At 45.4% G+C, this 144,179-nt stretch overlaps 2 long non-coding RNA genes across 2 annotated transcripts; one reads left to right on the forward strand and one right to left on the reverse strand.

Moving 5' to 3' along the window:
- Window positions 1-2,606: 2,606 nt before the first annotated feature.
- Window positions 2,607-33,923, reverse strand: LOC146775956 (uncharacterized). Its single transcript, XR_014972019.1, has 2 exons — window positions 33,786-33,923; window positions 2,607-4,549 (listed from the first exon to the last, which is right to left on the reverse strand). It is a non-coding gene; the product is annotated as an uncharacterized LOC146775956 (long non-coding RNA).
- On the forward strand, window positions 29,927-78,737 carry LOC146775957 (uncharacterized). The gene is made up of 4 exons (XR_014972020.1): window positions 29,927-33,185; window positions 33,420-34,251; window positions 38,591-38,669; window positions 78,620-78,737. It is a non-coding gene; the product is annotated as an uncharacterized LOC146775957 (long non-coding RNA).
- The last annotated feature ends 65,442 nt before the right edge of the window (window positions 78,738-144,179 follow it).

The raw sequence follows: 144,179 nt of genomic DNA on the forward strand, positions 1-144,179 counted from the left end.
GCATAGAACCTCATTAAAAGTCCCTATGTCATCAACTGGAGACACTCTGGCTGGAGGTGTAGCAGACAGGGTTGGTGAATAGTCTCTCATAGATGACCTGGAGGACCTGGAACATGACGGAGACCTTTGCCTACTTCTTTTTGGAGTGGAGGAAGGGCGAGATCTAGACCGTCAACGTGGTGTCCTTGATCGTGAATGCTGTGACGAAGGAGACCTGCGTGAAGATGGTCTTGTAGATTCAGTAGGTAGAGGAGCAGCAGAGACTCTGGATGGAGAGTATGTTCAAGAGAAGCCAAGCCAGGACTTCTGTGTGGAACCTTCCAATGCCGGATACTCTCTAGCCACCTTGGAAAAAGGTTGACAGGGGGGGGGCTGTTTTTCAGCAACCGGAGATCTCTCTGGGGTGATTTGCACAATATTGATGCCAGGAGAAGAAGACACTTTCCTCGACGTTGACAGTATGGACTTCAACGTCGATCTCGGCCTTTCTAGCACTTCCTCCATTGCCGCCGTAGGATTTTCTTCTCTTGACGAGACGTCACCAACGACACAGATTGTGCCACTCTTGACGTTGGGCGCTTCTGCGGAGAAGGTATCTACGGACTCACGCCTGTGTGGCGATGTCCTCAACGTCAAACTCCTCGACGCCGGCTGTCTGTGGGAGTGAGGCAGAGTCTTTGACATCGACCGCCTGTATGCCTGTGGCAGAGTCTTCGACGCCGACCCTCACGATGCCGACCGTGCCAGTTGCAACGGCGGCAGAGATCTAGACGTCGGCCAGTGTCTCGACGTCAGAGGGTGTTTCCTCGACGTCGACCCAAACTTTGATGTCGACTTAGGTTTCTCGGGCCCAACATACTTCGACCCTGAAGTAGTATGCCTCGACATCGACTTACGTTTCGGCGACAGAGGCTCTAGCCGCTTTGACGGCGATCTGTCCCTCGACGTTGTAGCACGCCTTGCCTGTTTTTCCGACGTTGGTCTCTACGCTGAAGGTGAACAATCGGGGATCTGCTTACTTTTTGATGTTAGAAAACGCCGTTGTTCTGCTTTTCCGTGTTTTTCTTTAGAGGAGGGCTGCATCCAAGGCCACTTTTTGAAGGTTCTTTTCCTCTCTCCAGTAAGGCATGCGGCTTTATTTTCTCTATGTTCCAAAAAGTTCTTCTGGAGAATTGTTGGCAATAATAACATTCCTCTGGATTGTGTGAGGATGGTAAGCACATAATAGAGACAGAATGTGGGTCTGATTTTGCCATTTTCTTCCAACAGGAGGGACATTTGTTGAACAAAGCTGGCATGTCTGACAGAAAATAATTATCAAAATTGTCAGAAAACAACTGAAAAAGTTGGCAGTACTCTAAAACGTCGTGTAGAGATAGCTAGGATTGAAATAAACTAATTTCTTACTGGATTAATCAAAAATTGACGAGCTCAATGCTCCAGGATCCTCACAGAAGGAGCCGGTAAAAAGAACTGGCCTAACTGTCACCTGTGGTGCATGATGGGAGCTGGGGGGCTCCTGGAGGTCTTAAAGGCACGGTATCCAGGTTATTGGAATTCTTCAATGCAGGGTGCCAGTTTTTTAGTACTGTGATGTTTTGTCATATATGCAGTTTATGGGCTAATTGCCTGCTATTACCTTCCTCTTTTTCTGAAAATAAAGGACTTTGTTGGAACACTTATGGAGTGCATGTTCTCTATTACAGAAATTATATGAGATTATTTTCATTTTAATGAAAAACCCATGTAATATTGGCATTATAGCCTATTTGAGCTATGGTAGGCTGCATGTCTATATACGTATGTTTTGAAGGTACTTCAAACATACACATATATATGTATTTTTGTATGTGCTCCGGGGTCCCACACGTGGGCAGGGGTTATTCAGTGCTTATGACTATTGATGAGTATCCAATGGAAGAGAACCATTGGCCCTACCACCATCAAATTCTTAAGTACTAATGGTGTTTAAATGTGAGGGAGCTCAAGATCCTTCTTTTGTCTTTTAGAATTGGTTTTAATTTATCACAATTAAGGCACTGGCACTTTAGAGGATCCGGTCTTTTTTAGAGTCACTTGTTAGAGTTTTCACTTGTCGTTTTTATAATGTTGCATTATTCTACCCAGTCTCTTGACATTTTACTGGTCAGATTTTTACTCGTCATACAGTGTGTCATTATTCTACTCTGTCATATTGCACTTTATGGAAATCGCTTGTTAGACTTTTCATGTGTTGTTTTTACAATGTCGCCGTGTTCTACCTTGCTTGTTATATTGTGAAGGTTTTTAATACCTTGAAACAATAAATGTACCATCTTGCACTAAGCCCAAGGGTAAATGTCTGTCCTGCTGCAGGCAGACCAGAAATGCAAAATGTTATTTGTGAAAGATACACTGTGAAATGCATAACAGTGCTGTGATACATGGACTAACGCTTACACTGCAGGGATCTCTGTTGGACACTATGCTCACTTGAGGGTGCACTCAGACTTTCATCATTCTGAGGTTGATAAAACGTGAACTATTAAGTTCAGAAACATTAAAGATGTGTTGCTTGCAATAACAAATATGTACCAAAAAAATCCTATATTAATAAAACTTATAACAACCACTAAAATTATCTTTATTTTCTATATTTACAGAACGGTTCACAACAATTTACTAATAAAAACTGTGAAGATCATACTATTGTCTATAATATTTGTTTTTTTAAATTTGTTTCTTTTTAGCTTTTAGCTGTTTGAGGCTTGCAGCTCTTCATAAGCTGCTAACGGGCTGGTCGTTCAGCTTTACAGTACATCGCATCTCACAGGGGTACTACTATGACACCACTTTACAGTGGGGTAATTCAATCTTTACTATTAATAAAGTATTTTTTTTTAAAACATGAAAAGGTGGTTGCTGTACAGGTGAAGGCACAGATGGCCATCTTTTAATGTTTTTAACATATGTTATTAGTAATAAAAAATGTGTAACGCTATGTTAAGACGGGAAGCACCAGTAACAAGCACCTGCAATGTCAATAGCTCTGCTGGTGACCATTAAAGGCCAAACCTATTTGCTTTCACATTGCTCGTTTTTTTTTTCTGATGCTACTAAGCATTGGCAAAAAGTATTAGCACAGTAAATAGTTCAAAATGTGAGTGAGACTTATTGGCTTTGTCAATTCTTCTTGCTCTTCACCTTATTTTGCAATTACATGACCTGTGGTAATTAAGTTCAGCAGCCATCTGCCTTTAGTTGCCTCAGTACCTCACTAAATATGTGTTCTGCAAACTGCGAGGAACTGTCTGGATACTGCAAAACGCCATGGTTAAGAATCATGAATGCTGTTGGGTGAGTTAGGGAATAGGCACCTCGGGCCCTATTATGTATAGGGCGCACTTTCCCTATTTGCGCCATGGCGCACATTAAAACAGGTGGACCGGGTGCAAACAGAGAAACTGCGCCTTATTACATGGAATGCGCTGCCCCCAAGGCAACCACGAACTCGTGCTGCCCTTGGGTAGCACATTCAAGTGAAATACGAGCGGCTTTCAAGCAGCTGCTCCATGTTTCACTGTGCAGGTGGCAGCCTGCCTGCACTTTTAAAGGGGATTAGAGATCCCCTTGCAGTCGGGTGCAGTGAGTGACTGCATCCACCTGCAAAGGGGATGTGATGTGCGCCTCCCGAGAGCTTCTTTGCCTCTACGCCCGCGTCTGTAATACAGTGCGGAAGCAGAGGCAAAGGGATTCCCTCATGTGCATGGGGCTCTCCCCCATGCAAATGAGGGAACGCGCTCTTGAGGAAGCGCTGGCGCTGTATGTGTGCCAGCACTTTAAGTATAACAGAAGGGGCTGCACAAGCGTCTGCGGCCCTTCTGTAATACCAAAGTGCCCAGTGGGTGCGCAAAGCGGGTGCAAATGCCTGTGGCGCCCCGGGGGCACTTTGTGTAATATGGCCCTAGATTTTAACTGCACTCTACCCTGGAGGTTGTAGCACCCACTCAGCACGACATTCTGGGACGAGGGGCTGAACGTGGGAAGTAGGAAGAATTCTAAGGAAGAGGCGTGGGGGGATCTGCAAGACTTGTTCCCCCTCTTCGAGCGCACTACTGTTGTAAATGCACTGCTGGGTAGACATAGAAGCGTAACTATATTGGCATCAAAGTTTGAGATTAAAGTCTTTGTTACGAAGAGAAAACACAACCTTAATAATTAAAAAAAAAATTACATGCATAGGGAAAACTCCCAAAACACAACAAATGAAAACTTTTGTAAAGAAACAAACTCCTGTAACGTCCGAATCGACATTCAGGCAAAACAACATTCAGCATAGGGTTCAAATGGTAGCTCGTGGTATAGAACAATATGGCAGAACTGCATGCACCACGTGTCTATTTAGTATTCTAAAAGTCAAGTTACTCTTCAATGTGGTGTTGAACGCTGCACCGAGTTTGGCACTGCTGAGGCCTTAGATTTCAGTAATCCATTATAATGTACGTCGTCACGGTCTAGTTTGTTTACTGCTTGAATAATTGCGGAAATAATACTCCTTGCCGCGATTTTTCTGTAAAAAAGAAAATGAATATCATTAATCAAATCAGTTGTAAACTTTACCAATCATTTTCTGTCTTCTCCCCGGAATATGCCAGGGAGTATCATATAAGCACCCTCTAAATCAACCAGAAATCTGAGGATTCGTAGTTCGCCAACATTAAGATGTTTTGGCAGATTGGGGGATAGATTTGGTCGAGTTACAATATTCCTTAAAGTTTAATTTAATAGGCTGAAAAGTCACCATAGTTTGTGCATGTTGTTATTCATTAAAAGAATAGTGTAACTTTCAAAACCACAACGTTTAAGATTGTATACTGGCCCAAATTTCAAATTCGTCTCTACAGAAACCCTCACGCCCTTCTACAACAGAATCAATAACTTGTATGCACAAAGAAGATTCCCAGATAGGAAAAGTTTTCCTACTAATGAAACAGGCATTATCAATTCAATTGGTCTCCCTTACCTTTGTATACAAGCAGGACCGATAGGCATTGCCGGTGCTGCTCTATTGTCAAGATCAACGTTCTACCTTCCACGTTTCTCCTACAGTTTTTTAGTTCTTGCCTACGCAGCGCGCATGCGCTGCATAGGAGGACCTTCAGCCGTCGTTCTGCTGTTTTTCGAAGCATACTCGTGCTTGTGGCGGCATGCACCTTGCGGGAGCACGCCACAAGCATGAGTATTTGCTTCGAAAAACAGCAAACTGTTCTCCCAGGTGCGCGTGCGCACCACTCGCGGGCTCAGCTCCTGCTCCCCCTCTCACAATTAACTTTTGCGGCCGTGGGGCCGCGCTTGTATTTCAGTGCTTGTCTATATTTGTAACACTCGGGAAATTGTATGCTTGGCAATAATATGGAAGTGAGACGTGAGTTCGAGTATATCACTGGCAGCAGCGATGCAAGCTTCATTCTCGTGCGTGCACACACAGTAGAGGCAATAGCATTGTAAGCATTGCTCGTGCACACAAAACAAGTCGATCAAAGACAGCTACAGTGCAAACACCTCTTCGCCCCCATTTCCACCTCAGACACCCGAGAACACTTACAGCATAGATAGCAGCAGTACAGCAAGCTTCACAGCGACTGATACACACTGTACAACTAAGGCAACAGCAGAGGTGTTGCAAAGCTTCACTCTCTAACACAGAGTAAGGACAGCACGAGTAACTGCAGTGCAATCACTCAACTGCACTTCAATCACCCCTCCCCCAACATACAAGAGAACGTGCAGTATAGATAGCAGCACAAGCGTCACTCACACAGAGGTCACACACACAAAACAAGTTCATCGTAAGAAGCTGCGGTGATTAACTTTCGCGACCGCAGGGCCGCGCTTGTATTTCTGTGCTTGTCTATATTTGTAACACTCGTGAAATTGTATGCTTGGCAATAACATGGAATTGAGACATGAGTTTGAGTATATCACTGGCAGCAGCGATGCAAGCTTCATTCTTGTGCGCGTGCACACATTAAAGGCAATAGCATTGTAATCATTGCTCGCGCACACAAAACAAGTCGATCAAAGACAGCTGCAGTGCAAACACCTCTTCACCCCCATTTCCCCCTCTCACACACCCGAGAACACTTACAGCATAGATAGCAGCAGTACAGCAAGCTTCACAGCCACTGATACACACGGTACAACTAAGGCAGCAGCAGAGGTGTTGCAAAGCTTCACTCTCTAACATAGAGTAAGGACAGCACGAGCAACTGCAGTGCAATCACTCAACTGCACTTCAATCACCCCTCCCCCAACATATAAGAGAACGTGCAGCATAGATAGCAGCGCAAGCGTCACTCACACAAAGGTCACACACACAAACAAGTTAATCGTAAAAAGCTGCGGTGCAAGCACTCCCTTGTCACCCCTCCTCCTTCACAAGCATAAACACAGGCAAATAAGTGCAGTGTAGATGAAAGAAGATGTGGAAGTTTTCATCACACTGAGATACACAAACAGAATAAGTATATCACAAGCAGGTGCAGTGCAAGCATCCTCTTGGTCTCTGTCCCAAACATAAACACAAAACACATGTGAAGTACAGCTAGCATCAGCTGTGGATGCTTCCTTCACACTGTGATGCAACACTAAACGGCAGTGACATTGCAAGCTTCACTCTCACATTTTGCTGCTTTAATCTCACACACAGAACAAATATATCACAAGCAGGTGCAGTGCAAGCATCCTTTCATCCTCCCCTCGCACATAAACACAGGCGAACAAGTACAGTGTAGATGGAAGCAGCTGTGTATCCTTCCCTCACACTGAGATACACCAATGAGTGGCAATTACACTGCAAGCTTCGCTCTCACACGTTGCAGCTTCACTCTTACACACAGAACAAGTATATCACAAGCGGGTGCCATGCAAGCATCCTCTCATCCTCCCCTCAAACATATACACGAGGACAAGTGCAGTACAGGTAGAAGCAGCTGTGGATGCTTCCCTCACACTGAGATACACCAATGAGAGGCAATAACATTGCAAGCTTCACTCTCACACATTGCAGCTTCACGCACACACACACAACAAGGATATCACAAGCAGGTGAAATACAAGCATACTCTTGGTCCCTGTACCAAACACAAAGACAAGAGAACAAGTGTAGTACAGGTAGCAGCAGTTGTGGAAGCTTCGCTCACAGTGAGATACAGCAGTGAGCAAGCTTCACTCTCACGCGTTGAAGCTTCACTCTCACACACAGAGCAAGTATATCACAAGCAGGTGCAGTGCAAGTATGCTGTCATCCTCCCTCCTCAAACATGAACACAAGAGGACAAGTGTAGTACAGGTAGCAGCAGACTGTGGAAGTTTCGCTCACAGTGAGATACAGCAACACTTCGATTGTTTAGTCTTGTGGGCTCATGCTTAAATGAATAACTTCTCCATACTACAAATAACCTTGCCCAACATATAAGGTAAAAACAACGACTGACTTGTACAACATAAGCTTCTTCTCCCCTTCCCCATTCGGAAATTGTCCCAGCTGCAGAAGGATCATGCACTAGTGGGCTTCTTAGCCTAGGGCACATGTTTGACTCTCAAGCATTGGCGTAGCCAATAGTTCTCGCCTTTGGGACCTTATAAGTGTTAGTTATCCAGCACAAAATCCTTGGTGCAACAACATCAAGTGTTGTATGGCTAAACACTTATAAGGTCCCAAAGGCGAGACCTATTGGCTATGCCAATGCTTGTCTTATTATTATTGTGCAAAAGTGATGCAAAGGGTATCATTATAAGTCAGAATGGAACATTTATGAAATACCGAAAAATTTATTTTATGGCACAAAAAAAGTCAACAAAGAAGATTTGACCAAATAATTCAATATATGCAATAAGATTTCACTTGACCGTGTGTATTTGTATGTGGCATACACATTAAAACCAGTGCAATAAGTGCTCAGTGCACTGTGAACATATTGTGCTCAATAATTGTGCAGGCGGCCCAAGAAAGGGGGAATCACAGTAAACAAACAAGACGGCGGGAAGAACCCATTTGCAAGTGCAGATTAAAAAATATTGAAGAAAGTTAAGTCCAAAAGAAGCCTTGTTTAGGTTTTAATCCATTTATAGTCTAGTCCTATTTTCATGTTTGCGAACACCCCCAGGGAGGTGCAGTCCTCTTTATAGTTCAAAATGGAACATTTGAACAAGCATTTGCAATTCAATAGGTCTCGCATTTGCGAGTATTTGAGGTATCAGCGTTGTAAATGTAATTGTTTCTTACTTATGTGTTTTGGAGTGAATGTATGTGGTGTGTAGTGGAATTGTGTGGTATGTTGTGCAGTGGAATTATGTGGATAGAAATGATTTATGTGGAGTGGGATTGTGTGTTATGAGAGTAATTATGTGGTATGGTATTTTGTGTTGTGGAGTGTTATGAAGTGGAGTTTAATTATGTTGTGCGCTGTTTAATTTTGTGGTGTGTTGGGGAAGTATTTTGTGTGGATTGTATGTATGTGGTGTGTTATGTAATTGTGTTGTTGTTTTGTATTATGTGTTTTGATTTTTTTGTTGAATTATGTGGTGTGTAATGGTAATGTGTTGAGTTGATTAAACACTGCCCCAGACACTTCACTCAATAAAAGCAGGAGAAAAGTGGTGATGAAATAAAGGCCTCTAAATGGGGAATACCATCAGAGATTCGGTTAAACTGTGACCTACTCTATTATACAAAGAGTACTTAAAAAAGACAACACCTCATGACCATACCATCACACCCTTGGTTAAGGTACTACATTAAGTGGTGAATTTCTCTTTTTAAATGTATCTTAGCCATCGGCTAATAATTAATAAAAAAACATTGTTTGAAAATATTTTCTTGTGATTCAAGAGCATAATAAAATTGCCATAGGTCCTATAACAAATGACAGGTAGTAGAAATGAATACAGTTGACCATAAACTGCTGTCTGGACGGGGAAATAGACTGAGGAATGTTTGTGCAGATTAACATAGAGTCGGAGAGACCAAAAGTAAATACTGCAAAAAAACATTTGACAAAATGTAAATGGAGTTTGCGAAAATTGATGCAGCAGGGGTCCTGTGCTCCATTAATGACTTATACTGGAAGCAAAAGATAAAGGCTCGCTCCGACGATTAAAATGTGTCAAGAGGGCATTTGGAGGTGAACTAATGGCTTTGGAAAAAACTATACCTTGACAAATGATAAATATTCATTTCAGAAAATACTGCAATATAATTTACCAACGCAGCTGATTATACCAAATGTAAAGTAGGAGAAGAAAACTATTGAATTTTTAAGACAATACTTATTATTTATGAATGTATTAAAAATGTTTAGTCACCCCAGGTTGTTTGCAGCCCTGGAAAATGTGCTCATATCGGCTTCACTGAGTACTGCCCCGTCAGTGTAGAGCAGAGGTCTTCAAACTGTTGGAAGTTGAGCCCCCCCCAGCTGAATTTTTTCAGATGTTGGGCCCCCCCACCACCTGACAAATTTCTGGAATCTGTTACACTACATAATCAACCGCCACGCGCATATCCCGGGCCATATACGGCAAATAATGTTCCACAATAAGAGTGTTTAGTAAACTGCAGGTTTGTGAGTGGGTATGGTGAAATGACAGAAGCTTATTACACAACTTAAAACATAATTATCCAAGATAAAATGTGCGCAAATTATTTTTACTAGGATGCTTTGCTTTACACATGGCATAGATTGATAATAGCACCACCAACATAAATGTGACGGGTGTGCCTCTTTTTCGCAACAGAGATGGTCAATCTGTGGATGGATTTTTGCTACTGCCATCCTCAGGTTGTGCTCCACATCCAGTCTTGAACGGTACTTAGTCTTTATTATCGCAAGTGCTGAGAACCCAATCTCACATAAATAGGATGAGCTGAAAGGCAAGAGAGTTTTGATCGCAGTTTCTCTTAAAGCTGAATATTCTGCAGACATTTTCAGCCAACTAAGTAACTGTAAGGGAGACAGTGTTGACAGATTTTTCGAGCACTCCCTAGCTCAGAGCTCATACACGAGAAACAATTCTTCTCTAGAAATCATTAACAAACATTTTAGGCAGCATCATAATGGGATAATTGCCCACCAACCAGTTATGGATCCGAAGACAAAGGTGAAAGTCCACAGAGAGGGCGCTGAATGAACACCTAATTGAGAATTCCTTAGTGGTATGATAAGTTGCTTGGCTGAAGCAGTGTGGGTTTAGTACACGTCGGGCTTATGTTTTTAAAAAAAATAGAAGTAATAATAAATTAATGATGTTACCTATTTTACTTCAGATCAATGTTGTCTGACAGACTTTGTGGTGGCAGGTACATGTTAAGAATTTTGCGTGTCCTTGACCTCTCTTGAGTCCCGGTGAGTGTTGCGGCTGTGAGAGCGTGAGCCAAGATTCATGCCTGCATAACAGAGTATTTGTAATTCCTAACACCTCCAAGTGCGTGTCAGCTAAGACACAAAACTCTGCATATCTAGTCCAGACCTTTTGTGTTCTATAGTCACGATGTTACTATGGGCCTCTGTATGTTGCGTGGCACAACCTAAAGTGCCTCTGGGTGGTTAATAAATATTATTAAATAACTACTCTGCATAACTCAGCATACTAACAATGCAAATGTTAATTATTGAATTAGTACCTTCAGGGCATGAAATTAGAGAGTGCATTGTTGTTATTTTGCTTTTACATAGCGGTTGCTACAGCACGTTTTGTCATTTCACGCTGCATAGGAAAACAGAGCCATCTCTCTCTCTGAAGCTCTCCTTCATTTGATCTCTATCACACTCTGCCTCGTACTCCGTTCCTCTCTTTTCTGTTCTATCTCACTTAGTTGCTCTTTCCCTTTCTCTCTCATGCTCGCCAAAGTATTACAGTCTGTATTTCAAGCCAGTGTTTGCCGGTAGGACCCACCAACACACATTTTAGGCACTAGCACTTATGTTTTCTTAACATATAATTTGATCCCAAGTAAGAGAGAAAATTCAAAAAGGGAAAAGGAGGAAGAGAAAAACGGATAGATAGAGACAAAGGGAGAAAAAGGAGGAAAATGAATGTGAAAGTGTGAGGTAAAGGGGAAGGCAGTTCTGGCGGTAAATGCTAGAGGCATGAGGTGAAATCAAGACAACGCAGCCTCAGTATTCACCACCTCGACCTTTGAAAGCACTGACCACGTTCTTCTGAGAAATGTTTAGCAGGGCACTTATTATTTTACAAATTAAGCACTGTCATAATTCGTAGAGCTGAAATGCTTCAGCTGCAGTTGGAGGCAAGGAGCCTCTGCTGTGAAATCGAACGCAAAAGAACAGGACTGTCCATTCCTCTGCTTTCGGTTTTAGCAGAGAAGAGCGACTTCCTGCCTCCCACTGCAGCTGAAGCATTTCAGCTATATGAATTAACCCCCTCCAGGGACAGTTAATGTGTCTGCTCTTAACATAACAAAAGCAGGGGCACGTAGTGCCACCTCAATTTACCCTCCCTCCCCCCTCCAACCCTCCCCTCTGTTACCGGAGTTCTACAAGAAAAAGAAACCCCATTTGAAATGGGTGAAGACTTGCAAGGCGTGACAGTGAGACGAACAAAGGTAAGATTTTAGAGGAGTGCGCGCCCCCCCCTGACATTGTGTCGCGCCCCCCTGGAGGGGCGCGCCCCACAGATTGAAGAACTCTGGTGTAGAGAGTGAGTCAACCTTATCCAGGAGGATTTAAGGGGTAAATTAAATATGTATCCGCATGAAATTATGAGCTCCTCAAATGTGTTTGCCAGGCTGGATGGCTGATGAGCCTTCCGTCCATCCACCCCAAAGAACAGCCCCTTGTCCTCAGCCTACGAGAGTTTCCTTTTCGCCCATATGACCAGAACAGTACTGAACATTAGCTTAAGAGATTTTGTACAGATTGAGAACCACTGATATTGCAAAAGCACATTGCTAGGTCGATACAAGATTGCAAATCTTAGGTACAGAACAATTGAAATGAGTGATATTATGCAAATGAGGGCATGTTGTTAGGCTCTGACTGAGCAGATTAAGTTGATTCCTGTTTGTTAAAAAAAAAAACTTTTGATTAACTGTCAGACGTATTTTGCCCTCGCTCAAACTCTAGCAAGGAAAAAACTGATCTCTTTTTATTTCTATCATCCACATAGCTCTTTTCGAACATCAGAGGTCGCTTCACAACACATTGGCAAGTGATGCTTAATATTAATGAAGTCTTGAAAATAAAAAATGCAGTGACATGTTTTTCTGCTCTGACATGTTTTTCTGCTCTGAAATCCGTGAGGCGGGTTCCTGTGAAGAGTTTAGTCAATCATTGTTCTAAAATAAAAACACTCTTGCTCGATGTATGGAAACAATATGACTTGCACTTTGTAGGAGGAACTGCAAGAGTTTTCAAATGACAAGAAAATGGCTCCTCTAAAGTGACACAGAATTGCAAGAACACGTCATTATTGAGGTCCAAACTTGTCAGGTCTGCGTGATGGCAGATAGGCCGGCAGAGCTGGATACGGAATTAATTAGCATGATCTTTCTCAGCATTGAGTCAGGTAGAAGACGGGAAGCGGTTAATTAAGGAATAAATACAAACAAATCAAAGATCCCCGAAAAGTGCACAGCTTACCAGAGTGCAGGAAGCTTGGTTTCTGCTGTCAGCTTTTGTCGGAGTATTTTAGATCTGCGCTTCCATGAAGAAAAACAAGCAGTGTTGTGAAGGTGTAGTACCACTGTCTTGTCCCTAGGTGTCCCTTGGGATCTCTTTTGGCCACATATGGTACTGCATCCTACAACATGGCTAGGGAAAGGATATGCCGCAGCGGTGAGAGCTGCCGACTGGGGAGCTGGGGATCCGTGTTTGAGTATGGTGTCGGCTCAACATCCTGTGATAATGGGCTGATTGTGCGCTATATAAATAAAAGCGACTAATGTAAAATAACATAAGAATTAAATGCAGCGATCTCAGGTGGCAGGCAAGCAGTGTCGTGCAGGGGGTCAGGGAGATTAAACGAGGGGTTGTGGGGTACTGCAAGCAGTGTTATGGCAGGGGTAGGCACTGGGAGATTAAGTGACGGCAAGCAAATGAAGTGACCGTCGTTTCATTGCACAAGTAAACAGAGCAGTTAACGAGCAAAGAGGAAAGCCAACTAAAAAAAGAATTCTCTCAAAGTATAAATAACCTGAACAGTAAGAACACATGTAAGAGGGGTAGTCCTCATGGGAGGATACAAAATTCCCAAAGGAGGGACTACCAAGTGTATTCACCAATGAAAAGCCAGCATTTCTAAAGGACAGCTAGAGGAGCCAATGAAAATGATGGCTGTTTTTTCAAGGCCATATCCCAGATATAGCATGTCTCCAAGAGACAGCACAAGCGCTGCCTTGGCGAGACCTAAAAACACCAATACGGCAGCATAGGAAGGACACAGGGCAAACCGACACAAAAGTAAGTTGCCATTGTTTTGATAAATTCATATCTTTTTTTCTTTATATTTGTTAATGCAAGATGCAACACATTACTTAGACAAGTGTTAAACCTAGCGAAAAACAGACCAGCAATTAGGTAACACTGGATCCCTGTTTGGTAACACATGAGTAATATAATAAGCCACAGCTACCATACTTGAAAGTTTAGACTACAATTGGCCAAAACAGTGATTTAATTCTCAACTTGTCACCACGTTTATGCTTAACCAATATTAATCAATAAAACAGTCTGGGAAATTCTTTTGATTTATTATTCATGGTTCACAAATAACCTGTGTGATTAAGGGATGCATGTCGACGACTGGCTGCTAAAAGTTGGCTCATCACAGCCCACGTCAGGATGGCGGTCATTGTTCTTTCATCCCTTGAGTTCTCCATCAGTGAACTGAAGTCTCATCTGACAACTACACAAAGGTTGCCCTTCATAGGGGTCATCCTGGACACCGTAGTGTTCAGAGCCTTTCCAATCCTGCAACCAAGTCTGGGGGATTCTGGCTATGATCCCAATGTTTTGGGCTCTAACCTGGGTCTTGGTGAGGGTGGTTTTTAGACTTCCTGGGCTCCTAGTCGCTTCATCATCTTGGTTCCTTGTACTTGCTGGAACATGCAGGCCTTGTAGTGGAACAGCCTTTTCCAGAGGGTGCAACACCGGAGCTGCCTATACGACATCATCTACATCTTGGAGAATCCAGCAGGGGACCAGCAGTGGAGGCAGAAGGACACCAATTTGTGATTGAGCAGGCCGTTCTCCCTTTCTCCACCAGAGTCTCACAGTACTGACAGATGCATTATCTCTGGCTTAGGGCGATCATCTGGAAGAGGTGGAGATAAGAGGTACCAAAGGGCCTGAAGTTCCACATAAATTGTCTGGAACTTTGTGTCATCTGGCTGGCACTGAAATCCTTTGTCCCGTCAATCAGGGGGGGACCAGTGCAGATCCTGACAGACATTGAGCCAGGAGGCACTGCACCTTTAAAGATGGCTGGGCGATCAGGGGATATCCCTGGTAGCCAACCATCTGGCAGGGTCTCTCAATGCCAGGGCGACAAGTTCAGCAGACATCTACTAGCAGACTCTAAATGGTGTCTTCCTCCCGGGAGTAGCTCAGGGCATCTGCCCAGTGAGGCGTGCCCTGGTTTGACTTTTTATCATCGAAAAGATGCCTTGTCTGGATCACGGAGTGCTGGACTTCCCGCTAAGGTGGTCCCAAGTGGACGTATGCCCACTGCTGCCTCGATTTCTTAGGAAGTGCAAAGCAGACATGCCCAGTTCATATTGATAGCCCTGTATTGGGACTGGAGAGAACGGTATTAGGACTGCTCAGCCGAAGCTTTTTCCGGTCCGATCCTTTTGCCTGTTTGGGAGAACCTCCTATCTCAACAACAGGGCAGATTTCTGCACCGGAATCTCAACAATCTGCCCCATCTATACCTGGAGATTGAGTGGCAATAACGGAGCAGCTTAAACTTACCTACTGAACTGTTAGAGGCCATTCATGTGGCAAGGCATCTTCTGATGAAATCCATCTATATGGCGCGTTGGGTCAAGTTTGTTGCCTGGTGTTGAGACTGTCTGCTTGATCCACGAGAAGCCAATTTATCTCACATTTTTGTTGTGTCGTTGGTCCAGCAAGGCTTTGCAGTAGGCACAGTTAGGGTTTATATGTCAGCTCCCTCTGCCTTTGATGTTTTCCCTGATCAACCTTCCTTATTCAAGTCACTCGTAGTGATGAGTTTCCTAAAGGGCTTGTCAAGCGTTTCCACTGTAGCCCTGCATTATGCTTCAGTGGGACCTTAACTTGGTCATATCAGTGCAAGCACCATACACCACTTTTTTTCCAAACAAATTGGTTCTGAGAACGAGGGCTTCTGTTCTTCAATTGGTTGTCTCGCTCTGCCATGTGGACAAGTCTATTGCCCTTTCTGTGTTTTTCTCACAAGAGGAAGTGAGGTTTCACTTGCTTGATCCAAGGCGAGCTCTCCGTTTTTTTCAGTGAGCTCACAAAAGAATACTTAACTGACAACCAGCTTTTCGTGAGCTATGCCAGTGCTAAGAGGGGGAAGGTGGTGCAAAAACGGACCCTGACTACGAGGATCATTCTGTGCATTAAGACCTGCTGTGCCCTGACCATGAAGGAGCCTCTTGAGTGCCTACGGACTCATTCCACCGTAGCTAAAGCTGCCTCAACGGCGTAGACATGGGTTGTTCCTGTCATAGACAGCTAAGTTTGTGAAAACATTCACCAAACATTGCTGCCCTGACAGTCAAGTATGCAGATAGGGTCATTTTGCCCCTCTGTTCTGCACAACGTTTCGGTGTGAGTAGACTCCTTAGTCCCTCCTCCTATTGGGCGGTAGTGCTTAGGTATCGATTCTTAAGATGCAGAATCTGCGTTTAGAAGTATCTATCAGAAGAACAAGTTACTTACAGCGGAATTGTTCTTTCTGATGAATTCTATATCTAACCACAGACTAGTCACTGCCCTCCCATATCACGAAGGCAAGCTGAGTGTCCCATTTTAAGGAGGCCTATAACATACCATTCCATACTGACTACAGTGAGGAAAATCTGGTGGAGGGGAATGACGATTCTCCAATTTCTATACAGAGAGAATCTTGATTTCATTTAAGACATCGGAGGCTAACATTATGCATATACTTTTATTTGCTGCCCAAAACTGTTTATTGATAGATTATGATTATGAACCTTACTGTTTTTTCTTAAAACTGTATTCTATCCTCTGGTATAGATTTCTAACTCAAGGTTTGTTTCTGAGCTCTTATTGCCATAATACCTTTTAGGTTACTCGTTTTTGGTATTTGTTTCCTTTTTTACACCTTTCCGAATTCTAAACTGTTTTTCTCCCTTGATGAAGTTAAAATGGGGATTATGGGCTTATCCAAGAACAAGGCTCCTGGGCCTGACAGAATTCCCCCTAATTTGTACATCAGAGACATGGTGGTATGGGCTCCCACCTTGACCTCAGTTATTACTGTACTGTCAGAACTCCCCAATGAGTACTATATATTGGCAGCTAACAGGAAAGAAAGGAGGTCGCAGCTATAATTAAAAAAGCCCTCCAGTTTACTAAGCTGTCTCCGCTGGATTTACCAGCGGTGGAAACGTCAGTGATCCACTTGAAATCCGCGACGGAGGCCCTTGTGTGCATGGTTGTATATAGGCCTCCTTACTATATGCAGGAGTTTGCTCAGACCTTTGCTGAGGCCATAGCCCCTTTAGTGGTAGACCATGCTAATGTTCTCCTGATTAGGGACCTAAACTACTGGGCAAATGCTGAAAATGGGGGACTTCAAGCCTCTGACCTTACAGATGCCTTAAGCAGTATGAACCTAGAACAATTAGTGAATCTCCCGACCCACATTAAAGGCCACATACTGGATCAAATTTGGACTTTGAAATTCCCGTTGCGGAACTTGAGCATAGTCCCTTGCAGGTGGTCAGACCATCATCCGATCTCATTTTCGGTAGTCAGGCCCGGTTACGACATCTAGGAACTGGGCCCGGTCAATCTCACTGACTTTTGTGGGTACCTGGGGAAATCCTTGTTGGTTCCTCTGAAGGATATTGATGGCTACGAGCAAAATGCATCCAACTGGCTGAAGGGGCCTAGTGACATCCACCCTCACAGTCATAGCTCCAGAAAGACTAGAAGCCATGAGGCCAACAAATGGTTCTTGGAAGATATGAAAATGGCGAAAATTATCCTTTGACTCGCAGAAAGGAAATGGCGGTCAGAATATTCGCCAGATCTGAGAACCCTACTTCTCCAACAGCACAAAGTATACAAGTCACTTGTAAGGCAAACCAAAGTCGGCCACTTTACGAGTAAAATCTTGAAGGCCTCTAATAAATCCAAGGAGATTTTTAGGATCCTTATTGAACTATCCAATTTAGACAGGGTGACTCTTCCGTTCATACCCTCGCAGATTTTATGTGACACCCTCAACGCCTTTTTTGTTAATAAGATTGATGCCATAAAAAAGAGCATCCCATGAGCTCGCTACCAACCCATCAGCAGGAAACATGAACAGTCACACTCTCCCGCATTTTCCTCATGTTTGTCAAGACAATCTTACAGAGTTGATGGCGAAAGTCAAGTCAGGATCACCCAATGACCCTTGCCCCCCTGAGGTAGCCTCCTCGTGGAGACAGTTTGTTACAATTCCTTAACCACTCAATTGATTCGGGCCTGGTACCCAAATCTTTTAAAAAAGCAGTTATGGTACCCCTCCTTAAGAAAGTGGGAGCAGACCCCTCTGATATGGTGTCCCTTCTTCCGTACTAAGCAAAAATTCTGGAGACCCTTGTTGCCCATCATCTCTGTGAATTTATAGAGAATTCTGAGTTTTTTTACCCTAGTCAGGCAAGGTTCCGACCCGCTCACTCCACAGAAGCAGTGGTCACGTCGGTGATGAACGAAATGCGTAGGGAAGTGGACAAGGAGAACACACACGCATAGGTACTTCTAGACTTGTTGGCGGCCTTTGACACAGTTGACCAATTGTTGTTGGCTGACCGGGTCAAGGCCGCTGGGCTACGGGGTCCAGCATTGAACTGGATGATTTCTTTTTCGAAGGATAGATCTCAATCGGTTAGGCTCTTCCCTTACACCGTTACTGAGGTCAAGGTGAGCTGTGGTGTGCCCCAGGGGTCCTCGCTCCCCTCCCCCATTTATTCAATATCTATATTCAACCTTTGGTCGGCTCCCTTAAGAAGATGGTAGTGAACATCAATTACGCCGACGATATACAACTATTGTTTGCGATCAATGACAGCGTCCTAGCCAAGCAGCATTTTCAAAACTCCATGCGGTTCATCAGGGGTTGGATGAACGAAAACCATCTGAAACTAAACTCGGATAAAACTGAAATAGTCCTCACCAAGAATAGAACTGCCTGTTGGAACCCAATGTGGTGGCCAAGCGAGATGGCCCCCCCCCCCTCCAAAAAAAGCAGTAAAAAGCTTGGGGTTGATCATCGATGAGGATCTCTCATGTAAACAACAGATCAGTGCGGGGAATTCGGCCTGTTTTCTGCAACTGCGTCAGATAAAAAAGATCAGAAAGTTCCTCACGAGGGAGGCTCTGGTCTAAGTTATCATGGCCTTGGTTATGTCCAGAATTGATTATGCAAATAATCTCTATCTGAAACTCCCGAAACCCCTCTCGCGTAAGCTTCAGCTAACTCAGAACCAGGCCACCAGGCTGATAGTTCACCTGCCAAGAGGCGGCTCCATCTCGCGGGAGACCAAGGACCTTCACTGGCTGCCCATTGCGCAAAGATCCAGGTTCAAGGTATACTGCATGGCGTTCAAGGCATTACATATGAGCTGCCTGGGCTTTGTGAAAGATCGGATTGTACCGTCCGACAAGAGAACTGAGATCCAGCTTCCTCCACTACCTGGTCACTGGTCAAAGGATTGGAGGTCATAGGTTCTCTGTCACAGCCCCTCGAGCATGGAACACACTCCCTTTGGAAATTAGGCAGTCATCCCACTGCACTAAATTTAGGCAGCTCCTGAACACCTGGCTATTTAAACAGGCTTATCAGTAACAAGGACTTTATGACATGTCAGTACCTAGCGCCAAGAGACCTCCCCGGTGAACATGCGCTTTATAAATAGCCAATAACATAACAATGCTGCAGTCATTGAGGGTCCCCCGCAGTCATGGCCTCTTCCATCATTATTCCTGTATTCAGGAAGCGGGGGCAGGGACAATCCTCAATGTTATAGGTCCATTTCACTCGTCAATTCTGTAGTGAAAGTGGTGGAATATGTCATCCTCAGCAGACTGGAGATATGGGCAGAGGAACATAAAGTTTTATCTGATGTGCAGTATGGCTTTCGATCTGGCCATTCATATCTATCTATCTATCTATCTATCTATCTATCTATCTGATAGATAGACATATAGATATATACTGCCATTATGATGGCATATAGATATATACTGCCATTATGATGGCATCAACCGTGTACAAGAGCACTGGTAAACGGCGAAACCCCACCTGTTGGCAGTCTGCATTAGTGGCTATCAAGTCCTGCTGGAATTGATTTACATACAAGTTAAATAAAAAAGGGGCCATGATACAGCCTTGTCGTACACCCCTACAAATACTAAAACAGCGCGTACATTTCAAATCTGTAGAATAATTCACCGAATTAGAGCAGGCCTTGATTGCCACTAACGCAGATTGCCCACAGATGGGGTCTAGCCGTTTACCAGTGCTCTTGTATGCGGACGATGCCATCATTATGGCTATGACGGCAGTGGAAAATGGTAATGAAAAAAGTGTGTGGCAAGAACCACTACGATTGGATCAACCGGACCTGGAGTACCGACGGAGAGAGCGGTGCCCCCTTCCTGAGCTGTTACCAGGTTGAGGTGAGGTCTATTACTCAACAGTTGCGGGTAACAGCTCCTCTTGGTACAGACGGGCTTGAAATTTCGTCTGTGTTCTGTATCCTTTTTTGTTTAAATCACTTTCACACAAGCAGCAGCATCTTTCTAGGTCCTGACGAAAGCCCTGTCCACGTTTGGACTTTTGAGGCTGAAACATGTTGACCATTATTTTCCACCACACTAATGTGGTTTAAATCTGTACCGCTGGTGCACTGTTTTTAATCCTGGCAGTGGGCCTATCCGAATAAATGACATTTTTTATGCTCATTAGCTAGTCTTATCTTTCACTTCCCTCACATTTTCTCTTTGTTTGCGCTGCGCCCTCACTCACACTATTTCTTTAGAATACCTTATAAACACCCAAAACATCCCTGAGCTCCTCCCTCTCAGAGAGGGGGTTGTAGCCCTCAAAGGAACTAGCGGTTTCCTTTGGGAGGAGAATCCCATATGATGAAGCATGTCACCCTTGGTGAGTGAGGGATTTCGTCCTGTAAAGGGATCTGCCCACAGTTAGTTCTGTGGGCATTAGCCAATGGTTTTGTGTTGATCCAATCAGTCACTTCACAGTAGTGGTTCTTGCCACACACTTTTTTCATTACCATTTTTCAGTTCAGACCCAAGGATTCCATACTGTTTTGTATCTAATTATTGGGGATATAATCCTATGCAGGTCTCTAAATTATCCCCAGGACCCTCCTTTATGAACTCTTTTGTTTATTAGTTAAGGCGACAGTGTGCCTGCAGTCCCTGTTCAATTCTTTTGCTGCTTTTATGGATGAACTGGAGCTATCAGCTATCAGTTAATGTTAAAAAATCATCGTTTTATTTAGGTGATAGTGTTTTACCTAAGGCCAAAGTTTTCTCATATTTGGGTATATTGTAAGAGTATTCCCTGATTTCGCGTCCCTTGTTAAGTTGGAAAAAAGAAGAATTTGTACGGGCTAATGCAGCAGTTTCTAATTTCACCACACAATTAGATAAACGTACTATTAAGGCTATGTTACAGGTGTACAGAGCCAAATGTGTCTCCAAGGTGGTTTACGGGAGTGAGGTGTAGGGATATATCAAGCAGACAGAGCTGCAGATGGTGGAAAACACCTTTTTGCGATGCCTTCTGTGTGTCCCTCCGTCTGCCCCTACCTTCTCAGTTCACGAACAACTAGGAGTTGGAGATATAGAAGATATTATGGCATTTCATCCCCTTTCACTCTGCTTAGACATCTGGTCCATGTCAGACACAAAACTGAATAAAGAGATCCTAAAGGATTGTCCGTCCCTTGATCATGCTCATTAAATCCCTTGACTTAAATATATCAAGGAAACTTTGCATAACCTAGGTAGGGCTGAGCTCCTTAATTCACCAGAGCGCATAGTCAAAGCTGATCGGCCACAGCTTAAAGACCAGTTCATGCGGCGAAGGCCTCTGGATAAGGAACAGATGTCTTTAACAAAAATACATGTACGTAATCATTTCCTATGGAAAACAGTCCCCGCTATGGAGCCTTAATTATCAGTGGCACCTAGCAAGTATGACCAATTTTTACTCACCAGGTTTAGGATGTATTTGTTGCATTATTTATTAGCATTTCCCTGGGGCAGATGCTGGGGCCACACACATGGGTTCTGCAGCTGCGACACTGTGTCTCCGCAGGACACTTTACATTTTATCATGTTTTGTAATTTGTATGTGGTCCCCAGAAAGGCTTTTATTATTCCTATACTGAAGCGGGTGAACTTTACCCAAATTCAACCAGCCCTTATGTATCTTCAAATACTCCAGGAAGAAATCATTCTGAATGAGTCAGCTAATTGTAAGCCGCGGTGAGACTGATAAATAGTTATGAATATTAATTTGTCACATCTAGAAATGCTTTCATCTAGACTTGTATTTGCACATCTGTATCAGCACTCATCTTCTTATATCTCCAGGAGCTTTTACCTTTTTAATGTTTCTATATGACTTTTAACCATATTTTTAAAATGTTATTCTAAAGGATTTTATGTGTACGGCTTTACACATTGCCTTCACGTGTTGATATTTGTACATGAATCATTTTTAAGATGTTGCTTTTATGGTTTGTCCAAAAAACGAATAAAGCTTATTTTGACTGACTGATGGCAAGAGGGTGTTAAACTGAAGGAGACCCGAGCAGCGGTAGCAGCGGTGGGGCCCAGATTGGAAAAAAAGCTATACAGTGCCGGACCACATGCAAGCATGCTTGTTTAGCCTCCCCAAAGCAGATTATGTTGTTATGCAGGTTGCACATAGAACAGCTTGAAATCCCGGAACACTGCCACCTGACAGGGACAAAGAATGGATGTTTTCGGCAAGAGTTTAATCTATGGCAGCAGTGTCAATTAGAGCAGCAAGGGTGATGGCAATCCTTGGTTGATTTGATTGCCAGATGTGGTCAAACATTTAACCATATCCCTGCCACCTGCCAGACCAAAAAAAGAAGCAAATGCTGTACTCCATGAAGGGGAGCAAGCATCTGCAGCACTGGATGGTTAAGAGCAACATCCATAATGCCTGAGGTTCAAAATAGAATTTCAGACATGCCATTGGATGGAGAATCGGAATTTGCCTAGTACCAGGACGGTAAGTTCCAATTCTATTAAGGACACGGAGGTGAGGATTATGCTTTATTCTCTCTTCGCTTTATTCTTATAAAAAAACACAGCAGCCAGAGAGATTTCACAGTAATCATTGAACATTAACCATAGAAAAAACTACAACTCCCTACAACCAGGGAGGTATACTGTAATATAGTACATCATCTGTTTCCATAAATCATTATTCAAAGTCCTCTGTCTGCTTCCTCCCTTCCTTTTTCTTCGTGCAAGTCACGCCATCTCATCATTGGTCCTGTTTAGATCCGTCATTCCCTGAAAGAACCAAGCAACGAGGTCAGTAATTGGTAACATTTGGAAGCATGCGATGCAACAGCAACATATCAAAGAACAGTCAGACCGACATGCAAAAAGCCTTTAGCAAACCATTAATAAAGAAAAGTGGTTACTTACAACCATACGGGCGGGTTCCCACCAAAGGTGCCCCGGGCGGGATAATCCTCACCTCCGTGTCCTTAATAGAATTGGAACTTACCGTCATGGTACAAGGAAAATTCTGATTCTATGTCAGGACCGGAGGCTTCGGATTATGCTAGTTCAAAGCTTACTTACCACTAACTGTGCCACATTAAGTACCGGTTTAAAATAAAACCTCTTGAAGGTAGAGTCCGAAGACCAGTCCGCCGCACGCATTAAATCCTCCAAACGCGAACCCAGCGCAAAAGCTTTCGAGGCCATAGCACCTCTGGTAGAGTGGGCACCAAACTGCTTCGTGTCAATACCAGCCTCTTGCATAACCCATCGCACCCACCTAGCTATGGTGGCTGAAGAGACCGCTTTGTGTGGCTTCTTGAGAGCTATTAAGAGTTGTCGCTCGCCCGGAGGGCAGATTTCCTGTGTTAAGTCCTCGTATGCCTTCAGGCAGTCCACCACACATAACTTCGGTGAGTCACGGAAAGCCGGGTACGAAATCGTTCGTGGATGAGACTTAGTCCTGCGACCTATCGGAAACACAACCCCGTCTGGGGAAAAAAATCGCGCCGAGATGTCCAGGGCACGAACATCTGAAACTCTCCTGCAGGAGACCAAGCATAAAAGCATAGCGAGCTTGGAAGATAGCTCTTTCAAAGATAGATATCTATTAGGTTGCCATGAAAGAAAGAAATTCAAGACCCTGTTGACGTCCCAAAGGACGGAATAACGAGGCTCCGGGGGTAAAGATAATCTTACACCCCGTAGAAGTCTGCAAATCATCGGATGTTTCCCAATTGGTGCTCCGTCCAAAGGAACGTGACCGGCCGAAACCGCGGACCTGATTGCGTTAATGGAGCGATATGCTAGACCTTCCGACGCCAGATCGGCGAAGAAATTTAAGAGGGGAACGATTCCTGCGACCATGGGATCCAGATCCCGTCGAAAACACCAACGAACCCATTGTGACCACGCGGATCGGTAACGTTTCGTGGTGCTGTCCGCCCAAGCCTTTGACAGGAGGGCCTCAGCCTGTCCCGAAAGTCCCGGCAGCGACCACCGTCGGCTGAAAGCCGCCACGCCATGAGTCAGAGCGTCCCCTGTGCTACTAGATGATGAGGATCCCCGTCCGGGTTCTGAAGAAGTTGAGGATACAGGGGGAGTAGAATTGGAGAATCCCAGGAAAGTTTCAGAAGAACCGGAAACCACCCTTGAGATCTCCAAAGGGGAGCTATCGGGGTCACCTCCGCACACTTCTGGCGGATCTGGGATGTCGTTCTCGTTATCATTGAAAACGGGGGGAACGCATATCTGCGCTCCGCCCTCCAGTCCTGAAGGAAGGCATCCGTGGCAAGAGCCATCGGGTCCGGTCTCCAACTGAAGAATCTTGGAACCTGATTGTCCAATCAGAAGGCAAAGAGATCCGCTGAAAACGGTCCCCAGAGAGTGTTCAACCATCGGAAGACCGGAGGGTCCAGCTTCCATAGGCTGGAATCGTAGAGATGTCTGGAATGCCAGTCCGCGACCCGATTGTGTTGGCCCGAGAGATACTCTGCCGTCACCGATATGTGGTGATCCAGGCAGAACCCCCAAAAGTCCTTCGCCAGGTTGGCCAACGCCCGATAACGGGGCCCTCCCAACCGATTGACATATCGGACAGCGGAGATGTCCATCTTCAAAAGGACGCAAGACTGCACCCTGTCTTTGGTCCAACAGCGTACCGCGAAAGAACCCGCTAGCAGTTCTAAGCAATTGATATGAAAATCCTGCTCTTCTGCTGACCAAACACCTCCGGTGGAAAAATCCCCGCAACGAGCACCCCAACCCAGTCTTCTGGCGTCGGACTCGATGACCAAATCCAGAACGGAGCCGAAAATCGCACGGCCGTTCCATGCCTACATACGGGTGAGCCACCAAGTAATTTCCTCCTTGGCCTCTGCCGACAACGGCACTACATGATCGTACGACCGACCCCTCCTGAGGTGATAGGCCTTGAGACGTTGCAGGGCCCGATAGTGTAAGGGACCTGGAAAAATCGCCTGGATCGAGGACGACAGAAGGCCCACAAGTCCGGCCAAGTGACGTAGGGAGATAGTCGGCTTGGACGCAGTCCGGCGGAGCTCGTGATGAATTTTCGCCATCTTCCGAGACGGAAGACTCAGAGTCGCTTGAACGGAGTCCACCACAAAACCAAGAAAGGTGACTGACCGCGAAGGCTGAAGAATTGACTTCGCTGTGTTGATAACAAACCCTAGATCCTGTAAAAGAGACACGGTCTGTTGGAGTTGAAACAACAGGACTTGAGGAGACTGGGCTATCAGAAGAAGATCGTCTAAGTAGATGATCATGCGAATACCCCGCGCTCGGAGAAACTCCACCGCAGGGTGAAGCACCTTGGTGAAACACCACGGTACAGAGGAAAGTCCGAATGGAAGGGCCGTGAACTCGTACACCAGACCCCCCCCAACAAAACGGCAGGAACCGTCGGTGGGGCAGATGAATGGGGATTACCAAGTAGGCGTCTTTTAAATCCAGACGCGCCATCCAATCGGATGGTCGCAGCAGATCGCGCAGCAGATGGATTCCCTCCATCTTGAAATGGCGATACACTAACCAAGCGTTGAATTCCTTGAGATTGATTACGGGTCGATGACCCGCGTTGGCTTTCTTTACCAGGAATATATTGCTGAGAAAACCGTGAGGGTGCAGAGTTGAGAGACAAATGGCTCCCTTGCGGAGCAACTCGGAGACCTCTTCGTCGATCAACTGTGCGTCTCGAGGGCTGAATTGTAGTGGGTGAGGCCGCGTCTCCTGACGAGGGTTGTCTGGAAATTCCACATGAAAGCCCCAACAGTCTGAAGGACCCATGCATCGGAAGTTAACGCCGCCCAAGCATCTTGAAACATGCCAGTCGCCCCCCTATACGAATCTGATCTGCGGGAAGGACACTTACCGTTTGAATTTCCGCCTCCGGAGTTGGATTTGAAACCTCCACGGCCTCTGAAACGCTGTCCTCGCGTTGGATAAAAGTTGGTGTAGTTCGCGGTCGAATTATATTGGCCACGGCCAGAGCCTTGTCCCCTTGATTGAAGGGTTTTGCTGGAACCCACGGCCGGACGAGCGGCCCCTGCCTCGACCGGCCCCTGCCTCGACCGGCCCCACGGAAAACCCGCTGGGTAAACACTCTCTTAATACTGGATTGGGCTTTGTCCAACGAGGTAAAAGTAGACACAAATTTCCCCAATTCTTTAACGAATGGTTCACCAAAAAGGCCCCCTTGGGCCACTGCCCCAGCTTCCGAAGAAGCTAGATCCCCAAGTTTGGGATCTAATTTGATCAACAACGAGCGGCGTCACTCGGTTGAAAGAGCGCAATTAAATGATGGCCCGTTTAGATAGGACTTCCGGAGAAATTGTAAAACCTGTCACTTTAGCCTCCTCCGCCATGTCCAAGATTTTGGCCATTGGACCGATGGCAACAAGGAGTTTGTCCTGACAGGACCGCCAAGACCTATCAATGCCCTTCCGGGGGTCTTTCACATATTTCGCCAAAAAAGTGGCCATTTTAGAGTCTAACTCTGGCGTAAACGCAATCTTATCCGGCAAAGAGGGTCTCGGACACTCCGCTCTCAAACAACTCCGCGCCTCCTTCTCCAGAGGTTTGCGGAGACGGTTCGCGAGGAAAGGAACAACCTTATCCCCCGGGACCCAGTCCGAGGACCGGGGATGCATGATATCGTCGGGATTCAGCATGTCTGCATCCTCCTCCGGCGCCGCCGCGGAGGCAGTCGGAGTCAGACGCCAAGGACGAGATGACCCCGCTTCCTCATCGGTATCCCCCTGGGTGTCATTGTCCGTTGCCGGGGATGGGGGTCGGGGATATCCTGGGGCGGTCCCTCCGATGGAGTGAGGGGAACAGACGAGGCCGCCTTCGCTAAAAACGCCATCTTAAGGCGCGCAAAGGCATCTACATCCACACCGTCCGGACGCTGCTTTTTGGGGGGTGGGAGGGCACCCTCATGACCTTCGCCGGGGACCGGCGCAGTGCCCCCACGCGCCGCCGCCAACTTGTTACATTCCTGCACTATTCTGTCCAAGAGGCGTTGCTCCATAGGTCCCACTACCTCATTAACCACCCGGTAAATTGAATCATCAACTGCGTCAAAGAAATCATCACTATAAGGTAGGTACTCCTCAACTTCTTCCTCATAATATTCAGACTGACCAGCCATTGCGACAAAGGTAAGTACTCAAAGGGAACAACAAACTCAAAGTGTCTGCGAACAACCACAAGAATACACGCAAACTCGCAGGTAAAAACGTTTTTAGGGCAGGCCGGAGGCAGCAAGAATTAGGGTAGCCCAAATGGTTACAAATAGGGCTGGACCACAACCCACAACGCCCGCCAACCCTCAGGAACAACCTGACCGGGTGTCTGCCCACCAGCGCGTTGAAATGATAGAATTTGTGCCCAGAATCGTGTATGACGCCCGCGCAATGCGTGGGATTTGACAAGGTGCTTACTGTGCTTTTTTGACAAGCGCGTTGAACGCGGTTACAATACCGTACTACGGACCCCCGCCGGGGCGTTCAAATATATGCAGATATACAGTCAGCGATGCGGACGTCCCGGTGAGGCAGAGCAGGGGCAAGGCTCGATGACCGTTACTCTTGCGGTGCGCTACTCATCGGAAAAGCTGCGACGCGAGAGCAACGAGACGGACGAGTCCCCCTAGCTGCTTCAAAGGACGCCGCACCACCAGGGAAGCCGGCCGCGTAAGGAGCGAGAAGCGTTCCTGCGGCCGGCCAGGGGCTCTGAAAGAGAAACGTCAAGGAATACAATCCATTGTGTTAACAAAGGAAAAACAATGCGCAATAACAATATTACACCTCAGAAAAGATTACCAAACGTATAAAGGTGACAAGAGAAGACAAAGAGCAATTAACTGGCTGCCAAGCAGCGAAGAAAGAGGAAGGGAGGAGGCAGACAGAGGACTTTGAATAATGATCAATGGAAACAGATGATGGACTATATTAGAGCATGCCTCCCTGGTTGTAGGGAGTTGTAGTTTTTTCTATGGTTAATGTTCAATGATTACTGTGAAATCTCTCTGGCTGCTGTGTTTTTTGATAAGAATAAAGCGAAGAGAGATAAAGCATAATCCGAAGCCTCCGGTCCGGACATAGAATCATTTTTTGCACAGCATGTGGATAATACGCTCCGGAGCATCAAAGCAGGTATTGAAACACCCACATTGCTCAGAGCATTGCCAGAGAGGCGACCTTAGCCCTTCTGCGGAGTTAGGGGAAGAATACAGTGATTATCAGTCACAACTGTACCGTCAGTATTATGGCTCCCAACAGCAACAATCATACAGACCATCAAGAGAGGGAGGTATAAGATCTCAGATCCTATCCTCAGAAGCACAGGACCTATGGCATTGGGCTAATTAACAATGGTAGCAGTAGGAATAGAACATCTTCCAGGAGTAGAAAAGGATCAGGCGATTGTCTCAGCAGAACACTGCGGGACTGCCATGGAAGGGAGCTGAACAATAGCGCCTTCAAGAATATATTCAAATTGTGGGGAAAACATAAGATAGACCTATTTGCCACGAAAAATAACAAAAATATACCAATGCTATGCAAGCAGGCATCCGCAACCAAGATCATGGAGGAATGCCTTTTTGATAGGATGGTGCAAGCTATTTGCATAAGCTTTTACATCGCTTCATTACTGCCGAGGGTAATTGCAAAAATAAAGAGAGAACCATGGCGGGTAATACTAATTGCACCAATCTGGCCAAGACACCACTGGTTAACAAACTTTCTAATAGTGGAATGGACACATATTCTACTGGAAATGAGCACAGATCTTCCCTCTCTGTGTCTAGAGCATATCTCACATAACAACTCAGGATCCCTTCTGTTATTGGACTGGCTCCTGAATTAAATGAAGTTCACAATGTTAAAATTCCAGAGGATTGTAGAAAATTCTAGAGCAAGCCTCAGCAATGTCTAACAACGAAAGCTACGTTTTCAAATGGAAGAGATTTTGTGTCTGGTGGTCTTTGAAAGGATTACATCCATTTCACCTTCAATCCCTGTTTGGTTGAACTTGCTCTATCAGGACTGAAACACAGATTGGTTAAAGTATACCTTTCGACCATTTCAAAATACAGACAATTTCCAAAGGAACCATCCTTATGGTTTCAAATAATTATTAAAGAATTCCCGAAGGGTCTTTTCAGAGCTTTTCCACCATTGAGAACTCTGCTGGAAAAGATGTGCTGGAGATTGATAATATCAAGCTCTAATATGTTTCCACTCATGATGCTGAAATACACCAAAGAAACATTGCCAAAGAGTTGGGCCTTTTATCTATGAACAATCATGGCCCAACTATGTTAGCTGATTTCCTACCTGCCTACTTTGCATGAAGGCCCTGGGGCTAAAGGGAAATTTAATACAGATTGCTGGGATAAGACACTCTCCACTGCTTTGATGGCTGTTATCAGTACGGTGGGATCTGTTGCAAGGCCATGAACTCAAAGTCAAGTACGCATGAAGGCATGATACTGTTTGTAACACAAAATGTGGGTAAAGCAATCAGAATCTTTGCTATGGCCTAGATTCAGCTTGAGTTGTATTGTCAGCCTGTAATAAAAAATATCATTAAAAAATACATGCATATGTAAATGCATGGAGAGACTCTGGCCTTCTTCATTGATTGGTCAGTTCAAAAGTCAATAATGTTTTGTGTCTGCCAACCACAGCATTCATCATAGGGCAGTGGGTCAACCCTCTTCAACTACTGTTTCTCTTGCACTGTGAGTGATAGCATTTTTCTCGATTATATGAACACACCCACTTAAAAAGAAATATACTTCCGTGCCAGGGCAAATGGGCATTAGTTTACTTTCCTAATGCTTTTTACATTACATTCTTTCTCCTGTTTTTTTTCATCCTTGTGTATTTAAACTATGTCTTCATATTACAGTAATTCAAAGCCAACAGTACATTTTCTTTAATAAGAATCCTTTTTTCATGTGATAAGCATTAAAACTAAAAACGGGTTGTATACCTGTTTTAAATGCACCTGCCTGCTATGAAGCATCCATACTGTCCTACTAAAATTGTATTTGATGATTGTTTTGATGACCACGTTTACATGGCAGTATGTTTTTTTCTTCCCCTTCTTTTTATATATCTTGTCATAATCTTGCAACAAAAAATTAAAAATAAATGTATCCATCACACAAGCTTGCCGAAGCAATTTTTTTTACAACCTTCAAAATAATGGGAAGGTGGAGCTACTCCTCAATATTTGTGCCAGACTGAAGACACAACAAAGCCCTCAAACATCTGAAGGGCTAATTACTTCTGGAGTGGTTTGGGTTTCTTTTTTCTTTGAAAAAAAGAAGAAATAGACTTGTTGCAGGACACGTTGAAAAGAAATGGCTAATTATCTTGGAAAAAAGAGTGGACATTCATTATATCACTTTAAGTTTGATTTGAAACGTGTATTAGTTATTTAGAGCAGAAAAAAACAACAGAAAATTCAGTCAAAACATTTGACACCTATACGTCTCCTAATCTTCATTGAGCTCTTCATCATTGCAACCGCATTAGTCTCATTTGTATTAATTGCGATTTGTCTCCTGCTGTCTGGACTAAAAGAAAAAGTGACAACTTTGGTAATGATATTTCTGGTGAATACTTTATCTTCTCGCAGATTCCTGACCATATGACTATCCTTTAGGGGCTGGATTAAATTTCAAAAATGTTTTCCTCTTCAATAGCACTCCACTGCCGCCAGGAAGTGGCTGTGACTTAAGTCAACTCTGTGCGCCCAGGATGTGACAACATAAACTATATATGCTGCATGGCACAATCTCCTTGCATTTTTTTTAGCCCAATGAAAACTTTAAGAAATGGAGCTTAATAATAATGGCACAGATAGCATTATACATCTTGGGATCATACCATAAAATGTTCTAATTCGTAAGCGGAGAAGGGAGGGTGCTGAGGAATCTGCGAGAAGAACGTAAATACTATTACCGAGAAAAAGTACATTTTTCTTAAATTGATACTTTTTTACAGATATTCCTGCAATTCGGTGAGCCTTAGGGCACAAGTAAATGTAACCAAGAATAGAGTTTTCAGAGTAAGCGAGTGAACAAAGCAGCAAGACCTCGGTTCGAACCGTGAAGCCATAGGAAAGGTTAACACCAAGTTTAAATTCAACTGTAGATTAATAAAGGTTGTGACAGGGAACCAATAAAATGGACTTTCAACAAATAAACACACTAAGGTCAACCTGAACAAAGAGCGTTACAGTGAAAGACATATGAAGGCAGAGAGAGCAGCCAGATACTTTTTCATGGTGGTGACTGATGACCTTTATTCATCAAGGGAAAGCGCAGAACATCAGAAAGACAAAGCTCAAAGGGGTTTAAGGCATCAGACATGAAATTAATTTGGACTTGCACCTTGTCTAGACCAACTTGGTGGCAGGTTTTCTGATGGATACTTCTAGCTATAGATTGGTTGCCTTATGTATATCCCCAGGCGCCAGACTGGTCCCAAGTAAGTTGGACGAGTATTTCTGCATCGATTGGTAGAACCACAGCTCCAATTCCATGCCTTTAGATACCTAGATGTGATGTAATGGAGCTGTAATGGCACCACCCTGGGGCTTTGATGTCCATTTCCATATTCTGTGCTCTATGACACGGATCCAGAGTTGCTCTTCATTTTAAACCCTTTTCAAACATGAGACAGTCTAACAGGGACTAGGGACAGTGCCACAGATAAAGATGTCAGGTTGCTAAAGGTGGCGCGCCAGTCATTCTTAATGTCCTTTTTCAAATTTGCATATCAGTTGTACCCGAGCTCTGCACTCTCTTTGTGCTTCCAGGCCTGTTGCTGACCACATCTAATTGCCTTCACTGTCTGGCGAGGGAAAGGTAGACTGTCTATAACTCCAGCACACTAATGCCCTGCCATTGTTCTGATGTGGACCAACAGCCGTGGGCCATCATGTCCCCATGTGAGCAATCTAGCCTAAACAGATCCACAAATGACGGCCCTAGGCAACAGAATAGAAGTTCCAATGGATACTTCCAATCGCATATTTCGCAGCTTTAGAATATTGTCCAGGTGTCAGACTTGATGCAGAATTTTTCACAGCAGTGCTCCTGTGCACGGGTAGGTGGTGCAGTGCAGCTCTGTTTTAGCACTGTTCCGCCCTGGACGTGACGGACTGAAACCGCAAATAAGCACCTGTGCAATGACGTCAGTTACTTTATTGCCACACTTTTAACTGCGGATCTCAAGCTCCACTCCTTTTTTCATCATTTGATGAATTCATTAAAATTTTGGTTTTCCAGTGTGCAAGGCAATAATGTCCCCACCGATGTCGGTTCAAATCGTGCCAGGACTGTTGGAAACCGATGTTGGTGATGGACACTGTTGGGACGGGAACATCCCTCGCATGGTGATGGACATGCACTCCTGCCCTGGTTGCCCCAACTGTGTTGGTGTCTGAATCCGTAATGCTGATTTTTATTGTCATGGGCAAACATAGATCATGTGTGTGCGCCATGACATAGGCCTGCCTGATGGATTGTGGGCCTGTTGGACCGAGAGGGGCGCCCTAAAGTGATACCCTCACAGTGGTGAAAAGCTACTGCCTTTGCCAGGAGTTAAGCAGCACAAGCACGGTGGTGGCAGCATAGCATGTAGTAACCGGTAGGATTACAAGGTCCTTATTACCAGTGTCACTGGAGTTCTGCTGCTGTGTGCTTAAGTCACCTTTGGCCTACATCGGGTTGGAGTGTAGTGCTGTGCAGTGTGTGTGTTATACATGCGCAGGGATGTTAGTGTGCAAGTGAAGGGTACAATTCATGGAAGACTCTGGGTTCCATTTTGGGAGACCCAGGGATGACTGGTGGAACATGAGGTGGTACAGGAATCACACCAGATAGATTTGTGGATTGCTGCATTCTTGTGAACTGGGTGGGACACACTGGAGGAAGGGAGAGTCAGGCTCTTCATTACACTTCAAGGAGTGAGCTTTGATTCAGAAAGACTTCATTAGGAAGGGGCCCGATCACATCTCAGGAAGATGAGGCTAATAGGAGAATCATCAAGAGTAGGGCTGAAGCTTCTAATTGTAGCTGACATCCAGGTGTGAACCTCTAGTCAGAGCCCGGGCCGGGTAGGCGAAGCCGGACCCGATAGGGGCCCGGGCAAAACGCCGTCCGGGGGCGGCGCCCCTCCCCCGGCCACCCCCACGGGTATGTAAATGAAGGGCTAGGCCGACGGGTGCCAGGATTGGCCCCGAAGGCAGGAGCGAGCCCCCCCCCAATCAGGGGGCGCGCTCGTGGGCCAGGGGGGGGAATAAAAGGGGGCCACCAGGGCAGGTCTCCACAATTCCCCCCCCCGGGCCAAGGGCGAGTAAAGAAGAACAGACTGCTTTCTGGAGGAAGGGCAGGGCAGAGGAGAGGGCACTTCAAAAGGAAGCAGGCCCCCAACATAAACTTTAAAGATTCAGACTCTAAATCACATTTAATGTGTTGACATAGACTTTAGAATGGGGAGGTTGAGGCCCCTAAAATAGCCAAATGCTAAGCAGCCAGCTGGCCTGTGCGATGACAAGTTCTATGTTGTGATCTTTCAAAGTAAACTGCATGCGCCGCTTTCATTCTGTCTCCATGGTTGCATTCTGTTGTACAGTTTGCTGGTGGAGTAACGGTGGGTTGGCAGCAGGAGTTGGTGGCTCATTCCTCAAGCTTAATAAAAAGGCTTAAAATCTTACCTGGAACCGTCTTCATAATACTGGCGACGAGCGAGACTTGCTGGGGACAAGTTGCCACCACCTATCCCTATTATCGACGAACCCACGGCGAACCCACGGATGACTTCACCTCACGACGAGTCATTGTGAGACCTGTGAAGCAATGTCATTCCGCCGCCCTCGACGAACCACCTTCAATGATTCCCGTCCCATTCTGATAATTTTTGCCAATCTGGGACATTTTCAAAGCTTTTCTCCGATTCCTGTGGTGAGTAACTCGAGACGCAGCTCGAGACGTGCTGAACTTCGTCACACGTCACACGTCATTCAGCTCGTCATCACGCACGTCACGTACATCCAAATTACGTGCGTGCATGCAGCCATTTTGTTTATCATTGTTACCCTGACAACCACACACATGGAGACTCATCGGAACTTCGGCATGATCAACTGATGATCGCATTTTGGGAAAAACTGAGAAATTCAGGTATTTCCAGTAAAAGCTGCCTTTGCCTACACCTGGATTAACAGACAATTCTTATACTTATTTGAATGTTTCTCTACCTACAACTTTGTTAAAGACTTTCTTATTTTCGATCTACGTCTAACCAAACCACTTAAAAGTATTACAAGTTGCTATCACGATCTTGACAACACTGCCATCTAGTGACATGCAACTGTTGGCAAATAAGGAAATGGCGTACAAATTTCTTTTTTTTTTTGACTCGATCTTCTAGTGACCATCTAGATAAGTATATTGCTTGTCTGTCGCATACTTTAATTCTATACCATCAAATCTGCATATTGTTTAGCACACTCTACGCAGTTTCTCTTCCCTCAACTGCACAATTGTAGTACTTTTCACCGAATAAGTCAAGGGAACATTATTTTTTTTTTCTTTTTCTTTTTCTTTTCTCTTTCTCCTCTTGTAATGACTGCATCCAACATGAGTCAACCACCTCCTTTTTTCTGTGAGAAAGGCGAACCGCTTTTACCCTGGAAACAATGGAAGTTATTATTTGATTCTTATCTGGTTGCGAGAGAAATTTTCAGCTAACAGGAAACAAGCGATTCTTCTTCACAACCTAGGGATTGAAGGACGCAATATCTATGAAAGCATTGACGTAATTCCTATTGGTGAAGGAAGTGGTGAACCTTTTGATGTCTTTGATATGTCCATGAAAATGTTGGAAAAATATTTTGGACCGCGTATCAATGTTGTTTTAGAAAGACACAAATTCTTCATGAGAGTCCAGGAACATAATGCGAAAGTGGGCAACTATGTAGCGTCACTCAAAACTCTTGCTCGCACTTGCGATTTAACTGACTCACTGATTCATGACCAACTTGTTAGATGCACTAACAGCTCCAGAGTGCAAGAAAAACTTATTTCCAAAAATCCTTCACTCAAAGAAGCGGTGGCCATTGAAGGAATGGGAAATACGTCTGATTGGTTCAAAGAAATGAAAGCTCAGAAAACCACTTCAGATGACACTCCAACACCTAGCAGCATTCATGAAGTAACCTAAAAAGAATCTTGTAATCCTCATGAATCTGTGGATAGTGTTTCCAAAGTTGTCCGCGGTCCTAAACCAAGAACATTTTCAGACTTATCGAAAATGAAATGTTACAGATGTGGTAGTAACAATCATTCATCCAATTATCCTCCATGTTATGCTAGGAATACTACTTGTCTAAAATGTATAATCAAAGGTCATTATGCAAGAGTATGCAAATCTGGGGGGAGGGTATGCACTGTTGAGGTCACACATGAGAATGTTGGAACTAATGTCTCAACCAAAACGACAATGTTAAGCGTAAGGAATGATGGTGCGGTAGATGTTGAGCATATTCATATGCCTGAGTGTGACGTGATGATTGGGGATAAATTGTTTGTTGTTTTGGCTGATTCAGGTTCCCCATTTACCATGATTGGGAATGAAATTTGGGCCAAGACTTTTCCTGATCTCGAACTGTCTCCTTCTGACAATAATCCTGTAAGTTATGGAGGTTCACACATAGATGTAACAGGTTATGTCATTTTGAAAATTCATTTTAAGGGTAGAGAGACAATTGGGAAAATTTATGTGGCAAAACGTGGTGACAACCTCTTAGGATGGAGGCACCAAAGAGACTTGGGCATAATTTTAAACCCTAATGCTAGATGTCCTTCAGAACAAGTCATGTTAGTAGATCACAATGTATCATCCAATAAGTTCTTTGATGAGTTTCCCCAAGTTTTCTCTGATGATTTAGGTCTACTTAAAAATTTTGAGCACCAAATTATACTCAAGGAAAAGGCTTTACCTGTAGTGCATAAAGTCAGAAAGTTTCCCAATATGATATTGGGACCTCTTGAATGCGAACTAAAAAGATTAGTTTCCCACAATATCATTGAGGAAATCGAATCCTCAGAATGGTTGGCCCCAGTGGTTTTGGCACCTAAGGATGGAGGGAGGAGTATTAGGATGTGTGTGGACTTGAAAAGCCTAAATAAATGGATATGGGTAGATCGTCAACCACTTCCTAATATCTCTGAATCGATTACCATACTTGATGGTGCAAAGGTCTTTAGTGTTCTAGATTTATCTTCCGCGTACCACTAAGTTCCCCTCCATCCAGATTCCAGACACCTCGCATCGTTCGTCACACCACTGGGGGCCTTTCGATTTATCAGAATGCCGTTCGGATTAGCCTCCGTGGCTGCTTGCTTCCAAAGGATAATGAAATTGGTTTTAAAAGGAGTTCCCAATGTCATGTTTTTCCAGGATGACATTTTAATTCATGGCAAGAATGATTTTGAGCACGATGCAACTTTGAGAAGCACTCTTCGCAAGCTGGCTGACAGTGGTTTAAACGTCAATCGTATGAAGTGTAAAATTGGTGTGTCTTCTGTAACATACTTAGGGCATGTGATATCGGGTGAGGGCATTCAACCAAAGATAGACTTAGCTAAAAGTATTATTGATGCTCCAACCCCAACGGACAAGGAACAGGTTAGGTCCTTTCTGGGTCTCGCAGAATTTTATTCTAAATTCGTTCAAGGCTTTGCCTCCATTGTTGAACCTATCAGAGTGTTACTAAGAAAAGGTTTGCATTTTGCGTGGTCCCCTGAGTGTGCCTCTGCTTTCAATCTTATCAAGCAAACCATTGGCAAAATGCCTACCTTGGGTCATTTCGACTCCAAGAAGAAGACACTCCTTACTACTGATGCCAGTTTGAGTGGTCTTGGGGCTGTACTTTCTCAAGTGGAGTGTGGTGAAGAAAAAGTTGTGGCGTTTGCCTCCAGAGTCTTAAAAAAACCTGAACAACAGTACTCTTGCATTGAAAGGGAAGCATTGGCTATAGTGTGGGGTATCAAGCATTTCAAGTTTTATTTATGGGGCATTCCTTTCTTGGTTAGATCTGATCTCCGGCCCTCAGTACAAGTATTCTCCTCTACTGAAAGTGAAAGACTCACTCCTAGACTGAAGCGTTGGAGTGAAGGTCTTGAAGAGTACAACTTTTCTGTGGAATATCTCCCTGGCATGGCCAACAAAGTGGCAGATTGTTTGTCTAGATTACCCGTTGAGCACAGTGAGAACTTCGTTGACAATTATATTTCCTGTGTTGCTTGGGTTAAGGAGTCTACCATTCCAGAAAGTGAATGGGAGAGTTCCAGACTAGAGGATCCCTTGTTCCCTACATTAACACGTTTCGTTATTGAAGGTTGGCCGAACAGCAAAAGTATGGACTCTGATTTACTCCCCTTTTGGGCGGTCAGGTGTGAACTCACCCTTTCCAATGGTCAACTCATGCGGGGAGAAAGAGTGATTCCTCCAGAAGGACTTAGATCAAAGTTGATTAATTTGGCCCATGAAGGACACTTAGGAAGAGGTCTTACTAAGTCTCGTTTCCGAGAAATGTATTGGTGGCCAAGAATGGATGGACAAGTTGAGAAAGTGGTCAAAGAGTGCTTTGAGTGTGGTCATGTGATAAGTCCCGAGTCATCAACAATCCTCCACATTCTCCTGTTGATGTTCCCAAGGAACCATGGGTTAAACTGGGTTTAGATCTGATGGGTCCTTTTGAACTATTAGGCCCTGGTGAGAGATTTGTGATCCTCTTGGTGGATTATTCATCCAAATGGGTCTCCACCAGGTGTGTCAGTTCGGTGAGCACTAGGGTGGTGACTGATTTTCTTAAAGATGAATTTGCCACTGAAGGATTTCCCAAGTACATTGTCACAGACAATGGTCTCCAATTTGTTTCACAGGAAATGCATGAATTCTTGAATGAGTATGGTATAGTGCATCAGAGAACTGCTCTATATTCGCCTCAAACCAATGGATTGGCTGAACGCATGAATAGAGTAATCAAGGCATGTGTGCAGAGAGCTATGGTGTCGAGACTGCCTTTAAAAGGAATTTTGAGAGACACATGGTGGGCTCATTGCACCACTGTTAACTGCATTTTGCAAAGGTCCCCTTTTCATATATCGTGTGGCAGGATCGCTCCATCTAAGCTTAATCCTAATTGGTTACCTCCTATCGAAGGTTCTGTTTTAAGTGGGGAAGAGGTGAGTGACAAGATCAAATTGTATCAGGACTCGTACAAACATAGATTTGATGAGAAAAAATCTACCAAGGTAGTAAAATGGGAAGTTGGACAATGGGTACTTGTCAACAGACCACGCTGGCACAGGAAAGGAGTTTCTGATTACATGGGACCATTTGTTATTGTTGCAGTTTACAAAAATGTTGTCACTGTACATGATGGTGGTAAATGGAGTATGTCTCGGTTGGTGAAGTTTCAAGGTGATAATTCTATGTTTCCATCATGTTCAGATGTATCACCTGCTTCTGATGGCTTTCCCAACAGAGACTCTTCATCTCACCCTCCTAGATCATGTCATCTTCCAAAAAGGTATGAGGATTATGAAATGTCTTAATTCTTTCACCAAATGCATTACTTCTACTGAGTAAATTATATTAAAATTTGTAATGTTTTGTAACAATTGTGCAAGTTGTTTATTAACTTTTTACAGTTTCTTTTTGTTGTTTTTGTTTTATTCTGCCTTCTTCTTGTTTCCTTTGTAAGGGGGATGTGTTGTGATCTTTCAAAGTAAACTGCATGCGCCGCTTTCATTCTGTCTCCATGGTTGCATTCTGTTGTACAGTTTGCTGGTGGAGTAACGGTGGGCTGGCAGCAGGAGTTGGTGGCTCATTCCTCAAGCTTAATAAAAAGGCTTAAAATCTTACCTGGAAGCATCTTCATAATATTCTACAAGACTTCTGCCTATGACCTGAACTGGGGGCCAAGGTCTGCCAGTCTCCTATCTGGGTGAGGGAAAATCACCCAAGGACTCCAAGACCACCTGCATGTGGAGCCTGAAGCATCAGTATCTGCCTGCTTGCCAAGACCAGGGTGCCCTTTGAGGAACAGGAGAGTTTTGGAGGGAGCAAAGTCCAGTTGGAGATTTGGCAATTGGATCCTTGTAGTCAGGGTCGTTGCCCGTATGCAAGGAAGAGTCAGCGACCCCCGGATGCAAGAGGTCTGCCGTGACGTAAGCCATGAATGCTGCCACACAGATCAGGTCACCGCTCATGTGCGAGCTAAGTCGGCGACACTCATATGTCAGGTGGGGCTGCTGTGAAGATTGCTGCCTGAGCTAGTTGGGCTATATCCCATGTATAGCGTGAGGATGGTGACCCCGTATGCCACTGGGGGCCACCGTGACAAGCCAAGGAGCGTGGTCTGGTGAAGACAGTCATCTGAATGAGGAAGCCACCATGAGAGCCCAAGCCGCGACTGAGCACCAGTAACTTTGCACCAGTTCCCTGGGACTCCTGAGACCTGGACTACTAGTGGGGTTTAACCTGAATATCGCCCCTAGTGAATTAGGAATAACCACTGCCCATACCAAGAGGGGGGTGGGACTCAGGGTCCCGCCTATGGCACATTAGAGCCTTGACCTCAGGGAACAGCGTGTATTGTGTGTGAATGTTATATTCTACCTTGTATATACTCATATTTTCATAAAATCAAGTATTTGACTGGACAATCATTTATCGCTGCTGCTGAATGTATTTTGAGTTGTGAATCTGTGTTCACCTGTGTCTACCGCCCTCCACTCCCACGCCAGAGAAGCCTTGGACTGCTCAACCCGCGCTACCACTGAGAGTCAAGTGTGGAAGGGGTACTTGGACCATTTTCTCAGGATCCATAGTAGATAGGGCCCCAGGACATTCCGAGTAAAAGGTCTCAACCCCAACAGTTGGGGCTAGTAAATCCAGCTTGACCTGTGTTCTTCTGAACGGGGTTCTGAAAGACTCGCATGAGGTGTATGAGCTCAAGGCACAACTCCAAGACATGCAAAGAATATGCCCTCATGCACACGAAGGCGATTTGGGACCGTGAAGCGAAGCGTAGCTGTGTGTTGCCAAACACTGAAAGATGTATACAAAACAGTTATGGATGGAATACTTGCTTACTTATGCCTACAACTCTTCCTGGGGTATAGATCATCAATCACGACTCTACAGCCATCAATGTTCCGGGCTTTTCTTTCAATCTGACTCTAGGTGTAACCCATCACCTTGCAGTCATGCTCGTCACCAGGTGTTTCTTGGTCTTCCTCTTTTCCTTTTCCCTTGACGGTTCCAGGTCAGGGCTTGCCTGGTGGTATTTGATGCAGGCATATGGAGGGTGTGACCTATCGAGCCCCAGCATCTTTTCATGATTTCTTCATATGCAGGAAGTTGGAAAGTCTGCTGCCATAGGTCGTTGTTGCTGATGATGTTTGGCCAGCGGATTTGGAGGTTTTCCATCAGACAGGTGTTGATGAAGGGCTGACCTTTGTTGGTGGTGGTTACTGTTGTCCCAAAAGTTTCTGTTCCATACATATGGACCGATTTTAAATTGGTGTTAAAAAGCCTGATCTTGGTTAGCAGTGTTAGGTCCTTGGAGCTCCAGATTTTCTTTAGCTGAATGAAGGCAGCTCTTGCTTTGCTGATTCTTGCATTGATGTCAGCATCTGTGCCGTCCTGCTGTTCTAAGACACTGCCCAGTTAGGCGAAGGCCGCAACCACATCCTGTGCAACGCCTGCAAGAGTGACTGCAGTTGTGCTGGCTATGTAAGCATTCAGGGTCTTGGTTTTTCCCCCAAGAATCTTGAGGCCACGTTATGATGATGCGGCTGCCACATTGCCAGTCTTCTCTTGTATTTGCAGATAGGTATGGGAGATTAGGGCCAGGTCGTCTGTAAAGTCCAAGTTGTAGTAGTGCATCCAAGGTGTCCACTGGATCCCATTTCTTCTCCTTGCTGTGGGTGTCTTCATAATCCAGTCCATGGCCAGCAGCAAGAGAAAAGGTGAGAACAAACAACCCTGGCTGACTCCAGTCCTCACTTGAAGGCTTCTTTGAGTTGTCCTCCATAGACTATCTTGCAGGTCATTCCCTAGTAAGAGTTCCTAACGATTCTTACGAGTTTATCTGGCACACCAAAGTGGTGGACGAGTTTGCAAAGGGCCTCTCTGTCCATGCTGTCAAATGCCTTCTCATAATCGATGAAGTTGACATGGGGGGAGGGTGGTTCAATTCCATCGACTGCCCAATGATGATGCCTAGTATTGCAGTCTGGTCTGTGCAGGATCTATCTTTGCGGAAGCCATCTTGCTGGTCTCGCAACTGAGTGTCAATTTGTTCCTTCATTCTGTTCAGGATGACTTTATTGAACACTTTGCCTGGGGTTGATAGAAAAGTTATCCCTCTGTAGTGTACGCAGTTACTCAGGTAACATTTCTTGGGGATCTTGATGAGCTATCTGCCCTTTCAGTCCAATGGCACCTTTTCCTCTTCTCAGAACCTTCCAAACATGGGGTAGAGCATGTCTACTGATGTTTCAATGTCTGCCTTCAGTGCCTCTGCAGGAATGTTGTCAAGTCCTGCTGCCTTCCCATTTCTCAGATGTTTGATGGTTTGCAATATTTCTTCCTTGGTTGGTCTGCTGCAGTCGATTGTCAAGTTCTTGTCAGCTGGCTGAATATCTGGTTGAGGCCCAGTCTGGTTCAGCAGTTCTTCAAAGTGCTCCACCCATCTTCGTTGTTGGCCTTCGTTACCCATGATTGTATTTCCAGCTTTTTCTTTAATGTTGGAAAACCTGAATTCATCTCAGCCACTGGTAATTATTTGGGCCGCTTCCTAGATCATCGTTATTTTCCAAACCATGCCACCTCAGTTTTTACCCAGCCATATCCAAATCAGTCTTCACCATGCTCTAATAGGCACAATCCAGCCCGAACTGCCAGGCTAGGTCTTTCCTGAACATATACTAGCCCGTTATATGCACTCCATCTAAGATATAGCCAGCGAGATCTCCCGGTCGGTCTAGGAGGAGATCAGGAACCCTTTGGTTTAAACCATTCAGGACGGCCAGGATGTGGCCAAGTATGTAATTAGGCCTGGCCTTGATACTACTGATTGCTTTGGGGAGGCAGAGGGAACTTGTGTAGTGCCCTGCTGCCAAACCAAGGAGCATTTTCTGTTTGACTTGCTTATCTTTCCCTGAGCTGAGAGACTTCCTTGATTTTGGAGCCACTGCTTTCTCAGGCACCACTGAAGGGCCATAACGATCTAGCATGCAGCACAACAGGATACATGAGGCCAACAAGCCCAAAATGTGGAGGACCTGCAGAATCCGGATTGAAAGTTTAGTCAGAAACAAATAAATCATATTTAGCTCCAGGGGAACAACGTGTGGACAAGAACTTTAGCTCAGAAAGCGAAGGCCTATATCTGATTGAGACTTCTAGCCACAGATTCCTTACCTTAGGTTGCGCAGGTGTTTCATATAGTCCCGGAGGAGGGCGGGCTGTACTCTCAACGGGCAATTGCCAACAGGAGAGATGCAGCTAAGTTCACCATCAGATGTGGACTAGACATGGACTCACTAGGTAGAGCGGTTCATCAACAGTGGACCTTCGAGGCCTCGACTGGTTGAGGACTACTGGCTTTCCTGGAGATGTCCAGTCATCACTCCTTGACATGCCCTTTGATGACTCCCGTCTCTTCGGAGACAAGGTGGATTCGGAGCTGGAGCACTTTAAAGACAGCAGGGCTATGGCTAGGTCCTTGGCCCTTTCTGTGGCCCCTAGTCACCCTCAATCCGTCTTTCGCAGCCATAAAAGCGCCATACAACCATGTACTTAACCACCCAGACACTGCCTCACGCAAGCTTTCCAGCCTCTGTGTGACGACAGACGTGGTTCCCATCAGGCCCCATGGGTCAGGTACCCAGTGGTCGGGTCAGTCCACCGCCCCCACAGCAGCCGCTGTCTCCCTGTCTGCAAACCCTCCTAGACTGCTCGCTTATCATAATGGGAATCCAGTGGACGGCAGGATTTGCCATCACCTGCCCCACCAGCAGTCCAAACATCAGACAGGTGGGTTTTGCAGATTGTCAGAAGGGGCTACTCCCTCCCTTTTGAGACTTCCTCTCCATCCATGCCATCTACTTACAACAAGCTGACAGAGGACCACCTATCCCTTCTCTGCCAGGAAGTGACAGCTCTTTTGGCCAAAGGAGCCATAGAGAGGGTGCAGACGCCAGAGTTAAGTCATGGTTGCTATTCTGGCTACTTTCTGGTGCCCAAGAAGTGAAGAGGCCTTCGTCCTATCCTCGACCTTTACTCTCTCAATTTCTTACTCAAGATGGAGAAGTTCAAGATGCTCACTCTTGCTCAAGTCCTGTCTGCCCTGGACCCAGAAGACTGAAGGATAGCGTTGGACTTTCAGGGCGCATATTTTCACATTCCCGTCCTGCCTGCCCAAAGGCGTTACCTGCGGTTCACGGTGGGCCACAAGCCCTTTCTGTTCGCTGTGCTCCCTTTTGGCCTCACCAGTGCCCCTAGGACGTTCAACAAGGTGATGGAGGTGTTTGCAGCTCATCTGAGGAGATCAGGGATGCCAGTCTTCCCCTATCTCCACGACTGGCTTTTGAAGGTGGGTGAACCCCAGGCAGTCGTCTCCCACCTCCAGACTACGGTGGACCTCCTGCATTGGCTGGTGTTCACTATCAATGTGCCGAAGCCTCACCTGACTCCCTCTCAGACATTTCCTTTCATCTGAGCTTTTCTGGACATGGTGTAGTCTCGGGCCTATCCTCCTGAATGGCGAGTCCAGGATACTCAGGCTATGATACCCATGTTGTGGCCTCTATCCTGGATTTCGGTGAGACTGATTCTGAGGCTGCTGGGCCTCATGACCTCATGCTTTTTACACATGGCCGTTGGCATATGCGGGCTCTGCTGTGGGACCTGAAGTTCCAGTGGACGCAGCATCAGGGGAATCTGATATGGTCCAGATCTCGGAGTAAATTGTAAAGGACCGGCAGTGGTGGCTTACGAACCGAGATTGGGTCAGTGGCAGACCCCTCTCCCTTCTCCAACCACATCTGACAGTAGTGACAGATGTGTCACTCCTGGGGTGAGAGAGGTGGTGATCAGAGGACTCTGGTCTCCACATCAACCTGTTGGAGCTCCGAGCGATCCAATTGGCATTGAAAACCTTTCTACCCTCCATCCAGGGAAGGCTAGTACAAGAGTTCATGGACAACACCGCCATGTGGTACTGCAACAAGCAGGGTGGGGTTGTTGGCCCTTTGCAAGACGTCCTGCATCTCTGGACATGGTTGGAACAGCAGGGCATATCCCTGGTGATTCAACATCTGGCAGGCTCTCTGAACGCTGAAGGGGACAAACTGAGCCGCAGATGCCTCACGGATCACGAAAGGCATCTTCATTCGGAGGTGGTGCGAGTTGTCTTTGGACAGTGGGGAGAGCCTTGGTTCGATCTGTTTGCCACCGCTGAGAATGTGCAATGTCAACAGTTTTGCATGCTGCCGTTGGGCAAAATTTGTAGCATGGTGTACAGATAGACAAATTGATGCCCTTTCTACCCCTCCACTTCTCAGGTTCTCCTGTTCATTCTTCCCCTTGTCCAGCTGGGCTCTGCTCTGGGCACTCTGAAGGGTTATCTCTCTGCTATGTCAGCTTCTCTGCGTTTGCCTGATCAGCCATCCCTCTTCAAATCCCCTATTGTACATAGGTTTCTGAAAGGTTTGCAACATTTGTTTCCACCTTCTCTCTCAATTATGCCCGAGTGGGACCTCAATCTCGTCATCACTTTTCTTATGTGCCCTCCCTTTGACGCCATGCACAATCGTCCTCTCAGGCTCCTTACCATCACAACGGTCTTCCTGGTGGCAATAACACCTACCCGGAGGGTCAGTGATTTTCAGGCCTTGTTATCCAAGCCTTCTTTTCTGAACAGCTTCCCAGACAAACTAGTGCTTCGTACAAGAGCTTCCTTTCTCCCGAAAGTGGTCACTCCATTTTTCTTTGGCCAATTCATCACTCTGCCTACCTTTTACTCTATGCTTCATCCCTCAAAGGAAGAGAAGTGAATTCACCGTCTGGGCCCAAAAAGAGCATTGTTCTACCTTAATCGCACACAAGAATTCCGCGTGTACAACCAACTTTTCGTGGGTTATGTTGGAGTGAGGAAGTCCCTGAGGACTTATGTGCTCATTCCACCAGTGCTAAAGATGCAAACAATGCATTAGCATGCAGAGATCCAGTCCTGGACATCTGCCAGGCTGCAACTTGGACTTCCATGCACACGTTTACCAAGCACTACTGCCTGAACAGTCAGGTCCATAGGGATAGCCATTTTGCAGTTCGGTCATGCAGGACTTCCTCGTGGGAAATTGGTCTGCACATCCACCTCCAGGGACGTATTGCTTGGGTATCTATTCTAAGGTAAGGAATCTGCTGCTATAAGTCTGTATTAGATGAACAAGTTACTCACCTTTAGTAATGCCTTATCTGTTAGAGACTCTATCTAGCTGCAGATTCCTTACTGACCTATCCATCCTCCCCGCTCTGCGAATGGATTTCTAGGACCGGGCTTTCTCCTTTCAGGACCCTAGTTTTCCACCCCAGTGATCTGTGTACTTCATGGCTCCGTACTCCTCGTATGGACAGTCACCAGAATTAACTGATGTCAGTGCCCTGGGGTGGCACCTACACAGGCCTGTGCACGTCACTTCTGGTGCGGATGACGCCACGTGGAGCCGAACAACACCACCTACCAGCGCGCAGGGATACTGCTCAAGAAAACTTTCTGGATCCATTCTGATGCCTGGGGACAATTCTAAGGTAAGGAATCTGCAGCTAGATAGAGTCTCTACCAGATAAGGTGTTACTGAAGCTAAGTAACTTGTTCGATACCACACATTTTTCATCAAGAAGGTGGAGGATATTTAACTCTCATTAAAAGTGGGTAGGCATGTTTTGTTCAAGCCTGGCATTCACCTGGCACCCTCCCTCATTGAGTCCTCTACCATAATGTCCATGTAAAGATGACACTAAGCAAGTTGAAATGGAGTTGGTGGTGGTTTATTCAGTGAGAGTACATCCATCCATGAAAGGGGCAATGGAGCAACTGAAAGATAGAACACATAGCTCCAGTGACCTCATAATATCCCAAGCCTCTAGCTTGCACAATACCAAACATCTCCCTTTTTATAAAACAAGGAATAATATAATACAAATAACAATAGAGTTTACTATTAAAAACAAAGAGTTTCATTTAACATCACACTGTAACCCACACCCTCCTATTTTAAAAGAAACACGAAAAAGAGAAAAAAAACCAAATCTTGAATAGTAGGAAGAAGACGTTTAAAACAGCTTAATGTGAAACAAAACCATTTCATTTCTCTGGCCTTATTTTAGTGCAAACACTCTGTCATACCCCGCGGTCCGGCCCCTGTGTGCAGTGTGTATTTAAACGGCGAAGGGCGTGCAAACGCCGCTTCGCGTTCTAGCACTGAGCCCCAGTTCCGTCTTGATTGTTGTTGCCTGACTTCCGGTTAAACGTACTTCCTGTTTTCCAGTGCGAAGCCGCGGACGAGTCGAAGCAGACGAGTCCCGGCTCCGGGGTTGTTATCGCTGTTCCCCCTGGTGAAGCGTAGAGGCGCTCCTTCCATCCGAGCGGCTGAGCGTGTTGGCGCTCCTTCCATCTGAGCGGCCGAGCGTGTTGCGCCTTGCCAAGTAAGGTCTAAGTGTTAATTAGCAGTGCGGGGTTCGCCCGTCACTCTTCTCTCCTTACCTCGGAGATTGAGGTTGGCTGACGGTTAGTGAGTCCCCATCGCCTGCACTGCTCCTTTTGATATCCCTCTCCAGAATCAACCTCTCTGGCTAGAGTTGTGTGGTGTTATATGTAAGCCTGCTAATTCCAAATCCTGCAGTTCAGGCTTGAGTTGTGTCGTGTTGTATGTAAGCCTGCTAATTCCAAATCCTGCATATCAGGCTTGAGTTGTGTCGTGTTATATGTCAGCCTGCTAATTCCAGATTCAGGCTTGTATTGTGTTGTGCTTACGCCTGCTGTTAAGGCGACTCCAAGTCTTGTGATTTGGTTGGAGTCATACTTTGTGTTCTTACCCCAGTTCAAGTATCAGTGGCCTCTTTGGCGCATCCACTACTTGTCCCTACCCTATGTTCTCTTGAACACGCATCAGGCATCCGAGGGTGATTATTGCGAGGACCATTGAGCAGTGGATTAGGTTTGCCACCTTCCTACATAAGAATCACGGTACTTGTTCTTCCTACACATCATATAGGCATATGGGGAATCGTATCCTTCCATCATTTATGAACACTGTCTTTGTTGTTCTTAGCCTGTAAGGTGACTTACACATAGTGAAACTGAGTTCTCCTCTGGGAATCGATCATAAGTGGGTCGTGCAGAGTTATTCCTACTTATTCCTGCAGGCCATAATCCAGGAGGCTGGCGTTAACCCCGGTAGGTGTCTGGGGGAATGAAGTGAAGAAAGCTCCAGGGTAGTGCTGTATTAATATTCATATACCTACCTTTGTGTTACAGCTGAGGGGCCCTATCATTCCTTCCTGTCAAGAACCATCACCTTCCTGCTATTTCGCATGCCAGAATCATCCGTCAAGACCTGCCTGTTTTCCCCACCTATCCTTGTTTTGTTTCCCTGTTTTCCCCAGCGGGTCCTTCGTACTCTAGAGTTTGATAGAGTCGGAGGCGCGTGGGGGACGACTGTGGACTTTGCTCCAACGTTCCGGACGCTCCTGCAGAACATCCGCGATCATTACACACTCCTTCTTGTAGCTTTTTATTTTTTTATTTTGTTAATTAGGGTTTAGATAACCTTAAATAACAATGGTCACATCTGTAATAATCCCATGAAGTATATTACAATGAGGAATCCGTTACAACACATTTCCCAATAACACAAAGTTGAGCAATCACATAGCATAACAGTTTTCCATTGAAAATTCAAGTAATTGGATTAATAATTTGTTTGAAGTAAATCAGGATGTTCACGTTGATAGGCAGTGAGTGGCCCCCAAATATCTGAGGGCTTAGAGGCGGTAGGTAGTTTGTGGTACTTTGAAATTTGGGACCGCGTGGGAGGCAGGGCCCTACCCCTGTCTATTCCGGTATCAGCGAACCGCGAATGACCAATGCAGTATATACAAGTGCTTTGTATAACGTTTTAGCTATAAATGCACTATGTATACGATATGATACAGTAACTTCGTGGGTTCCATCTTAGAGCGGTGGCCATCTTATGGTTGCCCTCACATAGGCTACACATTACGAACAAATACGGGCCTTTAGAACACATGTGCCCTCCTTTGACTTCTCTGTGACCTGGGCAGCTTGGCTCCGCTGCCCCAGGTCAGTCCGGTCTCACGAGCTCCCCGTCCTACGGCCACCTGTGATTAGCATCAGGGTTTGACACACCATAAAGCCTTTTCATCCCACACGAGCCTCCGGCTAATCTCTTTCACACCTGACTCTTCCTGCTTTATGGCTTGTTTTCCAAACAGGAGATGTTCGTGTTTATTGGGGCCTATTGATATCTGATGTGGGATCTGAGCCTTGCTGGGTAAATAATTGTGGGCTGGCTAAACTGGAATGTGGGATGGTCATCATGACTCTGCCTTTTCGTTTGTAATATATACATGTGAATGACCATGCCATAAAACAAGGAATGTGGGCCTGAAGCATGATATTTTGTATTTAAGGAGAAGCCCGTTTCTGTAACTTTAAGCAGTCTCCTGAGAACATACATGCTGTTGTACTTCTTGGATACCTGTGATTGGTCTGCAGCCAATAAACTGATCTTTGATTTCACCCAGAAGACTCTGTGTTTCTGTAGGTCTGAAACAGGAAGAACCCGAAGTCTTAGGGTGTGTTCCCCTGCACCGCTGGGCTTAAAATTCCCAGTACTTCAAGTTCTTCCGCGTATATTAAAACATTGTCTCTACAATAGATAGCATCTAATATCCAGCTTGTTAGAGTCGGGTTAGCTTGCTATCCCAGTGCATCACTACTCTACGTTTTGCGAGCAGCAGCATTATGGCAACCAATTTCCTCTTTGCAGATCTCACAGGTATGTCGAGTCCTAACAGGCATAGTTGTGGTGTGCACAACAGTGTACATGATGCGAGTTTACCTAAATGGTGAACCACAGTTTCCCAATAGGACTTTATCGTGCCACAGTTCCATGAAAGATGTGCGAAATCTGCTTGATCAATCCCACATCTCTTACAATGTGCGTTTTCGCGTAGTCCATATTTATGTAGTTTGGCTGGAGTGTGGTACGCTTGATGATTATATTTGTAATGGATGATGGGGAGATTGCCATTAGGTGTGAGCAGTGAAGTGAGTGTGCAGCAAGATGCCCAATCTTCATCCGTCAGGGAGACGTCTAACAGCTTATTCCAAAAGTTAAGAGCCCTGTGGGTATGAGCTCCTATTTCCGCTTGTATCAGTTTATACAGTCGTGAAACTATATGAGAATGAGTGGAGGTGGCTATCAGGGTCGGTAGCGGCTGTAAGGCAGGAGGTTCAATGGGATAGGACGGATACAACTCCCTGATAGCGGCTCTCAGTCTATGGTAATGAAGCGGAATAACATCGATTGGTTGCTTATATATGTCAAATCATCAGGGGTAATGAAGATTCCATTTAGATATAAGTCGCCCATTCATGCTATACCCACTTGTTCCAAAAGTAACATGCTATTTTTCTCTTGTGTGACAGATAGCGCAGGGTGGTTTGCCAGCGGCAGATTTGGGGTGTATTTGAGAGTTTTGTTCACTAATTGACTGATGCGCTGCCATGCTTGTGAGGTTGTCCGTATCGTGTTTATTTCCCGCAGTGATAAATGAGGTTGTGTATGCATAAGGATGTTGGCTAGCGGTATTGGATCAGCGTCGCCATCTTCCACTGCGAGGTGCGGCAGGTATTTTACTGAGTGATAACAATAGTATGCGTATTGTGCCTGAGCACATAAGTAGTATAAATAGATATCAGGGACTGTAAAGCCGCCTGCGGCATATGGGAGTGACATGGTTTGGAGACTTATTCGGGCCTGTTTACCGGCCCATATCAGTCTAATGAAATTTGTGCGTATCCTGTTAAAGATTGAAGTAGGTGGTGATATTAGTATATTGATAAAGAGATAGAGCAGCTTGGGTAGCAACACCATTTTTATTAATGATATTCTATCAGCTAGTGAGAGGGGGAGAGTGATCCATCTATTTATTTGTGTTTCCATGCGATCTATTGCGACGCCATAATTGTACCTTAAGTACTAATTCAGAGTCTCGATGTATCCAAATTCCGAGATATTTTATTGGATCCTCCTACCATACAATAGGAAATTCCATTTGTGGTGCTTTTGTATTCACTGTTAGCGGTACCACCGCTGATTTGCCCCAGTTAATTTGCAGACCCCAGTGACGCCCAAATTTTATATATTCTTGCAATAGTAATGAAAGGTTCAGTTCAGGGTCTCGCAGGTATATTAGCATATCATCTGTGTATAATGATATGTTAATGGGTCTCAGATGAAACCGTAGTGCAGCGTGTGCACATTTCTGACGTATTTTACAAGCCAACGGCTCTAGCGCAATGGAGAAGAGTAGAGGAGATACTGGGCATCGCTGTCTAGTGCCACGTTGTATTGATATCACTTCTGATATATGTCTATTTACTTTGATGCGGGCAGTAGGTTTAGTGTATAAAAGGGCGATCCAATTGATAAGCATTGGTGGTAAACCAATTTTTTGTAAAATCGTGAACATATTGGGCCGCTCTATGGAGTCAAAGGCCTTAGCTACATCTAGTAAGACCGCTACAGCCTGTAGATCTGGATTTAGTTGATGTAAAAGGGCGAATATGGTGCGCAAATTATGTGTGGTTGACCGATCTGGAATAAACCCTGATTGGTCGGGTAGGACTATAGTGGACATGAGTGGTTGCAGCCTCGTAGCAATGATCTTTGCTAATATCTTAACGTCTATATTTATTAATGAGAGGGGCCTATAAGACACCGCTTTGTCAGGATTTTTGTCTGGCTTTAGCAATGTCACCATAAGCGCTTCCCGCAGCGTTGGAGGAAGGATTTTATTGTTATAGGCTTCATCATACATCTCAAGCAGATGCGGGATCAATAAGTCCGAGTATGTTTTATAAAATTCCTCAGTGTATCCGTCACGACCAGGGGACTTACCATTGGGCAATGATTTTATAGCGGTCTGTACTTCTTCCTCCGTGATAGGTAGGGCTAGATATTCGCGATGCGAATCAGATAACCATACCAGCGCTATGTCTTCAGTATATTGTAGAATTTCAGGCTCTGGCACTGTATCTTGTGTTCTGTAAAAATTGCTGTATGTGTCCACAAATGTGGTCAGTATACCTTGGGTGTCACAGTGTATCTGCCCACTATTATCCTCTATTTGTATAGCAATGTGCTGTTTATGTTCGGTGCACACTTTTTGGGCTAGTATGCAGCCTGACCTACCTCCTTCACCTAACTTGCGTGCTGCATGGCGTCGAGAAGTATATTTTATTTCATCATCTGCTAGTGCATTGTATTGATTAATCTCATCCCGTAGGTTACCGAGAGTGAGTGCGCTATGAAAAGTATCATATTCTGCCTCCAGTAGTTTTATGTGAGCTTCGCATGTCTTCAATTGGGTACGAATATCTTTTAAAATGACGGCATTCATACTTATACAGATGCCACTGAGAGTCGTCTTAAATGCCTCCCACAGCAAACCTGCACTGTCAACTGAATGTGCGTTGTCCGCAAAATAATCCTCTATCGCCGAATGAATTGTTTCTTTGTAAATAGGGTCTAAAAGTGCAGTGGCTTGAAGCGCCACACAAAAGGTGGAGGTGTATATGTCGGAACCTGTAGAGATAACATGACAGGTTTATGGTCAGACAGTGTCCTGGAGAGATGCGTTATGTCCTTAGCCCATGTGGAAGCATGGTAAGTGAGGGGCCAATAATCAAGTCTAGACCAGCTGTTATGTACTATCGATGAATTAGTGCTTTCCAGTGTGGTCAGGTGTCGTATGCGCCATACGTCATGGAAGCGGAACTCTGTCATGCGATTTAAAATAATGGAGACTTCACGTTTATGGTGTTCAGTGGTGTTCTGAGATCTGTCTTGCGTAGTAACCAATGCGACATTCAAGTCGCCTGCCCATATCATCTCCAGAGGTGGCAGGTCTCGTAGTTTTGTCAAGAGATTCATAAAAAAGTCAGGGTCATCCGTATTTGGGCCATAGGTATTAATAATACCCACTTTGGTGCCTCTTAGTATGCCTGTGATAATGACGTACCTTCCCTGTGGATCAATGAGTGTCTGATCCAATAGAAAGTGAGTACCTCTGCGTATAATGGTCGTCACCCCCGTGCATACGAGGAATAAGTTGCCGCTGCCATAAGTTTGGCCCATCTGTAGCCTAATTTGTCTACTTTATGTGGAAGTAAATGCGTTTCCTGGAGTAAGGCAACATCAACATAATGTCTATCAAGGTAGGTGAAGACTTGCCTAATCTTCGTGGGACTGTTTAGACCTCTGACATTCCAGGTCATAAATCGTAGGGATGTAGCTTTAGCAATACTATGTGATTTGTGTATGTCCAATTATACCAAATGGGTCTGGTGTTACATGTGTTTGCATTTGCGTAATTCCACTTGTGTGTATTGCACTTGAGGGTGATGCGTATGTGTACGTACAGACATCGGATCCCAGTAGATATGTGACCAACAATGTTGCAAAATCTCGTTCTGTCCCTCCCCCCGCCCACTTTGCCATCCCAATCATGGCAAAGCCAATTACCCTTTAACTTTTAACAAAAAACTGTCCCCTCCAAACCCTTCCTTTGGTTAATAACCGATAAAGGGAACAAAAGTTGTAGCATACACAGGGAGGCGGCAGCCGCCAGCCAACGACCCCAACGATAACACAGATGGGGGGATCCAGCCACAATCACATACAACTGTGAAAACATATAATGAGCATGTTATAACCCATACAAAGAGATCAGTTACCTGTACAATGGGAGATCCAAAACATGGCAACACTTTGATATAATAATTTACAACAGTCATCTATTTACCTTTACCTACATAGCCGACAGGTTTCCAAGTGACATTAGGCAACCTAGAGATCGTAAAGAAAAATGAAAAGTGGTTTTGCCAAGGCATATCTTACAGTTCCTTGCTGCTATGTGCAAAGTTCCGAGAGGTACGATTGTCATTCAACATCCGAGGTTTGTTCCTCTTCAGCATGCAGTCCCCGCGGAGATTTACGTCGAAGAACGTGCGGGTGGTTCAATTTCAAGAATTTAAGAATTTCCTTAGGATCGTTGCAGATGGTGCTCTTTCCATCGTCCGTAATCTTCAGACGTGCTGGGTATATCATGGCATAGAAGATATTATTCTCTCTCAGTTTCTTTTTGACATCCATGAACTTCTTCCTTGCCTCCTGCACTTGTGATGTAAAATCCAGGTAGATGGAAATAGTCATTCCCTCTTGATTTAAAGTTCCTAGCTCCCGGGCCTTACAAAGCGCTGTATCCCTATCTCTATAGTTCAATATTTTGGTGATTATGGGGCGGGGCCGGGCCTCAGGCGCCGGTGGTGGTGAGAGAAATCTGTGGGCCCGTTCCACCATAAATACGTCAGAAAAGGTGTCTTTACCAAGGAGGGTGATTAATAGTGTTTCGATGTATCTTTCCATATTTCCTGTTCACGTCGATTCCGCCACCCTCATTATGTGTAGGTTGCAGCGCCGTGATCTGGCCTCTAAATCTTCAGTTTTAGCCAATAGGGTCTGCAGGGCCTTGTCCGCTTTTGTTTGTTTCAGTTCAAGTTGATGGTGAGAGTCCTCTGCTTCCGATATTCGGCGTTCTGCCATGTCTATACGTTCTGTATGTTTGTCCAATCATTCCGACATACGATCAACACGGTATGTTAGAGAATCTATTTTCCCGTCAATGTTAGATAGGGTGGATTGTATCGTCGCAAACATTGACTGGATATCAACTGTTGTGTCGGAACCGGGTGTAGCCGTGTTCACTTTCTTCGCTCAGGAGCTTCGGCGGTCATCTCCGTCACTTTGCGCTGTTGATCAAACTGCAGCTTAGGTTGATTTTTATCAGGCTTTCCCATCTCACTGATACTTTGGGGGTTACCTTGATTGGTTTCGGAAATGCCCTGCAAATGCGATGGTGTCTTGAGTGAACGCTTGATGCACCTGCAGATGTGGTATCTGAGAGAGTCAACAGAACAATCTGGAACACTTTGCGGAGTGAAGGGTCTCGTGCTGATGTTCAAATGCAGGCCTGGGCACAGAGTGGATTACTGGGGATATGGTTTCCCCTATAGAGAGTGGGCGGGTGTCGCTCAGGTGGGCACAAGGATTTACATTATGCTCCTGTGTTAGGCTGGCAGTTCAGGCTCCAGGATGTAACAGAGGTATTGTGCAGCAAAGGTACTGGTGTCTACGCGCACATGCAGCGCGGCCTCTCCACGGGGGCCACAGATATGGAGGGAAACCGGTAGCAAAAAGATCGTGACCTCCTACCTGGCCTCCAGTGGCTACCCCTCTATCAAATAACTGTAGCGTACCCAATGATGGGCCCCAGCGCACCTCTAAACCAGCATGTAGGTTCGAGCAGTGGAGATCGTCATAAGAGTCGTGTCCTGTCCCCGTTCCTCTGTTCCCAGCCTCTGTGCCCGAACTAGCCTGGGGCGAGTGTCGGGTGCCGAGCGTTGCTAGTGTCGCCCCTGGTTCTCTCACCGTTTAATTGCAGCACCGCTGTAGCGATGATGGCGGTTTGCGCTCCTGGGGCAGCGGCAGTTGGATTCCGCCCGCTGCCATCGCACGCATCCGTGGCCCCAGACTTCGTGCCTGCACCCGGTCACCAGCAACCACAGGCAGATTAGCGGCAGGGCAGGAGGTCTCCGGGGCACTCTCCGTTGCTCGCAGGTCACACTTTGCGCCGAACACTGCAGCGCCGATTTCGCCCTCAGGCCTACCTCCCATAGGCCGCGCCCCGGGCTTGCGTGCCGAGTACGTCGCCACGCATGCGACCACAGGCCTCCGGCTGCTGCATGGTGAGATCCGCCTCGCCGGTCCGTTGCACTCCGGATGAATATTTACCAGCAAGAGACACCTGATTTTGTAGCTGGTGTCTCCCGCAATGCAGGCGCTCTGCTTTCTCATATTAGTTGTGGGTTAGACACACAGGATAAGTGTAGGATTGTGGCTCGATCGGGAGAGCACGCCTACGGCGTGGCCATTTCCTAGCTTGGCTAGCTCCGCCCCCTCCTTCTCATAGCTTGAGCCGACGTATCACTCTTTGAACATTTCTTGGTTTTGCCATGCATGACGAGATTATGAGGAATCAAGGCCACACGAGTAATGCCCCACCGATTCCCATCAGAAAGTTTCACAGAGTTCTTTCTTAATTCGCATACCTGAACAGGATCTTTAAATTTCGATAAACCTTTTCCTACAAGAACTGGATTTTTGACACGAACCAAGTCTCCTACTTTTAATCTACATTCTTTCCTTAAGCCTGGTTTCGCTTCAACAGCCCTTCTCAGATTTACCAAATTGGAATTAGTTTTAGCGGATTTCCACTAACTTTCAACACTCCCATGCTTTAATGTTATTTTAGTGACCCAATAAGGACAAAGTTCCGTGGTAGCTTCCTTACCCTTCATCAACTCAAACAATGATTTTCCAGACACAGAATGAGGTGTAGTGCGGTGGGACCAGATCAAGTCTTGTATAGATTTGGCAACACTCATATTGCTTTTGATGGAGGCTTGTATACACTCTACTAGTACTTTATTGTAGCGTTCAACTTTCCCGGTGCTTTAAGGATGATATGGAGGTGTTCTTAGATGTTTTATGGCACAGTTGTTCAAGAATGAAGACTTTTCTGTGGAAGTGAACTGAACTTCATTGTCAGTAAGGATCTCTTCAGGTAATCTGTTAAAGCTTTCTGAAAGCACTCAATTACCTTCTTAGTGGTAGGTTCAGAGACTGGTTCAACCTCGACCCTTCTGAAAGATGATCCACCATGACAATGAAGTATCTCATACAATTGGGTAAAATTTGATATGGTCCCAAAAGGTCTACACCAATACGTTGCCAAGCTCTTTTGGGGCAATAACTTACTGATTCTACCTGATGTTCTGTTATTAAAACTTTATCACTCAATTTGCATTAGACACAATTAGACACAAATTCTTCAACTTCAGTGTCCATGCGTGGTCACAAGAACCTTTCCCTGAGCTTTCTTTTAGGTAAAGTGGAACCCAGATGACCACAGGGTACTAATTCTATTATTCGTTGCTGAAAACAAGAGGGTGCCACAAGCTTGTCTTCACGTACTAAGACATCACTTTCTAAAGATAGCTCCTCTAAAACTTTCCAAAACATTTGTAACTCATACTGCAATTGAGTCTCTTTTGGCCAGCCAGATTCCACAAAAGCAACTACTTTACTAAGAATGCAGTCATTTTCAATGGCTGAAATCCAGTCTTTCTCACAAATGGTGACATCTCCTCCATAGGCAATGAAACATTCTTCAATTTCTGTTTCCCATTCTAAATTCTCAGGTTCTTCAATTGGGAGTCTAGACAGTCTGCACACGATTTTTTTTCACCTGGAATGTATTCAATCAAGAAGGTGATTTCCAATAATTATGCTGCTAATCTAGAATTACTGGCTGTGGTGTGTTTAATCTTTTTGCCAGAAAGTATGTTCACTAAAGGACAGTGGTCAGTTTTTAGTACAAAAGGTCTACCCCAAACACAGGCTTTGAATTTTTCCACACTCCAAACACACTCTAAAAGTTATTTTCAATCACTGAATATTTACGTTCTGCTGGTCCTAAGGTCCTAGACGCAAAACCTAGAGTAAACTCACGTCCCTTGTCGACTTGAGTGTGAACTGCGCCAAGACCATATTCCCACGCATCAACTGTTACCACTGTGGTTCTGCCTTCAAGAAATGGTTGTAGGGCAGGAGCATTCACAATTTTGTGCTTGATGATTTTAAATGTATGTTAACAAGAATCTAACCAGACAAACTCAGCATTTTTCTTTAAAAGTACTCTGAAACACTATGTCAAATTTGCAAAACTCTTTAAAAACGTAGCAAGAAAATTCACACAGGCCTAAAAAGGGAAGTAATTGTTCCTTATTTTTGGGAGTAGGTGCATCTAAAATGCTTTTCACAAGACATGGCTTAGGTTTTACTCCTTGAGCAGAAAATACATTACCTAAATACTCAATTTTCTTGGTCTTGAAAATGCATTGTCTTTCCGCAAGGTAGCACCTCTAGACTCAAGTATGCTCAAGACTTTACTAAGTATGTTATCATGTTCAGACTCATTTTTAGTAAACGCCAAAATATCATCTTGGAATATAGCTACTTGTGTGAAACCATGAAACATTTCAGACATCCGTCTTTGAAAAACTGCTGCTGCTGAAGCGATGCCGAAAGGCAACCTGAAAAATTGGAAAGTGCCCTCCTGGGTGAAGAAAGCAGTGAGATCACGGGAGGCTTCGTCTAACTCGACTTGGTGATAAGCCGATCTAAGATCCAGTTTGGTGAACCAACTAGATGACCAATGTTTGTTATCAGGTCTTCTATTCTGGGTAAGGGAAAATTGTCCACCCAAATGGGATCATTAACACTTCTGAAAGCCACACACATCCTGAGTTCCCCTGTCTTCTTCTTAGCTAAAACTATGGGTGAGAACCACAAAGTGCCCTCAATCTTCTCAATGATGTCTTGCTCACACATGTTAGACAGCATATCTGATCATTCTTTTCTGACACTTAAAGGAATATTGCGTAGTTTGTGATTCACAGGTACAACATCTTGCTTTACTCTTACTGAATAAACAAAGTCAGTTATTTTCCCTAACTTTTCTTGAAAGACTTTTTGAAATTTGTTTTCCCAGTTGTTGTCAATATTAGTGACACACTTAATATCATGTTTTCCAATGGTAACTGGATTGACACACTTAATATTGTGTTTTTCAATGGTAATAGGATTACTAGAACCAGGTCTAATAGTTAAATTGAATTCTGCTTGGTGAATAAGACCTAAAACATTAATACCTTTGCGTGCAGCATACACTTTCCCATTGATGGGGGAATGTAAAAGTTTAATAGATGACCAAAAGTAACCAATTAGATCCACTTCACTACCCTCAAAAGCTACTGTCATTAGATCTGGAGATAGTAAGGGAAATGCTACTTACCCAGTATGCATCTGTTCTTGGCATATAGAGCTGTAGAATCATATGCTTTAGAATAGATGATCCACCATGACAATGAAGTATCTCATTCAATTGGGTAAAATTTGATATGGACCCAAAAGGTCTACACCAATACGTTGCCAAGCTCTTTTGGGCCAATAACTTACTGATTCTACCTGATGTTCTGTTATTAAAACGTTGTCACTCAATTTGCATTAGACATAATTAGACACAAATTCTTCAAATTCAGTGTCCATGCGTGGTCACCAGAACATTTCCCTGATCTTTCCTTTAGTTAAAGTGGAACCCAGATGACCACAGTGTGCTAATTCTTTTATTCGTTGCTGAAAACAAGAGGGTGCCACAAGCTTGTCTTCACGTACTAAGCCATCACTTTCTAAAGATAGCTCATCTAAAACTTTCCAAAACATTTGTAACTCATACTGCAATTGAGTCTCTTTTGGCCAGCCAGATTTCACAAAAGCAACTACTTTACTAAGAATGCAGTCATTTCAATGGCTGAAATCCAGTCTTTCTCACAAATGGTGACATCTCCTACATAGGCAATGAAACATTCTTCAATTTCTGTTTCCCATTATAAATTCCCAGGTTCTTCAATTGGGAGTCTAGACAGTCTGCACAAGAGGTTTTTACACCTGGAATGTATTCAATCGAGAAGGTGAATTCCAATAATTTTGAAACTAATCTAGAAATACTGGCTGTGATGCGTTTAATCTTTTTGCCAGAAAGTATGTTCACTAAAGGACATTGGTCAGTTTTTAGTACAAAAGGTCTACCCCAAACAAAAAGCTACTGTCATTAGATCTGGAGGTAAATGCTACTTACCCAGTATGCATCTGTTTTTGGCATATAGAGCTGTAGAATCATATGCTTTAGCATAGATCGCCATCGAGTGTTGGGTCTGGATGTTTGCATTTTGTTTTTCTTCGAAGAAGTCTTTCCAGTCACGAGGTAGATGACTCCTCCTTTCGGTGATAGTGCGCATGGGCATCGACTCCATCCCCAGATTGTTTTGCCGTAAAGGGTGATGATAGAGTTAGTAAGAGTAGTGAAAGAGATGCCCATGTATAACGTATCTAAGTAAGATAACACTGCAACAGGTATAGGTACCCGGGGAGGCAGGTGGGCGCATATGATTCTACAGCTCTATATGCCAAGAACAGATGCATACTGGGTAAGTAGCATTTTCTGATCGAGGCATATGAGCTGTAGATCATATGCTTTAGCATAGACTATACAGCAGTTATCTCCCAAGCGGTGGCTAACCTGTATCTGTTGCAGTGGTTTGAAATAGTGTTCATAAACCTGCCTGGCCCACACTAGCTAGTGTCGTACTTTAGAATTTGGGACCGCGTAGGAGGCAGGGCCCTACCCCTGTCTATCCCGGTATTAGTGAACCGCGAATGGTTAATGCGGTATGTACAAGTGCTTTGTGTAACGTTTTAGCTATGAATGCACTGTGTATACGCTATTATACATCACTACGTGGGTTCCATTTTAGAGCGGTGGCCATCTTATGGTTGCCCTCACATAGGCTACATAGCATGAAGCAAATACGGGCCTTTTAGAGCACATGTGCCTTTCTTTGACTTTTCTGTGACCTGGGCAGCCTGGCTCCGCTGCCCCAGGTCAGTCCGGTCTCACAAGTTCCCCGTCCTCTGGCCACCTGTGATTAGCATCAGGGCTTGACACACCATAAAGCCTTTACATTAAACACGAGCCTCCAGCTAATCTCTTTCTCACCTGACTGTTCCTGCTTTATGGCTTGTTTTCCAAACAGGAGATGCTCATGTTTATTGGGGCCTATCGATATCTGATGTGGGATCTGAGCCTTGCTGGGTAAATAATTGCGGGCTGGCTTAACTGGAATGTGGGATGGTCATCATGACTCTGCCTTTTCGTTTGAAATGTATACATCTAAATGACCATGCCATAAAACTAGGAATGTATGCCTGAAGCAGGATATTTTGTATTTAAGGAGAAGCCCGTTTCTGTGATTTTTAGCAGTCTCCTGAGAATATACACGCTGTTGTACTTCTAGGATACTTGTAATTGGTCTGCAGCCAATAAACTGATCTTTGACTTCACCCAGAAGACTCTGTGTTTCTGTAGGTCTGAAACAGGAAGAACCCGAAGTCTTAGGGTGTGTTCCCCTGCACCGCTGGGCTTAAAATTCCCAGTACTTCAGTTGGCGCCCAACTCGGCGCGATTTCGGCGGTACCGGTCCAAGCCAGAGGTTCGTGAAAGCTTCGTGTGGAAATTCTGGAGGAAGGCCGCCACTTCATCGACCCCTGCATCCTCCATCTTCCTCACTGGCTGAGACCGAAAGCAGGCACATTATGCAGGTTATGCGGCAAAGGGGCAGAAGACATGCTGCACCTGCTATGCTTGTGTGAGGAACTGCACGAAGAAAGGAAGCTCCTGCTGAAACGCCATTTCATTCTACAGGGGGTACGCACACGAAGGAATGCAGTGCTAACCTGCTTTTCAGGACAGGACCCTCAGCTGAGCTGTAGATTTGTGAAATTTTTAAAAGTAGTAGAAAAAAAACTACCAAAAACTGATCCATGATTAACTCAGCAAAACAGGACATTTGATTTAACTTACACAGATGAATTATTTATGCTGTAGATTTGTAACAAATTTTATTATGTGTTATTGTATCGCATTGGTTTTAATTAACTGTGCAATAAATTATAAACCGTAAACCGTAAACCGTAAACCTGCATGTCGACGTGGTCCGAAAGTCTTTTCTGCGAGGTTCTCCGCGTCCCGACGGCTACGAAGGACTGCTGCCCTGATTAATCGCCCTGTTTTGGACCCTTGACGATTTTGGTAGAGCGAAACAATCGAGAGAGTCTTCTGGTGACGCCATTGATCATCGATATTCAGTTAAGTATAAGTGGAGCGTCTCCCAATTTGTTTGGTATCCTTCGGGATAATTTTGGTTTATTTGGAGTTTGCAAACCCCAAAGCCAGAGGACTCGTGTATTGACGAGACTATCGTAATCGATAATCCTTTGAAGTTGGGAACTAGACTAGTGAGCGAAGATGCCTGGTGCTAGTGTATTTGGAAGATTATTTTGTTTAAGTTGTGGAAGGGATTTCCAGTTAGAGGATTCATTTCCGGTTCCTCCAATTGGAACTCCAACTTATGAGCTTTATGTAAAACATGGCGTGGGCCCCATTGCATATAATGAAGTATGGATCCGATACACCAGAAAGGACGGTGTTTTAAAATGGCCCCAAAATGGTAGTTTCGAGACAGATATCTTAGATAATTTGGAAGTAAAATTGTTTAAAAAGAAAGCCCGGCCGGCGATGTTTGATTCTTTCGGCCTATGACGAAAGGAAGCCAAACAGAAGGAAATTAAGCTAGCGAAAAGGAATAAGAGAGAAAGAGGTATGTCAGTGATGCAAGCAGCTGTGCAATTTAAAGATAATGAGGAGGAACAAATGAATGAGCAATTGCACAGACAGCGCAAACTAGGGATCGATAAATGTTACCCTGTTTTGTCACCCCTTATGCAAGATGAGACAAAAGAGAAAGAGAAAGATTCCCTAATGTCCCATTTGTTAAGTTCACCACCCCCATATGCGCAAAATGCCACAGCACCTCCACAGCTTGTAAATATGCAGCCTCCAGTAAATATGCCGCAAGCCTTCCCACAGCCGCCAGCTCCTCTTCAGCTGGCTTCTATCCCTGCAGTGCAGCCCTCTCAAGGGCCGCCAGTTTTGCTACCTGTTGCCCCCGCGCTTCCTGCGACTTTGCCTAGCATGCCAGCGGCTTCCCCTGGCGCTCCTTCTTACACTACCCAGGTACCTGTATCTGAATCTGTTTTTCTTCCCTCTGTCTATCCCCCCGTTTTCGCCTCAACCTCTCCTTCAGCACGACAACGACTAGCTAATGTAGTTACTAGTTTAATGTCGCCTCTCTTTGGGTCATCGAGTGCGACTCCTGCCTTACAGCGTAAGCAATTGCGCAGTCAGCTGCCTGGTCCTGACGAGAAAGAGGTGTTAGATCATCTGGCGCGTAGGTGGATTGGTTTCCCTTTACTTTATAATGTGGAATCAGTTGTTAACGTCTTTCACCAATGGGATGCCCCAACACAGAGGTATGTCTTTGACAAAATGTGTGAATTCCTCTGTGAGGAATTGGAGGATAATGGTGCAAACCCAAACCCACAGGAATTGTGTCGAGTGCGATTTGATTTTGAAAAAGGTACAATTGTGGGCCCCAATGTAGATAAAGCAGTTGCAACATTACTGTCCCTCAGAAATGGTGATTGTCAACAATCATTGTTCGATTAGGAATTCCCTGTGGGGAAGAAGGGAAAAGCGCGACAATACCCTATGAGAGAAGTCCCTCCGGTATGGAAAGAAGCCGTTGCGGCTAATGCCGCTCAAGGTATTGCTGCTGCTCCAACACATTTTAAGCGTGTTTGGGTGCATGTCCCATGGAAGCGATCTGAGGTCTTAGCGCTTAAACAGACATTGCCTGACCCCCGTAAAAACCCTACAGGTTATTATAAGGAGTTATCACAAACTGCAGAATCATGTGTAATGAATCTGGCTGACATAGACATGTTGTTTGGGAATGTTGTTCCACAGCCTTTATGGGGATCCATTCGTAATGTAGATCACGCTGCAGAATTGGGTAACACATGGGCTAATATCATTGCTGCAGATGCTGGACAAGTTGGTGGCGCGAAACCTGATCCTTTAGTAGCAGAACTCCCTGGTCGAATTATTACCTACATGAAAACTATAATGCCTGCGATGCGCGTAAATTGGGATAAACTATCCGCATGTAAGCAGAAGAAAGATGAGACAGTGTCTGATTTCTTCACCAGATTTGAAGAAACGTTTATCGACCACAGTGGTCAAGACATGAGCACTGAAGGTGGCCAACGGTTATTTGTTGATAAATTTGTGCAGAATCTACTTCCCGAGTTGTGTAAAAAATTAAAAGACTCAGAAAGTTCTTGGGCTGTTTCCTCTTCAGCACAAATACTGGCTACTGCACAGTATTATGAGAATAGAGACAAAGATGAGAAGGATAGAACAGATAAGAAAACGAAAGAACTAAAAACAAAGGTCCTCTTGCAGCAGGCCTATCCGCCACGTGGAGGACAGAGTAATTATGGGCAAACACAAGGTATCTATCAGCAGCCCCAACAGTTTCAGAATAATCAGCAAATGAACGGGTATTATCAACCACGAATCCCTGTAGGTCCCAACCAATGTTCATATTGCAAAGAGGAAGGTCATTTTAAATATAGTTGCCCTAAATTAATGCAGCGTAACAGTAATGCGTATGGCGCAAGAGGTAGAGGTGGTCAGCAAGCTCCTAGAGGCAGAGGGCGTGGAAATGCTCCCCAGAACGCGCGTCCTCTTCCGCCTCAAAATACCATAAATAGCTTTGATCAGCACGCCAATGCGACTGGTAATACAGCTCAGTACTACAATAATGATTATTATGCAGAAGACGACAATGTAGAAGATGATGTTTACTAGGACAGCCGTAGACAGAGAGAGGGAGTTGTTTCAGTGCCAGTGGATCAGAGCGGACCTTATGTTAAAGTAACTACAGCAAATGTAACAGAGCCCTTTCTGCTGGATACTGGTGCTGCAAAGAGTTCAATCATGCATTCAAAACTCCCTGGCGCGCCTTTGTCTGGTGAAATAAATGTCTCAGTAGGTTTTTCTGGCGCCCCAGTTAGGAACCCGATTTCTAGTCCTATGTCACTTTCTGTTGGACCTTGTGAGCTAAAAGCACCCCTCATCCTAACAACAGGTTGTGGTGAAAATTTGCTAGGATTAGATTTGCTAAAAAGATTGCATGCAACGCTATATTGTTCTCCCTCAGGAGTACAACTTACATTAGGCAAGAAAGTGATTTCCCCAATGTATTTGTCTAAAAATGCAATGCCACCTGAATTGTCATCCCTTCCGGATGTCCTTTGGGCTACTGGTCCCAATGATGTGGGTCTTTTGGAAATACCGCCATATGTGGTCACTTTAAAAGCCAATATCAGATTGCCACGTATTCCCCAGTACAAGATCTCCAATGAAGGTCAGAAAGCATTGTTAGCAATTGTCAGTGATTTGATTAAAAAGGATGTAATTGAAGAGACAAGAGGCAACGTTTGCAATAGTCCTGTTTTACCTGTCTTAAAACGAACGGACCCTTCACAGCCACCTGTTTACAGATTTGTGATTGATCTTAGAGAGGTTAATAAGATTGTTGTACCACAGTTTCCAGTTGTCCCTGATATAACTGCCTTGTTAACTATGATTCCAGCCTCCGCTGCATGGTTCTCAGTGATCGATTTAAAGAATGCTTTCTTTAGCATCCCAATTGCAGAGGAGAGCAGAGACATTTTTGGCTTTAGTTTAGGAGGTCGCAGCTTCCGCTTTAAACGCGCTCCCCAGGGCTACTGTGAAAGTCCATCAATATACAGTCAGGCTTTAAAAGCGCAGCTTGATGCACTTGTTTTACCGAGTGGCGCTATCCTTATTCAGTACGTCGACGATTTACTAATCGCCGCGGATACTGAAAAGATTTGCAAAAACGCTACCTTGTCATTGTTGCGTCATTTGTCTGCCTTCCATCACAAAGTGTCTCTCTCAAAGCTGCAATATTGTCGACAAGAAGTGACCTACTTAGGTCATCTCTTATCGAAGGAGGGAAGGAAACTGACCCCAGAAAGAATTCAAGCCATTGCACAGTTGAGTGTGCCAAGAACACAGAGAGAAGTGCATGCTTTCTTGGGCATTACTTCATACTGTAGGCATTGGATTCCCAATTTTTCCTTGTTGGCAAAACCTTTGTTAGCATTAACATGTAAAGACACACCGAATCCTATCCCATGGTCTGAAGAGTGTCAGAAAAGTTTTTTGGAATTGCGTAATGCATTGTGTTCAGCTCCTGTGTTGGGTACCCCTGACCACAGCAAGCCTTTTACATTGTATGTTCATGAGAAAGATGGTTGCGCATTATCAGTGTTAACACAGCCTTTTGGCGACAGACCGCGTCCATGCGCGTATTTTTCGTTAACCTTGGACCCGGTAGCGAGGGCATTGCCAAGTTGTCTGAGAGCCACAGCCGCCGCAGCTATGTCTATTCGACAGTCTGCTGGCCTAGTAATGGATAATACATTGATTGTTATGGTTCCACATGCTGTGGACACATTGTTAAATAGGACCAAGACACAACACTTAACTAGTGCGCGATTATCTGGTTATGAGCAGACACTGTTAGCAAACCATATACACATAAAGAGATGCAACACGTTGAATCCAGCTACACTATTACCAATTCCAGCAGACCTAGATGAGATTGAGCAACATGATTGTCTGTTCAGAACAGAAGAAGAGACGAAAGGAAGAGTAGATCTTAAAGATACTCCCCTGACTGAGTGTGATGGTACTTTATGGGTGGATGGTTCGTGTTTCAAGCTTCCAAATGGTGATACGACTGCTGCATATGCTATCACGACTTTGCACACGATTGTTGAAACTGCACGTGTGCCACAAAATTCGGCTCAAGCAGCAGAATTGATTGCCCTTACGAGAGCATGCGTGTTGTCTGAAGGAATGAAAGTGAACATATATACGGATAGCCAGTACGCCTTTGGCGTGGCTCATAGTTTTGGGCGATTGTGGAAAGAACGTGGGTTCCTGACTTCGCATGGAGCTAAGATTCAGAATGGCAAGTTGGTGAATGATCTCCTTGAGTCGCTGACCCTACCATCACAAGTTGCGATTATGAAATGCAGTGCGCACAAGAAAATCACTGATGATGTTGGTCGTGGTAATGCGTTTGCTGATGAAGTCGCGAAAGAAACAGCAAAAGATGTGAAGACTCAAATGTATGTTGCAGGCCCTGCCAGATGGGTTGGTGATGTTGGAATGTGTGAAAACACAATAGAGAGTGTAAAGTCCCTTCAAGCTGAAGCCACAGAGAAATTGAAGAAAGAGAAGTTGTGCAATTGGAGAGAAAGTATGGGTAAGTTGGATGAGAATGGTTGTTGGATTGATTTGTCAGAACATAGGCAATGGTTGTTACCTGATGCATATGTGCTTCCAGTGGTTACTATGGCACATGGAATGGCACATATCAGTACGAAAGGAATCTGTAAGTTGTAAGTGTGCAGAGAATGTGGTCAAGAATTGTATGGTATGCTTGAAGTACAACCCTGGTAGGGGAACCCCAACTCCAGCTGGTCATTTTGCGCCTCCATCATATCCATTTGAAGTTTTGCAGCTAGATTTTATCCACATGGAACGGTGCAACAACCTGAAATATGTATTGGTGGTTGTTTGCGCTTTCTCAAAATGGATAGAGGCCTATCCCCTTGTGGAAATATGGATTTTTCTGATCAGTTATGTCCCCTATCTTGGACCCCAACGGTTCTATGTGCATGTTACAAATACATGTATGTTCCCTCCAGTTCCAGTTATGAAGACGCAAACACATGTGCGTCCACCGTTAACATGTCCTCTGTTGATCCGCCATGAATGGGCCGGATATTCCATTCCTAAGTACGAAAGGCCACCGCCTTTATATGATTCACTTATGCCATTTTACAGTCCAGGCAAGTAGGCCCTGATTCTGTCATCAAGCTTTTCTTGCCTTCTGCCTCTGAAAACTCCAGTCTGAGCCTGCATCTGTGACCATGAACTTTGTCTCATTCTCTGCGCGGCTCATGAAGCCTGACATCAGCCTGCTGTCTGCCAAAAACTGTATTTCACCTTCGAAATTATCTACTCCGTTCCCTGCCCGATGCATTCCTGTCTAGTAGTTTAAGTAAACATTCTTCCAGCTACCGAGCAAAGGCCCGGCTTCTCTGTCTTTATGCAAGTAATTCATAGCCCTGTTACTATGGAAGATTCCGCCCTCGCATCTAGTGTAGACATTTAGACGCTTGTACACGCACTAACAGTCAGTATAGTCAGTATAGAATAAGATTCTACTCGAAGAGACCTCTCTTTTGGATAACATAGTTCTTTAAACATAGGATGTTAGATATGATTTGGGATTAGGTTGACTTGACCCTCCAGACTTCTGTCGCCACATGTAGAGCCAAATGTCAAGTCCCCTTCACCCCCTAGTTACACGTCAATCACACGTCATGCTGCTGCGCACGCATATCTGTCAAGTATTTCTGCTGACATTGCGAAATTCTTTCATGTAACCACCCTCTTATGACATCACATCTGATGACGTTCTTTAAATCACTCCCAGTTACGCCTATTTTTGCTACGTACGAATATATTATCACCACTATCAATTGTTACGCCTCTTGTATTTGCCTCACTGTAATGCCTATTGTATAAAAGTAATTGATTGTCAATAATGTATGTACTTCACTTCCTGAACCTTCGTGGTGATGGAACTTGGAGCAACCGATTATAATCGACCACTGGAATAAAGCCCATTCCGAACCTCTAATACCACGGATTCTGCCTCTTATTTACTGAGCTATTTTATTATGTTTCTGTATCAAATTAAGTCCCGGTAATGAAATTATTTACCACATGAATGGCGCCCGAACAGGGACACTTTCTCATCTCACGCGCCGGCGGTGCGTTGCAGGCCCGGTCTCCTGCCACAGCTGGACGGACAATAACGCGTACCAGCAGGATTTCCTGTATCTCCCTCCGGTTAAGCGGGGGCGACTGAGGCTGCGATCAACACCCAGACGAGGCGGTGAGAAGTGCGAAGTATCCCGACCAGAGCCTAGCTGAGAGAGCAAGATCCGAGGTATACAGAGGCCCACCAGTTTCCGAAGTCCCAAGTCGAGTCCAGTGTCCGAAGTGTTCGAGTCGAGTCCAGTCTGGTTCAAGTTCAGTCCAGTTTCCGAGGCCTTCCGTTTCCGAGCTACCCGGTGAGTACCATTACTGGGGAGGCGTTCTGGCGTGCACATAAGTTGTGCCGGTCCAGACGGGTTTGGGTACACAAATCCGGTCTGCACTGTTCCAGCAGTGTATCTGTACTGTTTAGCAGTATATCTAGTATACCAAATATATAAATTCAGAATGATTCAGTTAATGTCGAGTATTATGTTAGTGATTAAGTTTTCCTTAGATCGTCATCATCAATGTTGCTCAAGTTTAAATGTTAAATGTTAAATGTTTTTTTTGTACGTTCTGCATATTGTGGTATGAATGACTGTTCCTTATTGTGTTTAATGTATTAAGTTTGTTCAAAAATCAAGTATCAGATCAGTTTTCAATATGCCGCTCTTTTCGAAATTACGACAGATCACAACTAGAAAAGGGGTACTCGAAGAAGCCGTTCCTATTCCTCCTAGGGACACTCCAGGGTACTTCATGTATCATAAACATGGCCTAGATGCCATATTATTTCTTGATTTATGGGTAGACTACACTAAGGAATTACCAGAAAGTCAGAGGTGGCCCGCGGCTGGGACCTGGGATGCAGAGTGCATCGTGAAAGTAGAGGAAGAATTATGGAAAAAGAAAGCTAGACAATCACAGAAAGACGCCATTGAATTATGGCGTAAAGAATCGTATAGACGTACAGAAAAAGCACGTAGACAGGAAGAGAAGAGTAAAGAGAATTCAAATGAAGTCCGAGAAAATCTATTGATTGAAGAGGGTGCACGAGTGAAATCAGAACAGGTAGACAGACAAAGACATGCCCTTATGAAGGGTATGTATCCCCTTCTGGCCGAAGGATTACCTAAGGCTACTCCAGGGATACCAAAAGACTTGCCACCCCCATTATTTCCAATAAAGGTACATCCTAAGGGGCATCCTAGAACCGCAGAAGATGTTTTTCTTTCCTCTTATTTAGATGACGCAGCTCCCGAGTATGCTAATCCCGCCCCACATAGACCGCCTGCCAGGGAGGTTCAACGCCAAGATCCAGTACCCGTATCCCTACAGCAACAAGTTCTGACACAAGTTCCGGCAAGCACATCTGTTTCTGCATCTGTTCCTACAGCTACTTCTATAGCTGTATCCACACCTATAGTTGCTGTATCACGGTCAACGAATCCTTTCACACCCGATACCCCAGACGGGGCTACCGGAGGTGCTACCAATATTTTTTCTACGCCACCCAGAATAAATAAACTTACTTTTCAAGAATCTGCACATTCACGTACCCCCAAACTCATAAATGCCCGTACGCTTAAGGAACTTCTTATAGATTGTAGATATGATCCTGTGCCCGGAAAAGAGGACGAAATGACCCTGGCATCATTACGTATCAGACGAGCCGCGGTGTATTTAGGGAAGTTACCAGGAATGACTGCGCATCTAGATAATATATACCATTTTGTCCAAACAGGGCGAGATTCTGAATGTATTAACAGAGCTATGGAATACCAGAAAGTGGAAATACAGGGGGAACTGTTACGTTTCCTTATAAATTGTGTGATCCGAAATCAAGACCGACCGGGGGTAGACCCGGAAGCAATGCAAATTCTTACCAGATGGAGCCAGAATATATCAGAAGGGAGACATGATAAGCAAAACTGTATAATAGCCATGTGCCGAAAGATCCGTAAAGAAATAGAACGCCTACACGAAGAAAGATTAGCGGTAGACCAGTTCGAACAAAGCGAGGAAGAAGGACCAGGACTGCCCACAGGACAGTCAGAAACTATAGCCTACGTAGGTAGAGGAAGATCTTGTAATAGTACTAGATGTCTTACTGATCCGATACGTCCGATATGTCTAGAAAATAACAGGAATTTTCAAACACCAGTAATAAATATAAGGTCTAACGAGCATTCATTCCAAGCAGCTGATAAATTACTCCGAGAACGAAGGGGTTATCATTTTCTCGATTCTATGGATGAACAAGAATTAGCCAGGTCAGCTGTCCATTGGGTTGACAGTCCCGGGAAGTATAGTGATGATACAGTAGCACACACATTTTTGAATCTCACCCCAGATGAACAGCGTTTAGCCGGGATTTATATGATTCAACAACTTCTTATACTATATAAAAGCCAACATTCAGATCCTGGTCCCTTACCTGATATATTGACTGAATTACTCACGAATGGATGGAGAGGTTCAGGTACTAAGCTAATTAAAGAAATACTAGAATCAAGAAAACAGTACATTCTTTTTGTATGCCCAGAACATGTCTCATTTCCCATCAAGGAAAGAACCACGTATTACATGGACAGACAGAATCCCTTACGAGAGGTACACCCAATAAAAGGCGAGGACAATGAGTTTAAACGTGTATTTGTATATACACCCATATCGAAAATAGAATTGCTAGAAATGAAGAAAGTGGTACCCAGTCATGACAAAGACCCAGCGGGTTTCCACCGAGAAATTAAAGACATGTTACTCATGGGAGAGTATACCTATCCCGACATTATGACCATATTAAAGGTATTGATGCCTGCTGGCATTTATGAAAAACTCAAGGAAAAAGAGTGGGAGGTGGGAGACCAAAAGATAGACTGGACAGCATTAGAAAATGAAGAAAAGGCCCGAGGTCCAGGTTCGGGGCTTGGGGACAAAACTAAAGCACTACCAGGTCTACTAGTACAGGTACTGCCACGCTTATTAACTACGAAAAAGGAAGACTGGGGTGCAATTTCAGCCTGTAAACAAAAGCAAGATGAAGACACTAGTGATTTCTATGCGCGATTTGAAAAATGTTTCGGTATAAATAGTGGCATAAAAGCAAGTAGCGAATCATACCCACATCTGTTTGTGACAAAATTAGTTGAAAATTCCTTGCCCCAAGTGAAGAATAGAGTATTAAAATTCGAGAGTACCTGGCAAGGTAACACTCCATCACAAATGTTACAAATGTTACAGTATCATCACAATAGAATTAGAGAGGAACAAGATCATGAACAAAGACGCATGAAAGACACGAAAATGAAAATGCTAGTCTCCCAGACAGTTCCATCTGAAGGACATAAAAAGGGTACGACACATTCCGGTGATTCAGCAGGACCTGTAAAAGGGACATGCAACTATTGTAAACAACAAGGTCATTATGTACACGATTGTCCAGTCCTGAAGCGTAATATCGCCACAGGTATTACAAAAGAAAGACCACGGCCACTTAGACAGGATCAGAATGAACAAGGAGCCTTGCAGCATGCACAGTCCATGCCAGCTCCACAACAGTCTATACAGTTTGTGCCAGCTGCACCTGCGCTGCCTGTTGCTGCCACACAAACCACGACACGACAACTGTACCAGACCGCACAGTATGACTATCCTGATTATCAACGATACGCATGAACAAGCCTAGAGAGGGAAGTAGACTTACCCCTTATCGAGATCCCTGTAGACCAAGAAGGACCTTATGTACATAGTGAATTATTAGGCCAAGACAGAAAATTTTTACTCGATACAGGGGCAAGTCGAACAACTATAAAACGTAGTGAAGTTCCAGGGGTACCCCTCTCAGGCTCGCAGAATATTTCCCTTGGTTTTTCAGGAAAACCTATTGTTAATGAAGTGTCACAGCCTCTTCCACTTACGATAGGACCTTTGACCCGAACTACAGATTTATTGCTTACTAAATCATGTCCAGAAAACCTGTTAGGAATAAAAACATTGAAAGCTCTAGGAGCTATAATATGTTGTTCTCCGGAAGGAGTAAGATTGTTTTTACGTGATTTTAAAGGTCATTATGTGTCTAGAGACATGGATCCCCGATTGCAGACTTTACCTACACATCTATGGGCACAAGGCCCTACTGATGTTGGTTGCATGAATATTACACCATATCGAGTTACACTAAAGGCAGGAGTGGTACTACCACGAATGCGACAATACAAGTTACCACCAGATGCTGTAGTGGCTTTACTACAAATCATTGACGAGCTCATTGCCCAAGGAGTGGTTGTAGAAACAGACTCCAATGTATGTAATTCACCGATAATTCCGATTCTCAAACGAACAGATCCGAAGGCCCCGCCAGTATATCGATTGGTTATTGATCTGCGCGAATTAAACAAATGCATTGTGCCACAATTCCCTGTGGTCCCAGATATCTCATCATTACTGACAGCTATTGATTCCGAAGCAACATTCTTTACTGTAATTGATCTCAAGAATGCTTTTTTCAGCGTCCCAATAGATCCGGAAAGCCAATATTTGTTCGGATTTAGTTTAAATGGACGTAGCTTTAAATTCTCCCGCGCACCTCAAGGATTTACAGAAAGCCCCAGCATCTATAGCCAAGCACTAAAACGAGAACTCGACAGTATCCGCATGCCAGTTAACACTGCTCTGCTTCAATATGTCGATGATCTGCTGATCACCGCTAGAAGCGAACCCGAATGTGAGAAAGCATCACTGACAGTTTTACAATTTCTAGCCGAAAAGGGGCACAAGGTGTCCCCTTCTAAGCTGCAATTCTGTGTCCAGCGAGTTGTTTATCTTGGACACTCGCTGTCCAAGGAGGGGAGGCAGCTTACACCCGACCGCATTCAGTTAATAGCTAACATGCCAATACCCAAGACACAAAAGGAGGTGCGGGCTTTCATAGGCCTCACTTCATATTGTAGACAGTGGATCCCTCAGTATGCATTTCTAGCAAAACCACTCATTCAGTTGACAACACAGGAGGCAGCCACATCGACTGTTCTCCCTTGGACTCAGGAACATACACAAGCTTTTGAAAGCTTAAAGAAAGCTCTATGCCAAGCACCTGTTTTAGCAACACCATGTTACAGAAAACATTTTACACTCTTTGTTACAGAACGCGAAGGTACTGCCTTGTCAGTACTCACACAGGAACAAGCAGGAGCACACAAACCATGTGCTTATTTTTCTAGTACATTAGATCCCGTAGCTCAGGCTTTGCCTGCGTGTCTGAAATCAGTGGCAGCGACAGCTTTAGCAATCAGACAAAGCGATGCCATAGTGTTAGGACATCCATTGACAGTTCAAGTACCACATGCAGTAGAGGTTCTTGTGAATCGAACGCAAACACAACATTTGACTATAGCAAGACTTACAGGGTACGAACTAACACTGTTTCAGCCACATATAGAAATCAGACGTTGTAATACATTAAATCCTGCCACACTTTTACCTGTAAATGGAACAGACCCACTAGCTCATGACTGTATTGAAGTTACTACAATCACGACGAAACCCAGACAAGACTTAACCGATGTCCCATTGTCAGACCCAGACCTGACGTTGTATGTAGATGGTTCATGTATGAGAACTAGTACAGGAGAACTAGTGGCCGCTTACGCAGTCACAACAGACACTGAAATCATTTAAACAAATTGCATAAATACCTTGTCCGCTCAAGCAGCAGAGCTCATCGCTCTGACACAAGCCTGTATTCAAGCCACAAATAAAAAAGTCAACATATACACTGATTCACGTTATGCATTCGGAGTTGTACATGACTTCGGCGTGCTGTGGCGAGAGAGAGGTTATTTAACTTCTCACGGTGCCCACATTCAGCACGGACCCCTCATTCATGCTTTATTAGATGCAATACATCTACCCACTGCAATATCAATTATGAAATGTAAAGCTCATACGAAAGTTACTGATATCATTTCTCAAGGCAATGATTTAGCTGACAGAACAGCTAAACAGACTGCTCAAACTCAAACATCCGACATGACAAAGACAATAGTCCTGACGCCAACACATTGTATGACGGTTAAAGATCCCGCTCTTGACGTAATCGACATACAGACACATGCTACACCAGACGAAATAAAGAAATGGACTGAGTTAGGAGGGATCCAAACGGATCAAGGATGGTTGATGAAGGAAAAGTCTGTGTGGTTCCTTCCTGATTCAATGGTCCAAGTTATAATTAACACTGTACATAGTCCAGCACATCTAGGAGAAAAAGCTATGCTAGATAGCATTCAACACATTTGGTTCAATAAACATTTACGAGCAGCAGCCAAACAAAAAGTTCGTACCTGTATGATCTGTTGCCAGTTTAACCCAGGAAAAAGCGTCCCCGTAGAACAGGGTGGATTTCAGCCTCCTGATCATCCTTTTGAAGTCCTCCAGATGGATTATATCCAGATGGAACGATGTAGAGGATTCAAATATGTTCTCGTAGTTGTGTGTGCTCTTTCCCGTTGGACGGAGGCATACCCGGTTTCAGATTACACTGCCCCGACTACTGCCAAACAGTTGGTTCGAGAATTCTTCCCACGATACGGTTTACCACGTGTTGTTCACTCAGATAGCGGCCAGCCGTTCTCGTCCGAATTAATGAAACACGTTTCGCTCCTGTTAGGCTATCAGTGGAAATTCCACTGTGTCCGACACCCCGAGGCAGCGGGTCTCGTAGAAAGACATAATCAGACTCTGAAAATAAGATTGTCCAAAATATGCAGAGAGAAAGGTGTTGACTGGGTAGTCGCATTACCAGTTGCACTCTTTTACATGAGAATGGTAGCACACTCTCGAACAGGGCTATCCCCGTATGAAGTGATCTTCGGCAGACCACCAAATATGTGGGGGACGCCCATACCACGCAAAATAACTGATATTGACTGTAATATGCTGACAGATTATTTGGCTTCCTTGATGTCTGCACTACAATCTTGTCGTTCACAGGTAGCTGCAGCTTTTCCTGACAACACTGAGGTGAAACCCCATGACGTAGTTCCGGGAGACTTGGTCCTCGTGAGGAACTTTGATCGAAAGACTCAGCTGGAACCTAGGTGGAGGACGCCCCAGCTGGTGTTGCTCACCACAAGAACAGCCGTGAAGATCGAGGGCAGGAAAGGCTGGATTCATTCAAGTCATATCAAGAAATTTCATGGACCACAATCAGAAGTGAATACCACACCTTGTGTGTCTTCACCCATTGACTCAAAACTTCCTTTTGTGGAAAAAAGTGATTCCGAACATTATAAATTAAAGCTCAGGCCCAATCAGTCGAGCAATTTGATTGTTTAAGTCCTCTCCAAGGTGAAGCGGTTGAATTGTCTCTGACATGTATCCCTTGGACCTGAATAGAGAAAACACCCGAAAAATGTTGAAACGACAGGCGTACTGTAAATCACTGCGTAGTCATTGCATAGTGACGTTATTAATTTTGTTTTTCTCAAGTCTTTTAATAATTACTGCAAGTATATTGTTGCACATATATTATCCTATTTCTAGACATGTTTACAATGTTACTGCCGAACATTCTTTTAGTGAATTACCTCCGCTTGAGTTGTCTTATAGATTTGCGCTGCGCAATAACACGTTTATTAATATGTTACATCATTCCCATCAGGTCAGCAATGCTACAAATTGTTGGATATGTGGCCGACTCCCTCCCTATCAGAATTATAAAGGAATTCTACCTCTCTTTCCATACCCGTTCACACACAACGGCTCCTGTGGAGCATGGTTTAGTCTACTTAATTCTCTAGATTCGAATTCTGCAGTTTATCAAGATAACTGGGTATGGGGAAATTTGAATTTAGTTTTACTTAAGGTCTGCTATCCTAACAAGGAGGGATTTCCCCAGAGAACGGGAACTGATCTCGAAAATGAAGTGTATGGATTAGGTAATTTTACGCTTAATCTTATGATCCTAAACGTCGAATCCGAAGCTACTCCAATTTTGCCCGTTATGTCAATATTTCCAGTAAAAGGTGAATTATGTGTAAGAAAGAATGGTTCCATACATATGGGCCATAGTAGATGCACCACTGTAGTAGAATTTAGTGATCAAGGCAAGTCTACATTTAGAGCTTCCCGCCATTCCTATTTCATATGTGGTCAGACGGCATATGTACGTTTGCCTCTAGACTGGGATGGTACCTGCTACATTGGATTTCTTTTGCCACCTGTTTTTCTAGCTCCTCCTGATTATCACAGAAATACTCATTTAGTATATAATAGAGTAAGGAGAGATCTCCCAATAGTCGATTATACTGAAACAGCATGGGAAAAATACACAGATTTCAATAAAGGTCTCTTTCCCTATATAGGTACAGTTACTAATAGTAAGCTGATACGTAGATTAACCAGAACCCTTGAAGCAGTAGTGAACGAAACTATTTCCGCCTTAGGCAATTTAACAGAAGAGCAGTCTGCTATGCGGATTGTTGTGCTTCAAAATCGTCTTGTCCTTGACGTCATCCTGGCCGATAGGGGCGGAGCTTGTAGGGTCATCGGATCAAGCTGTTGCATTTTCATACCAGAAAATTCGCCATCTGTATATAAAGCCATAACTCGCCTTCATAAGATTGTAAGCCAGATACACCAGAATCCAGGCACCTGGACTTGGTCCGGTTGGTTTTGGAATGTATTATCCACCTTTGGATGGAAGGTCCTATCCTTCCTAGGTATTGGCTTTCTCATACTATTCAGTTGCTGCTTATGCCTACAATGTGGACCAGCGATTTGTGGTCTGTGTGCCACATCGTGCATTCCACATCAAGATTTTCATTCAAGATCCCGGAAGAAGAAAGAAGAACAAATGATGCTATATGAACAGATCAATGGATTAATGAAGATTGATATCTCTTGACGGGCAAGTAGGGGACAAGGAGGGAATGTGGAAATATGGATTTTTCTGATCAGTTATGTCCCCTATCTTGGACCCCAACGGTTCTATGTGCATGTTACAAATACATGTATGTTCCCTCCAGTTCCAGTTATGAAGACGCAAACACATGTGCGTCCACCGTTAACATGTCCTCTGTTGATCCGCCATGAATGGGCCGGATATTCCATTCCTAAGTACGAAAGGCCACCGCCTTTATATGATTCACTTATGCCATTTTACAGTCCAGGCAAGTAGGCCCTGATTCTGTCATCAAGCTTTTCTTGCCTTCTGCCTCTGAAAACTCCAGTCTGAGCCTGCATCTGTGACCATGAACTTTGTCTCATTCTCTGCGCGGCTCATGAAGCCTGACATCAGCCTGCTGTCTGCCAAAAACTGTATTTCACCTTCGAAATTATCTACTCCGTTCCCTGCCCGATGCATTCCTGTCTAGTAGTTTAAGTAAACATTCTTCCAGCTACCGAGCAAAGGCCCGGCTTCTCTGTCTTTATGCAAGTAATTCATAGCCCTGTTACTATGGAAGATTCCGCCCTCGCATCTAGTGTAGACATTTAGACGCTTGTACACGCACTAACAGTCAGTATAGTCAGTATAGAATAAGATTCTACTCGAAGAGACCTCTCTTTTGGATAACATAGTTCTTTAAACATAGGATGTTAGATATGATTTGGGATTAGGTTGACTTGACCCTCCAGACTTCTGTCGCCACATGTAGAGCCAAATGTCAAGTCCCCTTCACCCCCTAGTTACACGTCAATCACACGTCATGCTGCTGCGCACGCATATCTGTCAAGTATTTCTGCTGACATTGCGAAATTCTTTCATGTAACCACCCTCTTATGACATCACATCTGATGACGTTCTTTAAATCACTCCCAGTTACGCCTATTTTTGCTACGTACGAATATATTATCACCACTATCAATTGTTACGCCTCTTGTATTTGCCTCACTGTAATGCCTATTGTATAAAAGTAATTGATTGTCAATAATGTATGTACTTCACTTCCTGAACCTTCGTGGTGATGGAACTTGGAGCAACCGATTATAATCGACCACTGGAATAAAGCCCATTCCGAACCTCTAATACCACGGATTCTGCCTCTTATTTACTGAGCTATTTTATTATGTTTCTGTATCAAATTAAGTCCCGGTAATGAAATTATTTACCACACCCTAAAAGACAACACTGCTCTATCCACAGCCAAAGCCCTTGTGAAGGAATTTTTCCCTAGGTTTGGAATGCCAAGAATGGTGTGGAGTGATAATGGGAGTGAGTTTGTGGGTCAAGTGATGAAGAATGTGTGTGAGGGAGTAGGGATAAAGCAGAAATTCCACGCTGCAAATCACCCCCAATCAGCTGGATTAGTAGAGCGCTACAATGGCGCTCTAAAACTCAAGCTGGCCAAAATCCAAGCGAGCTCAGGTCTTAAATGGCCTGACGCTCTGCCTCTAGCACTCCTGTCCACCAGAATGACTGTGCATTCACGAGTGGGACTTAGTCCCTACGAGGTCGTTTTTGGCCGCCCGGCCAATGTATGGGGTGTGCCAAGACCGACAAAATTCAGTGAAATCGAACACCCAGTACTGCTTGATTACTTGTATGAATTGACGGCTAAATTACGTGTTTTACACCAACAGGTGCACAATACTCTTCCCCAGGCCTCTGAGGCTCCAGGACACCCTATCGACCCTGGCACGTGGGTCTTGGTGGAAAATTTTCAGCGCAAGAGCAACGATGAGCCTCGTTGGATCGGCCCTCATCTCGTGCTCCTATCTACAAGATCAGCTGTTCGAGTAAAGGGGAAAAAGAACTGGATCCACGGCGCCCACGTGAAGAGGATGGATACCTTTGCCTCTGCCGTATGACCAGTGGGTCCAGGAGATTATCGCAGACTCTGAAACAGACACTGTACATCGTTTTGTGCCGTTCAGTGATGCACGCATAAAAGGCACAACTTCAGCACAGGAAAGTGACGGTATTTTGCAAGAAGCTGTGCCACAGTCAATTCGATTGGACACCACAGAGCCTGAACTCTTGTTTCAAGATCAGACAGTACCTGGCCGTTTTCATTATAATCTAAGACCAAGGCCTATGGACAAATAAATATTCTTTTTCCTTACCCTTTTTATTTTTTGATAACCAGAGCTCTCCCATCTGAAGGACTTTCTTGATTCTTGTTTTTCGAACCACCATCCGGGTTCAGCCGCAGGGTCGCGGTGCCAAGACTTTGGGGTACAGGCCGAAGACGTTAGGTCAACGGTTCTGGTTGGTCTAGGGCGTTCCCTGGACTGACAGGCGTACTCCTTAGCAGAAGATACTCACCCGCCGCGAGCGGCACGATTAGAGGATGGAGTTTTTCAAGATGGAGAGACCCGCTGAGGAAATGAACTTTAAAGCAAGAATGTGTAAAATAATGAAGAGCAAACGTTTTGTATTTTTATGCCTGTTTGTATTATGTAGTATGGTAGTGTTTACTGTAGGATTTGTATTCTTCTCCTCTCAAGAGCCCATTGCACCCACTGTACAGCCTATACCTCCTCCTACTATCTCCTCACACTCTTTTCACCCTCTGCCTGAACATGAACAAGCTAGACGGTCTGAATTTGTAAACAACTCGTTTATTCAGCTCCTGCACCAGTACCAACTAGTCATGAATACAACCAATTGCTGGGTGTGTGGTTTAATGCCACATACCATTAATAAGGGTATTCCCTATCTAGTGCTGCCGTTTAGTTACAATGGATCGTCATGGGCATTCCAGACCATGTTTCTCTTTGCACTAGATGCGTACTCCCCGCGACATCCGCGTTCCATCAGACCTAGCACCAATAACAAAGCTTTAATGAAAGGAGTTGCCGATATGAGCAGAGATATCGATGCATACTCATCCATTCCCAAAGAAGAATTGAGAGCTTATGTAGGGTGGAACGCAACGGGGTATAGTATTAGTCTGGGTGAAAGACAGCGAAAAATCTCATCCCCAATCTGGGTCGTACCCCACATAGGTCGGTTCTGTTTGCAAGGTAATGGTCAGAATCCTAGAGCTCAACTGGGAAGAAGTGACTGTACTGAAACGTACACTTTTCCGTCACAGTTTTCCCCTGCGTTTTTGGCTGCCAAGGGTACATATTTTATCTGCAATGACCGAGCATATACATGGTTGCCCCCTGATTTCTCGGGCACATGTTATATTGCAAATCTGCTACCGCCAACATTTACTGCCGCCTCTGACTATCACAAGACCAGAGTTGTGAGAGGCGTGATTAGTAAGGAGGATACTGCCGGTCAGGAAGCGGGAGATTTCTTTTTGGGTTTCCTGCCGTTTTGGGGACCTATGGTCAATAGTAGGAACCTGAGACAACTGACTCGTGTGGTTGAATCCACTGTTAATGTTACGGCTGGTGCCCTTGGTAATTTGACAGCTGAGCTCCAGGCAGATCGCCTCATGACTTTGCAGAACCGCATGGTTCTAGACGTTATACTTGCAGACCGCGGTGGGGTATGTAAGGTTATCCAATCTAGTTGTTGCATTTTCATACCAGACAACGCTCCAACAGTTTATCAAGCCATCTCCAAACTACATAAAATATCTGAGTCCATACACGTGGATAAAGGAGATTGGTCACTGGTGGGGTGGTTCTGGGAACTGATATCTGCCTGGGGTTGGAAAGTTCTGATGGTCATTGGAATGATCTTAGCCATCCTTTTCCTGTTCTGTCTGTGCATACAGTGTGCTCCTGCGATATGTGGCCTCTGTGCTACATTATGTGTAAGGAAACCTGTATCGAGGGACGAGCTAAGTAATAGGATGATGCTACAGCAACATCTCCATGACTTCGTGAATATTGACCTAGACTCGGATTGAAATGAGTATAGTTATTGCCTATGTAAGGGCAAAAGGAGGGTCTGTCGTACTTTAGAATTTGGGACCGCGTAGGAGGCAGGGCCCTACCCCTGTCTATCCCGGTATTAGTGAACCGCGAATGGTTAATGCGGTATGTACAAGTGCTTTGTGTAACGTTTTAGCTATGAATGCACTGTGTATACACTATTATACATCACTACGTGGGTTCCATTTTAGAGCGGTGGCCATCTTATGGTTGCCCTCACATAGGCTACATAGCATGAAGCAAATACGGGCCTTTTAGAGCACATGTGCCTTTCTTTGACTTTTCTGTGACCTGGGCAGCTTGGCTCCGCTGCCCCAGGTCAGTCCGGTCTCACGAGTTCCCCGTCCTCTGGCCACCTGTGATTAGCATCAGGGCTTGACACACCATAAAGCCTTTACATTAAACACGAGCCTCCAGCTAATCTCTTTCTCACCTGACTGTTCCTGCTTTATGGAGATGCTCATGTTTATTGGGGCCTATCGATATCTGATGTGGGATCTGAGCCTTGCTGGGTAAATAATTGCGGGCTGGCTTAACTGGAATGTGGGATGGTCATCATGACTCTGCCTTTTCGTTTGAAATGTATACATCTAAATGACTATGCCATAAAACTAGGAATGTATGCCTGAAGCAGGATATTTTGTATTTAAGGAGAAGCCCGTTTCTGTGATTTTTAGCAGTCTCCTGAGAATATACACGCTGTTGTACTTCTAGGATACCTGTAATTGGTCTGCAGCCAATAAACTGATCTTTGACTTCACCCAGAAGACTCTGTGTTTCTGTAGGTCTGAAACAGGAAGAACCCGAAGTCATAGGGTGTGTTCCCCTGCACCGCTGGGCTTAAAATTCCCAGTACTTCACTAGTTGTTTTGCTAACACATCTACACAATAGTGCTTTGTGAATGTGTGTGGTATAGACCATGTTGCAGCCTTACAGATGTCATCTAAGGGTATGTTCCCTAAGTATGCCATAGAAGCCCCTAGTTTGCCTGTAGAGTGCGCTCTAGGGGGCATTGTTAATGTGCGCTTTGCTTTAATGTAACATATTTGGATGCAATTAACTATCCACCACGCAATACCTGCTTTTGATATGGGATTGCCTTTATGCAGTGGCGCAAAAGCAACGAAGAGTTGTTTAGTTTTCCTAAACGATTTAGTTCTTTCAATGTAATATAGTATGGCTCTTTTTACATCCAATGTGTGAAGAGCACGTTTTGCCACGGAGTCTGGTTGAGGGAAAAAACAGGTAATTCAACAGACTGGTTGAGATAAAATGCAGAGACAGCTTTAGGTAAAAATTTGGGATTAGTCCTAAGAACCACTTTATTTTGGTGAATTTGTAAAAATGGTTATTGTATAGTTAGCGCCTGGAGCTCACCTACTCTTCTAAGAGATGTGATGGCTATAAGGATGGCTACCTTCCAGGTGAGAAATTGTAGTTTGCATTTGTGCAATGGCTCAAAAGGTGGACCCATGAGTCTTGTAAGAACTACATTAAGATTCCACACTGTGGAGGGTGGAAGTCTAGGAGGAATTATTCTCTTGAGTCCTTCCAAGAAGGCTTTGATAGCAGGCACTCGAAACAAAGACAAGTGTTGTCTGTATTGTAGGTACGCAGCTATTGCAGAGAGGTGTAAGAGTATAGATGTATATGCTAAGTTAGAACGCTGTAGGTGTAACAGATAGCAAATGATGTTTTGGATGGAAGCATCTAGTGGATTGATTTTATTGTTTGTACAGTAAATTACAAATCTTTTCCACTTTGCTGCATAGCATGCTCTTGTGGTAGGGCGTCTAGCCTCTTTAATGACACTCATGCAGTCTGGCGGAAGGTTAAGGTAGCCAAACTCTATGATTTCAGGTGCCAGATTGCAAGATTGAGTTGACTGGGATCTGGATGTCTTATCTCTCCATGGTTCTGAGTGAGAAGTTTGGGGGAGAGGTGTAGTTTTTGGTGAGGGACTAGTGATAGTTCCAACACGGTTGTGAACCATGTTTGTTGAGCCCATGTGGGAGCAACTAGGATCATTGTTAGGGAATGTTGTTTGAGCTTCCGAACCACTAACAGAATTAGCAGGAGAGGTGGAAAAGCATGAGCAAATTTTCCTGACCAATTCATCCAAAGTGCATTTCCTTTGGACAAAGGGTGAGGATACCTGGACGCAAAGCTTGGGCATTTTGCGTTGAGGTGTGTGGCAAAGAGATCTATTGAGGTTGTAGTTCTCATTCGTGGATCTGTTGTCTTTGACGACTGAACAGATCTGCAATCTGGTTTACTCCTGGGAGGTGTTCTGTTAGGAGATATATATTTTGAGGTATGGCCCATCTCCATATGCTTTAAGCTAGTTGTGAAAGCTGTAGAGAGTGCGTCCCCCCTTGTTTTTGTATGTAGCACATCACTGTCATGTTGTCTGTATGAACTAGGACAGCTTTGCCTAGTAGATGCAATTGAAAAGGTTTCAATGCTAGAAATATTGCTGTTAGCTCCAGATGGTTTATGTGGAGTTTCTTTTGTTGTAGGGTCCCATATGCCCTGAATGGTATGTTTTTGAAGACGAGCTCCCCAACCAGGAAGCGATGCGTCTGCTGTTAGCACTATCTGTGGAACCGGGTCGATGAATGGCTGCCCCTTGGAAAGGTTTTGTGTATTCCAGCATTGCAGAGAACGATGTGTGCGGCCGTCCACCAACACTAGATCTGTTCACTGTCCTTGAGCCTGGTTCCACTGACATGCTAAGCATTCCTGTAGGGGACGCATTTGAAGTCTTGTGTAAGGAACGATTAGAATGCAAGAAGCCATCATGCCGATCAATTGCATGAACACTTGGGCTGGTAGTGAGTGTTGAGGCTGAAATTGTGATATCAGGGTTTGCATGTTGCTTATCCTGAATGGGTTGGGGTATGCTAGAGCTTTGTAAGTGTCTACTGTAGCTCCTAATTAAGCTTGCGTGTTGGACTACTGGAGGTGAGACTTGATGAGGTTTACAGTGAATCCTAAGTCTTGAAGCAGCTGAACTGTTTTGTGAGTGTGATGTATGCAGTCGCGTTGTGATCTGCGTTTTATTAGCCAGTTGTCCAGGTAAGGGAAGACGTGAATGTGTTGTCTTCTTAAATGAGCTGCGACTACTGCCAGACACTTGGTGAAGACTCTGGGTGCTGTAGTTACCCTGAAGAGGAGAACCTTGAATTGGTAATGTTGTCCGTCCACCACGAACCTGAGACATTTCCTGTGAGCCGGGTGAATGGGAATATGGAAGTAGGCATCCTTTAAATCTAGGGTGGATAGAAAATCGCCTTGCTGAAGCAATGGGAGCACTTGTAAGACAGTGACCATGTGGAAGTGATCTGACTGAATGTAGAGATTTAGCTGTCTGAGGCCTGAGAGAGCCGTCCTTTTTTGGAATTAAGAAGTATAGGGAGTACACCCCGTTCCCTTGATGTCGTAAAGGGACTGGTTCTATCGCATGTTTTTGCAACAGAGAGAGAACCTCCTGTTTCAAGAGGGTGAGATGTTCCGGTGACATTGCACATTCTCTCGGCGAAATAGTCGGGGGAGTGCATGTAAGTTCCAGGCAGTAACCATACTGGAAAATTTGTATTACCCACTTGTCTGAGGTGATTGACTCCCAGACAGGTAGGGACTGTGAGAGACGTCCTCCGACAGAAGTGGAATGGTCAGGGGGTACCAGAGGGAAGTCACTTTTTGTTGACAGGGGAAGTGCGGGTGGAGGTACCTCTGCCTCTTCTCTTATTATTATTTCCTCTGTAGCCTCCTCGAAAATAAGCCCTGGAGTACGTTGGTTGTTACCCTTATAAGAGGAGGAGGGATTCTCTCAGGACACTGTTTTTGAACCACCCCTGTAAAAGGAGCGGCGAAAGGAACCTCTGGTAGATTGGAATTGTAAGGCCCCCATGGACTTTGCAGTTTCTGTGTCCTTTTTCATTTTTTCTAGGGTAGAATTGACAGCTGAGCCGAAAAGATGCTCCTTATCAAAAGGCTGATTAAGGATGGAGGTCTGTACTTCCTGCTTGAATCCGGAGATTCTAAGCCAAGCATGTCTGCGCAATAGTATGCTAGTGTTGATGGCACGAGATGATGTGTCTGCCACATCTAGTGCATATTTTATGGAAGTGTTAGTAATGAGCTTCCCTTCCTGAATACGTTTGTTGGCTTTGGTTTTATACTGATCTGGGAGATGTTGCATGAGTTTTTCCAATTCATCATAGTGAGCCCTATCGTAGCGTGCTAAGAGAGCCTGAGTTTTAGCAATACGCCAATGGTTAGCCGCCAGCGAAGCCACTCTTTTGCCTGAGGCATCAATGAGTTTAGACTCCTTATCAGGAGGAGGGACATTGCCTGTGGTCTGAAAGTTAGCTCTGTTGCGAGCGTTAGATACCACAAGAGAGTCTAAGGGTAACTGACCTTTTATGTATACAGGGTCTGTAGGAGCTGGCTTGTATTTTTAATCTACTCTAGGTGTGAGTATTCTGGCTCTAACGGGGTCCTTGAATACCTCATCTTTGTGTTTTAACATGCCCTTGAGCATTGGGAGAGTATTAGTAGACATTTGTGAGTGCATTAGTGTGTCGATAAGGAAATCCTTTTCTAGAGGATCTGTGTGAAGCTACACCCCGTGATATTGAGAAGTCCTGTTGATAAGCTGAACATAGCCAATGTTGTTGTCAAGTGGGGAGGGTCTGGAGGGATACAGGTCGGGGTCATTGTCATGATATGAGTCCTTATCATAATTGTCCCAGGGATCAGTGTTCTGTGGTAAATCCTGCCCTTCATCCCCATCATCTTCATCCTGTGGGTCATGTGAAATTGGAGGAGGTGGTGAATTTGATGGTGTAATGATTAAATTGGGGTTAGGAGGAGGTGAGGGAGGAATGTAAGGGGGAGAAGGATTAGTACCTATGTCCTTTTCTTCATAGGTACAGGACAATCCTCTGAGAGATCCAGTTTCCATTTTTTAGGAAGAGTGACTAGAAGGTGTCCAGTTTTAGGGTCAATACTTAGTCTCTTTTGCTTTGGATCCATAGGTGGGTCCTCGGAACGAGGCTCTTTGGAAGGAGTATCTTTGCCTTTAAGAGTCGATTTCGGCACTGAAGATTTGGGCTGAGAGTCTTTAGGCGTGGAATGTTTTGAATCAGAGTGCTTGGTTTTAGCCGGTTTGGGCGCTGAAGCTTTCGGAGTGGCAGGTTTCGGCTCCGAACCCTTCGGTGCAGAGGATCTCAGCTTCGAGCCTTCCGGTGTCGAGGATTTCGGCTCCACAGCTTTGAGTTTAAAGGATTTCGGCTCTGAAGCTTTTGGTTTAGACAATTTCGGCTCTGAAGCTTTAGGTTTTGATGCTTTCGGATCCGAAGCTTTAGGTTTGGAGGCTTTTGGCTCTGATGCCTTTGGTGCCTTAGATTTTGGGTCAGTGGACACATGGGGATCTGTACTCAAGGTACATTGACCCAGAGTGATGTTCAGATCTTCTTCCATGTCAGAGTCGGCTTCGGACACGGACACCGGTTCTTCATCCTCAGCTTCTGCAGCTGGACGGTGGAAATCGGAAGCTTCTCCAAAGATGTCCAGTATTGAGCCCCTACCGCGTTGCATCTCGTGGCGTCGAGCCTGACAATCACGAATAGTCTTCTTCAATCGGAATGATGGACACACTTCACAGTCCCGTTTGTCGTGTTCCGGCGATAAGCAGAGGTTGCAAACCTCATGCAAGTCTCTGCGTGGGAACTTAGCATGACACCCCGGACATAGCTTAAATAGAGTCCGTTCCATCGACTGCTGGCGTGGTCGGCACGGGTAGGCCCGACGGCCCGCCTCGAAGTTTCCGAACGAAGGTTTTCTCAGTTTAAACGATGCGCTTCGAATGGGAAACCACGATCGAAAGACAATACCGTCGAGGGTAGAGGATTTCGCGTCACAGGGGTTCAAGAACGATACCGTACCGGAGCGCAGCAATACACATCCGAATCCGATGGCGGAAAAAAACAATCTGGGGATGGAGTCGATGCCCATGGGCACTATCACCGAAAGGAGTAGTCACCTACCTCATGACAGGAAAGACTTCTTCGAAGAAAAACAAAATACAAACATCCGGACCCAGTTGGCGATCTATGTTAAAGCATATGATCTACAGCTCATATGCCTCGAACAGGTTGTTTACTCATATCTGTGTGTATTTAGTGTGATCTACAATGGTGCTGGGAGCTCCGGTGTCTACTAAGAGTTTAATTGGAGCTTCATCAATCCAAACTTCAATATCTGGATCAGCTACTAAGGAAGATTTATCTTGTTTCACACATCCCACACCTAATATCAATTCTTTATGTGTATCATCATTCTCGTTGTCATCAACCTCATGGTCATCTCTGATTACACAACCAACAGGATTGTTGTTTTTACCCCCTCTACACACTTTTAAGAAATGGCCCATTTTACCACATTTCTTGCACTATTGCCCATGTGCAGGACAGTGTTTGAAAGTCGAGACATGATTGGGTGATCCACATCTAAAACAACTAACTCTCTGTGATTGAAAAGTTTGTGGGTTAGGTTTGAATATATTCTTGTTCCTTTTGTTTTCTACAGCAGTAAGTGGTTTTGTTAATGACTGCACCTGAAAAGGACGTTTTATTAAGAGATTCTTCTCAAAATTTCACATCTTGACAGGAACCCTCAATATTTTTAGCTATGTCGATAGCTTTGTCTTAAGATGGATTTTTACAAGTAAGTAGACGTTCCTGGATTTTCTTGAAACTGCATCTTACTACCAGTTGATCTCTGATTAATTGTGATGTGAACTCTTCAAATTCACAAGTTGCAGCCAATACCTTCAGAGCAGTAACATATGTGTCAATACTTTCTGAGGGATTTTGTACCCTCGTAAAAAATGTTAATCTATGAACGACTATATTTTTTGTCTTTGAAAAGTATTTATCAAGTTGAGCAAAGGCAGTGTTGAATTCATCAAGTTCTGTCTCGTCTAAGACTTCATATTCAGTTAAATGGTCAAATATGTTTTGACCTTCAACTCCTAAATGGTAATACATTAGACCTTTTTTACTATCTGGTTTGAATTTTGTAGCATCAATAGCTACTAAATACGCTTTGAAGGAGCTAATCCATAGTTTCCATTCTAAAGGTGATTCACCTGGTTCATGCCAGAACGGTGCAGGTGGTGAAATATTTTGCATAGTTTCTTATTCGTTGAAAAATGGAAAAGAAAAGAAAAATGTAAGACTCTAAAGTATACAAATTACAACAAAAATGGATTTGTATAAAACGTGCAAATTGCTGACGAGTTTGTGCAAAGCGTGCAAATGGCTGAAATATGGATCTGCTCAAAGCATGTAAATCGCTGATAAACTTGCAGAGTATGTAGATTACCAAGATGTATATGGATTTGCTAAAAGCATGAAAATCGCTGTTTAACTTGCACAACGTATTCAGATCACCAGGATGTATATTGAAAGCAAGCGTGCAAATCGCTGACGTACAGACTTGCACGATATGATTCAACAATGACTTGGTGTGCACATCACAGTAGAAAAACTGTGCAGTGCTGATGAAAGCCAAAAAGGGCAGTGTAGTGAAATGGCACTCTATCATCAAATGAAGAAAGAGCTGAACCGGATGAGGAACTACATCTCCGGGGTACTCAGCAGGATGCAGATATGGCTCGCAACATAAGGTGAGCTAGAACTTGAAGTTTGATGCGTTGTGAGTTCACAGAAGATATATCAGCCTTTGTTGAGCCGTAAGCTTCACTGCGCTCGAGCTGGAAGCTGTGTCCGTTGTTGAGCCACAAGCTTAACCACGCTCGAGCTAGGAACCGCGTTGCCTTGTTGAGCCGAAAGTAGATCATGAACAGACAGCGCAAGGTAAATAGATTTTCAAAGGAGCGGTAGCTAGGCAACAGTCTTGACAGTCAAATCATGTAGAAATTAAAGTTATTGTAAGCTTTTCCGTTTTCTTCAGGAAATCCTCGACGGACAATATGTGTAAAGTTTTGTAATTTAGGAGAAACAGTAGATATGAACGGTTGCTAGGCAACGAGTGCGACAGATGGTAGCGCAAAATGTTTCCGTTTTCTGTTGAATATCTCCGACGGAAAGTAGCAAGAAAATGAAAAACTCACCTTAAGTGTTCACTTACAAGTGAAAACAACACTTGGCACTTCTGAACGTTGTGCGAAGACAGCGGAATGCCCTCGGGCCCCTTATTCCGATTAATTGTCTGTGAAATGGATGGATGAAAATCCAATGAAGATCCGCTGGGCATTCGAATCCCAAATCGTCACTAGTTATGTAAAGATGACACTTAGCAGGTTGAAATGGAGTTGGTGGTGGTTTATTCAGTGAGAGTTCATCCATCCATGAATGGGGCACTGGAGCAACTGACATATAGAACACATAGCTCCAGTAACCTCATAACATTCCAAGCCTATAGCTTGCACAATACCACAGTCCACCTACACGCTTAACTCCCCTGCAATTCAGTATCGTAACGCATGGGACATACTAGATCTACAACTTTTCAGATCATTGGTACAATCCATAAGATCAGGCTCCCTCACTGACCCTCTTTCCCCAGCTAAGCTTTTTATCCTGGACCCTGACATTTTGAAGCTGGTGTTAGGTCCTCTTAATTACTCCCATGAATTCCTCCTAACAGACAGGGCCCATTCCTCAGCCATGGAAACATGCCAGGGTCTTGTCCCTCCTGTAGAAACCTAATCTGGATCCCTTGAATTGGTCCAATCACAGACATATCTCTATGCTTCCTTTTATGGCTAAAACCATGGAAAAGTATGTTAACAGACTAATCTATGCATTTGTGGAGACCCATATCTTGCTTCACCCTTCCTAATCGGGGTTCAGAGAGGATCTAAGTACTGAATCCGCCTTTTAGGAGTGACAGAACATCTTAGGTGGCTCCTGGATGACGTAGAGACGGCTGTACTGATTTTATTGGACCGCAGTGCTGCCTTGTCACATGTCACGCTGTCTGAGAGACTGGTCAGTATAGGCATACAAGTAACAGCCTTATCCTGGATGGCATCCTTTCTGAGTGACCAAACTTATCAGGTCTCCTCAGGGAACACCTCTAGATATGCCTTTACATCGGAGATTCCTCAAGCCCTAAGTATGACTCTAGTCAACATCAAACCTTTGGCTGACCTGGTCCAAACCTTCAGTCTGACTCTATTTCCCTACATGGACGACACACAAATCATTATCTATATGTCTTCCGCCCAGGATCATAACTCTGAGGCCCGAACTCCTGTCTGGCTGGGGTGGCTTCATGGATGAATATGAATTCTCTCAAACTTAACGGGGAAAACACTGAGGTGCTGGTAAAGAACCCGTCCCAATGGGGCCCACGGCAATGGCTTTAAAACTTGGGCACCCTTCCCACGCTAGCACAAAAGGAGAAGAACCTGGGCTTCCTGCTGGAGGACAAGCTGTCCATGAATCCTCAGGCTGGGAAGATGGCAGCCACCTGTTTTGCCTTACTGAAATGTCTGCGGAAAATTCTCTGGATTCTTCCTTTCTCAGCCCAAAGGACTGTCATCTAGACACTTATTTTATTGAGACTGGACTACGGTAAATTCCTCTATTTGTGAGCAGATAAAGCCTCCATAAGAAGGCTGTAGTCCAAAAATCAGCAGTCAGGATGCTCCACAGACTTCCAAAAAGTGCATCGGCCACCTCTGTTATGAGGGAGCCTCATTGGCTCAAGGTGGAGAAAAGGATCCAATTCAAAGCCAGTTGCTTTGTTCATAGAGCTAGATCAGGATTTGCCCCTGTTATCTTCTCAGACTGGTGAGACCTTATCTTTCGTCTCGCACTTTATGATCTAGTGATCTTTCCTTATGCACGGTTCCAAAAGTCAAACGGACTCGCATGAGACCTAAGCTATGGAATGACCTTCCATTAACCTTGAGAAGGTGTACCTCTCTGTCTTCCTTTCCAAAATAGCTGAAGTCCTGGATGTTTTGAGGTAGTGGGTTTTATTGTTCCCTATTCGAAACCTATCGCTGGGGAACCACGTCTGGGTAGCAGTTTGAGCTCTGCAAATTTTAAGAATAATATTCTGCCTGTGAAATGCCAGGCCAAAGAAGATTTTCGGCCCAGCAACCAGTGCACCCTCCAGCGATTCCGAATGCCAGTGGTGCTGGATAGCAATTAGTGGGAAAATAATTATCTGGATATGGTGTGGTGCCTGAAGGATATTCATAAGGTGAGGATTCTACAGGGATACGTATCAGTCACAAACAACAATTTGAAATTTTTGATTAATTTTTAATTAATATTTCATCAAGTTATACCACTTTTTGCACGCGCAACATACGACAAAAATGTAGCCACTATTAACCATTTCTAGGTCCTACATCACCCACCAGCCTCGATGTCAGATTCTTGGTAGGACAGCAATCTTTAAAATCTTTAAATAACCATTCGGTTAACCAATGGCACACTTCTAGACGGTCAATTACGCTCACCGCAACTGTAGCTCCTCGCCTTGGGATAAGGATCCAGATGGAATCACACCTCGGTCAGTGCACCAGGCTGGTGACTCCATTACAATGTAAAAGACATAATTTACAATAGAATCTTCATGTATTTACTTCAGGTTTTGCCCACTCTGCTATAGGTCTTCCCTCTTATTTGGGAACCACTGCTTGTGGTTGACTGATCCTAGAACACCACCTCCATACCCCAGCAGACTGAGTCAAAGTCATTTTCCTTAATTTCTATTAAATGGTCAACAAATGTTATTTGTTAATTTGATCAAGAGATCCTGATTTACATCCTTTGAATAATTTTTAATTGCAATATATTAATATCAATTCACATCTGTTATGCGAGTGAGTGTAAGTGGTGTTCTGGGGTCCATCGTAACCTGATTTTGCAATTATACATAGTGCTGAGTGTCAGGGCACTTTACTTATGCACCCAGAAATAATATTTACAGATGATGACATTTCTTGAGAATGCAAATATACATTTCAATAAGAAATGAAGTGTTACCGGCTTATGTTCAAAAGAACCACTGCTTGCACTCACCTAAGGACTGCTATGAGTAGTCCGCCCAATTGTTTGTGAACTGCTCCCAGCAGCTGGAGCGTGGATCACACTTGAAATTAAAAGTTCCATGGTACTAAATGAAGTTTGATATCATTTTATGTGTTCTTCTGGCATTTTCCATATTTGTGTCTTGAACAAACCTAAGCAATTGTTGTGCGAATTGACCAGCAAAAAAAAAAAGAAAACAGCGGCACTGACAGAGTGATCCGCATCGAACAACAACTGCACCTACGAAAATAAGATTATGAACTGTTCAGTAAGTAAAAATGTGCAAAACAGCCCAGTAGTAAGTGCAATAGTGGTAATCCAGCTGCTGATTAGGCTTCTGGAAAACGAGATTTACGACCCAGATACATTTTAAGGCATAGGCAAATTGGACTCTAGCCTAGGGGCCTTAGGCTTTCCTAACTCAGAAAAATTAAGGATTCAACAGGTTAGAAATAGTTGATAGGTTCAGTTTTAAAAACAACAACACAATTTTTAAGGTTACACTCGTATCTGACAATTAAACTTTTCTTCAACAAAACAGATGTTTAATTCTTGTGCCTCTGAAAACAGAGGTATTCCTCTGTGTATAAATATCTTACCGACTCAATCAAGTTGCATAAACCTTAAAGGCCATTCCTTTGACAGCAAAGTTATCACTGAAGGGTACTTATCAGAGCCTATAAGACCTATAACTGGAGTGATTAATAGTTGAGCCTTTAAGGCATGTCTATCTGAGCAACAGATAATCTGTATGAACCTTGAACTTACATTAAGATATATTCGGAGCCTACAGAAACCTGTGTAATGGGACCTACACAAATATTGTTGGTAGAAGCAGTGTAGCCGAAAGAGATTGCTCTGCTGTCTAGAGCAACTATTTCTAGGGGGGTGCCAGAAAACCGACCACCTTGACTTCGCTGCCCAAGTTATATTACAATCACTGGAAAACATATAGATGCTACCTTTTTCTCTCTTCTCAGCCCAGTCCTTTGACAGTAGTGGCAGGGGATAGGTGGCTTCAAGTCATCCTAAGTGACACTTGTCCTGCTTTCCTTACAGTCTGGGATATAATGGCCGTGAAGGTGGTGATACGCACACTGATCCTCCTAGCCAAACAGGACTAAGATCATGGGCAAACCCCTCTTTGAGTCTGTGGGCAAAAGTGCAGAGCCAGTAAGCTCTGCTTGTGCTGAGGTAAATATTTTATAAATACACTTTTATATGGAATAAAAAATCATTCCAGTAACATTATCAATAATACATGTATTCATTGATTATATGTTGTCAAGATAGTTCAGATCAAATGTCTGCCAGGCCAATCAAATTTAAAAACAATGAAAATAGAACTTTGCTTTTTCTGCATGTGAAAAACGTACCAAATGCATACTTCAGTGAAACATTACTCACAGTTTGGCTACGTTAAAGTTTCATTTTCGAGTCACTGGAAAACCTTTTTGGGAGGCTTCGGCTTGATTTGAAGTGCTTCCCTTGGCATTCTTAATCGGAGTGCAAAGTAAACCTATAGTATCAAAATTATGGCATTAAAATGAATGCATAAAAACTTTGTCCAGTCACATACAAAGATATGTTCAATGTACTTACTATGAAACTTCTGCTGAGAACCGTATTCTTTTCGCAAGCACGACAGAGAATCCATTCCTTTTCTAAACGGTGCCAACTGTATGCCTGGAAATAAACCACATCATCTTGTCTAAATATGATGTCATATCCAATGTTTCTTTTCATTTAGGGCACACTTTTCAAAGTATATTTGCTAAATAATTTAAGCCACACTACCAACGATAAACTTTGCTCATAGTGTGCAATGGACAATATCACATTTCCCTAACATGCAGTTTTATTTTAGATATTTTATGTTAGCATAAGCATACAGTTAGTTTCACTCTTCTGTGACCTACCCGTAATATTCTTTGCTTACAGTTCCAGGCTTTCTCGTTGCAGTCTTTATCTCTAAAAGTGAGATGTATTTTCATCCATTTCTAGGACTAGAAATGGATGAAAATACATCTTTTGATCCTTTGTGAATCTGATTTTCTCCATACCTTTTTTATTTGTATCATAAATACATCCCCTTTTCCTGTTAAAGTGTCCTTAACCCTCTCGCCACTTACTATTTTTCTCACAAGTTGTTCATGAGGGTCAACTGGTCATAAAAATAACAAAATAATAACTTTTTATAAAAACAATTGGTCTGGATTCAGTCTTTGAGTGTGTGACATCATTTCTTGCCTGAGTGTGTACAACAAATGCTTAACACTACCCTCTGATAAACCTGACTGCTCAACCACACTACCAAAAAAGAGAGTAAGGTATTATCTACTTTAGCCTCTGCTATACCTCTGGGGATCCACTGTTCTCTGTGCACACTATACCTTACTTTGGTATACTATATACAGAGCCAGATTCCAACAGCCTTCCAAGGTATTCTGTTTGCAACTTGTTAGGTCATCAGATAGTACCAAGAGACTCATGTTTATGCAAGTTAGACATGCCAGTCCTGTAGGTCAATGTCTATCTTACCGTTACTGACAGGCCCAACCAGGTGAAAACATCTACATTTTCGACAGTTTTTCTTGAGTAGGTACAAGGCATCTTTGCGTAAAATGTTTGACATTTTATGGAGCAAGGTAGGTTCAATGGACCTAATTTAATTGTAATTTAAAACGAAGGGTCCAAGATATTCGCACTGCATATCCCTTAGCCAAATCACAATCTTCGTCAGACAGTTCTAGTCTCACATCTCCTTCCCACCCGCATCTCTCGTCATTAACAGTAGTGTCATTTACATACCTCTTTGGCACAGAGTGGCTTTTCTTCAATTATATAAAGTACGAAGCAACTGCAAAGTCTTGTTCATGGTGGTAATGGGGAATGGGTGTCAGTATTTTGACATATTATGGCGACAAAGTGGGCAAGGTTTAAGACCAAAGGTTGAAGGCAAAGGAAATGTTACTTACTTGTAATTCTATTTCTGCATTGTAGGTATTCTCACTGAAGTCATGAACGTAAAATAGTCTAGGGGAGCATGTGTAGGAAAGTGGCCCTTTTTGTATGGGTACCCCCTGCTTTTTGCCTGACATCTGTTGCAACCTGGCTCAATGTGCCCTGGGTCCCTGCAAATGAGGTTCCCAGGGCTTGTGTTCTTTCCAAAAACTGTACCTTTTTACCCCCAATTGGCACATCCAAGGCCACAAGTAAGCTCCTTGTAAAAGGTACCATACCAAGGGCACTGTGACCAGGGAAGGCCTCTAAGGGCTACAGCACCTATTGTGCCACCCTTAGAGGCCCTGTACCTTAACAGCCACGCACCGCCATTGCAGGCTGCGTGTTTTCATGCAGAGTAAAGTGAAGAATTGACATGGCACACATCCCTGTGTGCCATGCCTGCAACCCACTGCCTGAGGCCTAGGTAAGTTACCCCTCTAGCAGGGTGCACTAGCCCCAAATGAGCCCTGTGCCCCTACAGTGTCTTAGTCTATTCTTAGACACTGTAAGTGTAGCAAAGCCATAAAGAGTATATGGTCTGGGAGATGCTCATTACGAACATTACAACTCCATAAGGACTTTACTAAAAACTGTGAAGTTTGGCAGCTCACTGCTCAGCACATTAAATTCACACAGATGCCAGTGTGGGATTTAATGTAAAATACACTCAGAGGGCATCTTAGAGATGCCCCTTGAAAATCGACCAGCCATGGTGTGATTCCTGAATGGCTGCCTGCCATTTGCCACCACCAGGCATGTTTCTGTACCCTTGGGCAGAGAGCCTCCGCTCTCTGGGTCTAGAAACAAAGCTCATCCTGGGCAGAGGTGTCATGCCTCCTGACCCAGGATGGCAGTTTCCACGAAGGGGAAGCTTCAAAGGCCTGCCACCTTTGTGAGCTGCTCCTGCCTTTTTCTACCCCTGGCAACTGGCTCCCACCAGTTCTGCCCCCTAATTTGGGTGGGAGAATCGGCAGGAGAACCAAGCTAGGAAGAGAGGTGTGCCCACCTTTGCCAACCCCACCCCTTCGGTGGGGGAGGCGAGGTGAAGCACACAAATCAGTCCCCTCTATCTTGAAGATGAGGGGACTCGGATAATCAGAAAGCGGCTCATGGCCTCCTCCCACTGGAGGGTGGCATACTAGGGGGTGTACCCACCCCAAGGAAGGGACACATTGGTCACAACTTGCACACCCCTTCTAAAGCCCCTAAATATAGTAATTACCGGCGACCCTGAATCTTGCCTCCTCAGATTGGAGGAAAATAGAAGGACCAAAGAGCCGTGCTGACCCAGGAAGAAGAGGACAACTACTGCTTTGGCCTCAGCCCTACCAGCCTGTCTGCCTCCAACCTGCCTACAGAGAAGAAGCCAGCGTGTCCAGCAGCCAGCAGCCCCCGGGGCCCTGAGAACCTGCCCTGCACTCACCTTAGAGACTCTGTCTCCTGTGGGCACCGGACTCCCCTCACTTGGCCCAGGTCTGCCAATGGCACACTTTGGCTACTATCTGCTCAAATTGCCCCATCTCAGTTGTGAGGCCGTTGCCGATCTCCTGGTCGGATCACTTTCCCATATTTTTCTCATGGGATATTAAGCGTCCTTTACGACTGGCCAGCTGCAATCGCCCCCCGACCTCTAGGAAAATGACCCTGGGCAGCTTAGTAGCTTTCTGGCAGCTTTGCGTCCTTCCCTTCAAGGGGACCTGGAGGAAAATGTGTCTAGGTTTGCAGATTGGATCTCTGACTCGGTTTGTGCTCTATCTGCACCATGTCAGCCAAAGCTGAGGAGAGAGACCCCCTCCAAGCCTTGGTTTACCCCTGAGTTGAAGCCTCTGAAACATGCTTGTAAAGTATTAGAGAGAGCATGGTGCTCCAGTGGCTATTGTTCTATTGCCAAACATGCTCTTAGAGCCAAACAAAAACTCTACTATGCAGCTATTGGAGTGGCCAAAGACCAGCATTACTCCGCACGCATTAACCGGGCCACTAACAATTCGAAAGAAATGTTTGCAATCGTGCAGAGTTTCTTGGCCCCCAGTGCCCAGGCTAATGTGGCGCCTTGGAGACCTGGTGTAACACCTTGGTGAAATTTTTCAGGGACAAAATAATTAGTATACAAGATACTTTTTCCACTACTTCCAGGAAGCTTATAGTCGCCCTGTTAGGGAAGCTGATGTCAGAATCTGCCTCCATTTTTTTCACATTTAGGCCAGTCAATCTACCCAGCTCGCTCAGAATCCTTAAGGCACTAAAGTCGGGATCACCTAATGACCCGTGTGCGGCCAGGCTTCTGTCCGAAGTGGCTGATACTATTAATCCAGAGGTAAATCTAATGGTTAACAGGTCGCTTCGCGAGGCGTTCGTTCCAATGTCGTGGAAGCAGGCGCTGATTCTTCCCCTTCTTAAAAAGCCGTCGATTGACCCTCTGTTACCTGAGAACTACCGCCCTATCTCGCTTTTGCCAAGCCTGGTTAAGGTCTGCGAGAAAGTGGTCACGTCTCAACTCACCAACTATGTAGAGGCTTCAGGCCTGCTTCATCTGGCGCAGTCTGGTTTTCGTGCCTCGTATAGTACAGAGTCAGCATTGTTAGAGGTGACAGAGGCAATCCGGGAGTGTTTGGATGCCGGTGGGAGAGCAGCCTTGGTTATGCTAGACCTCTCGGTGGCATTCGACACTGTGCCCCACTCCCTGCTACTTGATCGTCTATCAGAAATAGGTATTTCTGGATCGGCTCTGCAGTGGATCAGGTCCTTCTTGGAAGGCCGGTTGCAGCAGGACTGGCTCCCCCCGTGTGCCTCCGTGCCTATGCAGGTGACAACCGGCGTGTCGCAGAGGTCATCACTTAGCCCCCTTCTTTTTAACATCTATGTGACTCCGCTGGTCTATATCGCGGAGTCATTAGGGGCCAAAGTGATGGCATACGCTGATGATACTCAGCTTTTGTTTTCCTGGATTAGGGAGGATGACTTGGTCGTGGCTGCGCAACACTGTCTGTCTTCTGTCTTTCACTGGCTTGCGCATGCACAGCTGAAGTGTAACAAAGGAAAATCTGAGGAGCTCTTGTATGGCTCTTTCTCTGCGGATTTCAGAGAAAGGCTGTGGCCTCCCGGTTTTCCCTGGCCCATTGCGGGAAAAAGTGCCGTAAAAAATCTCGTCGTCTGGTTCGATGAAAATTTGAACTTTTCGACACAAGTGAAAAAGTTGGCAGGGACCTGCTTCGGCACTTTGAAAATCCTGAGGAAGTTTCTACCCCTTCTGCCTAGAAGTGCCAAAGAAACTGTGGTCCGCGCCCTGATCTTGTCCCGCTTGGACTATGCCAACGCCCTTCTGGTTGGTAGTCCGGGTTTTCTTGTCAAGAAATTGCAAGTAGTCCAAAACTCAGCAGCCAGACTGCTATTGGGTCAGTCATCTAGGCATAGTGTATGCACCCACCTGCGCACCTTGCATTGGCTCCCAGTTGAATCTCGTCTAAAATTCAAAATACTGTCCATCGCTCATCGGGCCCTCTACGGTTTAGGCCCTATTTATCTTCAGAAGAGATTTGTGTTCTATAAACCTGGGAGACTGTTGCACTTGTCCGCTCAGATGCTGATACAGACCCCTAGGTTCAACCGACAAAGGCTTGGCGGAAGCTCCTTTGTTAGGAAAGCTGGTTTGGCCTGGAACATGTTGCCCCTGGCGCTCCGGGGCACCCAGGATCCATTGCTTTTTAAGAAAAAACTAAAAACGCTGCTCTTTGGCTTTTGATCTGTGTGCATCTTCCTTTCCGGAGTAAGCGCCGGGACACTCTTTGAGTAGCCGTGCGCTGTATAAATTAAATATAACATAACATAACATAACATTTGCTCAACAAAGACTCCAAGACCAGAATCCGGATTTCGATGACTCCGTGATTTTGCACCACTCTGCACCTGATGCCCACGGCCTGAGTTTGAGTATCCCAATACCATGAGGAGGTCTCCCCAGCAATCCTGACCTGGGATCTGGTTATCCCCGACCTCCCCCAAGCTTCAAGACCCCCGACCGCGACCAGAGCTGGTAAGAAAACCCAACGCTAGAAGACATTGGTGGCCCAACTGACAGTGTCCAGGCATCCCCCAAGAGTCCAACTTACCTCTCCAGCCAGTGGTCGCCTTCAGGACGTCTCCCTGCCCGAGCCTGCAGCAACTTTGCCGAACCAAAGGTCACCATTAAGAAGCACAGGGTCCCCGACGGCTTTTTGGTGCCCTGCACCCGGCCGCTCCAGTGTCGCTGGTGGTGCAGCTCCTGTGCTGGTCTTTGACCCCTGCAGTGCTTACCTCACCCCTAGGAGCTTTGCTCCTGTACCTGAGTGGCCTGCTTGTAAGCAGTCCCTAACCAAAGGCCTCCTTAGCCCCATTGGCTAACATTGGACCTCTGCACTCTCACCCGGCCGCCCCAGTGCTGCTGGTGGTGCAACTCGAGTGCTCATCAAGACCTTGGGGAACCTTGGTTCTATCCTCTAAAACTCCAACTTGCAAGATGTTTACTTACATGCAAAACCGATAACCATTTTTCCCCATAGGAACACGTTATGAGATTTTGGGTCTAAACTGTTTCAAGTGTTGAAATGTTGTTTTGTATGGGAAAACAGAAACTATAACTCAAAGCCAAGAAAAATCTTACTTACCTTGTAATGTGAGATCCTTAGGTGTGATATCTAGGCATACCACTCCCGGTACTCAAAGTAATCTAAAATCAACTAAAAAGTATTCTAAAAGTAATTACTGTGTAATTCAAACTGCTTTTTAAAGTGATACCAACCTGTAACAATTGCAAATCAATCCTCAATTGCATTTCTGTGTAAAGGTTTACGATTGAAAGTATATTTTACCTTCCTGTACCAAGTCCTGTTTGGTTCAAGAAATAAGTATACCTTTACCTTTTATATATTGGTCTGGATTCAGTCTCTGAGTGTGTGTATCAGACGTGATTGAGTGAATACAATAAATGCTTAAACCCTCCCTCTGGATAAGACTTACTGCCCACACTACCACAAAGAGAGCTGTTGGTACTAATTTAGCCTCTGCTATACCTCTGGGGACTCCCTGGCATCTGTGCACATTATACCTTACTCCACGTAGTGTGTTGCTAGAAAAGAATGAAAGGGCGAAAGAAGAATGTGTCCCTGTGGTGATGACTTTCGATCCATTGGCCACTCGGATTCAACAATCGATACGAAAACACTGGTCACTGTTGTCCACTAAGGAATTTACAATGACCCCGCCCCCCCAGAGATTTGCTTTTAAAAGGTCAAGCAATTTAAAGGACAAATTAGTTCACACCCGGGTAGGAACATTTCAGAAATCAAAAGAGACAACAGTCCTACAAGGATCTTATCCCTGTGGGTCTTGTTCAGTGTGTAATCTAACTAGGATGACATTGAGTGTAGTTCTTAATTCAGGCAAAACATGGTATCTGACACGTTTTAGTAACTGCAATACCACGAATGTGGTGTACAGATTGACATGTCAATGTGATTTACAGGATATAGGACTCACTACGAGAAAGATTAAAGTCAGAGTGCAGGAACATCTCAGCACCATTGGAACAGGGAAATTAACAACAAAACTGGTACAACATTGTCATGAGAGTAAGCATACATTCACCTGGGTAATACTTGAGAAAATAGTAGGTGATCCACAGAACATCGAGGGTCTTCTGGCTTCTAAAGAGGCACGTTGGATTTTTCAGGAGAGAAGTGATCAAGTTGGGCTTAATGACCAAATTGAATGGAATAAGGACAAATAATGAGTACAGGGTGTTGATATGCTGGGCAGAATGAGAAAACGTTGGTGTCTTTGAGATGTAATATAAGAAATGCCCCTTGCCTTTTTTCATTATTATATTGGACAATGAATAAGCCCGGTGTTCCCACCAGTTTATGACCCGCCCCTAGTATCCCTGCTGTGTTTTACCCTGTAGAGCTTCTTTGATCTGGGTACAACGATTCTCTCTGTCAGTGTTTTGTACGCGTAGGCTTTGAAAAGCATATGTTTTTCATCAGTGAGAATCTGCATGATAACTGCCTGTATGAACAACACAGTACAATTTAGTAGTTGTTTTACAATGAGACAATGGAGGTCTGTGTAACTAGGATAGTAAGAATGAGCTAATTGACCATGATAATCTCTACATGTGATTAGGATTTAAGAATGGTATTACACGTGAGATTTTGCTGTATTAATGAACAATGTAGAGACTGAGGCTGTTTTGTTTGGTCAACAGGTGGAGACGGAATTGATAAAGTTTCGAATCCTGAGCAAGAAAAAAGAAATTAAAGAAATAAAATAATAAAGGATTTATATGTGGTTTTGAGACCACGCCACAGATATAAAGCGGAAATGTAAATATTAAAAATGAGATGGACTAGGAAGGTTCGGTTCCGTGTTGCAGATGGTATTTTACAAACATTAGATGTTGGCATATAATACCATTCTAAGCTGGCGGGCACTGTTGCAGTGGGCTGACGTCATCTGTTTCCCTCGCGAGACCTTTAAAATTGAGGCATCTGACCAAGGAAATCAAACGGTTGAGACGATAAGCTCCGTGATGCCCCGGGCGGTAAGAGCAGGTGTCGGTTGTGGAGAGAGCATTGGTTGCGTGTTTGCCGGTCTGTTTTTCTAAAAAAGCGGAGACGTGTGGATGAATGAAATTAGTCTTTAAGAACATCGGACCATGCGTGAGTGTGTATTGAATTCATGAGAGACGCGAAGCGATCATTTGTGTGTGTTTATGAATTTTTAGAAGCGGAGACGTGTTGAAAAAGTAAATACGTTTTTAAGTACAGCGAACCATGTACGAATGTATATTGAATTCGTGAGAGGCTCTGATATATGGAGTCAGGAGAGTCTCTGTTAAGGAGGAGGAATACATAAAGGGGGCGTACACCGACCCTGCTTTTCTACATATTATTCCGCTTTTATGAGGGTCTGGTGTGTGAAGGAACAAGACTATTTGAGTACACTCATGAGTAATTACATTTTTTGTCACCTTTAGAGTTGCATTACAATTGAGTGCGAATCCACTGAGAGGACTCATATATGGAGCCCTGTGTGTGACCTACAAAAGAGAGCTGGTATGAGGAATGTTGCCTAATTGTGAGAAGTTGGCCTGGCATATGCTGGTCACTAGTTATAGTGGCCACCTTGCACCAGTCCAATTCGACTCTTGGTAGATAGGTTTAAAGACAACCTTTTAAAGAAAGCTATCCTAGTGGTAGCTGTGGAGAGCAGCCTTCAGGCTAAATCTCTGAGGAATGTAAAGCAGCTTGTTTTACCTTATAATCTCTTGAATTACCAAATGAAAAGACACCACACAGGTATATATACCAAATATATATGTATTTATTACTAAATATACTCTACTAATCTCTTTATGAGATTAGAGCCAGGTAAACATTAAAAAGATCAACAGTTCTCAATAAATTAAGCACAAATATGGCTGGAGCCCTAGGGGCGTTAGACCATATACTAAAATAGTGGTATAACAAACTCGACTTGCAAAAGTAAGAGGCCTAGGGCCTTGGGAATCGCTGGGGCTTCACTGCTGCAGTGTTTACAGGTAAGTAATCAGCCCACAGGAGACGCGTGCAGTGTCTAAACACACACGCGGGTTTCAATGCGTTTCAATGGCAAATGTCGCGGTTTGTATTTTACAGTTCTAGGGCACTTCGGAATGGACAACAAGCAAACAACTTACAGGGTAAGTACTTCGATAGCCAATGCGCACTTGGGCACCTAATGCCAGAGTTACCTCACCCAGGGAAGCCGGGTGCAGAGGTGTCCTTTGGTGTCGGGTCGCGATGCTGCTTTCAATGGGAATCGAGGTGTTCTTGCTGCTTGTGTCGTCGGGTGAAGTGTCCGTGGAAATCCAACGATGGATTGGAGTTGCAGGCGACCTAGAAATTGAGGGGACAGAGTTCAGAGTCACTTGCCAGTGACCGGTGGCCTTCAGGATAGATGACCACAGCTGTCGCGTCTCTTCACGTCGCTGATGTCGTTTTGTCTCTTCGCTCCCGCGGTCCAGGAGGGGTCGATGAAGACCAGCAGCTGGATTCCGGAGGTCCCACGACGTCTGCAGCTGTTGGCGGTGTCGGCACTCGAATTGGAGTCAACAAACCTTGGCAACTGCAAGTCTCGTGTGGATGGAAGAATGTCGATGGGTCAGACCAGGAAGGTCCGAGGGACTTACCCAGCAAGGGTAAGTGAGGGCAGGCCCAGAGCAACCAGGCAAGCCCTTGTAGTTGATGTGGAAGTCTTCTGGAGGGCAGCTAGCCAACGGGCAAGCAACCGCGAAGACGCCTTTGCAGGAAAACTTCAGCAACAGCCCATGGTCACTCGGGACGAGGTAGGCCGCTGTCCTTTGGTTTCAGACCTGCTAGGGACTTGGACAGTAAGTGGTACAAAGCACAAGTTTGTAGTTTGTCGTTCAGGGCTTGCACTCGAAATCAGTGCACGGTTCCCTGGTATTGCTGTACCTCGTCGCTCGTGGGGTCCAGACGCCACAGCTTCGCTGGGGACTCAAAATGGCCGACGAGAGGTCAGGAAATCAGCTTCAGGGGACGCAGGGACTTCGGGCTCCAGCGGGAGCGGTAAAGTTTGCAACCGTTGTTCAGTCCTTTAGGTGCCTGCCAAGCAGGGGAGTCACTCCTTGACTCCAAGGCAGATCCTTCGGTCTTCTAAAGATAGTAGAAAGTTGAAGGGCCAGGATTCTTCTTCTTGAGCGTCGTCCAGGTGTAATCTAAATTGCATTGGCAATGTGTGGTATCTTATACTGATAAGATAGGAGGGACTAGCTCTATGGCCACTCCTCTAGGAGGGCCCGGGTAGTGGGTGGTTACACCCACTTCCCTTTGTCCAGTTTCGCGCCAGGACAGGGGCAGGCAGCCCCTGAACCGGTTTGAGCTGGCATATGCACAGGGGAGCCTACTGCTCCCCCAGTGCAGGACTTCAAAGCACTCTAAGAGTGCACCCACCCAGCTCCAATACACTAAATCCTGTCTGGGAGGTGGTGACACCTCCCTGTGACAGGAAACCCTTTGTTGAGCTCCCTCCACTGCGAGTTTCGGTCAGCAGCAGGAGGGCAGCCCGGTGTCTGTGCTGGTGGCATCCATTTTGTGATGCCAGGGCTCTAGATGATTTCTACCGTGTAGTACAGGGTGTACATGTCGTCCCCTCTAGAAGGGTGGGATCCTACTCCCACACCAGTTACTGGTGTGGGGGTAGGATTCCAAGTTGTTTGACACCAAACACGACATGTTTTGATGCAGTCATTCCAAAGTTAGCATTTATCGCGAGGTTATAATGCACTTAAGAGTATATGGTTTAACCGCATCCACAAACAGCAGCAGAGAATAGACTCTGCCAGCTGCAGAGGGGTCCTGCTCAGGCAGAAGCACCCCCTCACATAGTAAACCAAGCACCCTGCCCTTGGGATTGATAGGGCCTACCATAGGGGTGACTGATAGGTTTATATGTGTGTGTATGGTGAGATATAGGAACCTATACCTCAGTGAGGAGTGCTAACACTACCTCACACAGGCTGCAGTAGCAGGCCTGTGGTGTCAGATTGTGAGTGCTTCCCAGGGGTGGCATAATACATGCTGCAGTCCCTGGTAGGCCTTTGAAGTACCAATGCCCTAGGTACCTAAGGTACCATATACTAGGGGCTCATAAGGTACCACAGTATCCAATCACTAGTGCATCTAATATGCACACCAATTATTTAAGGGAGTAAGCAGATAGGCTGGGGTCCTGGATAGCGGGATCCCAGCCAGACTAGTCAAAACCCATTCAAACACCAGGAAAAAAGTGGGGGCAACCATATAGTCAGATTCCACCTTCCTACACTCATTAAGAGTAAAACACGCTTCCCTGCTCGAGAAATTTAGTAGAAAATCATTTTAGAGAATTGGATAAGATTAATGAGTTGGGTGTGTCCTTTCGTTTTTACCTTTGGCATTCCCCGGAAAAAAGCCACTTAAGTGTCCATTACTGGTGCCAGGCGACCCTGTTTGCCCTGAAGAAATTGCCTAAAAATTGTTGTGGCAATGAAACATGTTGGCTCAGTATAACGGTATGCATGATAAGCAACCTTTTAAATTTGAATAAGGTGCACAAGGAATAATAAAGTTGGTATCGTGAAAAGTGCAACCGTCTTCAATTTTAGATTCACTTTGGTCGCATCGTGGGATGTGATCATTTCACTACTTAACACTACATTTCTTTTGGTTTTGAACACTATACACTGTATGTTATAAGTGAGATGACAGCCAATGATGATAAAAGTGGGCATAGCTGGTGAGTACCAACCAGTAAGCTCGATTGGTGGTGCGCACGTGAGGTGTCATCTTGCTTTTTCACAATTTTTTTGACAATTTGTGTGACTTGTCACATTGAACCCTCTTGTATGTTGGACAAGGGAGATAAAAAGTGGGGACTCCCAATTGTAAAAACGTTTTTAGTTTGTCTTAAAATTGAAGGTATAAAGCTGGAGATGACTACCTCATATTTGAAAGGAAGGCGTACATGGTACTAAAGAATTGTGTATCTGTACCCCAGCTTATATTGAGATATATTGTCTGACACCTTCAGAGACTGGGTCTATATTGTATTTACATTGTTAATTGAGTGGTGGGCGACCTGGTGTTTCTTTTTCCCTCTGTAGCTCCTTGTTGTTTGTATACGTAGGACGGCGGATCAGCCGTGAGAGCATTTTCTAAAAAAAAATGTAAATATAATTTTAGACACACACTCATTTTGTGGTTTCCAATTTCTCCCTTTTTTTGGTGTATAGACTTGAACTAGTGTTCAATATAGCTGGGCAAATGGATAGAAATTGCTTGGCTTTTTCGGACGACCAGATAGCGGCTATTTTGGCAGGGCCTTCTTTGTTCCCCGATGCCCCTCTATTGAATGTTACATCAGCTAGGGAGGGATGGGAAAAGCTTAGCACGACTAAGAAAAAGCAGGTTAGAATAGCTCTCCATAGGGCACTTATGACCGAATATTTGAGAGCAGGAGCGGCCCCTGCTAGCCTTTTGGCGAGGATTGAACCTAAAATTTTCCTAGAAGACAAGACATTTAGATTAAATTGGAGCTATATAGCCAACAAGTGTACACGAGATTGGCTAATCCTTATAATTAATACTGCGTAGCGGCTGAGTGAAGTATTACTGAAAGAAATTCTAGATTTAGAAGAGAGTATTAAACAAGACACTACTCTCATTGACACCAAAGATCAGCTTTTAAGAATCCAAGAGGATCTTAGTGATTATAAAAACTATATGATTAACCAAAAAATTAAAGGATTAAAGCGTAATCTTGATTGTTTTTCCCACGAATGGGCCTTCCCCTATGTGGAGGATAAGTAGTACCATCCAGGCCTAGAACAACAACATTCAGTGGGGAGAGGAAGGGGTGGAAGACAACAAAATAGGCGCACACCTAATAATTGGACTTTCGATAATACCTCCAGTGAAGAGGAAGAAGGAGGCCAGCAGACTAACCCCGGTAGAGTGAGGTTTAACCAGCAAGAGAAGAATAATGAAGATCTAGGTGCCTTACTTCGTTCTTTTTTAGGAAAAAGCCAAAGGGGCAACAGAGGGGGTGGTCAGGGAGGCAGAGGTCGCGGACGTGGCAATTCAAACCAGCAATGGCAAACACATTCCCCCAGGATAACACGCAGTCGTGGGCGGAATCAGACATGAGGAATAATATAGTGGTAAATTTGTCAGATCATACTCTCACCGTGAGAGAGGAGAGGGTATTGAACAAAGGACTTGGGTTCGTTCCCACTCCGACTGACGATTCTTTCAAATGTAGAGTGGAATTTCATGAGACGATGCGAAAAATAAAACTTAAGAAGTTCTTTGCAAATAAACCACAGGATCCGCCCTCAATGTTTAACACTACATTAAAGAAACCTTCTCATTTCTGCCCTCCAACTACGATGGTAGAACCAGAAGTTGTGGTTTTTGAAAATAAGGTGCTACAAGACATCATTACATTTGAACAGAAGGGCAAATCTCAAAAATTCAGTAATATGAGTCATGAAGATTGGGATGCCGTTAAAAGTTTACAGAACAACTATCTGCTTACCATAAAAACAGCTGACAAAGGTGGAGCGGTGGTCGTGATGAATTCCATCGATTATGATGCTGAGGTGACTAGATTATTGGGAATGCGTAACAACTGTCGCCCACTTAATCACGACCCGGTCAATGAATTACAGGAGATCATTAAAAAGATGGTAGGCATTGCAAAAGAAAACAAGTGGATAACAACAAGAGAAGCGGAGTTCCTGGTTAATAACAAACCCAGGACTCCAGTCTTCTATATCCTACCAAAAATACATAAGCAGCAACGTCCTCCCCCTGGTCGGCCAATTGTGTCAGGGATCCAATCAGTGTGGGAGAGACCCTTTCACAGTTTGCCGACTTTTTTCTTAGAGAGTCAGTAATAAATCAACAATCCTTTGTAAAGGACACGACGGATATCCTTAACATATTGGAGAATATGCATTTTGACCCAGGTTGTGAGTTTTTGGTTACGATCGACATAGAGTCACTCTATACCTGCATACCCCAGGATGCCACACTGGTGGCAGCGGCGCGGGCACTGGGTGGGCAAGGGTGGTTCTATGATGCTCCGCAGACATTTATACTGCAGTGCATAGAACTTGCCCTGACCCATAATTACTTCAGCCATAAGGATAATATGTATCTGCAAACCACAGGTACTTCAATGGGCGGTGCTATGGCGCCCAGTCTGGCCTGCATCTATGTGGGCCAGTTTGAAGAACATGTCATATACCATCAGTCGAATCCCTTCCAGAGGAATTTACGTCTCTGGAAGCGGTATATCGACGACGTGTTCTGTATCTGGTCGGGAGGAGAGAACACTCTTTTGGAGTTTTTTAACTGGCTTAATCAGCAAGATGCCAGTCTGAGATTTACATGGACATACAGCAGCCAAAAGGCGGTGTATTTGGATTTGGACATCCATGTAGAAGATAATACACTATGTACTGGAGTTCATCAAAAACCAACTGACAGGAACTCACTCTTGTTATATCAATCATACCATCCAAGAGCTCTAAAAGACAATTTGCCGGTGGGACAGTTCTTGCGGTACCGGAGGAACTGTTCCTCTACTGTAACATTTCTTGAGCAATCAGAGGGGCTATGTGAGAAACTCGAGAAAAGGCAATATCCCCGTAAGATAATTAGATAAGCTAGGAAAAGAGCCTTAAACACTCCACGTAGTGTGTTGCTAGAAAAGAATGAAAGGGCGAAAGAAGAATGTGTCCCTGTGGTGATGACGTTCGATCCATTGGCCACTCGGATTCAACAATCGATACGAAAACATTGGTCACTGTTGTCCACTAAGGAATTTACAATGCCCCCCCTCCCCCCCCCCCGAGATTTGCTTTTAAAAGGTCAAGCAATTTAAAGGACAAGTTAGTTCACACCCAGGTAGGAACATTTCAGAAATCAAAAGAAACAACAGTCCCACCAGGACATTATCCCTGTGGGTCTTGTTCAGTGTGTAATCTAACTATGAAGACATTGAGCGTAGTTCTTAATTCAGGCAAAACATGGTATCTATAACTTAACAACAAGAGAGGGAGGGACATTTTTGGAGCCACTCTTAATCCCCCTGGGCTAGTATAGTTAAACAAAAAAAGAGTGTATCCATTAAGACTGAGAAATAACAAAGGAGTGACAAAGAAGTGAATCACTGTGTTTTAAAAGAACCCTCACTCACCAACCTAGTTGGTGACATGCTTCATCATAGGGTTCCCACCGGAGAGACCGAGTGCCTCTCCGGTGTGCTGCAACGCCTGATTTACAGCGGAGCTGGGTTTGGTGGAGACAGTGCAAATTGTGGAAGTGCAGGTTAAAAAGGTGTCACAATTTTATCCAAAAATAACTTTAATAGTGGAAAACTGGACACAGTTAAAAGGGGTGAGGTGGACGTGTAAGCTCTAGTGACTATTGGACCGGCTACGTCCTAATCAAAGTGAGAGGTGGTCAACATGTTTCTGCTTCTAGAGATATTATGTGAAGCATTCGTCAGGACCTTTTATGGACTACCACGGCGGTATGCGCTCGCTAAGGCGCACCCTAACCTGTGGTGTCTGGAACCGCTTCAACTTACGGTTAAAATGTGGCCTTCAGGATTTCTGAAAGCTTTTTTGATCTCTGTTGAAACAAAAATAATAATAAAAAGACAAACAAACAGTAATTCACAACAGTTGCTCTGATATACAATACCAGATAAATTAGCGGAGAGCATTTACAGACATATCTATTCTATATATATTGTCTACTTGTCGATATTTATGTTGTGAATTACTGTTTGTTTGTCTTTTTATTATTATTTTTGGAATGAAAGAAATAAAATAATAAAGGATTTATATGTGGTTTTGAGGCCACGCCACAGATATAAAGCGGAAATGTATATATTAAAAATGAGATGGACTAGGAAGGTTCGGTTCCGTGTTGGAGACGGTATTGTACAAACATTAGATGTTGGCAAATAATCCCGTTCTAAGATGGCGGTCACTGTTGCAGTGGGCTGACGTCATCTGTTTCCCTCGCGAGACCTTTAAGATTGAGGCGTCTGACCGCGGAAATCAAACGGTCGAGATGATAAGCTCCGTGAGGCCCCGGGCGGTAAGAGCAGGTGTCGGTTGTGGAGAGAGCATTGGTTGCATGTTCGCCGGTCTGTTTTTCTAAAAAAGCGGACACGTGTGGATGAATGAAATAAGACTTTAAGAACATCGGACCATGCGTGAGTGTGTATTGAATTTATGAGAGACGTGAAGCGATCATTTGTGTGTGTTTCTGCATTTTTAGAAGCGGAGACGTGTTGAAAAAGTAAATACGTTTTTAAGTACAGCGAACCATGTACGAATGTATATTGAATTCATGAGAGGCTCTGATATATGGAGTCAGGAGAGTCTCTGTTAAGGAGGAGGAATACATAAAGGGGGCGTACACTGACCCTGCTTTTCTGCATACGATTCCGCTTTCATGAGGGTCCGTGTGTGAAGGAACAAGACTAATTACATTTTTTGTCACCTTTAGATTTGCATTACAATTGAGTGTGAATCCACTGAGAGGACTCATATATGGAGCCCTGTGTGTGACCTACAAAAGAGAGCTGGAACGAGGAATGTTGGCTCATTAAGGGTAAAACACGCTTCCCTGCTTGAGAAATTTTGTAGAAAATCATTTTAGAGAATTGGATAAGACTAATGAGTTGGGTGTGTCCTTTTGTTTTTAACTTTGGCAGTGCCCAGAAAAAAGCCACTTAAGTGTCCATTACTGGTGCCAGGCGACCCTGTTTGCCCTGAAGAAATTGCCTAAAAATTGTTGTGGCAATTAAACATGTTGGCTCAGTATAACAGTATGCATGATAAGCAACCTTTTCAATTTGAATAAAGTGCACAAGGAATAATAAAGTTGGTATCGTGAAAAGTGCATCCTTCTTCAATTTTAGATTCACTTTGGTCGCATCGTGGGATATGATCATTTCACTACTTAACACCACATTTCTGTTGGTTTTGGACACTATACACTGTATGTTATAAGTGAGATGACAGCCAATGATGATAAAAGTGGGCATAGCTGGTGAGTACCAACCAGTAAGCTCGATTGGTGGTGCGCACGTGAGGTGTCATCTTGCTTTTTCGCAATTTTTTTGACAATTTGTGTGACTTGTCACATTGATTCCTATTGTATGTTGGATAAGGGAGATAAAAAGTGGGGACTCCCAATTGTAAAAACCTTTTTAGTTTCTCTTAAAATTGAAGGTATAAAGCTGGAGGTGACTACCTCATATTTGAAAGGAGAGGCGTACATGGTACTAAAGAATTGTGTATCTGTACCCCAGCTTATATTGAGATATATTGTCTGACACCTTCAGAGACCGGGTCTATATTGTATTTACATTGTTAAATGAGTGGAGGGCGACCTGGTGTCTCTTTTTCCCTCTGTAGCTCCTTGTTGTTTGTATAGTATATACAGAGCCAGCTTCCTACATCTTGGAACACTTGTTTATATATTTCTGACGTAAGTCTAAGACAGGCCAACTTTTGCATTTTTCTGTAGAAAGCTACAGCAGTGTAATTATAATTCTGAACCATACTGCAGCATTTAATGTGGGAAATGCCATCACTGATCTAAAACCCTGCTATAGCTGCAGAGATAACAATGAAGGGAAAGGTGCCTGTCAATTTCAAAGTACATCAAATGCACTTAACATACCCTGTAGCTTTGAGATGCCCAGCAGCTTCCATCACCCATTTTGGCAGTTTGCCTCATGGGCTCAGTTCCTTTTGAACAGGAGAATGTGACAACGAAAAGGGATCATTTGTATACAAATGTGTTGCATTGCCCTCCGGAGAGGAGGGAAGGTTGTTCATGACTTTAGTGAGAACACCTATGATGCAGAACTAGAATTACAAGTAGATAAACACTTTTTCTGCATCGTAGGATTCTCACTGAAGGTCATTACCTCAAAATAGAGTAGCAAGCATATCCCCATTTTTGCAGCAGCAGGACATTGAATTGTATACCAAAAAAGCATGCCCAAAAATGTAAAGAAATCAGCTTGGTTTAGTTAATTAAATACATTTTGCAGAGTTGCTTGACCCACCAGAGTATTCGTTCTAGAATCTTCATCTGAATTGTAATGTCTAGCTGAACGCGCAAAAAGATTTCCACGTCGCTGCCTTACAAATTGACTCAAGTGGTAGAAACTGCTTTACCCCCAGTGGAAGGAGCTCTTGGGTGAAAGAGGTAGAAGGTGCTCCCCCTAGTAGAATGAGCTCTTGGTTTACCAGGTAAAGAACAAGTTACTTACCTTTGGTAACGATATATCTGTAAGAAAAATAGGTTAGTTATAGATTCCTTACCTTAGAATTAACCCCAGGAGTCAGACTGGATCTGGAAAGTTTTTCATCAGCAGTACCCCTGCGCGTTCGTCGTTGGCGTCGTGGTCGCTGGAATGACGTCACGGTAGCTACATAGATGCCACCCTTGCACGCTGATGTCAGTTCTGTACACGACTTTCCATGCCAGAAGCGCAGAGCCATGCAAGACACTGACCACTGAAGTCCTGGCTGTGTGTGCCTCTTAATGGCGCCTGGCGGTGAAATCATAATGGACCCGGGCGTACGATTTACTTTAGTAGTCATGAAGGGATCTGTAAAGCGGCGAAGGACAAGCAGGCATCAGTCCTGCGTTGTCTCTGCGAGTGACAGAGACAACGCAGGACTGTTGCTAAATTGTACGCCCGGGTCCATCTTGATTTCACCGCCAGGCGCCATTAAGAGGCACACGCAGCCAGGACTCCATCTGGTCTGCACTAGGCTGGCACTACCCCTCCCCCACTCTGTCCTGATGAAGACCCTAAGTGACTACCGAATGGAGCACAACATGGGTTGAAATGTCGACGACAATATAAGGCTCAGATTGACCAAGGCTCTACAGACCAAAAGGAGCATCATTAGCTAACAGGGCCATTGGTTCTATATCTGGCCATCTGTTCTTTTCCATTCTCCCTTGTGCAAAAGTCCTGACCACTTTGTATATACTGCACAATTGTCTTTCACTAAGCACATATGTCACATGATCACTTTTTATATGTAAATAGTTCACCCATTGTAGACAGCCTTGATCTATTGCAGATGTGAATATACATGAATGATTTAATTCTGATAAACATGAACAGTGGATATGTACAAACTGATTTATGGTCTTTATTTTGAACTAACTTCCGTGCTTAGGCGTGTGTGATATTCATGTCAAAGAATTTTTTTGTGTATTCCGTATATGACACTTAGTGCGCCGATAAGTAACCTATGAGAACCTGACAGAACCATATTTTGTTTATGATTGTATACCCAGGTTCTGAGGGACACAGGGTCACCCCATTTTTGTTATTCTTTGATGCATATAACAACCCACCTGGAGATGGTCCATTTGTGCACGACCCGACCTTTCTTAGCGCCCATGTAACCAACAAAGAGCTGGTCATCCACCCGGAATTTTTTGGTGCGATCCAAGTAGAAGGAAAGCGCACGTTTTGGATCCAGACAGTGGAGCCCCTCTTCCTGTTTTGAAAGATGGGGAGGCGGAAAAACGGTGGGCAAAGTGATGGTTTGGCCAATGTGGAAAGACGTAACCACCTTGGGAGGAAAGGAAGGTCTAGTTCTGAGGACAACCTTGTCCAGATGAACAGCCATAAAGGGAGGCTTGTAGCTCACACACCCTGCGCGCAGAGGCGATGACCACCAGAAAGGCAGTTTTCAAAGTGAGAAGCCTGAGAGGACAGTTATGTAGTGGCTCAAAGGGAGCGCACATAAGATACGTAAGAACCAAGTTCAAGTCCCACTGCGGCATTACGAAGGGAACAGGAGGAAAAAGATGAGTAATGCCCTTAAGGAAACGATTTACAACAGGAGACTTGAAAAGAGATGGCTGATCAGGAAGCCTGGGGAAGGCTGAAATGGCCAAGAGGTAGCCCTTTAGAGTGCCCAGAGCAGAGCCCTGCCGGGCCAAAGAAAGGAGGAACAAGAGAACCTCAGAAGGAGGGGCGGAAAGGGGATCCACAGCCTTTGCTGTGCACCATGCCACAAATTTGTTCCATCTGCAGGCGTATACCGTCTTACTGGAGGGACGCCTGGTCGCCAAGATAACATCACAAACTTCGGGAGGCAAGACAAATGACGTCAACTGCCGCCGCTCAATCTCCACGCAAGGAGATGGAGGCTGGACAGGTTCAGGTGGAGGACCGTCCCCTGCTGCTGCGACAGAGGATCCTCCCGAAAAGGCAGTTTGATCAGAGGCTCGATGGCCATGTGTGGCAGCTCTGGATACCAGACTCTTCGTGCCCAATCCGGAGCCACAAGAATGACTGGGGCCCGTTCTTCTTCAGCACTCTGGGCAGAAGTGGTATAGGCAGAAAGGCGTATAGAAGACTGCAACTTCACTCGCGACGAAAAGCGTCGCCTATCGAGTGCCGCCTTGGAAATTCCAACGTGCAGAATTGCTGACATTGCACGTTCTCTTCGGTGGCGAATAGATCTAACCAAGGCTCTCCCCACTGTCGAAAGAGACCTTGCACCATCTCAGAGTGAAGACTCCATTCGTGATCCATCATGCAAATGCGGCTGAAGACGTATGCCCTGGCGTTCAGGGAACCTGCCAGGTGTTGAACCACCAGGGATATGCTCTGATGTTCCAGCCATGTTCAGAGGCAGAGGACCTGAGGAAATATGAATTTTGTGATCAGTTATGTCCCCTATCGTAGACCCCAACGGCTCCATGTGCATGCTATAAGTACATGTATGTTCCCTCCAGTTCCAGTTTTGCAAGACGCAAATACATGTGCGTCCACCGTCAACATGTCCTCTATCAGATCCACCATGAATGGGTCAGATATCCCATTCCTAGGTATGAAAGGCCACCGACTTTATGAGGTTCACTTTCCATTTTTCATAGATTCAGGCGAGTAGGCCCTGAATTCTGCCATCAAGCCTTTTCCTGCCTTCTGCCTCTGAAAGCTCCTCATCCGATGCATTCCTGTCTAGTAGTTTAGGTAAACATTCTTCCAGCTACCGTGCAAAGGGTCAGGCCTCACTGTCCTCATGCAAGTAATTCATAGCCCCTGTTACCATGGAAGATTCCTGCCCCCTCGCATCTCATGTAGACACTTAGACGCTTGTACACGCACTAACAGTCAGTATAGAATAGATTCCGTCCGAGAGACTTTTCCTTTTGGATAATACAGTTCTTTAAACATAAGATATCAGATATGATTTGGGATTAGGTTGACATGACCCCCCAGACTTCTGTCTCCACATGTAGAGCTAAATGTCAAGTCCCCTTCACCCTCTAGTTGCACGTCAATCACACGTCATGCGGCTGCGCGCGCATCTCTGCCAAGTATTTCTGCTGACATTGCAGGATTCTCTCATGGATCCACCCACTTGTGACATCATGTTTAATGACGTATTTGGTTACACCTATGTTTACGCCTTTTTTCATTACGTATGTGTATTATATCTGTATTATCAGCTGTTACGCCTCTTGCATCTGTCTTAATGTAATGCTTTCCATATAAATACCATTACTTGTCAATAATGTATTGCCTTCCTTCCTGAACCCTCATGGTGATGGAGTGTGAAGCCTGCAATTCGAATTGTATTTCCTTTGTAGAGGAATAAAGCCTTTTAGAACCTCTAATACCACGGATTCTGCCTCTTATATTTACTGAGTTATTCTTACTAGACCTTACCGCATAAAAAATAGTACCGGTAATGAAATATTTACCACAGACCTCCTGACATAGAGTCCACGACCCCACCCGTCTAGTTTGTTGCAGTACCATGTGGCGGTGGTGTTGTCCGTGAACACCTTCACTACCCTTCCCCGGACAGAGGGAAGGAATGCTATGAGTGCAAGACGAATCGCCCGAAGCTCCAGAAGGTTGATGTGGAGCCCAGACTCCACCGGAGACCAGAGGCATCTGATCTCCGCCTCCCCCATGTGGCCGTCCCATCTCAGAAGTGATGCATCAGTCACCACTGTGAACTCTGGTTGGGGAAAGGAAAGGGATCTGCCGTCGACCCAATCCTGGTTCGTTAGCCACCACTGCAATTGGTGTGCAGTGCCCTCCGAGATCTGGACGCAATTGGACAGGTTCCCCTGATGTTGTGCCCACTGGAACTTCAGGTCCCACTGCAGAGCCCGCATATGCCATCTGGCATGGTCCACCAGCAGGATGCAGGGGGCCAATCGGCCCAGTAGCCTGAGGGTCATCCTGACCAAAACCCAGGATAGAGGCTGAAAGATCGGAATAATAGCCTAAATATCCCAGACTCGCTGATCGGGAGGATAGACCCGAAATTGCGTCGTGTGCAGAACCGCTCTGATTAAGAGGAGCTTCTGGGAGGGACTTAGGTGTGACTTCGGCACATTGATGGAGAACCCCAGCGAATGCAGGAGGTCGGCCGTAGTCTGGAGGTGGGAGACGACATCCTGGGGCGAGCCCGCCTTCAACAGCCAGTCGTTGAGATAGGGGGAGACTGGAACCCCTGATCTGTGCAGATGAGCTACAACCACAGCCATCACTTTCGTTAACACCCGAGGGGCGCTAGTAAGGCCAAAGGTGAGCACGGTAAACTGAAAGTGCTCGTGGCCTACCGTGAACCGCAGGTAATGCCGGTGGGCCGCAGTACGGGGACGTGAAAGTAAGTGTTCTGCAAGTCCAACGCTACCATCCAGTCTCCAGGGCGGAGGGCAGACAGGACCTGAGCGAGCGTCAACATTTTGAACTTCTCCTTCCGGAGGAAGCGGTTGAGGTTCCTGAGATCCAAAATAGGACGCAGGCCTTTGTCCTTCTTGGGCACCAGAAAGTAGTGGGAATAGCAACCACAAACTACTTCTAGGACAGGAACGCGCTCGATGGCTCCCTTGGCCAAGGGTGCCAAAACTTCCTGTTGGAGAAGGGCCAGATGATCCTCCGACATGCGATGGTACTGAGGTGGCATGGATGGAGGGGTAGTCTCGAAGGGGAGGGAGTAGCCTATTCGGATTATTTGTAAAACCCACCTGTCCGATGAGATTGTGTGCCAGGGGGGGAGACAATGGCGAATCCTGCCACCCACTGGCGTTTTGTGGCCCTGAAAGGTTGCACTAGGAGGGTTTGGAGGCTGCTGCAGAGGAGGCTGTGGTGGACTGGCCTGCCCGTTGGCCCCCAGAACCACGGCGATGGTTCCCACATCCCCGGACACGCAGGGGCTGAACAGCTTGCGCCGGCCTGTGGCTCTGGGAAGGACGTGGTGGGGCACCCCTTCCGTAGCCACGAAATGGGCAAAAGCAGACTGTGCAGGGCGGATGGTGGAGAGACCCAAGGACCTGGCCATAACCCGAGAGTCATTAAAGTGCTCCAGCACGTTGTCTGCCTTGTCACCGAATAGGCGACGGCCATCAAAGGGCGTGTCCATAAGAGTGGATTGGACATTCCCTGAAAAACCAGTTGACTTTAACCAAGCATAGCGTCGAAGGGCTACCGACATGGAAATCGTCCTGCCTAGTAAGACTACGGTGTCCAGCCCACAGCAGATGGTATACTTCGATGCATCTCTCCTTTCGGCAATTGCCCGAGAGAGTCCTGCCTGTGCCTCCTCCGGGCACTGAGGCAGCACTTGCGCAACCGTATCCCACACAGAGTGGGTGTATCGGCCCAACAGAGATGCAGTGTTTACCGACCCCAGTTCCAAGCTGGAGGAAGAAAACATCTTCTTCCCAAGATGGTCCAGCTTTTTGGATTCCCTATGAGGTGGAGTGGTAGGGAATGCGCCCTTGGAGGTGGAGGCTTGGACCACCAAGCTCTCAGGGGTGGGGTGTTGGGAGAGGAAAGTGGTGTCACCCGGGGCCGGGCGGTGGTGTCAGGCAATCATCCTATCGCCAGGACCCCCTGTGTTGGGCCGGGACCAGGTGCCCAAAAGGATGTCTGTTAGGGCTTTAATAAATGGATGCAGGGGCTCCGAAGAGCTGGCTGCTGGTTGAAGCACCTCTGTCAGGAGGTTAGTCCTGACTGCCACCGTAGGTAGCTCGAGGCTGAGAGCCTCGGTCGCCCTACGCAACACCACTGCGTAAGACGTTCCCTCCTCCGTAGTCACGGTAGGAGGAGACAACATGCCAAGGTCTGGTGAGGTATCCAGACCACTGGCTTCCCCCAGTTCCTCTCTCCAGTCCGGGTCATAACTTAACTGGTCAGTTAAAGGGTCTCCATACCCCTCCCAGTCCTCCTCACCCTCCTCTGGCTACCAATCTGGCCTCAAAGAGCCAGGGTAGAACAGGGGCACAAAAGTACCTGTTGGCGCTGGATCCGGCGTCAGTCGACGCCAGTCCGGCTCCATGTCTACCTCGAGGTGGAGGCCGGGTCGACGTGGGCTGCGGACATGGTGCCGGTGGAATCGGGGCCGGGGGAGGTGTAAAAAGGTTGACCGGCGCCGATCCGGATCCAGGGCTGGATCCAAGGGAACCCTGCGGTGCCGAGGCCGGAGCCTCTGGCTTCAAAGGCGCAGGGCCCCTAGCCGAGTCCACGGGCCCAAGGGTGCGCCGGCAGAGTCGGGCTGCCCAAAGATGGCGTGCATCGGTTCGTAAAATTGACGAAGCTGGGCAGGGTTCGCTCCAGGTCTCGTAAAGGGGGGAAACCCGAAGTCGACTCTTCGGGCTCCGCACGCGGAGCCAAGGAAGGTGCACCACCCGCATCCCTCGTCGCGTCGGCGAACGGACGGGGAGAAGTCGAAGAGCGGTGATGCTTCTTCCACTTCTTCTTGTGCTTCTACTGACCCCGAGTGCGAAGACTTGGAAGAAGAATGATGGTGGGTCTGAGACCGGTCCCTTGACCTCCTACGCGACTGGGCCTCGAGCGGCATGGAGCCGACTGCCGGGACTCGAGAAGCCTTCGGGGCTGCTTCCACAAAGACTTCGGATTCATGGTCCGGCAGTCGGAGCATGACTTGGGGTCGTGGTCGCGCACCAGGCAGAATAGGCACACGTGGTGCGGATCTGTCACCGAAATCAGTTGGTTACAGGAACTGCAAGCCTTGAAGCCGGGCATCCTTCATGCACCAGAAGTCGATGGACTCAAAAAACGATGTCGACAAAGTCCAGAAAAAGTCAGCCAAAAACTGACTAGAGGTACCGCTCTCTCCGGATCTGCACTTGCTGGCGCGGAAAAGGAAAGAACTGACGTCAGCGTGCGAGGGCGGCGTCTATGTAGCTACGGCAACGTTATCCCGGCGACCACGGCACCAACGACGAAAGCAGAGTCGACCCATGCCACCTTCCGACGCGCAGGGGTACTGCTGATGAAAAACTTTCCGGATCCAGTCTGACGCCTGGGGGTAATTCTAAGGTAAGGAATCTATAACTAACTGTTTCTTTCAGATGGTTTATTTGCCAGTTGGAAGCAAAATGAAATGCAATAGACTATCCAAAGGGCAGTGGTCTGTTTGGAGGATGCTAAAGCAGCCTTTAAACGTCCATAATTAACCAAAAAGTGACTAGTCTTTCTAATGGGCTTTGTTTTGTCTAAGTATCATTTTAAGACTATTTTATTCTAGATAATAGAACAATCTCTCCACAGCACAAAAAACATTTGGAAAAAATACAGGAAGGGAGATAAATTGATTTACATGGAAATCTAACACCAGTTTAGGCAAAAATCCCAGTTGTGTTCTTAAAACTACTATGTTGTAATTGAATATCAAGTAAGGTTCTATGGAAGATCAGGCCTGCAACTTACTAACCTTTCTAAAAGATGTAATTGCAACAAAAAATGGAACTTTCCACAAGAGATGCAAAAAAGTGGCTTTATGAATAGGCTCAAAGGGAGGAGCCATATGTTTAGAAAGAACCAGATTAGCTTCCACGGAGGAACATGCCTTTTGATTGAAGAAAAACTTTTTTTAGTCCTTCCAGGAAGTCTTCGGACTGAATCGGACAGAGAAGAAAGATCTTTGATTTGGGACTTTACAATAAGCTGTTATAGCAGTTAAATGCACCTATATTCAGGAAATTGCAGTTCTGATTTTGCTAAGTTCAGTAAATAAGGTAGAATAACATTTTTGTGACACAAGAATAGATCATAATTTTTAGCAAGACACCAAATTACAAATCTCTTCCACTTGAAAGCATAAGACCACCTGGTGGATGGACTCTTAGCTTCTTTGAGTATCCTCATAAAGTCCTCAGACAAACCTCCATTTCCATAATGTATAAAGTCAGGTGCATGCTGCCAAATTCAAGGATTGTACCTTGGGATGGAAGATTTTCAATAGAAGATTGTGGTTGCATGACAGCCTTCTGTGAGGTTTGAGCGATAGGTGAAGTAGCTCTGCATACCACATTTTGTCTCAGCCACTCTGGAATTTTCAGGATCATGGTTGAGTATGATCATTGTAGTAGCACACATGCGAAGGAGCTATGTGAACTCTGCCGCCCAACGAGAGAGTTATCAGGTCAGCTGTGCCCTTCATTGGTAACCATATATGACCACACATGTTGATGGGAAAGTTGAGGAATCGACTGTAAAGCACCAGAAGAGCCCCACAGATCCCCGGGTATGCCAAACTTAAAATTGAATTGGATTGGTTTTACTGTGGGAAATCGATTCAGCCAATCTTATCATATTTTGTCGTACCCAGCCTATCCAACATGTCATGGTGTATACTGTCCTTGGCCAGACCATCACCTCTGTTTTCCCTCTATTTATGGCATATCCTGAAATTTCCCCAAAAGCCTCTACATGCTGCTCAACCTTGGTTATAGAGTATTCTGGATTAAAGGTGTTTACAATTAGATCATCTCATATAGAGCCAGTTTGACTGAAAAATGTGCATACTCAAAAGGGAGTAGTGAATGATCTAGATGAATCAACTAAGCTAGAGGCTCTATATCATCATGGTAAACTTTATTCAATCTATAAAAATAGGCCATAAAAGTACAATAACAATTAAAACATTACAGTACAATAAATAAACAACAGTATATTTCCCAGTGCATTATAAAAATGGTTCATAAAAAGGCAATATCACGATTTAACAGCATACCCATATCTATGACATCCTAGTATTAGTTTTACATTTTGGGCTGAAATCAAAAGGAAAGGGGGAGGGCAAGAACCTCGACTTGGGGTCCGCTATGCGGTCCCACCTGCCTGCGTTTCTCTTACAATTATCAAAATGCATTTTAAAACTTGACATTGTATTTACAACAAAAAAAACCATAAGGGTCAAGGAGGGAATAAGTTAAATTAAAATCACTCGATGTTCATCATATATGGATCTTATAATGATACAGTTCATCAAACCCAGCCCCCTGAATTACAATAGTGATGAGACAGGCTATGACCATAAGAGTCATGACGGGAATAAGTTAAGTTCTAACCACCATTAATGACAACTGGATCTGGGCCTGTGCGCAGACCTTAAAAAACTGAGAACATGTAATACTGATTTGCTTGAAAGTATTTGTAAAAAAATAAAAACAGGTCTGACCTGCCTAAAATCTGCCTTTTTTTAAATGAGGATAAGTTAGGACTTTCTTGGTACCTCATAAAAACTGCAAAACGTTAAAAACTGCATCATGTCCTGTAGAGACTTCCCGTCGCAGCCACAGGGAGAAAGACTCTGGCCCCTGTGTGCCTCACGCAGTTGGGCCAGAAGATAATGAAAAAGGTCCAAGCGAACCCTGATCAGTAAAAATCGATTGTGGCTGCTTTTAAGCCATAAAAGGTAAGGCTCGGTCGATGGCACAGTTTTCAGTAAAGAATCCCTACGCATGCAGGGCTTCCTCAACTCCTCTTGGTCCCTGTCCAGCTGCCTATTTTTAAAGCAGTTCTCCTTCACCCAACACCATTCTCTTCTACACATTTTCTCAGAGTTGGTAAATAGGTCGGCCCTTATCAAACCCTTAAAGCAATCCCTGATGTACTTAAGCCAGGGAATACAATAAAAATAGTACAGAGAGAGGCAGTCACCCAAAATGTCCTTACTTAAAGCAATTCCCTTCCTAAGCCACAATTCCATCCACAAAGATAGGGGACGATAGGACAACAATCCAAAAAAGAAAAACCATCTCCAATTCTTTGTGGACTGCAAAGGAGGGGATGCTCTGTGGTAAACATAATAATCGTCTAAAAAGATATTCCCAACAATTTGGAGTTCCTCGTGCTCCGTATATCCCCAAATCTCACTGCCATAGGCCAACTTGGTAATGCACTTGGCCTTATAAATCTGCAAGATCGCACTGATGGGTTTATTGCCCAATCTAGACGCAAAATTGAAAACAGCGGCGTTGGTCCTAATGAGATCTCCTTTCTTCCAACTAATAAGTGGACGCCAATTAAAGGCAGCGTCAAACACTACCCCCAGATATGAGAAGGCATCAGTCTTAGGGACCGGCGTGGACCCCACCACAAATGTATAAGATTTGCTGAGGCAAGAACCTACTTTCATTACAAAGCTTTTGTTGTTGTTAACCAGCAAATCCAGGTCCTCCATAAAGTGGACAAATAAATTCAACAAGGATTGCAATTCCCTGGCTGTCCCAGCAATGAGAACGTCGTCGTCTGGATACAGCAGTATGGGCAGGTTTTACTGACCCACCTGGGGACAATCAGTTTTCAACTTCAAAAGGGTCTGCTCCAAATTATTGATATACAGATTAAAAGGAAAGGGGCCAGAATACACCCCTGCCTGACCCCTCTCTGAATTGAGAGCTGGCGAGTAACTGTAAGATCTTTACAGTATCAAACCACCGCCTTGGTGTCTCTGTGAAGATCCCTCAAAAAGAGGACGAGGGCTGGACTGACACCTAGGGACAACATGATCTGCCAGAGCTTCGATTTATTAAAGAGATCGAATTCTGCAGATTGGTCCATGAAAGCGAGATAGTCGGTACCGGGGCACGCAGCAGTATACTTATTAAGTACCATAAAGAGATTCAAACTCTGGTCCACAGTGAATCGTCCTGGGCGGAAGCCATATTGGGCATCTGACAAAATGGTATTGTCATCTGTCCATCTGGAGATCCTGTTGAGTACAAAGCGCCACACCATGTTTACCACTGAATCGAGTAGGGAGATGGGCCTATAACAGTGGGTACTGGTAACATCTCCCTTTTTGAAGACCGGTACGATTGTAGATAATGCCCAAGTAGCCAGACAACCTGATGCAGCTGCGGTATTCATAACCGAGTTAAGGGCCGGTACCCAGATGTCTATGGTCGTGATGTAAAGATCTGGGGGTATCCCGTCAGGGCCTGGAATTTTGTTATTTCCTCCGTTGTAAACACCACATCAGGTATACCCTCACCTAAGCACAGGTCTTCCTTTGGGGTGGAAGAGGGCAAAAACATGTCCTCAAAATGCCTTACCCATTCATCTTCATTTGTATGGGAGTCCAGTAGGTTGACACTGTCACCTGCCAGTAAAGGATTATTAAATGCTCCAAAACTTTCAGCTGTTCGTCAGAGTACTGGTTTCTATGAACTCTAGCCAGGCCTCATCCTTCAAGGCAGTCTTGCAGATAGCCAGGGCAGCCTTGTATTGACTACGACAAGCCTTAACAGTAGAGGAATCTCTTGGTTTGGTACCAAGGGCTACCGTCAGATTCCTGGAGGCACTTGAAAATTCAGGGTTAAACCATGTCAGGGCCAGGGGGGGTCGCTGCGCTGCCGGGGCCTTTAATAAACCGGCTATATCGCCTGATATGACACTAAAGGCCCCTAGGATATCTATGGGCTTGGCCAGCCAATCTATGCAAGTTGCAAACTCCTTATAATACAGGAAGAACAAGGACTCGTAGAACGGAAATCTGTACCCACTTCAGTCTCCTCCCACCATCCACCGTTCTCAAGGTCCCCCTGGTTTCCACCTTGTGTTGTACAACCCGTGGCCACCAAGTTCACATACACACTGTGTTGTGGCCGCTATGCACGCTCGACTGGATGGAAATTCCATGATGTGTGCAAAAAAGTGAGTAGAGAGAAAAATAAAATTGATGAATGACTCACACCGTCTCCGAGTAAAAGTGGGGTGGATATCCTTCTTGTCAGGGGAAATCTTGTTCATAGCTAGAGTTAGATCAAACTCGCCAGCCCTGCAATATTCCAAGAGATGAATTTGCAGCCAATAGAAACTGGGTGGACCTGTACGAGTACCCGGTTGGATGCTGAGTTGAAAGGGTCTTAGGTTCTGGTGAAGCTCCAGCGGACAGTCAATCACAGCATTCTAAGGATCCTAATGGCACAAACCTTTTATACGTGTTTATTGCTACACGCCCGTAGCATCGAGCGCACTGCGGCAGCCTAACGACTACAGCAAGGTCAATCACGTCTGGTGATGAATGCGCAGCGTCCGTGATGCTGGCCGCACACAATTCCCATGAGGCCATGACGCGCACGTCACGCCGCAGGGAAATGCCCACAAAGGCGGAAACGGTGCGAGGCAAGGCATTGGAAATTCTTCGTCCCCAGAGGTGGTGTTGGCGTCCTGTGTGTCCAGCGAGGTCCAGTAAGGGTGCATAGCACCGACTCTCCCTCAAACATTGTTTCCTGCAGGTCCCGTCCTCCGTTGGTGAGCGCCGCTGCGCTCGTGCGGGGAAGGTGGTTTGCCTGCTTCAGTATCCTGGTATGTTGCCTGTCCTGGTAGGCTACCTGCTAAATTATTACGGCGGTGACTCGGCTCACGTCCCGCCACGCACCTGATGTTCTGACCTTGCCAGTCATTGGATTCAGTCATTATCCTTGGAACAGTGGTGACTGGGCTCACGTCACGCTGTTAACTTTTGAACCTGGTGTTTTCAGCCCTACATCCTTGTTTGTTCTTCATCGTGTTTTGGAGGTCATGGTGATTTGAACCATGCTATGGATTGAGACTCTAATGACAATGTTATTTGCTTTAATAGGATAAAATCATGGAGTGAAGATTTATGTTTTGTTGTTCTTCTGGCTCTATTTTCAACAGGGGTAACAAGGAGTGGTATAGGACTACGCTCTATCCCTGTGAGGCATAGTGGAGTCTAGAAAGGGTAGGTTGCTGTTAGAATATATTTCATGTGTATTTTGGGGGTAGTGCGAGCTCTAAGCATTGTTCTACGAATGGTGTGGTTTCTGCTCTATGAATGTTTTCTTCTATGTTTCCCCCAATACAGCCAAAACAAAGAAATGGGTATTCTTACACCGAAATCGTTAGTATTGTAGAAAAAACTCAGAAAACGGATGTCATTCTTTTGTGTTACAGGTATATAGAGATTGCGCTTATAAGCCATTGTTCTTAAAGTCTATATCTAGTTAGGGGGAACATAGGTGCTTCTAATTGTTGTTATCGTTTCAGGTCTCCCTCCTTGCTGTTCCCATCCTTTCCTTCCCTCGCTTGATCCTCCCACTGACCTGTGCCATTACGGCTATTAAGGCTTGGGGATATCAAGAGGTGGACCCTTCTGAGCAACAAACCGATCCTGAGGACAGACCGACGTGACATTTATACCTGAAGCAGCCTCCTGCCATGCCCCCTGGCCCAAGTCACTAGGTTTACACAAGTTCCTGACTCCCGAGAAGAACGGGTGCATCGGGGCCTGTAGAAATATCCCAGGGGGAGGGCAATAATGGCTTTGGTGGTACCATTGCTAATGGGCTGTGAGGCCGATGAGAGTATTCTGTCCACAACATGGGAATTATTGAAGTTGATAACAACACAATCGCCATTCCAATCCTTCCTGGCCCTTCCCACCCACCTTATTCTATGCAACATGATGATGTCTTTCTACCCTCAAGCCTGGAGCAGTGTTGGAGATCAGCCAATGCACCACTTTATTCTTAAGTTGGTTAAAAACTTCCTTTACTCCCGATGGGAGATTTGGAACATTTGCTAAAACTACTACGAAAGGGGTAGATTCTGGTGGTAGATGTAAAGAGGTTAAACACCAAATGGAATTGATAGGTGCCTCAGGGTGAAGGCTATTTTTCCCTCCTCTGGATGTCATGATTGCCCTACTCGCAGCATCTCCAGGGCCAGATTTAAACTTAAATTGGGAGGAGGCCCCCCTCCTTTGGATTCATATACAAGATTGGTGGGTGAGCAGGCCATAAGTATGGGTGTGTGCGGTTAGATGTGCCCTCCGGCACCGTCTCCAGTAGGGGATGAGGCAGTGGACTCTTATTGTCACACACTGGTGTGCTACAGCATGCTGTGTTGGATGGAGCAGATGAACTCCGAGTCCTAGCACCCGCTACCACAAGATCAACTCAGGAGGACAGATTCAGAATGGTAAGGCCATAAAGGACTCCAACATGGCGGCCAGGTCAGTTTTAGATAGGACCGAAATGTCTGAAGGGCTGGAGTGCACACCATTACTCTTCCGACATTTGCATTACTCCCAATGGGGGGGCACTTTCTTTTGGCTCTTGCTCCCTTCTCCAACCCGGGATTCCATGCAGAAGCTACTGGAGCTGCCCACCTATCCGGTGTCTGGGAGGTGCCTTCGTCCAAAAATAAACTGGTTTTCCTGTCCTTATTCTGGTCAATGGGCAAAGGATCAATGTCTAGCGGGTTCAGGGTAGTCTGGCCATAAGGAAGGAGAAGCACTCAGAGGGCCACTGAGTACATGATTTACTGGGGAATGAGAGAGGCGTCGGGCGGCTAACTCAATCTCCTTGTCCAAAACACCAACAGCTCGTTGTAAGAAAGTGTCCATGGTTGACACCATGTTAGCAGGTGCTTTGGAAGTTGCCCCCACTAGCCTGCACTTCCCCATAGTGACACACCGACAGAACCAGGTTATGTTCAGGGTATGTTCTACAGAGCTAAAAAAGGTTACTGTATAGTGGTTGACAACTTAGATTAGTAGGCTGCCAGGGTGGTACCAAGAGGGTGTCTCTGGTTGGTAGCTCTACTCCCAATAGACAACAGAGGGAGACACTTTTTGCCGCAACAAGTTGATATCCAGGGGGCCTTCAATGGGGGAAACAGGAACAAAGCCTTCCCTACCTGCTTCTTCGAGGACTTGCGGGTTTTCCCTCTTGATGGTCCAGAAGTACTCCCACTCCGCCTTAAATAGTAGGAAGTTACCAGCCCAAACTGAGTGTTAGCCCAGCCAGGCCTCCTCCGGTCTCTGATGGGGGGCTCTCTCTTTCCCTGTCCCCCTCTGCCTACATCTACTGGATCTCAATGGCGGCCCGAGTACCTGCACCAAAGCGGCCCTGACACCTCTGGGGCTTGCTCACGAGTGCTCTAGTTGTCAGCAGTGCCGCAAAGGAGGCCACCGCCTCCTCACTGCTGGGACCCTCCGCCGCATGCAGCGTGCCTGCCTGCACCGTCAGGTTGTAAGTCTATGCTGCAGAGCAAGCCGTAATTCTCAAGCCTTGGGGCTTCTGCAACCAGGCGGCCTGGCTGGGGGCAGAGGGGGAGGGAATCAATGATCATTGTCTTGAAGCAGGTGGCACCATTTGCTTCCCCCATAGGAATCTCCCCGACGAGTATGGTCCTCGAGCCTCCCACCCCTACATCCACAATCTGCAAGCTCCTGAGCTTCCAGTATTTGGAAATCCAGTATATGTAAAGCGCAAACAGCTACCGAAGGCATCCCGGCGCTGGGGGCCGTCGGGAAGATTAAGCAAGCTATTGCCCAGAGTCAAATGGTGCTGGGCTGACCTGCCACCGGTGCAGGGGATCGAACAGTGAGCCCCAGATTCCAGCGTCAGTCACCTTGGCCGCGGTGCCACACCTCTTCCCTATGGCAATAAGCAGCCAGGAACCAGCCCGGAGCACGAAACATGATTAGCTTGCAGTGGGACCATCCTGGTGCATGTCCTCACCCAGAAGTGGAAACTCCCTCTCCACGCATCAATGGCCCTATATAAAAATCAAATAGAATGAGGAGAGCCGGCACCCCTGCCTAGTACCTCGTTGGATCGCAAAGGGGGAGTGAGCTCACTATTGATCAGAACCCGGGCTGACTGGACCTATATAGCATCTGCACTCTCCTGGTGAGATTATTGCTGACTACGGAACCCCTTAACACCTTCCAGAGGCATACCCAATTTACCTGTTCAAAAGCTTTGGCAGCAGCTATAGCTACAATTGTAAAAGGGACATTGTGCGACACCACCTGCCGATGGTGCCAATAAAAAGATTGGTTAGCTCGTGCAGATGTCTACCTGCTATAAAACCCTTTTGGTCCGGGTGAATCACTGTACCAATGACCCAGGATAGTCTTTTGTGATTCCTGTTAAGATCTTATAATTGGAATTCAATGGCGAGATCGGTCTGTAAGAGTTTGCCAACACTGAATCTTTCCCAGGTTCCAGCCTTTAGAGTCATTACCAGAGTTGCCTCAAACCACAATGGGGATGGGAGGGGCACATGGGGCTCCATATTTGGTATATGACTAGCATGAAATAGGCTTTCCAATGCAGAACCAACACCTTTATCAAGCACTTATACAGCTCTGCAGGGAATTCATCAGGACCTGATGCTTACCCATTTGCAAACTCCCTAACCTGGCTTCTAATTTCATGCTCCGAGATTTCTTCTTGGAGATAATCCCTATTCTCCTGAGAGAGAGAGAGGCCAGTCTTAGATTCTTGAGGGGAGAGGGTCAATGGCCTCCTTATAGACTGTTCTGATATTGTTTAACATTTCAAGTTTTATTTCCTCATTACTACTCAGAACCTTCTTTGATCCTACTTCTACCAGCTTATCAATATTATTCTTGTTGAGATCCACCTTCGTCTTCCACACTAAAAGTGCACCGCTCTTTTCTCCATATTCTAAATGCTTTAGACTATATCCCTACCACCTAGCTTGGGTTCTCTTCTCAAGAATAACCTTATGATCACTTTGCAATATCTCCAGTTCCTCCCTCCCTATCTGAAAGCTTCATGCACTTCTCTCTTTCTGGGTTATGCCACAAATAAGCTCTTTTTATTCTCTTCTGCTCCTTTAGCCTTTCTACATGTGAAAGTTGCATAATGCGCCCCCTCAGGTATGCCTTGTAGGCGTCCCATACAATCTCCCCTCTAGCACTGCCAATATTGAGGTAAAAAAAACACTTGTTTTTTGCGTCCAGTCATCAATTACAGCTTTATTAAGCAGGAGACACGTATTTAAGGTCCACCTCTTCAGGGGCTTAGATACAGGCATCTCCAGTGTTAGACTTACTGACACATGGTCCAAAATAGAGCCTGCTTGATACTCTGCTGCCCTCACAAATTTGAGTAGCGCTCTGTCTAGAAGGAAGTAATGAATTTGATAATAGTGTCTCTACTTTTTTCTGTAAAAGATATACCCCTTCTGCTATCCCGCCCTCGCTCTCCAAATGTCAACTAGCCCTAAATCAGTCATAAGTCCCTCAACCTTACCCTGACTTTATTCATGCTTATATAGGCACTCTTTGAGGATCTATCGAACTCTTTATTCAAGACAAATTGAAATTGCCCCCCACTAAACAGGAGGAAGATTCCTATCAAATGCTGCTTTAACTTATTCAATCGTTGGATATCGTCACAATTATACCCATAATATCCAGAGCAGACCCACTGAAACTCTCCTGTACCCAAAACACTCATAACCCACCAGCCTGATTCATCCAGCCTCCCCTCAAGGGTTCCTTGGGGGAGGCTGCATGTGGGCTGGGAGGATTAGGAGGGAACACATGTCCACAATATTAGCAGCGCCTCCTTAGAACATGGCAGTGCTAGAAAGACTGCACCCTCTCAACTTAATGATGACGCTTGTTAAGAGATTCTCGTAGGGAATTGTGAGAAGTTGGCCTGATGTATGATGTCACTAGTTCTAGTGTACACCTTATATCAGTCCAAATACCCTTATGGTGATTGGTTGTAAAGTCAACCTTATAGACCAGCTATCCTAGTGGTAGCATGGACAAGAGCAGTCTTAGGCTAAACTCTGAATGGCATGTGAAGCCAGCTGTGATACCATATATAATCCCTTGAATACCAAATGAAAGGACACCACAACAGATATATATATAAAATAAAGTGTATTTATTCTAGTCAAACCCTCAGCACTCTTTATGAGATTAGAGGTAAGTACAACACAGTCTTATTTAAGCATACATTAAGTCACACAGGTAAGTAATACAGTTAGGCCCTAGGGGCCACGCAAACCATATACTAAGTAAGTGGTATAAGAACCACTGTCACGGAAATAGAATAGGCCTAGGCCTAGGGAATCGCTGGGGCTACACTACACTAGCGTTAGTTAGGAAGTGGGAGGCCCACGGGATTCGTGTGCAGAGTGGAAACACTCACGCGTAATGCGTAAAAGTCAATAGCAATAGTACAGTTTAGAAAACGGTAGATTTAGGACACTTCCGGAGTAGCTAGGAAGTTGAGACTTGAAAACTAGACACTAGGATAGTCACTATCCCGATGAGCACTGGAGTACCCAAGTTACCTAGCCCACAGGCTGCGGGTGCATAGGGGTGAAGATGCGTCGTTTTCGTCGTCGACTCCTATGGATGCCTGAAGAAAGATGCTGACAGGCAGTCAGTGAAGAGTGTCCGGTGGATCCCAAGGCTGGGATCAAGAAGAGAAGAAACCTGCAAGCAGAAGGGACAGAGTCAAGGTCACTAGCCAGTGACCACGTGGAACCAGGAAGGAACCAGGCGATGTCGTGAAGATTTGCAGGTGAAGGTGAAGCTTGTCGCTGCAGCCAGGAGGACCAGGAAGCGTCGAGGACGACCAGGACCAGGAGGCGAGCTGTCCCACGAAGGCTCTTGCTGTCGGCGGCGTCGAAGTTGGACTAGGACTCACCAAGCCTTGGCAAGCGGAACCCACGAAGAACGAAGGACTTGCTTCTGGTGCAGACCAGGAAGGTCTGGGGGGCTTCTTCTTTGCAGAGAAGCGGGAGCCAGTCTGGAGGAGCCAAACCAGCGCAGAAGATTTCAGGGTGCGTCGTCACAAAGGCCACCAGCCAGCGGGCAAGCAACCGGACAGACGCGGCAAGCAGGAAAATGCAGAAGGGCCCCACGCAGGACTCGTGGAGTGTGAGGGGCTGATCTTCGGTGCAGATGGTGCTTGGGGTTGGGGCTTCTCAATCCCCGGTGCACAACTTCGAGGGTACCTCAGAAGCTGCGCTTTAAGTTACTAGCCACTTTTTCCAGGTAGCCGGTCCCACGTCGCTCGTCGCCTCCACGGATCTCAGCTTTGCTGTCGATGTGGATCAGGGTCGGAGAAGTCTGGAAGTCAAGGCTCTGGTCAGGCTCTGCAGTTGGTTCCTCGTAGAACGTGGGCAAAGCAAAGGGTAGTCTCTTGATGGTGCCTGTTTGCACAGGGTAGCCACTCCTTGGCTACAAGGGAGATTCTTCAGTCTTCTTCTTTCGTCGAATGTCGAAGGTCCAGAGTTTCTGTTCAGTTTTGCAGGTTCAGGATAATCTAAAGTCTTGAGGCCCAACTCCCACTCTTATACTAATCTGGGGGGCTGGGATACCTGCTAGGTCACGCCTTATGGGTGGGACCTGGGAGGGGGTGGTTACACCCACTTCCCTTTGTCCAGTTTCGCGCCAGAGCTGGGGCTGGAGTGCCCCAGCGCCGGTTTGAACTGGACTATGCAAGGAACACCTTGTGTGCCCCAGGCATGTCTCATTCCTTTCAGCCCACCCTGCCCCAATACACTAAAGGCTGTCTGGGGAGGTGCTAGCACCTCCCCAAGCAGGAAACCTATTGTCCAGGCCTCCCTGGCTGGGATCACTCCCAGCAGCAGGAGGTCAGACTTGTGTCTGTGGCAGCAGCATCCATTTTGTGATGCTGAGGCTTTGGTTAGAGTTAAACAGCAAAGTAGGATTTTAACATGTCTCTCCCTCTAGAAGGGAGGAATAATATCCTCATCACCAGAAATGGTATGGGGGTATTATTCCAAAGTGTTAGACACCTTACACGACATGTTTTGATAAAGCCAAACCATAGTTACCATAACCGTTTAAGATTATAAGGCACTTTAAGAGTATATGGTAGGCTATATCATAGAACAGCTATAAGGACATGGTTCCGAAAGCTGCAGACAGGCTCAGCTCATGCTAGAGCACCATCTCACATGTTACCAAGCACTCTGCCTCCAGGATTGTTAAGGCCTGCCATAGGAGTGACTGATAGGTACACATGTGTCTATATATTAGGGTTGATATAGGCATACTATATCTAAGCAAGGGGTGATTACACGACCTTGCCCCAGCTGAGTGATCAGCCAGTTGTGTCTGATTGGAAGGCCAGACCAGGGGTGGCATAATACATGCTGCAGCCCCTGGGAGGCCTAGGGTACACCTATGCCCTGGGTACCTAGGGTACACTGTACAGGGTCCAATAAGGTGATCCTTACCAATTGGTTATGTACCTAGGGTACATGGAGTCCATTTTAAAGAGAGAGCAGACAGCCTGAGACCCTGAATGGCAGGATCTCAGGCCAACTAAGTCGAAAAACCAGCTAGACACTAGGCAAAAAGTTGGGGGTAACCATAGTCAGATATCCACCTTCCTACACAACCCCCCCCCCCCCAAACGAAAGGAGATAAGGCTGGCCTTGACAAGGTAAGCCTCTATTGCCTAAGTGGCCATATAAGGAAGAACCAGCACTGGCATGGTTACCCCCTGTCTCATGGTCCACTAAGCAATCCCTCATCCTAAAGGTATCATAGGGTCTCCACCATAGGGAATCTCTACCTTGGGTGTGTCTTTGCAAAGTAAAAGGCTGGTGTTGAGATGGAGTACTGAAGTGAGTGTCCTCAAAGTGAGGCCTCAGCTTCCTCCAATCATCCTCCACCATGGATGCCTTTCTTTCTTTAACTGAGTTGCACTGTGCTCTCAGGGTCAGCCTCTGGCTACCTAAAGCTGGAGGCTGGGTCCCTTTTGTGGGCTTACTGGAGGGACAGGTCAGGTTTGGGGCCCTAAGGTCCCATGTTTGCCTGTGCCCAACAGGATCCCTCTGGGGGAGGTCCCTAACTACCTGTAAAGGGGATCCCTCAGGAATGTTTTTACCCATCACCTGGCTAGGGCTACTAGCCAGGCAATCCTCATTCTTTTGATGGGGGGGTTCTTGTGGACAGGGGCCCTCTTGGGGTCCACTGGCCTCCCTGACCTCTGCAGCCCTGGGCTGACTGAGGCAGGGTAGAGAGAGGCAGGCTACATGCACCAGACTGGGTCCCACCTTGGAAGGGGCCACTGACATCAGAGGCTCTGCCAGGCCAAGCCTGGCTACCTCTGGGGCAGTTCCTTCACAAGGGGTGAGGTCAGATCCCTGAGGAGGCTGACCTTTTCCTAATGTCTGGGGAGAGGGAGACTTTTCTTCCTCCCCACTACTCTCTGTTTGTGTGGAGTGATCCATAGTTTCAGGCTTCACTACACCTATGTCAGTCTGAGTATGGGCTGAGACCATTACAGCCTTGCCAACCTTTTCAGGGAGGCACTCAGTTTGGGTTTGAGCTGTGACTGTCACAGCTCTGCCAGTCTCTACAGGGAAGTCTGTCTTTGCCTGGGCTGTGGCTACCACTGCCCTTCCAACCTTTTCAGGGAGGAAATCTACTTGGACAGGGGTTGTGGCTGGCACACCCCCACTACCCTTTTGTGAAAGGCCTACCATTTTAGAATGGGTGTCTTGTTCAACTTCAGCCCAAGCTGAGAGTTCTAAGTCATTCCCCAGTAAGCAGTCCACAGGCAAGGTTGGAGACACTGCCACCCTTTTAGGGCCAGTGACCCCTCCCCAGCTGAGACATACCTCTGCCATGGGATGACTGTTCTGTTTGCCATCAATGTTAGTTACCTGGTATGAGAAACCAGGCAAAAGCTGCTCAGAGGGAACTAGCCTATGGGCCACCATAGTGATGCTAGCTCCAGTGTCTCTGTAGGCCTCAGCTTTTCTACCATTGATGTAGGGCTCCTGTCTGTACCTACCCAAAGTGTTGGGACAGGCAGTGAAGTTGGCAAACCCCATGCCACCATCACAGACAAGAGTAGCTGCTGTAGGGGAATTGGCTAAGCCAGGATCCCCCTGTGTTCCCCAAGAAAACCCAACCAAATTTTGGGGGGCACTCCCACCACCTGGGGGATTACTGCTGACAGTAATAGGTGGTGTGACAGGAGTAGTTGGAGGAACAGTTTTGTTTTTAGCCCTTGGGCAACTGCTGTCAGTTTTCCAGTGCCCAGGAGTTTTACACTCATGGCAGTAAGGCTTTTTAACTGTGGTAGATGAGGGAGCTTGGGACCCACCACCCTGTGTGGAGTTTTGGGGCCCTGAGGAAGATTTCTCTTTTGTTTTATCCCCACCCTTCTCTTGAGGCTTGGTGGTATCTTTCTTTTGGTCACCACCCTGATTTTTAGGCCTAATCCTGGTCCTGACCCATTTATCTGCCCTCTTTCCCAATTCTTGGGGAGAGGTCAAATCTGAGTCTACCAGGTGTTGATGGAGAAGCTGGTTCTGACAATTACTAAGGATCTGCTCCCTCATAATCAAGTTGTACAATCCTGTATAGTCCTGCACCTTGCTGCCAGTTAACCAACCTTCCAAAGCCTTAGTGGCACAATCCACAAAATCAGACCAGTCCTGTGTCTGTGTCTTCTGGGTGTCTCTGAACAACAACCTATATTGCTCAGTGGTTAAGCCAAACCCATCTATCAGAGCACTCTTCAGGACTTTGTAATTGTTTGCATCCTCATCACTGACTGTGAGGAGCTTGTCTCTACCTTTGTCAGAAAAGGAGAGCCACAAGATAGCTGCCCACTGACTCTGGGGAACCTGCTGTACTTTGCAGGCCCTCTCCAAAGCAGTCATCCATTTGTGGATGTCATCCCCATTCTGATATGGGGGGACTATCTTGCTTAGGTTTCTATGGTCATAAGACCTATCCCTATCTCTAGGAACGTTGCTGCCACCAGTGGGTTCTAACCCACTTAACTTTTGTTCTCTAGCCAGAGCAAGCTTCTCTTTGGCAAGGGCAAGTTCTTCCCTCTGAATCCTCAGATTAGCCTCCCTCATTCTGGCTTCATGCTCCTTTCTCTCAGGGGAAGTCATTCCCCTGTGAGAGGAAGCATTAGAGATGTTAGAGACATGGGAGTGGATGGATTCCCTTGAAGGGGATCTGTCTCTCCTGCTTCTCTGTGTAAGCCTACTTGGGGGTCTGTATGGGGGGACCCCATGCAAACTCCCATGTAAGCTTAGGTTAGCCTGGCTAAGTCTTCCTACTTGGCCCTGGCTGTCTACCTCTTCATCTGAAGTCCCATCTGACTCCTCTGTGGTGGGTAGACCCTCCTCTGTACCTAGGGTACCTGCCTGAGATGCCCTAAGAGTATCATACTCCTCTAGGAGTTGTCTTAACTGAAGGAGGGTAGGGTTTGCACCCTGTTTTATTCCTCTGGAGGTACACAAGTGTCTCATCTCCTGGAATGTTAAGGTATCATATCTAGAGGGGGGTCTTTTGCAGACCTGATCCTCCTGAGAGAGCATCCACTTGATCTCCTCTCAGAGACATGATCTAGTGAGGGTGTGGTGTGTGCACCTACCTACACTAGTTGTATCTACTAAACCTCTCTAGTAGTTGTAGTCAGGGTGTGTTACTCCCTTCAACCTACAACTACAAAGTCCAGTAGGACTTAAGTATTATAATCTATGTTATATGTACCTAGACAATATCTGTGTGATCTTTCAATTTAGTATCTCAAGATTACAATAGTATTACAACAGCAAGCTCAGATCCCAACCGCTGCTCACCAATGTGAGAAGTTGGCCTGATGTATGATGTCACTAGTTCTAGTGTACACCTTATATCAGTCCAAATACCCTTATGGTGATTGGTTGTAAAGTCAACCTTATAGACCAGCTATCCTAGTGGTAGCATGGACAAGAGCAGTCTTAGGCTAAACTCTGAATGGCATGTGAAGCCAGCTGTGATACCATATATAATCCCTTGAATACCAAATGAAAGGACACCACAACAGATATATATATAAAATAAAGTGTATTTATTCTAGTCAAACTCCTCAGCACTCTTTATGAGATTAGAGGTAAGTACAACACAGTCTTATTTAAGCATACATTAAGTCACACAGGTAAGTAATACAGTTAGGCCCTAGGGGCCACGCAAACCATATACTAAGTAAGTGGTATAAGAACCACTGTCACGGAAATAGAATAGGCCTAGGCCTAGGGAATCGCTGGGGCTACACTACACTAGCGTTAGTTAGGAAGTGGGAGGCCCACGGGATTCGTGTGCAGAGTGGAAACACTCACGCGTAATGCGTAAAAGTCAATAGCAATAGTACAGTTTAGAAAACGGTAGATTTAGGACACTTCCGGAGTAGCTAGGAAGTTGAGACTTGAAAACTAGACACTAGGATAGTCACTATCCCGATGAGCACCGGAGTACCCAAGTTACCTAGCCCACAGGCTGCGGGTGCATAGGGGTGAAGATGCGTCGTTTTCGTCGTCGACTCCTATGGATGCCTGAAGAAAGATGCTGACAGGCAGTCAGTGAAGAGTGTCCGGTGGATCCCAAGGCTGGGATCAAGAAGAGAAGAAACCTGCAAGCAGAAGGGACAGAGTCAAGGTCACTAGCCAGTGACCACGTGGAACCAGGAAGGAACCAGGCGATGTCGTGAAGATTTGCAGGTGAAGGTGAAGCTTGTCGCTGCAGCCAGGAGGACCAGGAAGCGTCGAGGACGACCAGGACCAGGAGGCGAGCTGTCCCACGAAGGCTCTTGCTGTCGGCGGCGTCGAAGTTGGACTAGGACTCACCAAGCCTTGGCAAGCGGAACCCACGAAGAACGAAGGACTTGCTTCTGGTGCAGACCAGGAAGGTCTGGGGTGCTTCTTCTTTGCAGAGAAGCGGGAGCCAGTCTGGAGGAGCCAAACCAGCGCAGAAGATTTCAGGGTGCGTCGTCACAAAGGCCACCAGCCAGCGGGCAAGCAACCGGACAGACGCGGCAAGCAGGAAAATGCAGAAGGGCCCCACGCAGGACTCGTGGAGTGTGAGGGGCTGATCTTCGGTGCAGATGGTGCTTGGGGTTGGGGCTTCTCAATCCCCGGTGCACAACTTCGAGGGTACCTCAGAAGCTGCGCTTTAAGTTACTAGCCACTTTTTCCAGGTAGCCGGTCCCACGTCGCTCGTCGCCTCCACGGATCTCAGCTTTGCTGTCGATGTGGATCAGGGTCGGAGAAGTCTGGAAGTCAAGGCTCTGGTCAGGCTCTGCAGTCGGTTCCTCGTAGAACGTGGGCAAAGCAAAGGGTAGTCTCTTGATGGTGCCTGTTTGCACAGGGTAGCCACTCCTTGGCTACAAGGGAGATTCTTCAGTCTTCTTCTTTCGTCGAATGTCGAAGGTCCAGAGTTTCTGTTCAGTTTTGCAGGTTCAGGATAATCTAAAGTCTTGAGGCCCAACTCCCACTCTTATACTAATCTGGGGGGCTGGGATACCTGCTAGGTCACGCCTTATGGGTGGGACCTGGGAGGGGGTGGTTACACCCACTTCCCTTTGTCCAGTTTCGCGCCAGAGCTGGGGCTGGAGTGCCCCAGCGCCGGTTTGAACTGGACTATGCAAGGAACACCTTGTGTGCCCCAGGCATGTCTCATTCCTTTCAGCCCACCCTGCCCCAATACACTAAAGGCTGTCTGGGGAGGTGCTAGCACCTCCCCAAGCAGGAAACCTATTGTCCAGGCCTCCCTGGCTGGGATCACTCCCAGCAGCAGGAGGTCAGACTTGTGTCTGTGGCAGCAGCATCCATTTTGTGATGCTGAGGCTTTGGTTAGAGTTAAACAGCAAAGTAGGATTTTAACATGTCTCTCCCTCTAGAAGGGAGGAATAATATCCTCATCACCAGAAATGGTATGGGGGTATTATTCCAAAGTGTTAGACACCTTACACGACATGTTTTGATAAAGACAAACCATAGTTACCATAACCGTTTAAGATTATAAGGCACTTTAAGAGTATATGGTAGGCTATATCATAGAACAGCTATAAGGACATGGTTCCGAAAGCTGCAGACAAGCTCAGCTTATGCTAGAGCACCATCTCACATGTTACCAAGCACTCTGCCTCCAGGATTGTTTAGGCCTGCCATAGGAGTGACTGATAGGTACACATGTGTCTATATATAAGGGTAGATATAGGCATACTATATCTAAGCAAGGGGTGATTACACGACCTTGCCCCAGCTGAGTGATCAGCCAGTTGTGTCTGATTGGAAGGCCAGACCAGGGGTGGCATAATACATGCTGCAGCCCCTGGGAGGCCTAGGGTACACCTATGCCCTGGGTACCTAGGGTACACTGTACAGGGTCCAATAAGGTGATCCTTACCAATTGGTTATGTACCTAGGGTACATGGAGTCCATTTTAAAGAGAGAGCAGACAGCCTGAGACCCTGAATGGCAGGATCTCAGGCCAACTAAGTCGAAAAACCAGCTAGACACTAGGCAAAAAGTTGGGGGTAACCATAGTCAGATATCCACCTTCCTACAGGAATCCTATCTGGAAACTTACTGAACATATAAATCAACATCTTAGACAATGGCATGGCATGGGCTTACTAGATGAGGAAGAGATGAGGTACCTTAAAGTGTACAGACCCAGATTTCCATGCATTTACACACTCCCCAAAGTGCATAAGGATCTCCCTTTTCCTCCGGGGAGACCTATCATTTTGGGAAATGATGGCCCGATGGAAAGACTGTCAGAGTATGTGGACATTTATCTTAAGCCATTAGTGAATAACTTACCTTCGTTTATTCGGGACACCAAACATATTTTGGGTATACTATCTTCATAGACTGTTAGTTTTTTTTTTAAAGTTCTGCTGAAGACTATATGTATCTCTTTGCGTAGCCCAAATAATTTCATTATGTTCCTTTTGTTCACTCTTCACCTAAGTAACGTTTGGTTCTTTACACGGTGGAGGTATTGTGGCGATATGTCCACAAGTTGTAACTCTAAGCAAATCTTAACTTTAGTGACTGTGATTTACTCTTTATGTAGCCTTGAAAAAGTCGTAAGTTTAATACTTGAAGGCGACGAAAAACGTGTTGGCATCTGACATTGGCTTTCAACTGAATCACAGTTCGTGAGAATAAATGTTTGGACCAAAGAAAAACTCAAGACTCAAGCTTCTTATCATTATATATATGAAATAATTTTGTTCTGTTGGATCACACTGTTAACTCTGAAACAATATAACTTCTGTGTGCTAAGGATTTTGTAATAATGTTTGCACTGTAGTTTTACTACAGAAACTTCAGGAGAGTATAGTGGTTCTCTTCTTCCTTATAGAACCAGACAAATAGCAAGACTACATAATAACTTAGTGAATTTTTCCAGGAGAGCCATCCCTATCATACTATACCACTATTCTGTCGTATTATTTCTTTTTCATGATTCTATCTCTAGTGCCAGTTGTGTAGTTATCATAGGTACCTCTAACTGCAGATTGCTCACCCTTGATCCTCAGGTGCCAACTGATCCAGAGAATTTATTGGTAGTGCTCCACACACTGGTAGGTGGCATCATGTGACTTAGTGCTGCCTCTGTACCTCCCTCGAAATGATCGAGCAGAGCCACACATGGATACCAGGGATCCACCCATGGTTACAAGCCGTGCGACTAAAGCGCTCTAAGGTATCCATGGGCGATCTGAGACTGGGAAGTGAAGCTGTCATAGCTGAGCAGAAGAAGTCGTGGACATCTCACAGATCCTGTGCCCTATCCAAGTTGCGGGATAAGGCCCTGTCTCAGCCCATCCTGGGGCCTCTTCATATCCCGTTCAAAATCATCAGGAAAGTCAGAACTCAAGCACATGAAAACAAAGTGGAAATCGTCCCATTACATCACTCTGGTGCCAAAGAAAAGGCACAAGGACCTAGTGATCTAAGCCATACACTTTCAGGTCTCTTGCTGCGAAGCAGGTACCTCAACTGGGTCCGATGCACCACAACTTTCCCAGGCTGCTGTTGACCTTCAATAGATTGAGGCCTTCAAAGAGGTGATGCTGCAGATCTTTTGTGCCCTTCACCTCCTCTCTGGCGCTCCTTCGGGCCTCATACTCGGTTACCGCTGACGGGTCCTCCCCCAATGCTGCGTGCCCCTTTGGGGTCTATTACCGTGCCCGTACTTACGCCAGTACAAGCTTCAATGTCGGCTCCAATGTCCAAGCTGGTTTCCTTTACACTGACACCATTACCAGCTCCACCGGTGCCGATCAATTACCCAGAAGCAACACCCACATTGGAGGTCAAAGTAACGCGAGCCAGAGTATATCCAACGTCACGTTTTGAAATAACTAAAGTGCAACCACTTGTTATGCAGCTTGGTCCTAATATGAGGACTCTACTAAGACATTGTTATCAGCAAAGGCTCCATTCTGTTTTTAGCTCTGACTCTGACTCTAGTCGTGTATGAGAACAGGGACCGCCACAGGATAGTGAAGAAGGGTTGGGGGTGGCTTGCTTCCTCCTCATTATACTGAGGATGCCTTGATTACTACATGTCGAAACCACGTTCTTGCCTGCCTAAAAGTTAACAAGTAGCCAGCCAACACAGATATTTTCTTGTACCAGCTTGGTTCCGCAGTCCATAAATGCAGTCTGCCTGTTGGGCTGATATGTGCATGCCTTATGGGACATAGTCAGTGAGATGTTGCTAGTAGGCCAGAAGACCTTATGGCCTCCCTGGCTCAAACAATTCATGATGGGCAGAATACAACAAAATAAGTTAGCATTGCATGCTTAAACACCAGGGAATGCATTGGCAGCGTACTTAGCACCAGTGTTGTGCTTCAAAGCATGCTTGGGTGAGGTTGAATGGGGTTTCTGGCTAAGAGCAAACATTGATAATAGACATGCCCTTTGATGATTCTAAGCTGTTTGGATGGAAAGCTAACTCTATGTTGGAAAGTTTTAAAGACAGTAGGGCGACAGCAAGCTCCTTGTGACTACTGACTCAATAACCCCATCAGTTCTGCAAATTTAGGGGCTATTCCTGGGAGTTAGCCAATAGACAATGGCAGCCTTCCCAGCTAATGATTCTGCAGGTGGTTGAAGCTGATAATATTTAACTATATGTTCGGAGACTCTTTCTGTACATTTTACCAGAATTATGAGAGTCAGAGATCATCCTGGAACAGATGCATAGCAGGGGAGCCCCCTGTGGAAATATGGCACACTCTTTGTGACATTTTTACCTTTGTGCACCACTATAAACAAATGGAGGCCATTATAACAGGCACGAGCTCAATTAACTTTGTGGGACACACTATCTACAAATACTGAGACTTATCTGCCATTACCTTTTGGAAGTGACGCTCCTTTCAATAAATCACAACACACTTGAGATCCAAGGAGGTTAAATATCGATGGAAGTCACCTTTTCATACTCCTTTTTCAATTGGATTGTTGCCAACACCAGCTACGCTCCACGGTTGTGGCTCGAAAGATTCATGGGTTGGACCCAGGAGGCGCAGCCTGGACCCCTCGGTGTAGAAACCTGAGCAGTGGGAACCATGTCGAACAGGCCCAATGAATGGCAGACAGTCAAGGAGAGGTGAAACAGATCCAAGCTGTCCACTGATGTTAGCGCCTCAGAGAGGAATGTGGTTCTCTCTCTTAGCTTCGAGGGTCCTGGTACCCCCGGGTAGTTTCTGTTCCTGCCCGGAGGTGAAGGTCAACTGGGGTTGCTTGGAAATACTTGAAGAAATGGGTCTTGGGCGGGAAGGAGGGTGTACATCTACTAAGCCGGCAAAAGGTACGAAAGATGTAGGATGCTGTTGTTGTTTATTACAGACACAAATTAGCTCGTCTGAACCCTGATCCCAGTGTGGGAGGGATGATGTTTAAGTTGGATGTCACATGTTTGTTTTTAGGTCTCGCTGAGCCCAGCGCATGCGCTGGCTCGTAGAGACATTTTGTGTGTGAGCTTTCAAAGTGCTGCTGGCTGGCCTAGCGCTTGCGTTCACGCGACCATGCAAAAGGTGTAGGGACGAGGCCCTTGTGGTTAATTAGGTCTCCCCTGACCCAGCGCATGCGCTGTACTGGCGAGACTTATTGAGAGGGCTCCAAAAAGTGCTACCAGGCCAGCCTAGAGCTACAGTGCATGTGCGCGGGCGTGCGCGCCGCGCTTTACCGCGATTACTTTCACTTTCGTGGCCGCTTTGATGTGTGATCGCGATCACTTTCACTTTCGCGGCTGCACGGCCGCTTTGCATAGCCAATAGGTCTCGCTTTTGGGACCTTATAAGTATTTAGTTATGCAACTGTTGCATGGCTAAACACTTATAAGGTCCCAAAGGCGAGACCTACTGGCTATGCCAATGCTAGGGTTGAAATTTAGGGAAACGACTCTCATGACATACACGAAGAGCTAAATTCTAACCATTTACCATGGAGAGCTGCTGAAGCACTATGCCCCTACATGAACTGTAGTGCTGCCCAAGACAGCCTTCTTGAGCCTCAATGTGAGAGGTTTAAACGCTCCTGTAAAGTGGACAGAAGTCTTGTCGCTCTTGAGGGACTCGGAGGCACAAATCTGTCTGCTGCCAGAGACACATCTGGAGAAGAAAGATTGGTCTTATATGCACTCTAGGTGGTCCCCTCACCAATACTACTCTTCCGACCGCACTAAAAAAGTGGGGAGGGGCAGGGCTATCTTATTTCAACCTCATTTGCAGGGAAGGTTGGTGAGACTACAGTGGACATAAATGGTAGGGCACTGACACTAAAGCTGACAGTGGGAGACTAGGCTCTGACATATAGGCCCCTAAGAGCAAACAGTAGAATTTTCTCAGAACCACTATCCCACGGATACTGCAGATCTCGGACAGGGAAATATTAATAGGTAGGGACTTGAATATTGTCATGAACAATACTGTGGATAAGTCAATGGGGAGACTGGGGAACTGGCCACAGAGAATGAGGAATAGTTGATAGAATAGGGACTTAAAGAAATTTAGAGTGACTTGCACCCACACATAAAAAAAGCAGAAACCCACCACTTATTCGCTCTCTATATTGAGGTCTTGGCAAACGCGATTAGGGCGAACCACGATATTAAAACAGTGCTAATAGGCCAAGATGAACACAAGATATACATATATGCAGATGATGTCCTAATAACACTATCTGACCCTGTTCAATTGCTTCCGCCTCTTTTTGAGGCGTCGGTTTAATTCGGCCAAGTCGCAGGATTTAAAATTAATCTTCGAAAAGTCCCAACTTCTAAATTTCTCCCTTCCATCTGAACACGTGAATAGAATTCGGGCGCAGCATCCTCTGACCTGGGCAGTGCAATACATCACATATCTGGGAGTCGAGATTTACCCTACTCTGGAGGATATCGCCGTATACTATGCAGATCTCTTGATGATTTATGAGCCACCTGCCACAGCCCTTCCCTTGCAACTTCTTCCGGGGCACTGAAAAACATCCAAGACACAATAAATAACTTTATTCGGGGAGGGGTGGGGGGGGGACTAGTGCAAGAAAGCTATTATATTCTCCAACATCTGAGGGTGGCCTGGGGTACCGCACATAACACATTATTAGAACAGCCAGTGCCTAATTCGAGTCAGTGGTTTCTGGTGCTTGGCACCAGCATTTAACTGCCAACACCAGCATTTCTGACAGTCTACCGAAGGGGGGGGGGGGTGTTTGTCTAATTTAGAGATTTGCACAACAACAGTTGTTTATTGATTCAATATGCATTAAAAAATGACTGATATCTGCCGCCCAAGCCATTCTTATAGCTTTGGGGGCCTAGAATAGTCTCAGCTGTCAAACCTGTAGGTGTGTGATGGCTGTAGTTGTGTTAGTACTGTCACTGGCAGCAGCAATGGGTGGTTCAAGCTGCAGTGATCTCTTGATGAGTGCCACGGCCCTTATTTATTTTTTGACATGTTAAGGACTGTACCACACATTATTACCACCATAAAACTTTATTACCACACAGCCCACTCAGATAAATGCTAAAATGGAAAGTAAGACCACAGGAACAGCATGGGACTTCGTAGACCTAATAATTGTGGGCGATCGTATCTGGAAGGCTCCCTGGATACCGAAACGATCACAATCATGGGGCCTCTACTCCTCACCTCCCACACATACTACACTATCATTTTGGGGCACAGTCATGCTTAGGAAGGGGCTCTCTTCATACCCATCCCCCATTCGGGGGGTGAAGACCCTTCTGAAGCACCAAACACAATCTCATTCAGGGTGTACCACACAAGCCACTAAGTTATACATTTTTTTTAAAGTTTTCAACCGCAGACATCTAGTCCACGTAAGACCGGAGCAAAGTCGAAAGTTATGGCCAACTGAGATAAGGCGTGGATAGAGTACTCAAAGTGGACTGGGCCCTGTCTAGACTTACCTTTGGATTTGGAAGAAATTTCGAAAAAAATGTCTGATAAAGTATAGTTCAGTAGGGGAAGGCAGTCTGTAGGGTCTGAGGAGAGGAAGAGGCGTCACCATCAGGGAATCGCTGGACAAAATTGCTGAGAAGATATCTATGTTTGGATTTAGTAATTTTTGGGGAAATTGAAATTTCCAGCAGGACCAGGCTACAGGCTGTGTAACCGATGAGGGCAATAATAGCCAATGCTTGTTTGCGATTTGAGTAAAAAGC

The sequence above is a fragment of the Triturus cristatus genome, chromosome 12 (assembly GCF_964204655.1).
Source record: "Triturus cristatus chromosome 12, aTriCri1.1, whole genome shotgun sequence".
In the NCBI taxonomy this organism is placed as follows: domain Eukaryota; kingdom Metazoa; phylum Chordata; class Amphibia; order Caudata; family Salamandridae; genus Triturus; species Triturus cristatus.